The 142,239-nt window shown below is 34.1% G+C and overlaps 17 protein-coding genes, 2 long non-coding RNA genes and 1 pseudogene across 32 annotated transcripts; 11 read left to right on the top strand and 9 right to left on the bottom strand.

Annotated features, from left to right (window-relative positions):
* The first annotated feature begins 12,716 nt into the window (after positions 1-12,716).
* On the top strand, positions 12,717-14,322 carry LOC106347641 (probable calcium-binding protein CML20). Its single transcript, XM_013787230.3, has 6 exons — positions 12,717-12,846; positions 13,254-13,408; positions 13,483-13,510; positions 13,597-13,749; positions 13,838-13,940; positions 14,029-14,322. The coding sequence occupies exons 1-6, from the start codon at positions 12,844-12,846 to the stop codon at positions 14,094-14,096; spliced, it is 510 nt and encodes a 169-aa protein (XP_013642684.1). The 5' UTR covers positions 12,717-12,843; the 3' UTR covers positions 14,097-14,322.
* Positions 14,323-15,118: 796 nt separating this feature from the next.
* On the bottom strand, positions 15,119-15,466 carry LOC106350241. The gene has a single exon (XM_013790149.1). The coding sequence runs from the start codon at positions 15,464-15,466 to the stop codon at positions 15,119-15,121; it is 348 nt and encodes a 115-aa protein (XP_013645603.1).
* A 666-nt stretch (positions 15,467-16,132) lies between these two features.
* Positions 16,133-30,523, bottom strand: LOC106350238. 2 transcript variants are annotated; one of them, XM_048776501.1, is made up of 36 exons: positions 30,126-30,523; positions 29,943-30,036; positions 27,653-29,877; positions 27,007-27,121; positions 25,655-26,428; positions 25,322-25,571; positions 24,782-25,248; positions 24,544-24,667; positions 24,339-24,463; positions 23,557-24,188; positions 23,328-23,445; positions 23,138-23,254; positions 22,935-23,029; positions 22,499-22,641; positions 22,349-22,404; positions 22,040-22,253; positions 21,373-21,792; positions 21,024-21,301; positions 20,863-20,948; positions 20,704-20,790; positions 20,361-20,625; positions 19,868-20,260; positions 19,682-19,778; positions 19,256-19,575; positions 19,013-19,129; positions 18,761-18,928; positions 18,436-18,561; positions 18,250-18,339; positions 18,033-18,139; positions 17,796-17,944; positions 17,618-17,700; positions 17,440-17,535; positions 17,214-17,336; positions 16,921-17,004; positions 16,693-16,833; positions 16,133-16,607 (listed from the first exon to the last, which is right to left on the bottom strand). In XM_048776501.1, exons 1-36 carry the CDS (start codon positions 30,404-30,406, stop codon positions 16,254-16,256), a joined length of 9,414 nt encoding a protein of 3,137 aa, XP_048632458.1. In that variant the 5' UTR covers positions 30,407-30,523; the 3' UTR covers positions 16,133-16,253. The 2 variants fall into 2 exon arrangements, with proteins under 2 accessions (XP_048632458.1, XP_048632457.1); XM_048776500.1 differs by having other exon boundaries at positions 19,868-20,263; positions 30,126-30,522.
* Positions 30,524-40,941: 10,418 nt separating this feature from the next.
* Positions 40,942-43,052, top strand: LOC106351725 (GDSL esterase/lipase At3g50400). Its single transcript, XM_013791481.3, has 5 exons — positions 40,942-41,264; positions 41,365-41,495; positions 41,716-41,961; positions 42,049-42,307; positions 42,682-43,052. The coding sequence occupies exons 1-5, from the start codon at positions 41,003-41,005 to the stop codon at positions 42,903-42,905; spliced, it is 1,122 nt and encodes a 373-aa protein (XP_013646935.1). The 5' UTR covers positions 40,942-41,002; the 3' UTR covers positions 42,906-43,052.
* Positions 43,053-49,370: 6,318 nt separating this feature from the next.
* LOC106399575 (dof zinc finger protein DOF3.4-like) lies at positions 49,371-52,935 on the top strand. 2 transcript variants are annotated; one of them, XM_048776492.1, is made up of 3 exons: positions 49,380-50,009; positions 50,384-50,654; positions 50,751-52,935. In XM_048776492.1, the coding sequence occupies exon 3, from the start codon at positions 51,649-51,651 to the stop codon at positions 52,354-52,356; it is 708 nt and encodes a 235-aa protein (XP_048632449.1). In that variant the 5' UTR covers positions 49,380-50,009; positions 50,384-50,654; positions 50,751-51,648; the 3' UTR covers positions 52,357-52,935. The 2 variants fall into 2 exon arrangements, with proteins under 2 accessions (XP_048632448.1, XP_048632449.1); XM_048776491.1 differs by having other exon boundaries at positions 49,371-50,009; positions 50,384-52,935.
* A 271-nt stretch (positions 52,936-53,206) lies between these two features.
* LOC106347639 lies at positions 53,207-57,048 on the top strand. 4 transcript variants are annotated; one of them, XM_022719452.2, is made up of 14 exons: positions 53,207-53,497; positions 53,580-53,642; positions 53,716-53,754; positions 53,826-53,903; positions 54,088-54,174; positions 54,252-54,812; positions 54,926-55,357; positions 55,452-55,513; positions 55,592-55,691; positions 55,813-55,892; positions 56,100-56,345; positions 56,427-56,484; positions 56,619-56,711; positions 56,797-57,048. In XM_022719452.2, exons 1-12 carry the CDS (start codon positions 53,384-53,386, stop codon positions 56,464-56,466), a joined length of 1,902 nt encoding a protein of 633 aa, XP_022575173.2. In that variant the 5' UTR covers positions 53,207-53,383; the 3' UTR covers positions 56,467-56,484; positions 56,619-56,711; positions 56,797-57,048. The 4 variants fall into 4 exon arrangements, with proteins under 4 accessions (XP_022575173.2, XP_022575171.2, XP_013642677.2 ...); XM_022719450.2 differs by having other exon boundaries at positions 56,619-56,715; XM_013787223.3 differs by having other exon boundaries at positions 56,555-56,715.
* Positions 57,049-61,092: 4,044 nt separating this feature from the next.
* On the top strand, positions 61,093-63,524 carry LOC106351718 (annotated as a pseudogene).
* A 2,510-nt stretch (positions 63,525-66,034) lies between these two features.
* LOC106352528 (LOB domain-containing protein 28-like) lies at positions 66,035-67,761 on the bottom strand. The gene is made up of 2 exons (XM_013792143.3): positions 67,047-67,761; positions 66,035-66,737 (listed from the first exon to the last, which is right to left on the bottom strand). Exon 2 carries the CDS (start codon positions 66,735-66,737, stop codon positions 66,201-66,203), a length of 537 nt encoding a protein of 178 aa, XP_013647597.1. The 5' UTR covers positions 67,047-67,761; the 3' UTR covers positions 66,035-66,200.
* Positions 67,762-73,369: 5,608 nt separating this feature from the next.
* LOC106350233 (probable F-box protein At4g22060) lies at positions 73,370-76,979 on the top strand. 2 transcript variants are annotated; one of them, XM_022693496.2, is made up of 2 exons: positions 73,370-76,091; positions 76,661-76,979. In XM_022693496.2, exons 1-2 carry the CDS (start codon positions 75,187-75,189, stop codon positions 76,947-76,949), a joined length of 1,194 nt encoding a protein of 397 aa, XP_022549217.2. In that variant the 5' UTR covers positions 73,370-75,186; the 3' UTR covers positions 76,950-76,979. The 2 variants fall into 2 exon arrangements, with proteins under 2 accessions (XP_022549217.2, XP_048632435.1); XM_048776478.1 differs by having other exon boundaries at positions 73,370-76,695.
* Positions 76,980-78,957: 1,978 nt separating this feature from the next.
* On the top strand, positions 78,958-85,654 carry LOC106351717 (aspartic proteinase oryzasin-1). Its single transcript, XM_022691554.2, has 5 exons — positions 78,958-80,415; positions 80,524-80,982; positions 81,072-81,194; positions 81,286-81,347; positions 81,439-85,654. The coding sequence occupies exons 2-5, from the start codon at positions 80,581-80,583 to the stop codon at positions 81,530-81,532; spliced, it is 681 nt and encodes a 226-aa protein (XP_022547275.1). The 5' UTR covers positions 78,958-80,415; positions 80,524-80,580; the 3' UTR covers positions 81,533-85,654.
* Positions 85,655-86,087: 433 nt separating this feature from the next.
* On the top strand, positions 86,088-88,211 carry LOC106363336 (phosphoglycerate mutase-like protein 4). 2 transcript variants are annotated; one of them, XM_048776466.1, is made up of 6 exons: positions 86,088-87,099; positions 87,166-87,216; positions 87,286-87,396; positions 87,509-87,640; positions 87,707-87,782; positions 87,873-88,211. In XM_048776466.1, the coding sequence occupies exons 4-6, from the start codon at positions 87,551-87,553 to the stop codon at positions 88,094-88,096; spliced, it is 390 nt and encodes a 129-aa protein (XP_048632423.1). In that variant the 5' UTR covers positions 86,088-87,099; positions 87,166-87,216; positions 87,286-87,396; positions 87,509-87,550; the 3' UTR covers positions 88,097-88,211. The 2 variants fall into 2 exon arrangements, with proteins under 2 accessions (XP_048632423.1, XP_048632421.1); XM_048776464.1 differs by having other exon boundaries at positions 86,088-87,216.
* Positions 88,212-91,466: 3,255 nt separating this feature from the next.
* On the bottom strand, positions 91,467-93,682 carry LOC125607010. The gene is made up of 4 exons (XR_007338252.1): positions 92,828-93,682; positions 92,721-92,765; positions 92,142-92,235; positions 91,467-91,732 (listed from the first exon to the last, which is right to left on the bottom strand). It is a non-coding gene; the product is annotated as an uncharacterized LOC125607010 (long non-coding RNA).
* Positions 93,683-97,380: 3,698 nt separating this feature from the next.
* LOC106367493 (CDPK-related kinase 5) lies at positions 97,381-100,466 on the top strand. Of its 3 annotated transcripts, none has more exons than XM_048776456.1 (11): positions 97,384-98,129; positions 98,241-98,371; positions 98,437-98,478; positions 98,557-98,665; positions 98,750-98,828; positions 98,919-99,215; positions 99,284-99,396; positions 99,475-99,582; positions 99,665-99,727; positions 99,805-99,972; positions 100,054-100,466. In XM_048776456.1, the coding sequence occupies exons 1-11, from the start codon at positions 97,665-97,667 to the stop codon at positions 100,189-100,191; spliced, it is 1,713 nt and encodes a 570-aa protein (XP_048632413.1). In that variant the 5' UTR covers positions 97,384-97,664; the 3' UTR covers positions 100,192-100,466. The 3 variants fall into 3 exon arrangements, with proteins under 3 accessions (XP_013662736.1, XP_048632413.1, XP_013662737.1); XM_013807283.3 differs by having other exon boundaries at positions 97,414-98,147; XM_013807282.3 differs by having other exon boundaries at positions 97,381-98,147; positions 98,750-99,215.
* Positions 100,467-100,697: 231 nt separating this feature from the next.
* Positions 100,698-102,961, top strand: LOC106363337 (phosphopantothenoylcysteine decarboxylase subunit VHS3). The gene is made up of 2 exons (XM_013803091.3): positions 100,698-101,909; positions 101,976-102,961. The coding sequence occupies exons 1-2, from the start codon at positions 101,743-101,745 to the stop codon at positions 102,130-102,132; spliced, it is 324 nt and encodes a 107-aa protein (XP_013658545.1). The 5' UTR covers positions 100,698-101,742; the 3' UTR covers positions 102,133-102,961.
* Positions 102,962-109,160: 6,199 nt separating this feature from the next.
* On the bottom strand, positions 109,161-112,284 carry LOC106363338 (3-oxoacyl-[acyl-carrier-protein] reductase FabG). The gene is made up of 5 exons (XM_048776459.1): positions 111,912-112,284; positions 110,748-111,019; positions 110,104-110,197; positions 109,897-110,008; positions 109,161-109,545 (listed from the first exon to the last, which is right to left on the bottom strand). The coding sequence occupies exons 1-5, from the start codon at positions 112,051-112,053 to the stop codon at positions 109,341-109,343; spliced, it is 825 nt and encodes a 274-aa protein (XP_048632416.1). The 5' UTR covers positions 112,054-112,284; the 3' UTR covers positions 109,161-109,340.
* A 1,804-nt stretch (positions 112,285-114,088) lies between these two features.
* LOC111200425 (putative nuclease HARBI1) lies at positions 114,089-134,673 on the top strand. Of its 5 annotated transcripts, none has more exons than XM_048776452.1 (4): positions 114,089-120,327; positions 132,984-133,379; positions 133,610-133,920; positions 134,057-134,673. In XM_048776452.1, the coding sequence occupies exon 1, from the start codon at positions 118,217-118,219 to the stop codon at positions 119,240-119,242; it is 1,026 nt and encodes a 341-aa protein (XP_048632409.1). In that variant the 5' UTR covers positions 114,089-118,216; the 3' UTR covers positions 119,243-120,327; positions 132,984-133,379; positions 133,610-133,920; positions 134,057-134,673. The 5 variants fall into 5 exon arrangements, with proteins under 5 accessions (XP_048632409.1, XP_048632401.1, XP_048632402.1 ...); XM_048776444.1 differs by having other exon boundaries at positions 133,476-133,920; XM_048776445.1 differs by lacking the exons at positions 132,984-133,379; positions 133,610-133,920; positions 134,057-134,673 and adding an exon at positions 131,073-132,974.
* On the bottom strand, positions 124,794-126,557 carry LOC106363339. The gene has a single exon (XM_013803094.2). It carries the CDS (start codon positions 126,555-126,557, stop codon positions 124,794-124,796), a length of 1,764 nt encoding a protein of 587 aa, XP_013658548.2.
* A 1,631-nt stretch (positions 134,674-136,304) lies between the features above and the next one.
* Positions 136,305-137,358, bottom strand: LOC125607099. The gene is made up of 2 exons (XM_048776793.1): positions 137,323-137,358; positions 136,305-136,757 (listed from the first exon to the last, which is right to left on the bottom strand). Exons 1-2 carry the CDS (start codon positions 137,356-137,358, stop codon positions 136,305-136,307), a joined length of 489 nt encoding a protein of 162 aa, XP_048632750.1.
* A 1,157-nt stretch (positions 137,359-138,515) lies between these two features.
* LOC111214685 lies at positions 138,516-140,454 on the bottom strand. The gene is made up of 2 exons (XR_002664039.2): positions 138,857-140,454; positions 138,516-138,781 (listed from the first exon to the last, which is right to left on the bottom strand). It is a non-coding gene; the product is annotated as an uncharacterized LOC111214685 (long non-coding RNA).
* A 130-nt stretch (positions 140,455-140,584) lies between these two features.
* Positions 140,585-141,863, bottom strand: LOC106434332 (extensin). The gene has a single exon (XM_022694292.2). It carries the CDS (start codon positions 141,807-141,809, stop codon positions 140,742-140,744), a length of 1,068 nt encoding a protein of 355 aa, XP_022550013.2. The 5' UTR covers positions 141,810-141,863; the 3' UTR covers positions 140,585-140,741.
* Positions 141,864-142,239: the final 376 nt, after the last annotated feature.

Genomic DNA, 142,239 nt, shown 5'->3' with positions numbered 1-142,239 from the left:
AATAAAATTATAATTATTTTTATTAATTTATAAAGATATTAATTTATCGATATACTAATTAAACTAAAAATTCAATTTAAGAATATAAAATTATATTATTTTATAGAGATTTTTAGTGTATATTAATTTATAGAGTATTAATTTAAAGAGGCTATACTGTATTTGTACTAATTTTACAATTTCTTAAAAATAAAATCGCAAATTTTGTCCCTTCGCTAATCAAATTCAGTAATAATTTTTAAATCTTGTAGTAACTGGTATATTATTTCTGAATATTTTTATCACGAGACTATTTTTTCTAATTGTGTTTTTCAACATCTAAAAGTATAGTAATTATAAATAAGCTAAGTAACTTCTAGGCCACTCCACTTGCTCTGTCCAGTTATAATTGTGTCCGACTCGTTACCAAAGTGTTAACTATTCATCTATTTTATATTATAAATATTTTCAACGTTTGGTGGCGTTATATACCATTCACAAACATGATCCATCTACACTATCAATCTACAAGTTCGCTGAAACATTGTTATATCATTATGCTATTTACTGCTGAATTGACAAATTTCTTCATTATTTTCATTTTGCTGTTGGTTTGTAGTCGATCATGAACATAAATAACAATAAAAAAACTAAGGCTTCGAATGTTTATAACCGTTCCGCTCAGAGACGGCCCTTGCACGAAGCAGAGGAAGCAAGTGCTTGCAGCCGTATTTAAATAAGGATTTCACCAGCCGCAAAAATTGTGTAATACGTATATAGCTCAGTGGTTTATAGGCCAGATATGTCAGAGCATGTCACGTGTTCGAATCACCACTCTGCATGTTTTTTTTTCGGCCATTTTATTGTGTTTGGCTTGTAGCCTGAAATAAACAAGGACCGGCTCTGGTCCCGCTCCGCACTCCAGTTAACAGTAACAAAAATCTCAACATATACCATATATCTATATGTTTTTATAACTGTTAAAACCGCACCGCAGTTGAACCGCTTGTCCCGCACCGTTCAAACGTAATCACCATTCCATTCGGAGCCTAACAATATGAATTTGAACCTTAGATCTCGTGATCATTAAAAATTGAAGCAGAAAAGAAGTTGGATCAGATCTATAGGTAAGGAGTATAACTTATTAAAAAAATTGGTATTATCAAAGATGACAAGACAAACAATTAGTTTATTTATTAAAATTGACAATTTTTTCGCCGAGGGATGAACTATATTTTATACAACGATGTGAAAGGTTGAACTTAGGTATGGGTAAGAGCTAATGAAATGTTCATGAGGTGAAGAGTATTTTTTGACTGGATGTGAAGCTTTTGGAACACTTCAAGTTAGATGTTTAATTGTTAGCTTAAGCTGTGCGACATTTTGTAGGGTCCGTTTGTCCCAACCAGATAATCTAACATCTTTTAATGAATTTTGTAGCAGATGTAAAGGGAGGTAATATTTTTTGCAACTAGTTCATTGATTTTTTCCGGAACATGTATGTTTGTGGTCGATTGATTATCATAAGAGCCAATTTACAAATGTGTATGATTTTAACATCCCAGATCCAGTTTCATCCATTTTTGTTGTCTTGTGCAGATTGAATATAGACTTTACTACTTTATATTAAGATACAATCTGAAAGTTCGTACACTTTCGCACATAAGTAACATTCCTCTCTTTTTTTTTGATCAAAAAGTAACATTCCTCTTTAAGAAGACGTTTACTTTTGTTTTTTCCCAGTATAATTGTTTTACTACGTAGAAGGGAAGGTGGTTGTATTTGAATATATATATATATATATATATGAATATGACATGTAGAACGAAATGAGAAAATATATCTATTATTTGGCATGACAAATGAATTACAAATAATGAGGTCTATTTGACTATCCCAAATCAAGTTTAGATAAAACCTTGTATTTTGCACGACAAATGATAAGATCAAACATCTTCGACTTCACGTGTTGTTCCTTATATCTTTGACAATTGACATATATGTCGACGAAATTTATGTCAATATCCTTGAATTTGAAGTGTCGTTACAAAAGTGTTTCAAAAAAAAAAAAAAAAAAAAAAATGTCGTTACAAAAAGTCATTGTCGTTAGACAATTTTGGTCCGTTTTTTGTGGCTTCGACTCTATCAACCGTTGCTATGTCCCCACTTGATCACAACTATCGATCAGTCAATTTGGTCCAACTGCTCTGGTTTGGTTCAATGTCGCAATAATAATTATGAAAAATGTCAAATCTCTTGGTGTGATGAGTTTGTTTTGTAACTGATTTTTCTTGTTGGTTGATGTTAAGAGAACATAGGAGCTCAAGGTTTGGTATATTATACTTCCTTTCGACTGATTGAAAAGATAGAACATGAAAATGACCAAAATAATATCATATATAATTAGTAATTACATATGGATAAATATTAAATCTACTAGCACTGATAAAAGATAATTACCAAACCTAGTGCATATTCTAACTAATTTTTCGAGACTGGTCGGACGACTAAGCCATGATAATTGTATTTGTCCAGAAACAATGGTATGTGTTGGACTTTAGTGGACCAAAGGAGAACAATTCGACCACAAAGGAGGGACCGGAACTGCACCTTCAAGCTTTCCAGAGCGTATATCTTGTTGTAGCCTACTCTGAAGGATATAGTATCAGTTTCCGCTGTTTTTAAAATAATTATACTAAGCGAAATTGAATCCGAGTTGTTTTTGTATCCTATTCAAATTGTAATATGGAAGAAAACATTATAAGATGTATTGATTTGATCGTTTATTCTTCTTACCTTCGTTTATCGCATTTTAAGGCGAACCACTCAATATAATAACAAAATCTACAAAGAAGACATATCTTAGTCATGGACTAGTATTGATATATGCTAAAACCTCATAACCAATACAAATGATATATAGCTATATATAAATTGCAAGAGGGTTAAAAGCTCGACCACGCAATTAATTTATACCAAAATATCACTACCAATGTGCTCAGCACCTTATCACACTACCTTCCACAGTAAACCTACTTTACGAATAATGATGAGAAGTAGACCGTATTATAAATGTAAACTAGATTTCAACCCGTGCAACCGCACAGATTTTTGCTTTTTATATATTTTATTTTCAATTCTAAATTGATATATATTATAATATATATGTGTTTATCAATTTTTAAAACATAATAAGTTTACGGTATATATATTTCATTGAATTAATTATTTCAAACTTTCACATGTATTTGTATCTTCTTATATATAAATATTTTTAGATTATTATTTCATTATTAAAATTGTAACTATATATATAAAGATTAGTAAAATATTGTTTATTGTCATATTCAAAGATATTGTAACATTTCACAAATTTAGAAAGTTTTTTAAAAATTAAACTTTTCGCTTCATAGATTTATATTATCGAGTAAATAATTAAACATTTAGTTTTTGTTTAATTTTTAAAATAAACTATATAGTTTAAAATTTGTTTTCATTGGTTTAAGGTAGTAAAGATTAATCATTGTTAGATAATACTCCTTCCGTCCCTTAATGATAAACTTTCAAGAAAAAATGTTTGTTTCAGAAAGATGTATTTTTGTGTTTTCTATGAAAAAATTATAAACTTCAAGAAAATTAATTGACTTATTGAATTACTATTAGTTTAAAGTTATTGAAAATTAAAAATTATAGAAAATGATACATTTATTATGGTAGTTTAACGTGTTTTCTTAATATATGTGAAAATACTAAGAAGTCTATCTTTTAGGAACGGAGGGAGTATAATTTTTGTTATTTAAAAAAAATCTTTATAATTTTAAAAGTTAACATCGACAAATATTTAACATATGGATGTATAGTATTACAACATTAAATTATATCTATTTCATTTATATTATCTATAAATCCAACTATTGATAACCCAATAAAATTTTGGTAGACCCAAAATTTAAATGATAAGATTATAAATTAAATGTAATATGATTTTGTAGGAATATGTCCATTAGGTTCATATAATTGTGACTTCTGTTTTAATATATAAGATAGATATATCAAGTTGCTATTTATAATTTAACTCATATCCACGACAAAATACAGTATATCATGTTCTAATCAAATATACAATCTATTACAGTTATATTGACTAATAGGTCTCACGATCTCAGTATTATAGAACTCGAACACAGATGGTAATCACACAAATAAGAACTCTTCTTATTAATCCCTTGAGGAAACTAACTCAAAACCTCAAGCTCTCAAACTCATAAAACTCACACCAATATCCTTGACTCGACATTGGTTTATATATCACCATATTTATCCTAATCCTAATGGTAATCACTTATATTTAGATATCTCCTAAATATACTTTTATCCTTATCTCTAAGAACTATAAAACCCATTAGTATTAGGACTTGCTTCTTTCTCAAGTTATCTTCATGTTTACTCCAACATTCTCCCCTTTAAACTTGAAGTTCTTCTCTTTCACATCATGCACACCAATGAGATCTCGCATTTCTTTGTACTTGACTCTTCCAAGAGCTTTGGTTAATATGTCTGCCTTTTGCTCTTTTCCTCGTATGTGTTCTACCTCCATTAATCCCTTCTCAACACATTCTCTTATAAAATGATACCTTGTATGGATATGCTTGCTTCTCCCATGAAACACCGGGTTCTTTGTGAGTGCGATTGCAGACCGATTGTCAATCCGTATGACAGTCTTCTCTCGTAAAGCTCCAATGATCTCTTGAAGTAAATCCTGCAACCATATGGCTTGTCTAGCCGCCTCAGTACCTGCCATAAATTCTGCTTCGCAAGATGATAATGCAACTGTATCCTGTTTCTGAGAGCACCACGTAATAGGGCTATTTCCAAAGTAGAAAATGTGCCCAGTTGTGCTTCTGCCATCATCAGGATCTACATTGTGACTTGAGTCACTATAGCCCACCAATCTTGCCGCATTTCTTCCAGCTCTCTCGAAGGTAATATCGTATGATGTAGTACCTTTTAAGTATCTTAGACATTGTTTTATTGCCGCACCATGCGACACTCTTGGACTAGACATGTATCTACTCAATACCCCCACACAATAAGATAAATCCGGTCTCGTATGGAGTAGGTACCTGAAGCAGCCAATGATTTTCCTGTATCCCGTTGCATCAATCTCCTTTTCTTTCTCGAATTTCTCAAGTTTCAGACCTGCCTCCATAGGAACATGGACAGGGTTACATTCCCTCATGCCTGCTTCTTCTAGAATCTTCAAAGCATATCGGTTCTGGTTTAGAGTGATCCCTTCATCATGCTGTTTTACCTCGATCCCAAGGTAATAGGTTAGTCTCCCAAGATCACTCATCTCAAACTTGCTTGCCATCTCCCCTTTAAACTCATTAATCGCTTTTAAGCATGCTCCGGTCACGAAGAGATCGTCAACATAAACCGCAACTATTAACACCTTGCCTTCTACTTCTTTTTTGTAAACCGATGGCTCCTTGTGACATCTTGTGAACTTAAGACCAAGTAGGCTTTTATTTAATTTGTCGTTCCAAGCTCTAGGAGCTTACTTTAAACCGTACAACGCCTTCTTTAGTCTATACACCTTTTCTTCGCTGCCTTTTACCTCATAACCTTCTGGCTGCATAACATAAACTGTCTCCTTAAGTTCTCCGTACAAGAATGCAGTTTTGACGTCCAAGTGGTGTATTTCCCAACCATTAGTAGCTGCTAGGTTGATGAGCAAGCGTATAGTCTCGATTCTCGCCACTGGTGCGAAACTTCTACGTAATCTATTCCATAACGCTGGACATAACCCTTTGCGACGAGCCGTGATTTATACTTGTTGATGCTTCCGTCGGAGTTTCTCTTGATTTTGAATATCCACTTTAAACCTATTGCTTTTGCTCCCGGCGGAAGGTCCACAAGTTCCCATGAGTCAAGCTTCGTGATTGATTCCAGTTCTGCTTCACACGCACGCAACCATTCTTTGTGTTTCATAGCCTCCTCAAAGCTCTCTGGTTCGTCATTTAGACACATGAGTAGTCTTTCACCTTCTTCCTCAGCGAGGAACAATACATAATCATCTAAATACTTAGGTTTTGTACTAAGTCTCTGCGACCTTCTCAATTCCATAGGTTCATCTTCGTTACTCTCATCATGATCTTCTTCACTTTCATTAATATCTTCTGCTGAAGTACCACTTTCAAGTTCTTTGACTGTTGCTTTTTCTTCTGTTTCTACCGGCTCTGTTTCTTCTATGCCGTGATTTCCAAATACTCCAGTTACGATTTTGAAGTTTCCCGCTTCTCTCTGGTCTGATGACGTTGAACTCCAATTCCAACCCTTTGTTTCGTCGAACACAACATCTCTACTCACGACTACTCTCTGTGTTTGAGGGTTGAGCATTCGATACGCTTTAGAGCCGGGTTCTGTTCCGAGATGAACCAATATACGGGACCTATCATCCAACTTCTTCAGTAGTTTTGCTTCCACCTTTGCATATCCTATGCACCCAAAAATTCTCAAGTGACCAATGTTAGGCTTTTTAGACCGTAATGCTTCATAAGGTGTTTGGTCTTTTAATACTCTTGTTGCTATACGGTTCAAAAGATAGGTGGAATGCCTCACTGCTTCGCCCCAGAGATAGTTCGGAACTGACATGTGCTTCATTATGCTTCGCGTCATCTCCATCAATGTCCTGTTCCGTCGCTCTACAACACCGTTTTGCTGCAGACTATATGGGGCTGTAAGGTGTCGTCTGATCCCTGTCTCATTACAGTAGTCGTTGAACTCCTTTGACACAAACTCTCCTCCTCTATCAGTTCTAAGTGTCTGAATTCGCATCTTTGTCTCCCCTTCCACCAGTGTCTTAAAGGTTTTGAACTTACATAATGCATCGCTTTTCTCCTTTAGTAGAGCTATCCACATGTATCGCGAGAAATCATCTATAAGCACAAATATATATCGGTTTCCTCCACTTGTGGTTGGTGTAATGGGGCCACATAGGTCGCCATGTATAAGTTCAAGTGCGTACGAGGCTCGATAGGAGGTAGATTGAGGAAACGCATGTCTTGCTTGCTTCCCAAGCAAACATGATCCACACACTTTTGCTTCTACATCAATGTTTGGTATCCCGGTAACCAGTTCTTGTTTCATCATAGATTTCATAGTCTCGACGTTTATGTGACCTAACCTTGCATGCCATCTGCTTGATTCGCTTGTCTTGGTGGAGAGATAGCACATTGTTTCTTTCAACCCCATTCTTACCTTGTATAGTCTATTCTTGGATCTTGTTGCTTTTGCGATTAACTTGCCATCACGATCATGCATTATAAGGTCTTCTCCTTTCATTCTTACATCGCATCCGGACTCTGTGGCCTGTCCCAAACTAATGATGTTGCTCTTCAGGTCTGGGATAAAATAAACTTCTGTTATCTTCCTTGGTTCCCCATTCCTATCAGTGAACTCTATCGTCCCTTTTCCTTTTATGTTGATGTGCGAGTCATCACCGAAACGCACTTTACCGGTAATAGACTCATCGATGTTTGAAAAATAGCGCTTGTCTCCACTCATGTGATTGCTTGCTCCGTTGTCAAGGTACCAGACATTATCCTCACAGTTGCTTGATTCATACGTACTTGGTACTATCTTTCCTTCGTTTAAGTAGACTACCTCGTGCATCATGAGCTCGTCTGCTTCTTGAGTCTCATTCTGTTCTGTTTCTTGTACCTCTTGTAGCTTTAACTTCAACTCTGGACATTGAGCAACAAAATGTCCGACTTTGTCACAACGGAAACAGGTAATCCTTGATGCGTCTCTTGGTCCATTATACGCTCCTCCATTGTAACCTCCATTATATCCTCCATTATATCTTCCACGACCTCGTCCCCTGTTCCAAGAGCGTCCTCGACCTCTTCCTCTGGAATCATTACTAGAATCACGAGTCGACTCTCGAGATGATTGAGAATCATTATTTGCAAACATCAGTTTGCTCTGATCATCTTGTGATTCATCTTCATCTGTCACTCGTTCTTCATATGCCTTTAAACGTCCAACAATATCTTCAAAGCCAGTAGTCTTAAGATCTAAAACTTGCTCTAGAGCAGCCACAATATGGATATATTTTTTTCGTGGTAAACTCTTGAGAAATTTCTTTACGAGTTTAGATTCTTCTATATCTTCTCCTAACGATGCTGACTTTGATGATATCTCTGCAAGTTTTCCTGCAAACGCATCTATTGTCTCTGTATCTTTCATTGTGAGGCGATCAAATTCGGCCATTAAGGTCTGTAATCTCGCTTCCTTAACTCTTTCAGCTCCAACGTGAAGCGTCTTGATTGCCTCCCAAACCTTTTTAGCTGCATCCAGCTCTCCCACTTGCAGTATGAGCACCTCCGGTATTGATTGAAACAGTAACGCCATTGCCATATTATTCTTCTCGTCATCTGATACTTCATTCTCTATAATCTCCCAAACCTTATGCACTTTGAGTAGAATCTTCATTCTCATGGCCCATACAGTATAGTTTGTTGTATTAAGAATGGGACACTTGATTGAGGATCCTCCTTCCTTTGGTTTTGAAGACGCCACTACTAGATCACCCATGATCTTAGCTCTGATACCAATTATTGACTAATAGGTCTCACGATCTCAGTATTATAGAACTCGAACACAGATGGTAATCACACAAATAAAAACTCTTCTTATTAATCCCTTGAGGAAACTAACTCAAAACCTCAAGCTCTCAAACTCATAAAACTCACACCAATATCCTTGACTCGACATTGGTTTATATATCACCATATTTATCCTAATCCTAATGGTAATCACTTATATTTAGATATCTCCTAAATATACTTTTATCCTTATCTCTAAGAACTATAAAACCCATTAATATTAGGACTTGCTTCTTTCTCAAGTTATCTTCATGTTTACTCCAACAAGTTAGAGTCGTCTGAATTCAAAAAAAAAAATCGTCTGAATTCTATGTAAGGTCTTATGAATATTTAGAATAAATATAATAGCAACACACAGAGCCGGCCTATATCGTTTCAACGATAGACTAGCATGTATTACTAAAGATGCATAGCAATACAAATAGGCTTAATGCTTCCCCATGTGCTTAATACATCATTAGTTATTATCCTCCACATAACATGTCTGCAAATAATTATGAGAACACGTAGACCGTATTGAATATGCATGTAGTTTTTTTTTTTTTGTCATCGAATATGCATGTAGTTATATAATGTTTTTTGGAACCTTTAGATAGATATATCATGTTGCTTAATTTAAATATTTCTCTAACTTTTGTTTTGGTAATATTACAGATATAGTTATCAACTTATCATTACTATTTCAATTGTATTGGTAAATAGTGCCAATATTTTATTGTTTCTAAATGAAACGGAGAGACTTTGATCGATCATGCAAAAAACAACGGTACAAAGTTCATTTAGTAATTTTTTTTTGTTATGGCTATGTAGTTACAATTCATAATTTTCTTTTAGGAATTGACATTAAATATTAAATATAACCAACGATTCTTTCTTTTTTTAACAATACAATTCTAGTTTCTTCATATTACTAATGCAGGCCTATAATATTAAAAATAGACAATTCTATTCAAAGTAGAAGACACTTTATTGCTTGATTCGCTACCACTTTGTTATAAATCATTCACACTTTGTTGTTATTAAATTGACACTCGTGTGGCTGATATATCTCAGATCTCTTCTTTACAAATCGATTCTGGTAGGTTATATGAAGGCTATAAAACCTACAACTGTAGAAGCAAGCGTGCGTGTGGTGGCGAGGAATAAAGTGAGTTTCTCAATGTTGTCTTCATTTTTTTTGTCCAAGATATGTTTTCTTTTTTAGTTTTGAATTTGATATTTCTTTTATTTTATGTTGGAACAAGGTTTGCAAATTGCAAGTGTGAAAGTTGGTTCACTCAATTTTTTTCTTCGAAATAGAGTAACTTTATAATATAGTTGGATTCTACTCAAATAATATTTTACTAGACTTTGATCCGCGCGTCCGCGCGAATGTATATTTTGAAAAATATGTTGATATTTGTTTTTCATGTAATTATTAGGATTTGAAAAAATGAATCCGAGGAACATAACCGATATCGATCCAAAAATAGAGTACCAAACCCGAACATAAATTGATTAAAAATTCGAATTATTCAAAATTTTGTTATTTAGAGAACCGAATCTGATCCGAACTGAAGTATTCGGGTACCCGAATTTATCTAAAAATAGATTTATATACTTATATATATTAATTATTTTTAGATTTAACGTATATAAAACATCAAGAATGATACTTTTAAATTGGTTTAAATACTTGAAAATATAAGTAGATAGTCAAAAGTAAATATCTGAAATAGTTTTAAGTATACTCAAATCACCAAAAATACTTAAAATAATTATTGATTCCATATCCAAAATTTTAAATCAAGTCAATTGATATGTTAAGCTTAGGTATTCTGACATACGTTATTCAAATTTATATGTAATATATTATCTTATTTATAAATTTTGAGAAATTTAAAATATATAATGATTTAAAACTTTTAAAATAATTCAAATGAGTTATCTAAACCCGAACCAAACCCGCAAAGATCTGAATCGAACTCAAACCAAAATTTAGAAACATCCTAATAGGACTGAAATCTTTGACCCCGAAAACCCAAAACGCAAACCGATCAGAACCAAGCCCGTATGGGTACCCGAAAGCCCATCCCTAGTCATTATTATATACGTATATTGTCATCATATAATTAATCGTATTTTATACATACCATCATATAAGTAATCATATAATTAATAGTATTTTATACATACCATCATATAAATAATTACATATATTATATTTTTAAAACTTAATATGAAATATAAAAACCATCATTTGAGTTGGTATTTCAAATTGGGCTTTGTATTGTATTTTTCTTATATATATTGACAACATTTTTTTATAATGGTTATTGAAAAATAGTTTAGTAAAAATCCATTTTTGAATATATGTGTATTTTTGAATCAATTTTTGATATAAATCAACTTTGAATTATTATTTTGATTTGAAATATGTATATAAAGTTTAAATTTTTTTTATGGTTAGTTTGAAAAAAAAATTTAGGCAATTAGATTGACCCATTTTGGTATATTTTAAAACTGACACAAATAGATAGTTTCTTATAATATGATGAACTTTCAATTTTACTTAATAACATAAGCCTATTACTTTTTTTCTTAATACTATTATCCTTGTTTTCAAACAAAAGTAATTTTTTTTCAAAAGACTACAATCCATGTTTCCAACCACTCCAAATTTTTTAATAGTCATATTCAAGTTTCCAAACACTCCAATTTTATACTTGAGTTTTAATAAGATAGATTTGTGAAAAATAAAGTGATGAACAAAATTTAAAGAAACTTTTTTAAAATAAATTGATGAACAAATAAAATTTTAATTTTCCTCAAAATATTATATAAAGGAAAGTTTTAATTCAATAAGTTTGATACCATTTTTCAAATTTACCTTTAAAATATAATCATTTTCGAAAATACCACAAAATTTTGATTAAAATATTAAATTAAATCTCATAAATCATTTATAAATATTTAAGAATGATTTATAAAACATTTATAGAAGTTTATAAACTCAATCCCACCCCTAAATACTAAACCTTAAACAATTATCACTCAACCTTAAACTCAAAGGTTATAGAATTTTTTGATTGAGTGTATTTTGTAAAGCGGTAGTCAACTTAGGATATTTTAATCAATTTCTTATGATATAATAGTTTTTTTACATTTTCTGTTTATATTTAATATACGAAATTATATATAAAATAGTCTATAAATATATATTATTTTTATGTATTATCTTCTATAAATATGACATCGATTAAATAGTTCTTTTTATTCTTAAGAGGAAAACCATTGTTGAAATGAGACATGTGATACCTAATAACCCCATTCCGAAAAGATTTACAAGGAGCCAAAAAATATCTCGTATTTACTTACATGCATATTTTATACGTAAAAACTGTAAAATGTATCATATATATAGAATTTTCTAATTAACTGTACTATATTTTAGGTTATTAATGTATTATATAAATAAAATAAAAATAAAAGGGTAATCTTACCTTACACCAGAGAGGGGAGCATACTGCACCACAACAAGAGAGTTTTATTTTGTCAAAGTATAGAACTAGTAAGATTATATTTATGGATAATGAATCAATATTTATAGAATTAATTTATTTCACTGAAATTATCTATTGGCTAGAAAATAATGGAATAGTTAAACAACATCAAAAGCACTAAAGGTAGAAATACATGCAAATGAACTGTATTTGTGCAGAAAAACACAAAAAACATTATACTTTATAGAGTTTTTCTTCATTTTTTTTTAATTTTACGTTAAAAAACACTTGAATGATTTTTACAGTACATAAAAGCCGATGTGCATGACACTTGTCATTGTACTGCTTCTCTATTTAAACACTTTGATCTGCATTTATTTTGTTTGATGTGCATTTTTTAATTTACATCACCATTCATTCGAATCTAAGTGTTAAATTGAGTTCCACCAAAAACGGTTCAAAGCAGATTGAATCATGTTGCAAAGTCCGATAGGTAAGGCAAAGCAACACAGAGTTTAGCTGAATGAATTAGTCAGTTAGTTTTTGGATTCATGAGTCGCAATTTGGGCCGGCGTATTTGTCTTCGTTAATGGGCCTTTCAGTAATAGCTGATCGCTCTTTCCCTGGTAGAGAGAAACGCTTTAGATTACTTTTCGAGAAATCGACGCGGAAAGAGCTTTTCTTCTTCCATCTCTCCGATTCGCTAACAAGGAATGGTTCGTAACTTCCGATTTCTCTCAATATGTGTGTTAACGATCAGCAATTTCTTGAGATCAAAGTTTTTTGTGCTGAGATATAACGGTTTAAGATCTAAATCGAGATTGTTAGAATCAATCAAGGATGATTGAGATTGATATAGTGTATCTCCTAGCTTGGAGATTCTTATGCTAAAAAGATGTCTTTTCTTACATGCCCGTGTTAAAAGTTTAGATTTTTAGTAAAATTGAGATGTCTTGTCTTGTCTTGTGTTGGTTTCTCTATGAGTGCTTCCTGTTCTTGAAACTTAGTTGTGTCTTAGTGTTAAAGTTTATATTTTTCTTTTGTTTCTAGTATAGTTGAGCTATGTCTCGTGTTGGTTAGTCTATATGAGATGATTGATGTTGTTTAGTTGTTTCTTCTGCAGTCGAGTCTATACAGAGGTGTTTCGAGGAAAGAGAAACCCAGACGTCATCATGGGTTGAATCAGCAGAAGAGGCAAGAGATCAAGGAAGCTTTTGATCTCTTTGACACTGATGGCTCTGGTACCATTGATGCTAAAGAGCTTAATGTTGCTATGAGGTGAATCTTTTTTGGAGTTTTGTAACGTTTTCTTTTTGTTTTTAAATACTAATCTTTCAAGTTATGTGATTTAGGGCGCTTGGTTTCGAGATGACGGAAGAGGTAACAGATACGTTTCTTTTACTTCTTTAAAGAATGAAGATTCTGATACATATCCTCTTTGTTTTGGTTTGGTATAATGATTGAAGCAAATCGAGAAAATGATAGCAGATGTGGACAAGGATGGAAGTGGAGCCATAGATTACGATGAGTTTTATTATATGATGACTGCTAAGATCGGTGAACGTGACACCAAAGAAGAGCTCACCAAGGCTTTCAAGATCATTGATCTTGACAATAATGTATGTATCTATAATGCTTTCTTTCTTTATCTCTGAGAGGATTACAATATCTAGTACAAAAGGTCATTCTTGTACATATTTGTTGCAGGGGAAGATATCTGCTGATGATATCAAACGCATGGCAAAGGACTTGGGTGAAAACTTCACTGATGCTGAGATTCGTGAGATGGTTGAAGAAGCTGACCGTGACCGTAAGTTCCTTAAATTTCTCTATCTCTCTTGGGCAAAGCACGCTTGGTGAAGAAACATGATTGACACTAAAATAAATACAAAATGCAGGTGATGGTGAAGTTAATATGGAAGAGTTCATGAGGATGATGAAGAGAACTGCTGCTTATGAGTACTAAAATATAGTTGTTGTTGTATTGATACTGATGAGGTCTCTGTTATATATACTTCCTTTTAGCCGAGGCATTACTATGTCTTTACCAAAGATACCATGTTTCGGTTTTTATCTATCTTAGTGACAGAAGTTTGGTCTTTTGTGTTGGTTTATGTTGTATAAAAGAATCTCCTTGGATTACTTTGCAAAAGATCTTAAATGTCTAATGAGTTGATGACCCTTCTGTTAAATCTCATTGGTTTATTCAAACTCTTTTGGATTTTGGTGCGCATAAGAATGATGGATTTCATGTGAAATTTCGTTTCAGATAAACCAGGAGAAGTTTTTATGTTTTTTTACCCCATACGTTAAAGGATTATCTAATATTTAGCCCATAACTATTAATTTCATACATTAAACCCAATTCTCTGACTTCAATCATGCAACTTTGTTAGGTTCGACTGGTGACCATTTCGGAAACAAGATGAACGAATAGAAAAGAAACGTAGAGGAATTGAATTACAGGAATGAAAAGGAATGGTTGTTCCATCCCATATTTAATAAAGGAATTAATTTGTTCTTTATTTCTCTACAAAAAAAAAGAATGGTAGGGAATGAAAAGGAAAAATTATTCCTTATGAATGGTGATTTTTTTAAGGAATGTTAGGGAATGCATTTGTTCCTCGTCGTTCCTTGGTCACCGTTCATATACCCATAGTAAACAATCAATTTTGATTCAAACATGATAGAACTTGACCTTGACAACATGAACAACAGAAGAAAAACGTTATACTTGGCCATTCACAAGAGTTTTGTTATACAATTGTTGAAACCCTAGTTCCCATATTAAAACATATCAATTTCATAATTAGTACCCAACTATATGTCTTCAGTTCACGCAATTAAACAATCAATTTTATTCAAACATGATACAATACAATTTAACCTAGTCAACAACAAATAGATTCATTACAAAACTTTTCAGAAAATAAAAGCCTAGTCTGGATCTTCTACACGCTTCGTGTCTTCCAAGCAAGACCCTTGTCTTCATCTACTTGCAAGAACACCCTTGTTCAAGTGATAAAGAAGGGATTTAGACTCAGACCTGATTTTAGGGTTACCATTGGTGGCGAGGAATTGAAGAGAGCGCAAGGCATTAGTTTTGGTGATGAGACGAGGAGTGAGAGGCATGCTTCTTATCATTCTCAGAACTTCAACGCACCGTATTGCTTCGGGAGAGACGGTGTAGTATCCTTTGTCTCTTGCGATATGAGCGGCTCTTGTAGCGACGCTGAGAAGTACTTCTACGTCTTTACTTCTCACGCTTCTTCTTTTTTTGCTTCTTCTCTTGACATCTTTCGTGAGTTCGGGAGGAAGATCATCGGACAAAGCCATCTTTTTTTTTTCTTGAGACACAAACAAGACGAAGACTGAGAAAGAGAGCGAATGAGGAGTGGTGGGTGTGAGAGGAGAGGAGACTCCTTTTGTTTACTTTATATAGATGGACTTATTTGGTTTTCGGAAAAAAGAACTAATTTCCTTTTCTCTTTTAAAACGAAAACCAATTTCCTTTTTCTGTAGCTTGCGGGTCAAGTATGAAAAAAAAACACGGTTTGGAGACTTATCATTCGGTTTTGCTGCTGGTTCAATTTCCCGTTCCCGGATCTTAGCTGTTTTCCCGGTTTAATATGCATCTTTTAAATATTTTAGTTTTTAATGATAACTAGAAACCGACCTAATGGAACTATGGTGGTAGAGCTTAGGGGCCAAGTCTAAACACACACGGTTTTGCAAAGCTTTAACGGTAGTTACATAAAAACACGGTTTTGAGATTTATCATTCCGTTTGCTACTGGTTCAGCTTCACTTTCGTCGGTTTTAGCTGTTTTCCCGGGTTAATATGCATCTTTTGTTTTTAATATTGATACTTCGAACCAGAAAGATAACCGGTCGGGTCTGGGTTTCGAATCTAGATACAAAAGTTATTATTGTTCATGTCTGAAGAAACTATCGTTTTTCTTGTGTGGAGATAAAAAAAGAAACAGCAAAGAACAGATGCAACTAGAGAATGATGTGGCATATTTTTTACTCTAATTTTGAACATTATTACTCTTTTATTATGTAAAGAGCATTATTACTTTTACACTGTAAGGATATAATATTTACAGAGGAAGCCATTATTATTATTGGTCATTGCTTTTGTCAAGAAAACTTAGCAGAAACCCACTTACAATCCGACGAGCTATTGGATTAGGAATCTGTCTACACAGACGTCCGTCGATGTAAGCTACGATGCCTGAAGCTACGAACTGACCAATACCAGCTTTCCACCTAAACTTCATCTTCTTTTTCTCTTTGTCATCAAGTAGCGGTACTATTGCAGTACTGGGACCAGTGTCACTAGCATCTGCTTCTTCTTCTTTCTTTGGCCTACGACCGGATATGAACTTAGTGGCTTGCTGTCTAAGTATGCGAATCGCAAAGCTTACGAAGATATGTTCACATAATGTCATCACTGTTGGCCCTATCTTCCATTCCTGATCATAGCAAATGTTCATATATTACTCAAGAGATCCATCAAAAAATCAAAAGGACAGAGTACAAAGGGATATGAGTTTAAACCTTATCTCCATGGAGACGGCGACGAAGACGAGAGCTTGAAGGATCTCCTTTGAGCAAACCCCTGCTTTCCAGAAAATCTTTGACTCGGTCTATCATCTCATCTATCAGAGAGTTGCTCGGTGGCAGGTTTTTCAGGAAAACCTATAAGTGAGTATATATATATTTGGTCAGTCAGGAAAATAGCAAGTTCATCATTGCAAAGCAAAATCTAAGTTCTTGAAATTTTACCTGATCATCAATGACTTTGACTCTGAGATACTCCTGTCTATACATTGTATCCAGCATAGCTTGAAGGTATCCTTCGATGTATAACTGCAATGAGTGAATATGACCATGAGCATACATACTAACTAAAGTCTCGCAAGAATGTGTGACAACGATTCTAAATATTTTTAAGAACTTAGTAGATATGACGAGAAGCTTATTCTCTCTGGGTTTTACATGTTAAGGAATCCGTGTGATCCTTCTATTATAAAAACGTTAGTTCCAAGTTGTATAAGATAAAGGCCGTGAGAAATCACCTCATCAATACCGGGACTACGATCAAGCTTGATTGTTCTATCAGGTCCACCTTCCATCAAAGCTGTTCCTATCACCGAAGGTTCCATCGCTAATTTTAGGACTCCATGGTGGAAACCGCTAACCTGGGAGAAGATAGAAAAAGAGATGATTAGAAAAAAAACGACTCTATTGCTAATGGAACTTCAGCCTAACTGATCATCAGTATGAAAGGAGAAAAGTCCTCACCAGTCCATCAAGCCCTTTCATTTCTGCACCCCTCAGAATAGAGTCTGAGATTTCCGTAAGAGCAGCGAAGACGACATTCGATCCTGCTGTTCTTAGCTGCGACATGGTAGTTTCATAAGAAATTTAATGGAAGAAATAAACTGGGAAGTTCATGATCGATATATTATATGGTACGTACAGTTTTCCCAAGATCACCAAAGTAACGTCTTGTCCCTGACAATCCTTTGTTATCAATAAATTTGCTGAGGAGTTTGAAGGTGCCTACAACAGATATAAGCAAAGTATATTTACACCTTAAATGATGCATATAGAAGCCAAAGATGAAGGTACTGATATCAGAGATGCACATATCTTACCCACTGTCAAACCAGGGACGTTCACCAAGCCTCGAGAAGGATCAAAAAAGGCATCAAGAGAGGAAGATGCAAAATCATCAAACATGGATGCGAAAGCTGGCGGAAGTAATGGACTGCCTTTTGCAATGTAGATTGCTCTCATTGCATACCTAAATAGCAGTTATCCAAGTTAATAGTATCTGAAAACAGTGGGAAGTGTACTTAGGAACTTTTTAACATACTAGCAAAAGAGTATACCATGAGTAATGTTTTACACATCGGAGAACTAGCTCGCGAACCGTTATCAATGCATGAGTGACCAGTACACCATTTAGCTCGACAACCATGTTTTTTATCTGTGGAACCTACAGAAAACAAAGTGCCGGACACGCATTAGCTCATAAAAAAATGATTTACACGTGAATACACGCAAAAAGGAAAAATAAAAAGAGATGAAATTTTTTGATGCACATACCTTAACAACACTATGCAGCAATGACCTCAGAGTTTCTTGAGCGGAATTATAGCTCGAGTATGAACTCCCAGGAACAAAATTAGCAATTATCTAATCGAAAAGATGAGAAACGGATGTAGTATTTTTAAACACAGTATACAATAGAAATTGAAAAAGAAGACGGTTAGAACAACTGTTAGAACAAACCTTTATTGGGTGAATTTCAAAATTGTCAAAATAATATTGACTACTTTGCGTATTTGTACTGAGAGACGATCTCCAAAATGGCACAACTCTCATCAAAGTCTCTTCGTCTAGGTTCAAATTGACTGGCTGCACATAACACATTCAGAATATAAAAATCCAACAGCACAAGCAGGAAATGTTTGGATCGAATTGCTCTAATATACTCAATACTTGAAGAGTCAGAAGTTGACTCTAGCTGTCTATTTTCTACTAATTGATTTAGACAGTGTGGGGAGAAAAAGGTAAGGTGAAATTCGAAAGGAGTGACACAGTAACCGCCTAATACCTGCAAAACTATTGAGGCGTGCTTGACTTGTGTGACGCTGGATCCGCTCGATGCTAGAACAAATACACATTTGAATAGACAACCATTTCCCTCACTGGAATCTGAATGATGCTGACGAAGCATGGCTGCAAAGGGTGCCCCTACCCATTTGTGATCAACATTCAGAGCCTGCAGTATCCAAAGACAAAAGCCCTGTTTTATTTCTGCAACCAGAAAACCACGCCAACCTATTTGCACTTCATAAAAGTTTACCTCTATACATAGTTGGTTAAATTTCTGTTGGTCAGTAAACATGGATTGTAGACCAAAATTATCTAGCCTTGCCACTAGGATCGGAGAATATGACAGGACAGTTTTCTCCTCCGTATTCTGCATAAACATTTGAACACATAATCAAGTATATGAGCCAAAGGAGGTCGACAAAAACTAATGCAGGAATAGCTACATAATACAGATATGATGGTGGCAAAAGAGAGAGATAGAAGACCAACTTACTTGCTTCACTTTTTCAAGTAACTGAATTCCTAAATGGGTTATCCGGAATTGAACTTTTGAACGTGAACGGAATACTGAGTCTCCCTTATGGCTTTTTGAAACTTCACAGATGCGAATGACTCGAGTCAGACCATCTGCATATACTTCATATCCGACCTTTACCATCGGCATGCTACTCAATTGCTCGTAGGCCGTTTTATGATCTTTGGCTTTCTTTTCCAACATTAAGTGGGAGGCTATGCTTCGGTGTTGAGTTGCCTTGAAAAGGGGTTTCCATGGACGAACCTTATCTAAGCTGACTTCACGCAGAGGTATCATCCCTGAAAAAAAAATCAGCTTTTTGGTCAATCAAAAATACCTATGACTGAACATGGAATATACTGCCATTTTTAAGACGTTATGGAAGCTAATAACGTGTACTATTACCATCTACTATAACTACAAGCTTGTGAGGAAGGGTCATATCATCCCATGCATAATCAGCACCATTTCCGGGTCCAAGTACTTCAATCTCTGATGAATCCTGCGATTCAGCAACGGACACTGATTGATGTACATCCATTTAAAAAAAAAAACACAGGTAGCGATGACGTTAATTAGGATGCGACCAACCTTTTGGTAGTAAGTGAGAGATGCAGACAAGAAATTCTCAATTCGATATGGTGGTGGGGTATTTGGTGGTTTTTGGAAGCGCACAGCAAGAGTTGATCCTTCTTCAGTAACATTTACAGTTGCGAATTCAATTGCGCCTCTGCCTGTTTCAGCTGACTGCCTTCTGAACTTGAGGAAAAAACATCCAATTGATGTGATGCATAGTGGGCCTGACCAACTCCAATTTGCCTTGTTCAACCGGAACTGAATGAATGTCAAAGGATTAGCATTGTCACTTCCGTGCTTTCTGATAAAATTTTCGAACAGATGACGTTCTTTTCTCAGTGTAGTTTCCTCCTGCAATCGTAAGGCTGCTCTCTGCTTACTTTTGATGGTGATTATGCCTACAGAGTCCTCCTTCCAAGAAAACCAAAAGTGATAGAAAGACAAGTAAATAAATCATGTTCCCGAGATGAAAGCAAAAGATATATATAAAAGGGGACACAACAAGAACCTGAAAATAGCGTTGGCGGATGTTGATGGCCTCCTCCGATTCATTGATTACAAGATGTCTCGGAACAAAAGTCACAATCCGCGATGGAACAAACATCTTACTTGAGATTGATTTAACTGACAACCCAAACCTTGTTATATATCGAACTCCAGAGTCATCTTTTGTTCCCAAACTAATTTCTGTAAGTCCTGATAAAGCATCCAAATCCAACACTGCTTCAGTTGCCCCATGACCATCAGCCAATATAACCTTAAGCTTGCGAGATCTGGCCAAACAAGGTGTTGAAGTAGTTTATAAAATGATATCGGGTAAAATGACTATATGCTGAGCACGGATAGCCTACCTTACAAACCACGACCCCTCTGTCTTTTTGGGCAAATACAATCCAAACTCAGGGGGTACAATGTGATCAAGTTTCTCCAAATCTTCCCTGCATTTTTTTACTTTAAATGTAAATAGCCATCACCAGGTAAAAAGATATCTTCTTTTAGATTTCATGTACCCGGATAGAGGCTTTTGATCAGGGGGGTAGAAAAACAAGGTGCAATCTGAGTCGTTTTTAAGAATGTACGGCGTGAAAACGGCTGCCTGCACCAACCAGAAAGATATATTTTAAAGTAAAAGCAATCAGGATGGAAACATAATTCAAGATAAAATCATGACCTCCAGTACGCCTCTTTTTCCTAACGACAATCTCAAGGAAGCAGAGTATTTCCCACCAGCAAAATCAAGACCAACATCCAAAGATTCTGCATCATTTTTCTGTTTCTGTAACTTCTTAACCCACTGACCACTGTTGACTGGTTTGCAGCTCGTTTGGGTAGCAGTGAGAGTAACTCTAAAGTATATCATGTCAGGATTAGCATAGAAATCCATTGTTTTTCCGCTCTGTACTGTCGCATGCTTGCCAATGCTGTGCTTCTCCATCGACGTTAACTGATCTGCGAGCAAGATAGCAATGTTAGATGCAGAAATATAGGTTCCCTAAGAAGCGCATACTTTTCTGCAGTACCAGTCTCTGTCAAAAAAATGGCTGCTTCGGAGGACAGGAAGTTGGACACCTGCACGGTGGGCAAAAGAAAAATTTCCTTCTGCTCTCGCAATGCAATACATGCATTCCGTCTCTCAAACACATCAGAGGATGCATCAGGCCGTATAATAGAGACTTCCCTCCCAATGCTGTGGATCAGAAAATGCACCTTGTCGACAGACTGATTTTCAGATGTGACAGAGCAATGTGTAGTAGTCAAGGAGACGTTCACTGATTTGATAGCTAAAGCCCTTTTAACTCCATAACTTAATTTATCAAAAATTCCTGTTAGGCGTACCGCCTTCCCTCCTTCTAGCTCTTCAGACCATTCACTTGCCAGTGACTTCTCACTCTCAGAAACTTTTTCCAGAGATTTAGGTCTGAACGAGAGTGAAAAATTACCTGCCATTTAGTTTATGAAACCAATCAGGATGCCGCTAATAGCAATCAGTGTGGTTAATCATCAGGTCTTATAAGAGAAACTAGACAATTGATATCACCTGCATAACTAAAAGCAGAGAATTATAGAGAAACGAAGAAAATCAAATTAATGGAAACCTAGTTGCATAAGCTATAGTGATGAGCGGACATTTCAACCTTACTTAAAAGTTCAAGTTATGAATATCGTATAAACAAACAAAAATCTTACCAACAGCTAAAGATGTCAATGCCTTCTTCAGATCTCCCGATAAGCTTATGGCGTTAAATGCTGCCACTGAATCATCAATTGAACCACCAGGCTTTAGAGGTACAGAAGCAAAAACATCTTTCTTCTGCTTAGATCGTTGGAAACGTATCTCCATCGGAAGACTAGTTTCATTATGAATCCTTGTCAAAGGAGAAACTGAGATCGATAAACCATCCTACAGGTAGTAGTCAAATACAAAAAAATAAAGGAAAACTGCAGTAATTATTAAATCATTTTATAGAAAACCTTGGGAATCAGCTTTAGACATACCTCAAATCCCTTCTCAACATCAACAACAATAAACGGTCCAGGATGACTCCTTGAATCTATAAGACATATATAATGTTCAGCAGTTGCTGTAAAGTACGCTTATTCAGGTGGGAAAACATGAACATATAGGTGTGAGAAGCATCAAAGTACCTTGGAGTGATACTATCCTAGTTCTCCAAGCTAGTGTTCTGGCTTCTAACAACGAAACGTTGATAGAAGAAGTTACGAAATTTCCAGAAGATAGCTGGACCGCAGCCACTGGAGGAGTTTCTGATTGATGGTTCATTGAATGCCTTTGAAAGATATTACATACAATTAGGGATCTGCCATCCACTTTGTTATCTAAAAGCAGAAGTGAACGTGTTTCTCCACTTTCAGTTAGTTCAAAAAGATTAATTTAGTACTTTTCTTCTGCGCCTTATGTGTAAAAACAAGTATGCACTACACTAATCAGAAAACTGGGAAAAGTTATTTCAGCAATCTAGTTAAGAAAATGCCAAACACTGTCCGCTCTCACTACAAAGCATAAACACATGCATCTTACTGTTTCAGAATAAAATAAAGCATTCAGGGACCAAGTAGTTACCGCAGAAAAATCGAAGCAGTTTGCTTTCTACCAACTGTGACAGTCTGTTTCTCATTGAAACGGCATGTGAGGTCAAGGCCAGAAAGGTTTTCTATCTGAAAAAGACGAATTATTTTCATGGTTCCTCTACATAACAGGTGTAATCAAGGAAAAAAAGTACAAAAACTACAAAAGCAGTGGACTGTAATCAGGGAAAAGATAACCTTGCAACAATTGGAAAGAATAACGGAGGTTTTCACAGAAAATGGTCCAGCAACCTCCAGTTTCCCAAGCATAAAAAGGAGCATATCCAATGACAGCTCGGTTACAAAGACTTCCAACTGCAAATGCGAGGGTAAAAATATATAACGAATTATATAGCTCCAAAACTTCATGGAAACAGTATTTGAGAACCTTTCCAATTCGGCAGTAAACATGGCTAGGTACTTTGTGAATAGTATTTTCAAGATCCTGGGTCTGAAAAGTTGAACGGTAGAAAGCACTAACTTCAACTGGATGTATAAATTCCCGCCTATTCCAGAAGAAAAGAAAAACCATTGCTCAAGGAAATTCTATATAGGCGAGGAAGATGCATAAAACAGGAATACGTATCTTAAGAGATCAGGGAAAGAGAACTTCTCACCATTGGTTTGTCTGAGCATCAAAGTACAGCACTAAAACGTTTGATGTGCTCATAATCCTGACTTTACAAGATAGGATTTGTAAAGTTAGCTGAGACATATTGATTGAACCACGAAACAGGGGAAATCTGTCCCTTGTTTCTGAAAGTTCATGAACAATGGTCAGAGATACGGCGTCAACTGTAACGGTAATAGAAGGGGGAGAAGAGTTCATCACAGATTGCGTTTCAGAATCATTGATCTCAGGAGGTACCACTGATGTAATATTACGAGTCGCCAAACTTTCACGAAACACTTTAAACTTGAATGGATTTCCTGGCTTCCGGACAAATTCTGGAACACCATCGACAAATGCAACACCTGAATCACCCTTCTTGTTGACGAGGTAAAATGAATCTTTCACCAATTTACGGTATGTCTCCCAGTCGATGTCACCCTTATAATTTTGGGATTCACCAACAGAAGCCTGAAAGAGTGTTGGTGCATTGTCATAAAGTCCGGAGACGTTAACAATATCTGACCTTGAATGATAGTTTAACCGTAATGGCTCTCCTTTACTGTTTTTGGCATACAAAGATGTCAAGGAGAACCATAAGACGGATGAATTCCATCCTTGATGGCGGTGGTAGGTGACCTGCACATGAATTCAAAATTTCTAGGGGATATCATCACACTGAAAAAAGACAAGGAACCAAACAAAAAGGTAGCTGGCCTGATTTTATTCTAAAAACAAAGAATACTAATTAATCCACGTCTTCTTGTTCTCAAATTATACAGTACGTACCCTGAAAAGAGCTCTTTCTCCGACTAGAGAATAATGAAGGGTACCAGCCACAACACACTTGTCCCCCCTATCTTCCACTGTGAAGAACATATGTTGGTGTATATCTTGAATAGCAACAATCGCTCCTATACATTTATAAATTTTCCATTAGGAGAATGAACCCAATTTTTTTATGAATGGCTCAAACATTAATATACCTACTTACCATCAGGAACTACAGACTCAAAACTTCTTTCAGGTTCACTATTGAATGAAGGCCTTTCTAAAGAAGCTGGAGTATTTTCTCCTCCAGGTAACGCAGAAAAGGATGAAAGCATTGAAAGGACCATCTGATATACCAACACATGATAGGCCAGCAAACAGGAGTATTAGTACATAAGGAATAATTCAAACTGTTTACATATGTATTCCAAATCTGATAAATATCTCACAAAGAATGATACCTGCAATTCTGACAGAGAAATGGTTATATCAAATCCTAGAACAGAACAACCGCCTTCCCAGGCCTGGCTAAACTGGTGACCGGTAATTTCTTGCTTCTTAACAGATGCAGAGACACGTAGGTCTTCCAAAATATAGTTTTTATACCGAGAGTGAAACTCTTCCTCTAAATTCCTGTTCATAGAAGATTCTCTTAGACCATTAAAATCTCCTGAAACACTTGTGCTATCACCTGAACTGATTACATCCCTTTGCTGAAATGATGTTTCAAGAGGAGCACCAGATATAAAAGAAGATTCACTAAATGCTGGAGAAGAAAATTGTGTAATATTTATGTCCCTTTCCACGCTCTCAAGAATCTTAGAAAGAACTGACAGGCGAGAAACTTCACAAAGAAACTTTTGTTCGCTGCCTGCTGAATCAAGGGAACTGTGCAGAGTGATCTCCAGAACAATTTCCCTTATACCTCCTGCAAAATCAAGAAATTATCATTTCTTTGGAAAATTAGTATAAAATAAGTGGATAAAGATAGTACAACTTACCATATTCATCAACACAGACAAAACCCAGTGCAAACTGGATGACATCTATAGAAAACGCCTCCACGAGGTACCGATTTGCTTGTTGAGAAGGAATATTAACTTCACTGACACCTGTATCAGCTTTTACTTCCTCAAAATCTAGCGCAGAAGATTGAATCACTGACATCTTACTTGAAATGAAATGAAGGTACGCGGAAAAACCATGAATTAACCCTATCAAGGCCTCTGGTTCAAGGACAAAAAGACCACCCTGCCAACAACATGGGAAGTTACTTCATGCACCATATAGAGGTAGTCAATATGTAAATAAAGCGAGCAATGTTTAATATTTACCTTGACTCTACAGAAAACTAACTCAAAATTTCTCCCAATAGAGACCGATGTTACGAAGTTACTTGACCGACGAATTTCAACCAAGACATGTTTTGTTGAGCACCTCGCTACAAGTAAGTTAGTCAATGCTAAATCGATGTGTATCCAACGGGTTGAATTGGACAGTGCAGAGTCTGAAGCAGAATCCAACTGGTCTACTTCTCTTTGAGCCTGAACTCTATTTGTAGTAGGTTCATTTTCTGTTGGTGCGTTTCCTGGAGAACCATCAGCCATACGACAGGCGACTCCTCGAGCTGATCGGCTTGAGAAATTCATACACACACTCAATATGCAGCTAGAAAGACATGCTTCAAACAAGATATCATGTGACCTGACCGGTGAAGATTCTATGATAAAGTTGCCAGAACTCTTCCATATATTATCCCTATATCTGAAGAGTGTAGATTGGAGCTCACAAAAATCAAGATTGACCAAAAACCCCTGTTCTTCACAAGATAGTTCAGCGCATGCTTCCTGGACAGAAGACCAGATTCTCGAATCTGCTAGCTCCGTTGGCTTCTCAAATTTTTCTGTTACAGGAACATCAAATATCACATCTAGAGCCCTCACCTTAATGCTCGCTTTCACTGCAAAAAGAGTTTTGCAAAAAGTCTTCTCGATCTCATGTTCCACATGCACTGCGTCAGACCTGAGAACCCCTTGTCCCAGTGAATGACCCGCAGAGCTAGAGCCGCTCAAACCACGGGATAGCCCAGAAACTAAGCTCAGAAGCATCTGGTAAAAACAACAAAACTTACTTGCATGCACTTTTTAACAATCTAAAAGGTAAAGTAAGATCTTGAAGCTATTCTGATGGTAAGCTCGGAATTTTACACCGAACAAGTACAAGGACAGGCATTTAGATTGAGGAACTCAAAAGTATTTGAGCATCATGTCCAAGCTATAAAAGCCTAAAAGGATCTTTTCTGACAGAACGCCGAACCACAAAGAAAATCCGCATCCTGTCTTTCATTATATATAAAGTTTCTTTAGGCCTCTTTATAATAATCTCTTAGCAACAAGTCATATCCAGAAATTAATAACTTGGGTTAGAACTTAGAAGAGTACATTACTAAAAAGCGTTTTTATCAAATTATACTACTGACAAAGATTAACCCCATGGGCTATGGCATTAAGTAAGCAAGGACAGAAGGCACACATTTAAAAAGGGATATGATAATAATGCTTCCAAGCATCTGAGCCTTATATGCTACCAAAACAAATACGAACTCCTGCGGTAGGAAACTAATTTTCTATATATTTTGCAGATTAAAGACGTGAAAAGTAAAAACTTCCAAGAAAGCCTCTCTTACCTGAAAGTAAGCACTTAGGTCATCTGTTTTTGATACAATAGTCAGTCCCAGCACCAACACATCCAAACCAGTTGAGAAATCGATAATAGCTTCGCTAAAGGAATAAACATGCTCTCTGCAATACATTGCAGTTCTCTCAGATTCAGATGGAAATGCATAATGTAAATGATGTCTGCTACCAATTTACAATGCTTGATTGCATAATGAAGTCATGTTATATGATAAGAGATTCTGAGCAGGAAAATAAAATATATCACATAAAAGGATATAAATACAAAAACTCATGGAAAGAGGAAACGGATAATTAGCTGCCACATAGAGCAAGATAACCCGGTGTAAGACCCTCTTTTCTTTGATGTAGCATCACCGAGATTGAAATATCTTATGGACATACACTCACTAGTTCAATGAAGCACCTAAGCTCAGTCCTATAATTTGGGGATGATATGCAACTTAGTACCAATCTTCAGCGCTAAATGACGTTATTAAACAAATCTCATATGACATGACAAGTAAAACATGTATCAAGCAAGAAGATAAAAACAATGTTTATCTTACTCTAGCAGATATGTAGCAATAAAAGGAAAAAAAAAAGTTTACCAATGACTAAAAGAGAGTAATTTGATATAAGAAGAACCCCACACACCTTAAGGATGAAAAGCAGATAGTTACGGGTCTCAATACAAAAAATTGTCTCCACTTCTTCTCTGCCATTTTGCAGAAAGAACAATCAAAACCAGAAAACCCTAGGTGTGAGGACAGATAATTCCGTCCCTGAGAAACATATTTTCCAGAACTTGGAATCATAGTATCAGTTAGCCCCAGCTCATGAAGCGAAGGCCTATCTGATCTTGTGCTGTCAGGCCCTTGAAACATCCTTAATGGCATCAGGTCAGATTTTGAAGTCGGCCAGACCACAAACTCAAGATCATGGATATCAAATAAAAGAAGATCTTTCTGCCCAGTTAAACAATCCACTTCTTCAGCCTTCTCCACCAGCAATTTGACCTGTGGACCACCAACAATTATGCCAACCTGAATCTGTCTCTCAGGATGAACTTTATGCAAAGACAGTTCAATAATTCTTCTATAGATCCCATATTCGTCAGAACTAGCCATTTCAGGATTAACACCACCTGTTACCAAAGAACTTGAATGAACCCCACCAGTAATTCCGTCTACAACTAAGCTTTGACACTGTTGTGTCTGCCAAATTAGCAGAGCCATTGAAAACAACGATGAATAATCTAAAACAATATCGAACTTCCCCAACAACATGCCGCATTTCCAGATTCCAAAATCTTGGTTACCAGCATCCTCATATGCCATGCAGCTTTTAGTATCAACGAGTACACAAGGGTTATCAGAAACTTTGAAAGTACTTCTATCCAACTTCAAGCATTTGATGTTCCAGTTCGACCACATTTCTCTCAGAAGATTTTGCAGATGCAGAATGCCTTCCTGTCGATCATTGCCATGATTGTTAACTGTTTTGGAAAGTAGGATTGGCTGTGCTGGGTCCATCTCTAGGATAGTTTTCACATCTTCACGCATATGCTTCTTATTTCTTTCCGTAGAAGTACTGGGATCTTTTGTAGATCTCATGAAACGACTGGTTTTTATAAAACTAGAAGACTCAATCTTCAGTTTCCCACAGGAAGCAGACGACCACTGATTAAGACAGTCAGCAGTATGCATTACCAAAAACTCATCAACTGAAAGGCAAAGAATGACAACATTTGAGTCCAAGTGTTCAGCACTATCTTTTGATGACATCGAACCTGAAATCATTTTCTCTGGATAAAATGTGATAGAAAGTCTCCCAAGATTGACAACTGCATGAAACTCAAGAGATACCCGCTCGGAATCATCTTCGTTGTTCCCATCAGTTTGTAGTTCTTGGGTCGACAATTTCTTGAACGAGAGAAAGCAGGCTATAGACCAGAATGCTCTACTAATAAGTCTCCAGATATAAGCTAAACCCCAGGTGATCTGACACAAAAAACTGAAGTGGCCATATAAGGAAGTTTCTTCATAATCATCATTAGCATTCTGAGAATTCAGGCAAGTTCTGTATCGGGCTACTCTCCGCGCCCGTGCGATTGCTTCAGCAGGGAGCTCTTTCTCAATATCACATATCATATCCCATTTACGTCTTGCAGTCACAAACTGCCTTTTGTTTTCTGAAACTTTCCAGAGTGATGATTTCTCTGGCATTTTCCTAGAGTACCCAGCTAAAGATAACAAATACTCATAAGCATTCACGTATCGGATCCAGAGGATAACAGCACTAACTAAATTCTGGAACGAGCTAGTGTGAGGCGAGATCATCAAGCCACTTCTGCGAGCAGCTACTTTCCAAAGATAGCGCCCACTTCTGACAGAATTGCTAGCTTTGGATGATAACTTCGACAATCCCATTAAAACCGGAATATCGGTGGGTCTAAACGAGAAGCTTAACTCTGGAACACGGACGATCAGATCAGTAAATTGAAGATTATGCAGCGTAATCAGAACAACAAGACTGTCAAATGCACAAAGTTCATGGGTATCATCATTACTCCTCTTATATCCAATCTTGAAACCATGGCCACTCAGTGTCAAGGAACTACGGCTCAAAGGGAATAAAACTGCAGTAGCTGAACTCCTCAATAAACCAAGGTTCCCAGAATCCTCAGAATCACTCCTCAGCTCGTTGATTTCAAGAACGCAACCCAAGTCACTCAAACCCGGGAAACAGACTTGAACATTAATACCATGTATCTGAATACGGAAGTGCCTGAGAGCAAGATTCGAGAAAGAAGTCTTGAGCTTACTTCTCTGAGAAGTGCCGTCCATCATTCTTTCCAAGATTTCGTGTAAGAAGCATCCCTGCAAACCACATAGTTACAATTACACCAATCCCAAGAATCAAGAACTGGGGAAAAAGCAAGTACCTCGGGATCAATAGACGACATAACTTTCTTTATCTCATTCGCTACAGTTTCACGTGACGCTTGCACCCTACCTGAGCTTCCTTCCTCCGTCCCTCTACACGCAGAACCCATAAACCCTAATCAGCTATAGACATTGAAACCAAACTAGACGAAATCAACAATTGATCGACGGAATCAAGTTACCTAGCCGTCAATTTGACATGGACACCGCGAATTTCGATCTGAATTGCCGGAGCTGACCACACGGAGAAGCGAATAACCAGGTAGTCGACGGTAAAGCCTTCGAATGAGAAACTAGATCCATCGAGGAGCTGATTAAGCTGAGGAACATCGAATCGGAAGTTCCTTAATGTGAGAAGAGTATCAGTAAACCCTAATTTGACCTGGAGATCAGGATCTTCCCGAGAAAAAGTTCGCAACAGAGTACGGAGTCTCCGTCGGACGAAATTGCAAAGGAACGTCATGTGAAAATTCAAGTCAAACAGATGATGCTACTACGATTCCTCCATTAACGCGTTCGAAGATGGTCGACGAGAAACAAACGGTTGATGAGTTAAAAGATCCTCTTATCTTATCTTGCAGAGCGGGAAAGCAAGAGGACAAAGATGACGCCACGGGAACTAACCCTTGCAGACACGTGACGGTGATGAAGCTTGTCTTTGCCGTTTTCTTCCTAGGCAATAGGACTACATGTAGTTTTCAGAAGTTACTAATTATGCCATTTACAATAACATTCTTGTTATAAATGGATGTCTATAACCGGCCCAATACCTAGAAAAAGAGAGAGACGGCCGCAGCAGGAGAGAGAGGGACGGTTTACCTAGTTAGAGAAAATGAAACTCTATTTCCTTTTTCTTATATTTGTATACTTTCCATATTTATGTATTTTCCTTTATCTCTTTGTAACTCTCATATATAAGGGCACCTTATGAGTGAGTAATAAAATAAGAACTTACAGATTACAATCTCTTAAGATTACAACACGTTATCAGCACGAAACTCTAAATCCCTAAGCTAAAACCCAAATCGCCAAAACCCTAAAAATTCTAACCCTAGCCGGTGAACCCGACGAACCCTAATCATCCGATCGCGTTTCTTGTTCCAGCTCACATCCCAGATCAGCTCCAGCCCAAGGCGTTCCTGATCCTAGACGAACTCAACCTCAGCTACCATCCAGGACAGCTCGCGTTCCCAGACAGCAAGCGTCCCGTTCGCACCAGACGATTAAGCCGTTCGCGATCCAACAGCAAACAGCTCGCATCCCCGATCAGATGCTCGCGACCTCAGCCCCAATCTGTTCTCAGTCAGCTCGCGTCCAGTCCAGCTCGAGGTTCATTCTTTGGTGGTCCGGTTTCAACAATCTACTAATCTAAAGATGTCGAAAATCAACAACTTGGATTTTGCTGCCCTAAATCTCTTTGGAGATAATTACCTTCAATGGGCGCTTGATGCTAAGATCATCCTTAAATCCAAGGGACTCGGTGAGTGTATCACCGAGGACAATAATGCTAGTGAGAAAGATCGTTACAATGCCATCTTGATCATTCGCCATCATCTAGCTGAGAGTCTCAAGGATCAGTATCTAACCATTGAGAATCCACTAGATCTTTGGAACGAATTGAAATCTAGATATGATCACCAGAGAACAGTGATTTTACCTAAGGCTCGGTCTGATTGGAGGGATCTCAGAATCCAGGATTATAATTCCGTGGACGAGTATAACTCGGCACTGTTTAAGATTGTTTCAAAACTGAAACTGTGTGGTGAAAGTATTACGGATCAGGATATGCTTGAGAAAACCTTTTCCACTTTCCACACAAGCAATGTGCTGTTACAACAACAGTGTCGTGATAAAGGTTTCAAGACCTATGCTGATCTTATTTCTTGTCTCTTGCTCGCTGAGCAGAACAATGAATTATTAATGAGAAACAGTGAGATGAGACCTCCTGGCTCAGCACCACCACCTGAGGCACACGCTACAAAGGATAATAAAGAGTCCCATCACGTCCAAGGAAACGGTCATCATGGCCGTGGTCGAGGAAATAGAAACGGACGTGGCCGTGGCCGAAGCTCCTTTGGCTGCGGGCAAGGGAATCAACATGGTCGAGACCATGGGCGAGACCGTGGCTCATTTGGAAGAGGTCATGGTCGCGGCCGTGGATCTTCATTCAAACCTCAACACTCGACCAACCCAAGCAAATCAGTGTGCCATAGATGTGGTATGGGCAATCATTGGGCTAAGACTTGTAGGACTCCCAAGCATCTAGTTGACCTTTATCAAGAGAGTTTGAAAGGGAAGAATCCTGAAGCCCATATGACTTACCAAGATAATGACTTCAGATTGTCTTAAAGACTGAAGTATGATTTCGACATTTGTAATCTAATTTTTGTGTTCTGTGCTTTGGTGTTTTTCATTTCTATGTTGTTATTTCTTTGAACTTATTTTAAAACTTAATAATAAATGAATAATTTTATAAATGAAGTCTCTAAGTAGCATCCTTTTGAATCTTATTTTATAAATGAACGAGAAAAAGGATGTACTCATTGTGGACAGTGGGTCAAGCCACACGATCTTAAAAGACAAGAGATACTTCATAAACCTAACCCTTAAAAATGCCAACATCTCAACCGTTGCGGGTATAGCTAGTCTCATAAAGGATCACGGCCAGGCCAATATCCTGTTGCCTATGGGTACACATCTTGAGATATCGGATGTTTTGTATTCACTCAACTCTAAGAAAAGTCTATTAAGCTGTAAAGACATTCGAATGAATGGATTTCATATTGAAACCAATGGCGAAGGAAACAAAGAGTTCCTCCAGATCATTGATCTCGCCCAATGTCATAAGAAAGTTTTAGAATCCATACCCGCACTATCTACTGGTCTTTACCATGCTAAAGTCAGTATGATCGAGGCCAATGCCACTTTTAATAAATAGGCAATCGACAATTTCACTCTATGGCACGACTGGCTTGGCCATCCTGGTTCGACCACGATGCGTAAACTGATCCTGAACTCAAACGGCCATTCCCTTAAAGAGAAAAGAATCATCCCTAAGCACATATCTTGTGTTGCTTGTTCCCAAGGGAAACTCATTTCTAGGCCATCACTAGTTAAAGTCACTAAGGAGACTATAAACTTTCTGGAAAGAATTCAAGGAGACATCTGTGGACCAATACACCCACCTTGTGGGACATTTCGATATTTCATGGTCATCATTGATGCGCCCACTAGATGGTTGCATGTCTGTCTCCTGTCATCCCGCAACCAGGCATTTGCTAGGTTGCTTGCTCAGATAATTCGATTACGAGCTCATTTTCAAGATTTCTCTTTAAAGACTATACGTCTTGAAAATGCTGGTGAATTCACTTCCCAAGCGATTAATGATTACTGTATGTCCATGGGGGTAAGTGTGGACCACTCTGTGGCACATGTACATACACAGAACGGCTTGGCCGAATCATTTATAAAACGCATACAGCTCATAGCTCGATCATTACTCATGAGGTCGAGACTTCCGGTCTCAGCATGGGGACACGCCGTCCTTCACGCGGCCGAGCTCATACGCATCAGGCCATCAAGTGAACATAAATATTTTCCATTACAATTGCTTACGGGTCATGAGCCAGACATATCCCATCTTAAGATAATCGGCTGTGCCATTTATGTTCCAATTGCTCCACCACAGAGAACAAAGATGGGACCTCAAAGGAGGATGGGGATATATGTTGGATATGATTCTCCCACGATTATTAAGTACCTTGAGCCAAATATGAGTGATCAGTTTGAGGCCAGGTACACGGATTAGGGGGAGAAAGTAATAAGCTGGTAAAAGAGTAAAAGAAATAAAATGGAATCATACATCCTTATATTGGCAAGATCCTCGGACTCAAGAATGAGATTTAGAAGTCCAAAAGATTATACAAATACTAGCTTAAACAATTGCCAGATTCCGTTACTAACCCGAATAGAATGACTAAGTCATATATACCAGCTGTAAATGCACCAAATTCGAATTGATGTTCAAGAAGGACACAATCAAGTTGCTACTGAGTCTAAGGCACTTTTGAAACGTGGTAGACCAATAAGTTCCAAAGATAAGATCTCTCGGATATTAAAGAAATGTGCTAATAAATCCGTGGACGAGGGAATCCTAGACATGGTCGATCCTAAGATAGACAAACTTAAAAGCCACGACCGTGGATGAGGAAACCATAAACATGGTTGTACCTAAGGTGCCTAACAATGAGGCTTGGGACGCCAAGCTTCAGGGTACTGAAGGTGATAATGAAACCTCAATAAGTTATGTCATGTCGGGGACACAATTGGAACAAGAGAAAGAATGTCGACATTGATGATATATTTGCATGCAGTGTAGTACTTGAGATTATGAAATGAATGAAGATCATGAACCCACGTCCATACATGAGTGCACTCAACAAATCATATTAGATCAAATGTAAAGGGGACGTGGAGTTAAGTTCATTAAGAAAAGAGAGGTTTTGGTCCCATAGTTCGGACACCTCTAGATGTGAAACCAGTTGGACAAAAATGAGTCTTTGTGAAAGAAATGATACATGGCGAGATAGCAAGATATAAGGCACGGCCATATGCACAAGGATTCCACAAAGACCAGGAATCAATTATGAGGAGACATACTCCCCTATGGTGGATACAACAAACATTTAGATTCCTAACAAGTCTGGCCATAAAAGAAGAAAAAATAGACTTGCGGTTAAAGGATGTAGAAACCGCCTACTTGTATGGTCCACTGGATAATGAGATATATATAAAATTTCCAGAGGGTATTGAGTTGTCAAATGCAACAGGTTCTCGAGAACTAAAGTATACAAGCATATGTTAATGATCTAAAATATCCTAGGAACCTCTGGAGAGATTTCCCAAACAGTTGAATATCTAAAGAAAGAATTCTAGATGAAAGATCTTGGGAAAACAAAATTTTGTTTGGGATTACAACTTGAGTACATAAAAGATGGAATCTTTTTGCATCAAATGGCATATACAGAAAAAGTACTCAAGAGGTTTAACATGGCCGACTCACACCCTTTGTCTAGCCCCATGGTCGTGATCTCTAGGCCTGGACTGTGACACCTCCGATCATAGATGACCGGAAATAACACGGTCGATGTTCCTCGATGGTCGATCTGAGGTTCTCAGAATACTTCTGATCGCCTTAGATCAACAATCAAAGAACACCAACGCTCCTATCAGATACCACTCTAGGCTTTTCAACCCGAGAAAGTAATACCTGATAGTTAGTTCGTCCGGACAAGGACTAATATCATATGGAACCCGTACTTTAAAAAAAACATTATTTATATATCATTCAAAATCATCTTACAAAATTTGTTATAAATTAACCTCGAAGTTTTCGGTCTACAAATCTTATTCATAAGATATATCAAAATGACTTTGCAAGGATAATAAAACTACCGCTGGCTAATGTCGTTCCTTCCTGTCCTAGAGTAAAGGTCTCCCACCTACTGGTTACCTGCATATCAAATGAGTCATGAGTAACTAGTTTTCTCAGTGAGTCTAATCCCACACCCAAACACATATCAATAGTATCCCGAGCAAGCGACACCATTTGAATGCAGTGGAATTATATTCCATAATTAATATAATTATAAGGCCTGTCAATCCATCCATGTGAATCTATCTTAAACATCACCTCCACGATACCCGCCAATCACTCATACTCTTAATATATATATATATGCTAAACCCGGAAACCTACCAAGGCTAACCGAGCCTAACGGGGAATAAATATAACCATCATCTCCATCAGATATTCCAAGATAGAACATCCAACGCTGCATGCAGTTACACGGCCTCCAGGGTGCGACCCCATCATCGTGTCTTCATGACCTTGATCCATATCGCAGGACCAATTCACGGCAATGCGGGACTTTCGGGAGAGTGAGTATACAATAAGACTTCACATGATTCACACTTATTCATAGAATAATATATATTAGTACTTGAGAACAAGTAATAAGGCTCGGGATAACCTCAAAGAATTATTCTTATTAATTCTTAAGTATTTAAACTAGATAAATACTTCATATATAAATATAGATCAAGGAATAATACTTAATCAATCAACCATAATTACTCCTTAATTAATTCATGATTAATCCTTAATTAATTCATGATTAATCCTTAATTAATCAATGATTATCCCTTAATGCAATCACGCATACTCATTCATAATTCATTCATCATCTATCTAGACTCACCTTTAAATCCATGAGATTGGCTAAGGAAGACTAGACTCGAGCTCAAGCTAATCACACTTCACTTCTGGATCATTCTCGGTTCAGAACCATCACAAGGATCCGGATGATCCGAATACTCTCCTTGGCCATCTGAATTCAAAACATAACAGTTGGAACATAAGGTTCACTAGTCTGGTTCAAGAAGAAACTCAACTCAGTTCATAACATTTCAGTTCAGTTCTCTCATATCAGTTCGGTTCAAGACAGATTGATACCATGTTCAGCTCGGTTCAAGCTTTAACAATTTAACTCGGTTCATATCAGCTTAGTTCATGCTCAGCTAACTCCGGTTCTAATCAGTTCCCAACAGCTTAACTCGGTTATACTCAGACGACATCAGTTCAAGACAATTTCAGACCATAGACAGCTCGGCTCAGATCAGATCAGAACATACTCAGCTCAATTCAGTTCTAAACAAGATCAAATCAGTTCGGTTTAATTCCCATAATTCTAATCAGTTCGTCTACTGGTTCTATGAGACTGATTAAATCATAAACCAACCAAGACTGAAGAGAACAAGACCTTAGACAACTGATCCTGACAGGTTAACCAACATACAGCAATTGGTTCTCATCAAAACATGGCTGAATCAAGAAGCTGAAACTTACCGGTTTTACTCAACTAATTAAACTTGACTGGTTGTCTCTCTTCAAGCTAACCACGAATTAACCTGATCAACACCACAAGAATCCATGGTTGGATTTATTCAGAATTTATCTCCAGTGTAGGCAAACCAACAAAACTTCTCACAGAAACTGATCCACAACCATCTTACCAATCAAAATCAAAGGCTGAAGAACATGGGTGATTCTAAACTCTTGGACACCAAGCCTTCAGCTCTTAACCACACCAGAACACACTGGATAAATTCACAGGATGGTGAGAAAGGTTTGTCCATGCTCAATTTTCTTCTCTGAATTTTTTTCTGAATTTTTCAACTAGTTTTTCTCACAAATTTTTCTCTCTTCTTTCTCTCTTTCTCTCTGAATTTTTCTCTGGTTTTTCTTGCAGGTTATGAACGTCCAGAGAAGAGAAGATGGTGTTTTATAACATAAGAAGTTGCTTCAGGTGAGGGTTTCACTCAGCACAAAGCAAGGCTGAGAAAGGACATGTGGAGAGCAGCTTCAGCACTTCCAACAGCAAGCTGCTGTCCTTTCCCTCCCAAGAAGAAAGCTGCAAGCAGCTGGTGACAATCATGTGACTGAATTAATGAGCAAGTAGGCAAGTAAGTAGGTGCAGGTCATGTGACCTAATTACTGAGGAAGCAAGTAGGCTAGAAGGTGCAAAGCATGTGACTGTTCAGAAATAATTTTCAGAGTTTTGTCGATATTTTTCGGACTGTTTCGACTAAATATTTTTCATCATTCGAATCTCGTCCTTCTCTGAATAAACTCGCCCAGAACGAATAAAAATCGACAATAATAATTAACACTCGACCAGAACCATCAAGAGATGGTTTTTCGACCAAAAGACAGCCCCGTCGAAATTAATTCACCGTGTCGATTTTATGTAAATTCTGATCGATCAATCTTCAAACTGATCTTAAAGAATTTTCTCGACCAAAATCATATCTGCTTGTGAGGGCTATTACATGGACACTGATCCCTTCCGTCCCAAGATGGACGATGAGGATGTCCTTGGTCCCGAAGTGCCATATCTCAGTGCCATAGGAGCTTTAATGTATTTGGCAACTCACACACGGCCTGATATATCCTTTGCCGTGAACCTACTGTCTAGTTTTAGCTCCTGTCCGACCCAATGGCACTAGAACGAGATTAAATATATTCTTCGTTACCTGCAAGGAACGAAAGACTTGGATCTATTTTATACTAACCATAACAAAGATGGTTTAGTTGGCTTTGCTGATGCAGGCTTTCTATCAGATTCACACAATGCTCGATCACAGACAGGATATGTCTTTACACATGGAGGTACGACCATATCATGGCGTTCCATGAAGCAGACGATCGCGGCCACATCTTCGAACCATTCAGAGATCTTAGCCATACATGAGGCCAGCCGCAAATGTGTCTGGTTGAGGTCGATGACCAACATGTCCGAGCCGATTGTGGGATGGCCGAGTGCAAGAAACCAACCGTGATGTATGAGGACAATGCAGCATGCATTGCTCAGCTCAAAGATGTCTACATCAAAGGAGACAGGACAAAGCATATTTTTCCAAAGTTCTTCTTTACACACGAGTTGCAAAAGGCTGGAGAGGTCCAAGTGGTCCAAGTACGTTCCAGTGACAACTTAGTCGACCTGTTCACTAAAGCACTTCCGACCTGCACGTTCAGGAAGCTCACACATCAGATTGGGATGTGTAGACTGAAGGATCTTCAGTGATGATCAGAACAGGGGGAGTATACGTGTTGTACTCTTTTTCCGTCACCATGGTTTTGTCCCACTGGGTTTTCCTGGTAAGGTTTTAATGAGGCAACATCCAAAGCGTATACGATCCCTGTATGGTTATGGCATCCAAGGGGAAGTATTATAAATCATATGATGGATGTCCATAATCGGTCCAGTCCATAACCGGCCCAATACCTAGAGAGAGAGAGGCGGCCGCAGCAGGAGAGAGAGAGACGGTTTACCTAGTTAGAGAAAAGGAAACCCTATTTTATTTTTATTTATATTTGTTTACTTTCCATATTTATGTCTTTCCCTTTATCTCTTTGTAACTCTCATATATAAGGGCACTTTATAATTGAGTAATAAAATAAGAATTTACAGATTCCAATCTCTTAGGATTACAACAATTCTCTTCTTTTTTTCTTTTTTTGAACAACACAATAATATGCTATTAATTTTATCAAATACTAGGTGGAAGGTAGAGGCTTTAAGTGTCTAGTGTTGATGCGAGCATAGGAAGAAGCAAGAAGAACGTGGTGATTGGAACCGAATGGTTCATGTGTACTCGAGTGGTGTGTAATGCAAATCAAGATTATTTTCTGTTCAAACCGTCACTGTATCGATGAGATATTGCTTTTTGATGATATATACATCTGCTCTCTAAGTTCGATTATTGCACTGATTGATGGAATCTCAACACAACATTTAGAGAAGTAACTTATGGCATCTCCAACAATGACACCAAATTTGGTTGAAATTACACCAAATTTGGTGTTTTGGTGTCAATTTTTTTTTGTCATCTCCAACAATAACACCGAATCTTACACCAAAAACAATATTATATATTATTTGATGTTTTCATTTTTAAAACCTTTATATTTCTATTATTTGTAATTGATAAATAATAATTATGTTACATCTAGATTATATTTATATTTTATTATTTGTAAGTGATAAATAGTAATAGTTATTTACTAATTTATGAATATAATAATAAAATTAAAATTTTAATTATATGAAAATAAATTAAAAATGCAAATAATATTATATTATTTATGTTTAATTACAAATTTTATAGTAATTGATCTATACTATTAAATGAAACATATTAAAATGTATTTTAGAAATTTTGTGTGATGAATATTATTACACCAAATGTGAAAAATTTTAAAATAAAAATAATACAATATATTTATGTTTAATTACAAATTTGATAGTAATTAAGCTATATTTTTAAATGAAACATGTTAAAATATGTATTATAAAGATTTGGTGTGATGAATAGTATTACACCAAATTTAGTGTAACACTATTCACATTACACCAAATTTGGTGGGATAGTGTCAAATTTGGTGTCTTGTTGAAGATGAAATCCCACTAAATTTGGTGTTTTGGTGTCTTGTTGTAGATGGCCATAGGAAAATATTAGCTGAAGCAGAAGAGAAAGTTCGTATTATGGGAAGAACATGCGTTTTTGGTCATTTGATTATTAATACTGTTTTACGTTTTACGTTTCCTTCTCTCTTTTTCAGTATGTTATTGCTAGTTTAAAGTTGATAGTTATTAATCAGTTTGCTCAAACACTAAAAGGCTTCAACACTACTAATTATACAAGCTACCTATATAGTACATACCTCGTATGTGGTATTCATAGAGATTACTTCCGAAATGCACGGTTTTAATTCTGAACACTATACATAGAACGCAATAAGATGTTTTTTAATCAAAGATTTTATAACTTAACTTTATAAGATCTTGTGATATTATTAGGATAATGGCTGATAATTTGATAAATAAAAACTTCAGTGTTAAACAGTCAAAGAAGTTGTAGTATAGTGGTAAATATTTCGCCTGTCACTCGGGTGATCCGGGCTCAATCTTTGGCAGTGGCGATAAATTTAACAATTTTTTAGTTCTTATAAAAGCATTTTAATATCCTCGGTGTTGATTCTGATGGCAATCGAAACAGAAAACATAGTTCCACGTAATTTATCAGCCCAATAATGATAAGCCCATACGAGACTTTTAGTATTTTCTATTTTATATTCCAGCTAAGATTTTTAAAATAACAAGTGATAATAATCATAATATAGAAGCATGATGATGTAATAGAGCTAAGAGTAAATACCAAAACAATGGTCTTCGATTTTCAAACTTTTCAAACCATAAAACACAACAAATATTTGGTGTCCTAACTTTCTGTATATTATGTAATAAAAAAATTTAAAATTTGGGAACATGTTGACCATGAAGAAAGCTTTTTGTTTGTTAAACAACCCAGTTCTAAACCGAACACATAAAGGTTGCTTCTCCTACCTTCTTAACCAGTCAGAAGAGTTATCTATATAAACTCTTCTTTGTCAAAGAACACCAAAACACACAAAAGTCAGAACTTCGGAAACCATTTCATGACAATGAACAAAACTAGTGTCTTCGTCCCTTTCTTCATATTGTTCTTCTTTGGATCAAGAAGAGTAGTTACTGCAGGAGATCAAAACGCCTTAGCCGCGTCCTTCGTTTTTGGCGATTCGCTAGTGGACGCAGGGAACAACAATTACTTGCAAACACTGTCTAGAGCCAATAGTCCTCCTAATGGAATCGATTTCAAACCATCTCGTGGGAATCCAACCGGCCGGTTTACTAACGGTCGCACTATAGCTGACATCGTTGGTAATTTAGCAAAACCATAATTTCGGAATATATAAATCATTCTCATTTTTGTAATGATTATGCTAATGCTTTTGTTTTAACTATGTTTTGTTGTCTGTAGGAGAAAAGCTAGGGCAACCAAATTATGCAGTTCCATATCTAGCACCAAATGCAAATGGTGAAGCATTGTTAAATGGTGTGAATTACGCATCAGGTGGTGGTGGAATTCTCAATGCTACTGGAAGTGTATTTGTAAGTCTTTTAGCCTTCATGCACACGTATTTATCGTATATTTCATGTGACAACCGTTTGATTGGATGGAAAAGTTTACTTTAAAACCGGTTAGATTAATTTTATAAATATGTGTTTAAAAATGTTTTTCAACTCAAATTATTTGCTTGACTGTGTACATAGACATGCAGTAGATTTTTGTATATACCTAAACCTAAAGGTTCAAATTACGATTTTTTAGGTTAATCGGTTAGGAATGGATATACAAGTTGATTACTTTAGTATTACAAGGAAGCAATTTGATAAGCTTTTGGGTGAAGATAAGGCCAGAGATTACATAAAGAAATCTTTATTCTCCATAGTAATTGGCTCAAACGATTTTCTCAACAACTATTTAGTCCCTTTTGTTGCGGCTCAAGCTAGATTAACACAAACTCCTGAAGCTTTTGTTGAGGACATGATTAGCCATCTTCGTGATCAACTCAAGGTATGTTAGATAGATTATTAAAAAAAAGTAATTATAATCGTTATTGATGCTAATTAGAATATATATGTTTTTGTGATAAAAATTTAGAGATTATATGCATTGGACGCTCGTAAATTTGTGGTCGGGAATGTAGCTCCAATCGGATGTATACCGTACCAGAAATCAATCAATCAGCTAAAGGATAAACAATGTGTTGATTTGGCAAACAAGTTGGCTCTTCAGTACAATGCTCGTCTCAAAGATCTCTTGATGGTGGAACTGAAAGATAGTCTTAAAGACGCACACTTCGTGTATGCAAACGTCTATGATCTAGTTATGGACCTTATTGTCAACTACAAAGAATACGGTATGGATATTAGTGGCCCATGGGTTTTTAAACAGCGAGTGCACACTTGGATGTTTCGGTTCTTTTACTCTAAAAATAATATTTTACCATTTTTGCAATTCACGTTATCGTCGTATTTTTCTATTTTGTGGTTTTCTATCAAATTGTAAATTTCTAATATCTGATATTATCCTCAGTGCAGTTTTGAAATGAAGTAATAACTTGGGTAGTATATATATATATCAGGAATTCAAATTACTACTTTTAGTAGGGATATTTTATCGTGGTTTTGGCCTTTTTTTAGGTTGCGTTTTAATTATGTTATTTTTACTGTGTATATAGACACATTTTCTTGAATTAATTTTGAAATAGTTATTGTGAAAAAATGATAATAGGGTTTAAGACATCGAGTGAGGCGTGCTGTGGGACGGGAGGGAGATTGGCCGGGATATTGCCATGTGGACCAACCTCAAGCCTTTGTACGGACCGGTCAAAGCATGTGTTTTGGGACCCGTACCATCCTAGCGAAGCTGCTAATCTCATCATCGCTGACAAATTACTCAACGGAGACTCCAAATACGTTACTCCCTTTAATCTCCTCCACCTTCGTGACCTTTAATAATCTCTTTTTATACAAATATTTTTCTTGCCAAAATTTGTAATTTCTGTTCTGAGAATGTGAGATTTATTCCTTGTTTCTATTTGTTTCTTTGGTTATATTACCCCTAAAAACATGATATAGTCGTTTTCATTTACGTTTTGCTGATTTTAAAAGTGTAGCCATTCTAGGCCGTAGTTCAATTTTCATGTGGTTTGATTTCATGTATGTTCAAGTGCAGTACAACCAATTGATGCTATATGGTTCTTGGTTTATTGATATAATTAGTTGTTAATTTGCAGATATTTTTGTCTCGGGGGTATAGCAGTTTTGTCACACTTGTCCAAAAGGAAACAACCCTTTATCTCAGAACATTAGCTCTTTGCGTATGTAACCAACTAGCTGATTTACATAGTTTATCGAAATTCTCTTGGAGAATAAAATTTAAACCGTTATTATAGCTACGACCTTATACCAAGATCGGTGACCTTGTTCCGATTTAATGGAAGAGTTAATCTAAGATTGATATCAACTGTGGTTTATCAAAGTAAAAAAAGACTAACACAGTTTAGTCTTTTATAAGTGAAGTAACTCAAACTTGAACTCTCATCGGTTTACAATGGTGCTCTCTCTCTCTCTGCGATCTGTTACAACAGTGTTGAATGTGCAGTGCCTTGTGATTCAAGTCTTCAGTATCCGGTTTTACAGATTGATATAAGAAGGTGAAGGCCGGTTTAGCTACTTGATTTGTACCGGGAGCCGTAAACCAAGGGAAGTCCCTCTAGTCGCGATAGAAGGTTTGATCATCTTTAACGGCATATAGAGTAAGTGTTGACTTATCTTCTTGTAACGGAAAAAGAGAGAAAGCGAGTGAGAGAGAGAGTGTTGATCTCATCGCCATTGTAGCTCATGATTGAGCTTGGATTCTTCTTCTGAGTGTATTGCCAGGATTGATCTGGCCCCAGTGAGTAACTCCTCACATCGAGGACGAACACTGGGTGAACAATCTCTCGTGTCTCTGTTTTACATTTCTTTACACGTTTCTTTCAAACGAGTGACAAAGATCGAGAGTGGTGTGAGGTTTACGTTGATCGTTGACGAATCGAATCGTAACAAAGTGGTATCAGAGCACAGGCTCAATGATCAACTCGATGAAGAATCCGATCATCGGAATCTTTGACGAAACCGGAGATTTCTCCTTATGGAAGATAAGGATGATGGCGCATCTCGGTTATCTCGGCTTGAAGGAGGTTCTTACGGATTCGAAGCTGGAAATGCAAGTTCCGTTATCAAAGAGCGAAGAGAAACAAGCACAGACTGATGGCGATGAGAAGCCATCATCAGAACCTCTGGTAAAGAATGTCCCTGATCCTTCGAAGATTGAGAAATCGGAGAAAGCGAAGAACCTCATAGTGATGAATCTTGGTGATAAGGTTCTTCGTAAGATCAATGCAGATGCTTCTACGGCTGAGATCTGGGCTCTATTGAATCATCTGTATACGGAAAGTTCCTTGCCTAATCGTATACATCTGCAACTGAAGTTTTACACCTTCAAGATGGCTGAGTCTAAAAGCATAGATCAGAACGTGGATGATTTCTTGAAGATTGTTACAGAGCTAGGAAGTTTGCAGGTGGAAGTGTCAGATGAAGTTCAAGCGATACTGTTGCTTACCTCATTACCTACAAACTTTGATCAACTGAAGCATACTCTGAAGTATGGAAGAGAATCACTATCTCTTGAGGAGGTTATCTCAGCAGCAAGGTCTAGGGAACGTGAGGTTACTGAGTCAAAGTCTGAACGCGACTCTGGTTCTGCGTTGTTTACTAATGAAAGAGGAAGATCAAATTCTAGAGGGTATAAAGACTCTAAGAATGGGAAGGGACGAGGAAGATCTAACTCCAAGTCTCGGGTGACTTGCTGGTTTTGCAAGAAAGAAGGACACATCAAGAAGGATTGTTATGCAAGGAAGAGGAGTGAAAATGATGGTCAGGGAGAAGCAGGGGTTATAACTGAGAAGTTGGTATTCACAGAAGCGCTTAACATGGATCATCAGGACGCAAAGAGTCAATGGGTTATTGATTCAGGCTGTACATTCCATATGACTTCTCATAAGGAATGGCTATTTGACTTTTGTGAAAAGGATCCATTGATGATTCTACTTGGCGATGATCACACTGTAGAATCAAAAGGCTATGGAACAGTCAGAGTTAATACAAATGGTGGTACTATCAAAGTACTCAAGAATGTCAGATATGTCCCAAATCTCAGAAGAAATCTGATCTCTACTGGTACTCTAGACAAACTGGGGTATTCTCATCAAGGTGGAGATGGCACATTAAGTTTCTTCAAGAATGAGAAACTGGCATTGCGTGGAATTCTGAAGAATGGACTGTACTTACTTGATGGTGAAACTGAGATGAGTGAAAGCTACAATGCAGAAACTCAGCTAAGTAAGACTGCACTCTGGCATAGCAGGCTCGGTCACATGAACCTAAACAGTTTGAAGACTCTAGTCGGTAAAGGTCTCATTGAGAAGAAAGAGATCACAGACTTGAGCTTCTGTGAACATTGTGTGCTTGGAAAATCCAAGAAACTGAGCTTCAACGTTGGAAAGCATAACACTGAAGATGTTCTAGGTTATGTTCATGCAGACTTGTGGGGATCTCCGAATGTTACATCATCTCTCTCAGGGAAACAATACTTCCTGTCCATTATTGATGATAAGTCTAGAAAGGTGTGGCTTATGTTTCTGAATTCTAAAGACGAAACCTTTGATATGTTCTGTGAGTGGAAAGCACTTGTGGAGAAGCAAGTTAACAAGAAGGTTAAAGTGTTGAGAACAGATAATGGCTTGGAATTTTGCAATCGGAAGTTTGATGAATACTGCAGAAAGCAAGGGATTGAGCGACATCGAACTTGTACTTATACTCCTCAGCAAAACGGAGTTGCTGAGAGAATGAACAGAACAGTTATGGAGAAGGTGCGATGTATGTTGAGTGAATCTGGCTTGGGTGAAGAGTTTTGGGCTGAGGCTGCTGCAACGGCTGCTTACATTGTGAATCGTTCTCCATGTACAGCGATTGATCACAATGTGCCTGAAGAGATCTGGTTGGGAAGAAGACCTGGCTATCAGCACATGAAGCGTTTTGGGTCTTTGGCCTTTGTGTATCAGGATCAAGGGAAGTTAAAGCCTCGAGCTTTAAAGGGTGTGTTTCTTGGTTATCCTCAGGGCACAAAAGGATATAAGATATGGCTTCTTGATACTGAGAAATGTGTCATCAGTCGTAATGTGGTGTTTCAAGAACAAAAGATGTTCAAAGATGTTAACGGTCAAGTTCAAGAGTTTCAAGGAGCTGATCTTGATGAACAGGATGTTATTCAACATAGTCTACCTGAGATAGTTCAGAACAAGCCTGAGAAAGAAGATAATACAGAAAAAGGTGGAGCTACTACTTCTGGTACACCTCATGAAGAGGATGACTCAGTCTCAGAGGTTGAGGGTACTGCGATCGAAGATGTAGTTGACTTGGCAAACTATCAGTTGGCTAAAGATCGTAAGAGGAGAGAACCAGTTCCACCAGTTTGGCTAGCAGATTACTCTAATATTGCTTGTGCTTTAATAGCGGCAGAAGAGATTGAAGAAGAAGAACCTGGGTGCTATCACGATGCATTGAAGGATAAAGATTGGGTTCTGTGGAATGGTTCTATGGCTGATGAATATGAATCTCTTAAGAAGAACAATACGTGGGACATTGTTGACAGACCAAAGGATAAGACTGTGATATCTTGTAGATGGTTGTATAAGAAGAAGCCTGGAATCCCAGGAGTAGAAGATCCGCGTCATAAATCAAGACTTGTGGCGAGAGGGTTTACTCAAAGAGAAGGAATTGATTATGAAGAAGTGTTTGCACCGGTTGTGAAACACATATCAATTCGAGTACTAATGTCAGTGGTTGTGAATCATGATTTGGAGTTGGAACAAATGGATGTAAAAACAGCGTTTTTGCATGGGAATCTTGAGCAAGAGTTATACATGGAACAACCTGAAGGGTTCGAAGTGAATCCTGGTAAAGATCAAGTATGCTTACTAAAGAAGTCGCTGTATGGACTGAAGCAGGCTCCAAGACAATGGAACAAGAGGTTCAATTCTTTTTTGGTGTCTCAAGGATTTACCAGAAGTGATTCAGATATGTGTGTGTATATCAAGGAGGTTGGTCCAGAAGATTATGTGTATCTCTTATTGTATGTTGATGATATGCTCTTGGCTGCTAAACGGAAGTCTGAAATTCAGAAGTTGAAGGATGTGTTGAGCAGTGAATTTGAGATGAAAGACATGGGGCCTTCAAGTCGAATTCTTGGAATTGATATTAAACGAGATCGAGAGCAAAGGTATTTTGAAGTTGTGCCAATCAGGATATATTCAGAAGGTTCTTAAAAGATTTCGAATGACTGAATCAAAGGCAGTTGCTACACCAATGGGATCTCACTTCAAGCTTGCTTCAGTAAAATATGCTGATGAGCGCATAGACACAGAGAAGATTCCGTATTCTAGTGTCGTTGGTAGTGTCATGTACGCTATGGTTGGGACTCGACCAGATGTGGCTTATGCTCTTGGATTGGTAAGTCGATTCATGAGCAAACCTGGAAGTGTGCATTGGGAAGCTCTGAAGTGGTTGTTGAGATATTTGAGAGGCTCAGCTGATCTAAATCTGATTTACTCTAAAAGTGATGCTAATCTCAGAGTTCAAGGCTATACTGACTCTGATTTTGCTGGTGATTTGGATAGACAACGGTCTACTAGTGGTTATGTTTTCACAGTTGGTGGGAACACAGTGAGTTGGAGGTCAAGTATTCAACCAGTGGTGGCTTTGTCTACAACAGAGGCTGAGTATATTGCCTTGTCAGAAGCTATCAAGGAGGCAATATGGATTAAAGGATTACTATATGAAATGGGTTTTGAACAGCAGAAGGTTTCAGTCTGGTGTGACTCGCAATCAGCTGTTAGTTTGTCAAAGAACAAAGTATTTCATGAACGTACTAAGCACATGGCGGTGAAGTATAGCTTTGTCAAAGACATTGTGGAGGAAGGTGAGATAGAGGTGTTGAAGATACACACATCTCGGAACCCTGCAGATATGCTAACTAAGTGCATACCAGTGCAGAAGTTTGAGGCAGCATTGGAGCTGCTCAAACTGACCTGTTGACAGTGAAAAAAGGGTCAATGATGCCAGAGGTTAAATCCAAGTATTGGCAATACGTAAAGAAAAAGAAGAACAAGAGTTGTAGAAGATTTAAATCAAGGTGGAGTGTTGAATGTGCAGTGCCTTGTGATTCAAGTCTTCAGTATCCGGTTTTACGGATTGATATAAGAAGGTGAAGGCCGGTTTAGCTACTTGATTTGTACCGGGAGCCGTAAACCAAGGGAAGTCCCTCTAGTCGCGATAGAGGGTTTGATCATCTTTAACGGCATATAGAGTCAGTGTTGACTTATCTTCTTGTAACGGAAAAAGAGAGAAAGCGAGTGAGAGAGAGAGAGTGTTGATCTCATCGCCATTGTAGCTCATGATTGAGCTTGGATTCTTCTTCTGAGTGTATTGCCAGGATTGATCTGGCCCCAGTGAGTAACTCCTCACATCGAGGACGAACACTGGGTGAACAATCTCTCGTGTCTCTGTTTTACGTTTCTTTACACGTTTCTTTCAAACGAGTGACAAAGATCGAGAGTGGTGTGAGGTTTACGTTGATCGTTGACGAATCGAATCGTAACAAACAGACTCATCAAGATCGACTTACGAGAGCCAAAGGAGGAAGACGACTTTATCTTAGTCGTTTACAAAGACTACACACGTGCAACACATGTGACTTGGTTATTACCTAAACCGGCTAAACCAACTTCCTCACTCTTTGGTTAAGCATACCAAGATATAATTGCTGATTAAGGACATAAATCTTCACATTAAAATACAATGATCAACCCAAAACACAAAAATTCACAATTATAATAACCCTAGCAAATATTGAGATGAAACAAAAATTTTGTCCATAACCCCGCGCCAATAATTATAATTCATGAACACATCTATGTAAGACAATTTACATCTATTTTTATTATATTTTTACTAAAACTATAAAAATATTTGAAAATTATTTTATCGAATAATAAACTGATCACTTTTTTAATTTATATAGTAAACTAGGTGTTTTGTCCGCACATAGAGACATAATAATTTTACGAATATTTATTATTTTCTATTTTATTAATATTATAAATTATAATTTATGTTGTCAAAAATTTAAATCAAATATCAAATTATTTATATATGATAAGGTTTTCATCAAAAAATATATATATATATATATATATTATTGTATTTAAATATTTTAGGAAATCTATTTATACAAATATTTTTGTCTGATTATGTTTAAATAAAAATTGTTTTATAAATTTTTTAATTTATACTTAAAATATTATTTCTGGATAGAAACACAATATATATATATATATGAATTATCCTTTTTTAAGAGTTTGACAATTTTATATTAGTTCATAATTATACAAATATTTTTGCCTGATTAATATTTAATTACAAATTGTTTTATATATTGTTGATAACTTTTGGTTTTATTTAGGGACATTATTTTTTGTTATTTCTTTTACTATTTTATACGTACTATTTTGCATTTGCAGTTTTTTCTTTTTTAAATTAAAAAAGTCCCTCTTAGATAACTAATGAATTATTAAAAAAGGTGGTCTAACTAATCTATCAAAACCCATTTAAAAACAAACAACGAATGTAAAACTCCATAAGAGCATCTTTATCGCTCGTATTTAGTGGGGGTTCTTATGTTATTTAGGAATTAAAATAAAAGAAAATTAGCTTATATGTGAAAACACGTCTCTTATTTGGAGACTACAAGAGACGGATATTATTAACACGTGTCCACTTTTGAGACTCTACTCTCCTTCTTACCCGACTTGGCTCTTCTTTCAATTTCTCTCAATTCGCAGCGAGAGAGAGAGAGATGGTGCCGCCGGCAACGGAGCGGAGAAAAAAATCATCAGACCCGGGACCGGTCCCAAACCCGCTCGGGTCAAACCGTCACCGTTCACTGCACCGGATTCGGTAAACCTCTCTTATCTTTGAAACTTCCCATTGTAGGGAAAATCGATCTTACAAAAAATTCTGCTCAGCTGATGTGGTAGTGACTGGATGTTTCGCTATTTGTGTTCGATTACTTTCTGGAGAAATCTATTTAATTAGGGTTTATGTTCTGAGATCAGAGTGAGTGTGTGTGTGTGAGAACTTGTTGATGAACTGGTGGTAATCTAATAATAGTAAGCTTAATTGTCTAATAATAATAATCCAAGTTTCTTGTATGAGCTTAATTATACAATTTTCCTCTGTTTTATGGTTTGATCATATTGCTATGGTTCTGTTATTCCTTCCATAACAAGAGCTAATATGAATTTAAAATTGTTGAAATCTTTTGCTTACAGGATGGGATGAAGGCGTTATCGGAATGCAAATTGGAGAGGTTGCTCGCACAGAGAGCTGCTGCTTCTGCTAACTTCCTAACCAAGGAAATGCCAAGCCCTAGAGACTCTAATCAGAGGGTAAGAAGCAGGAACAGAGATACGGCGTTTCAAGCTAGGTTGCAGAGAGAGGATATCTCGAGGTTACTTGTGTCTGAAGAGAGAAGCGAGAGAAGGAGGAGAGGCGTGAGGTTGTATCAAGATAGCGATGCAGCATTTGCGTCTGCGTTTGGCGGTACGGTGGCTGAGACAACTTCCACTTCTTCTTCTTCATCAACGGCTCTAGCCTTTCTTTTGTTGTTACCTAAACAAATTTGATGTACTAATACAGGTTGCAGAGGGATGCATTGCCTCTTTTCAGTATGCTAAGAGTAAAATTTAAGTCTTGCATAGATAGAGAACCTGAACCACTGCTTAACGAGGTATGCAAGATTAGTCTCCGCATGTTTTGATAATTATTATTATCTCCTTCCTTACTCTTGTTATCCTCTACAAACTCAAAGTCGTGAAAACTCCAAATGCTGTGAATCCCCTTGTGCTTGGTTCTTTTGTAAGTTTTTCAATCAAGAACTTGAATATAGAGTTAGCTTGTACTATGTTTTAAGAAAGTTTAAGTTTAATAAGAAAAATCAAAAAAAAAATTGGTGTCTAATTAAATTTTTTTTTTTTAAACTCTTAATAAGAGACTTGCAATGGAGCACCTAAATGTTCGGGTTTCTTAATCCAGTCTCTTAATTCACTTTTACAATTAAAAAGTATTAAAAAAAAATAAGAGACCCATTTAGGGTCTCTAGGATAATGGTGCTCTAACCGCTAATAATGTAGAAATTATTCTGTCCGAAACAATTCATTGTTCAAACTGAAAAACATTGAAAGAAGAGCCACCTACGTAAGAAGTGAGCCGATTCATAGTGTGTAGGGAGGGAACAGAGCCATCACTGTTCACGACAACCCATAGCCGAGTCAATACTTCCCGAAACAAAACTTCATAAAAAGACAAACTTTAAAGACAGAGAGAGAGAGAGAAAGCGTGGCCTCTAATCAACCCAACACCCTCTGTCAGAAAAGCCTGACTTTCTCCTCCATCCCCAGCGCATGTTTGTTTCCTCCATAGAAAGCAAAACAAAATCTCACTCCCTATTAACAAAAGTTTCAACCTTTACTCCATACATAACAACAACAAAGCTCCAACCTTTCTTCATTCCCACGTTTTATAATCCTTCTCCGCCATGACGACAACGTCTAACACCGACGCGATGAGACTTCACGGCGTAATAACGGCGAATCCTCCTCCGGCAACAGAGCAGCTCCCTTGTCCTCGCTGCAACTCGACCAACACGAAGTTCTGTTACTACAACAACTACAACTTCTCCCAGCCCCGTCACTTCTGCAAATCCTGCCGCCGTTACTGGACTCACGGCGGTACTCTCCGCGACATTCCAGTCGGCGGCGGTACTCGCAAAGCCGCCAAACGCTCCCGCACTTGCTCCTCCTCCGCCGGAAGCCGCAGCGTTCCGTTACAAGCGACACCTGTTCTGTTCCCTCAGTCGTCGATCTCTAACGGCGTTAGCCACACCGTAACCGCTCCTCTTGACGGAAAGGGAAGCGCTTTATCTCTCAGCGGCAGTTTCACCTCTCTGCTGAACCAAAAAGCCACTGCAACGCATGGATCCGGGTCGGTTCTCGGAATCGGGCTTGGGTCGGGTTATGATGACGTCAGCTTTGGACTCGGGAGGGCGGTGTGGCCGTTTTCAACTGTGGGTGACGCTGGGACGACGAATGTAGGGAGTAACGGTGGTCATCAGGGAGTTGTTACGATACCAGCCACGTGGCAGTTCGAGGGTTTAGAGACCAACAACGCCGGTGGGTTCGTCTCCGGTGAGTACTTTGCGTGGCCGGATCTCTCCATCACAACTTCAGGGAACTCACACAAATGAAAGCTTCCGTCTTTACTAGAGGGTTTCGATTAGCTTATGTCTCTCTTAATGGATTTTGTCAATCTTTAGTGACCTCTTACTGTTAGTGTGTCTGGTGTTTTTAGAACTTGGTGTACTGAAACTAGAAAACAGAGAAAGTTTGTGTTTTTTTTTGGGACCTAACGATCTTTAACCTTGTTACTTTCTACTCTGTTATTACAGTTGTTGCACAAGTGATTTGGTATTGAAATGAGATGGACAGTTGTTTAGAACAATTATTAATCTCAACAGACAAGTCTTGTAAGAAATTGATCTTGTTCAATGCATGATGAACTACACAACGTATGTAATTCATCTTGCGCTTTAACTACTTCTGGAATAGACTGGTCTCTAGAGGAGAAAACTTGTGTTTTGTTGTTGTTGTTCACTTCAATCCAGCTAAATCATTGATCTATAGCAGAAGCTCATCCTCTAATCTTTCTGCATCATCATTCCATCTCCCTTTAACCGTATAAAGATTCGAAAGGAGAATGTGTGTTGCAGTGTCTTCTGGATCAAATTCACCACGCAAAGAATAATATCCTTAAACCCTGCGTTGTTGTCTCTTTCCTTCATTTGGTTCCACATGAACTTACCTTGCTGAGATGATCCGCTGTGGCGACAGACTACTAATAGATAATAAGTATGTTACTGCACCGTTTAGGTAGGATTTGTTCAGAGAAGCTCCGAGCCTTTTATACTATTCCATGCTGACTATAAGCTCCTAGCATTGAGTTGCAACATTTCAAATCTGAAAGAGAATACTGATTCTGTAGCATTGTATTTACCGGTCACATACCAGACAGCGTATGGAATCTTGTTTTCACGGCAAGAGAATGGAACACTTCACAACCTTCTCTTAACGTTGTGACCCTGCCCCTACGACGGTAGAAGCTATTTCGTTCAGTTGCACGTAACGTAGTAGACAAAACGCTGCGTTTTAAGAGTTAGGCCTCAAACGCTGCGTTTTAGTAATAACGCTTACAAAAAAAAAGGCGTCCCGAGAACGATGCTGGCAGTGAAGGGGTTTAGAGATTCCGGTGAGAGAAAACAGTGGCGGGAGAAAATGATAGTTTCTCGCCTTCATCTCTTGATCGATCGCTGTGTCCGCCGCCGCCACGCTGTAAGGACTCTATTTAACTCTACTTCTCCGTAAAGCCTTCCTGTGAGTTTCATATAATCCCAACCGTGAACCGTCGTTGTAGGAAGGAGAAGTAAATTTGCCGGCGGAGGCAATGGAGAAGGATATGCTTCTTTCTCTATCGCAGGTACATCTTTGGTTAATCAATTGTTCGAAGCTTGTGGATTCTAAAAGGCGGCACTGAGTCCGATTCCTTTCAGGTGTTGAGAGAGATTCAATCTTGCTTTGATTCTGATTCGGTTAGTCTTCTTCGTTCGATCGTTCTCTTTATTGCTTGCTGCAGCTATTTGATTAGCTTCGTTTTTAACAGGAAGAGGGAGAGGAAACTGCTGCTGCTTCTCCAGAATCCAAAGATCATTTATGCTTAGAAAGACTCGTGGCCCATCTTGTAAGTTCCGCATCCTCTCTGCAATAGTCAAATTGATTCTCTCTGCAGAAGATGGATACGTTTCTGTTTCTAGTTAGTGTAGAAAGTTGGTACCTTACCTTTCATTGTTAATGATTTGAAGTTGTTTGATTAAGCCGCCAACAACAAGTTCATGTCCCTAGTTTGATTTTGGTATCTCTGGCAGGTTGGTTTGTTAGGTGCGAAGAATGTGCATGTTCAGCATTTGGCTGGCAACATTCTTGTGCAAGTATCTGAGTCTCTCGTTGAATCTGTACGTTTCTTCTCTGCCTCCTCACTCCAGATTTTAGAATGTCTTTATCTACATTACATACTGATTTATTTTCTTAGGGAAGTCAATGGGATGATTTCATTCGCTTCCTTTGTGACTCTTTGCACCTAGCACTTGTCTACAGTTTCCCACTTCCTTCTCCAACTGGATTTGAGGGTTCAAATATTGGTTCCGATGTTCTTAAATGTGAGATGAAAAAGGCTGACTGGTGCACGGTGTCTGGTATCTTTCGAGTTCTTCGTAATATACTGAAGCGCTTGAGCCAAGAAGAAAACGAAGACGTTATTGACGTTTACTTGGATTCTGTCAACTCTACACTTGCAAAGATCCCTTGGTGCCGAGTGAACACTCATTTTTCTAATCGTCATGCTCACAATGGAACTCTGGGAAGCATTGGAAACAGTGAGGAAGGAACTGTATTTCCTGGGAACTTTGTTCAGTTTCTCTCAACCGTGGTTCAGCAGGTTCGCTTTCCAGAAGATTCTGATGCTTTTGGAACTACACATTTGATACTCCAAAAAATCACTGAGCTTGTTCCGGATCTCCTCCGTTTGTGCCAGCCAAAGTTAGAAAGTCAAAGTGGCTCTTCCATGTCAAGATACCTAGTGCACAAGTTGCTGGTACGTTATTACTTCTGTTTATGAAGTTACAAGTTCAAACAACTTCTTTGCTTTCCTTCTCAATATATCTCCTAATAAGTCCTTCTTACGCTGCTATATCTCCCTTTTTGTAGGTGTTGATGATCAGACTTACATATCAGTCCAATATAAAATGTTCCATCCTTCTTTCATGGCTGCAATATTTGCAACACCATTTTCAACGCTTTCTCCAACACACCCTAAATAGGAATAAGCCCGTCCAAGATAATTGTTTAGAAGGATCTCCATTTTTTGTTAGTTTGTCTGATAGGGATGTCAATGAGACTCATTCTAATCATTTGCAAAGACTATCTGTGTTTCTGTTCCTACGGTGCTCACTCACTTTACTTTATACAAGTAGACATGCCGACAAAGACTGTGAGTTTGACTGTAGAAAGAAAGGGATGGAAGGGGTGTTTAAATGGATTGAACAACAGGTTCCAGGTGATACATTTTCAAATCACGGAACTTATAGCAAGAAGAGTGTTGACTTCTCTACATGCTTCATCCAGCTGTTCATGCATGAGGTTTTAGTTTATACTTCTGTATCTGCCATATGTGATTAGGGTTTTAAAACCATACAGTAAAGTTTTAAGAAATCTCTTTTTTATTTAAGTGTAGGATGACCTGTTATTCAAAGTTCTCCTGCAATTGCTGTCCGTGCCGTTGGCTGGAGAGGAACTGTAAGTAGGGTAAAGCACTGTCTTTTTTTAGTTAACCAAATATCTGTGAGCTCTCTTATGGGCGTTTTTTCTGTATAGGCTTAAGGGGGAAGAGCGTTTGCTTCAAGATAAGGAGATTTGCGTCCGTTTATCAACATTGTTCAATCCTGTGATCCTCTTCTGGATATTTCTTTCAGAGGTAATTTTCACGAAATTCACATAAGGGAATCTGCTGTGCTGTGTTCCATGAAGGAAGGCTCTTCTTTTTGTTCAACTATTGCTAAACTTCTTAATGTCCACACCTTTGATTTCTATTGCAGCTGCATTACGATCATCAAGTCCTTCTTGATTACCTTATATCTAAAGACATCGGGGCTAGCTGTGCAGAGTACCTGCTGAGGTTAATCCTTTTGTCTTAAATAATTTAACAGCTCCATCCCGAGTATCAAGACTGGACGAGATACTTTTTTTTTGTGTGTGATGAGCCATGTTATCTCGTATGCTAGTCTTTGAATGGGTTCTCTAGTTTCAAAGGAATGCACTTTTCCAAACAGTTACATAAAAGAGGCGGATTCCTGTTTAACTCCCCATTGTATTTTCCTGGTAGATGCTTGCGCACAGTATGCGACTCTTGGACCTTGTTTGTGGAATTCCCATTTGAAGAAAATATAAATGATTCAACTTCGAAGAGAAGGAGATTGCTGGTTGAGACTCCTGAGGTTGAACAAAACCAGATACTACATCCCCAGGCTTTCGAAAATGCCAAAGAGTGTCTGCTTTCTTTACAAAACTCAATTGTGAGGCTACATCAGAAGAAACTATTTCCATACAACCCAGAAGCTCTTCTACGACGGTTAGTCTGTCATGGGTACAATAAACTCATCACCCTATGTACATAATCACCTATTTGTGTTTTTGTTCTATTTTGAGGCAGTTTGTCAAGGTTTCAAGAGCTCTGTCTACTCCACGAGTAATATTATCTCGACCCAAAGGTAAATATCAGTTGCATACCTGAAGCATTGTTATATGTATATCTCCATGATGCATAACCTCATTTCACAGGACTCATGCAATTGCGATTTTGCTGATAGAGAAGTATTTAACTTCTCAATTTGGTGTTTCTCAGTCTCAGCTTAGATTCTATTAGACAGAAGGATCAGACTCAAAGAAGGGTTCTTTCCAGATCAAGTTTCAAACTAACTGGCTCACATGTAGAATTGTATGTAAGTTCGAGATTCTCATGTCAAGTCGAATTTTCTTGGGTTCTGATGCAAGCAAAGCTAACATGAGTTATGTTTCTGCAGAAAGACGATCCTACATTTCTTGGTTGTCGGTGGGATATAAATCACAGAACATTATTTTCTTACTTCCACAATCTAAACTGAAAGGTATAATAGGATACGTTGGTCAAGCTTAGTTTGAAACTGCCCCAGGCAATTACAGTATGCAAAATGTAATGTAGAATATTAACAATCACAAATGTTTGACACTCTCTTACTCATATCATCATAAATGTAAAGTGAAGCGTGAGTAAACATACACTCACTCCCGAGCTAGCTTTTTCCTCCCAACATCTGAGAAAAGTTTACTGAGCATGGCCATATGACTAGCAAATCGATTTTTCCCGAGTATTGGATAATTTGATTTTGCAATATGAAAACTCACCAAGATAATTTCAAATCTTGGGTCATGTTTGAGTCGGGTCCTCCAAGGTCCGGGTAGGCTTGAACCAAGCACCCGTTGTAATCTATACTATTAAAGCAGGATCCTATTGTCATAATTACCTTAGCCTGTCCTTTTTTTACTAACATTGCATGTTTCATTAAAGGTTAAGTAATATTAATAACACATCTATATTGGGTCATTATTTTGGATCTAGTCCACATCAAATCTCTCTTGGGCCATTTGGGCCTATTAAAAAATCAGATTCAATTCTCACTTTTTTTTTTTCTTTGGGCCATTTAGTCTAAGTTCAAATAATTTTTTTTCAACTATTCTTAATTATTATTATTTTTATTTTCTTAATATAATTTAAGCATTCATAAAAATAATTGAATTTTTTTATTGAAAAGTATAAATCTTTATTAAAAGTATATAATTTTTTAATTAAAATATTAACCACATAATAAAATTAATTTATCAGAGTTATACCAACTTAATTCATTAAAAAAATAAAGTTTAATTTTTTAAACATAAATAGTCATTTAAAATGAAATACGATAAATAAAGATAAATTTTTTAAGTCTTTTATAAAATAAAACACAAATATATGAAAATGTAACATTTACTAAATATTTGTCAATTGCAACAAAAAAAACAAAAATAAATCCGCGCTTTGAAAGCGCGAGTCAAAATCTAGTCTATACTATTAAAGCAGGATCCTATTGTCATAATTACCTTAGCCTGTCCTTTTTTTTACTAACATTGCATGTTTCATTAAGAGCAATTAAGTAATATTAATAACACATCTATATTAGATCATTATTTTGGATCTAGCCCACATCAAATCTCTCTTGGGCCTTGGACCATTTGGGCCTATTAAAAAATCAGATTCAATTCTCACTTTTTTTTTCTTTGGGCTATTGAGTCTAAGTTCAATAATTTTTTTCAACTATTCTTAATTATTATTATTTTTATTTTCTTAATATAATTTAAGCATTCATAAAAATAATTGAATTTTTTTATTGAAAAGTATAAATCTTTATTAAAAGTATATAATTTTTTAATTAAAATATTAACCACATAATAAAATTAATTTATCAGAGTTATACCAACTTAATTCATTAAAAAAATAAAGTTTAATTTTTTTAACATAAATAGTCATTTAAAATGAAATACGATAAATACAGATAAAATTTTTAAGTCTTTTATAAAATAAAACACAAATATATGAAAATGTAACATTTACTAAATATTTGTCGATTGCAAAAAAAAAAAAAAAAAAAAACCCGCGCTTTGAAAGCGCGGGTCAAAATCTAGTTATATTTGAAATACATATTTTCATACAAAATAATCTCTCATTGATTTTACCGGAAATAAGCAGAGATTACTTATGAAATCCAATCTATCTCGATTTACCCAACTATAACAAACTACCTATTAGTTGTGGTTCGAATCAGTTACTCTACTTCTATCATTAAATAATCATGAATATAATTTGGTTTGGAGACTTTGTATCTTAACTATTTAATTTTATCAAAATACCTAAAATATCCAAATAACTAATATGTTTTGATTATAATTTTAATTAGCAGTATTGGGAATATCATAAATATAAAAAATAATATTACTATTTATATTTTGGATATTTTTTATATTTATTCAATTCTTGATTCGATACAATGGCGATACTTCTTTCAAAGAAAAATGTAGTTCTACACATATATATCAACTGCTACTATTATATGATAATATAATATATATATATATATATATATATACATTTTCATGTATGTATTTATTGTTACTTGTTGATAAAAAAATATATGTACTGGTACGGTGGTACCATACTATGATAATGTAAAATATACATTCGGTCTCGCATATTTATTGCTACCTTTTGTATAAAGATATTTTATTTAATATTATCAGTAAAAAAGGTTGATATGATACATCATACCAAGAAACTTAAAATTATTTTTGAAAAACAATCTAACTCGTTAGAAAATATGATTTGGCAAATACGATAACAAAAAAAAGTCAATGATAAAACAATACCGAAATTTGGTTTAATATTGCTAATACATTGATATCAGAATGATCTTGTTTCGTGCTTTTTAACAATATAAGTGTTTTTCCGTATTAGAACAGACTGCAATCACCTTTATTTCCTATTCCTGAAATATAAAAGTTTTCCAAATAAAAATAATTTTTTTTTGGTTAAAGCTGTTTTAAAAGAGATCTTTTCTAAAAATTTGCTCAAAAAACTGTTGAACAATCTGCAATAACCAGTACAACGAAAATTGAATAAAACTAATATAACTCTTATTACAAAAGTCGGCAAAAATCAAAAATATTCCAAAAAGTTTAGAAGAAAATAGCCAATATAAAATTATAATACTAAAGACAAAAGAAAAAGTACTAAAAAAATAGGATGAATTTGGTAAATATTTATAAGAGAAAAACAAATGAAAAATATAGTTATGGAACAGTGATTGCCAACTTATGGGACAATTTGAATATGATCTTTGACTTTTTTATCCCTGAAATGTGTATACTTACATTTGATAAATAATGTGAAAATAACGTATTGTACTGTACTATATTCATTACGTACGTAATATATAAAATCCGATATAGTCTTCAACTGGGGAGGTGGAGAGAAAGGGAGAGGGAGGGGAGGCGGGGGGAGGGGAAAGAGAAAGAAGAGTGAGGAGAAAAAGAAAGGAGAGAAAAAAAATGCTATTGCAATAAATAGAATAATATACTATAAGTATCAGCAAAAAATGTTTTGAATATACTTAAAATTAGGTTTAAATTAGGTGTATTATTCTATTTTAATATGGTTCAGATATAGTATAGTAATTCTGGGCAAAAAAATCAGAACCGAAAAACTGAATCAGAACCGAACCGAATTACCAAAACCGAAACTGGACTGAAATCCTAAAATACCCAAATGGTTCTTACATTTCTATATCCGAATAACCAAACCAGAACCGAACCGAGAACCGAACAGGTATCCGAATATCCGGAAAAAAAATTCAGCTTTCTAATATAAGGTAAAATGTTATCCACCCCACTTCGAACCCGAATTGGACGACATGAAAAGTGAGAACATTATTACCACTATACCACATAATCTGTTATATACTCTCTTATATCATACATGTATATATTGTATTCTATATTAAAATACAGTAAATACTTATAAAACTAGTACTTTAGTGACTCGAACTCTAGCTAGATTGACGAATGTGTAAGTGTGTAACCACTAAACCACTTAGATTAACATGCTAAATAATATATTTTGTATATATATTTGATTCATATATTAAACGGGTATCCGAAACTGAACCGAGACCGAATCGAAACCGAACCGAAATCTCATAAGTATTTATTAGGTATAAGAATGATTTATCTGATATACCCGGAACCGAATGGTTCCTAGCCAAAATCGAAGCTAATATCTGAATGCCCAGGGCTATAGTATAGTATAACTTTCGTCTGATATTTTAAAAAAAATATTGTTTGAAATTTTTTCAAGTTATAACAAATGTAGAAAAATCTATATGTATTATCAACATAATTAATTGGTTGAATTACATATAATACAAAAGATATATATCAAATAAAATTGAGAGGGGAGGAAGAAGAAGGGAAATCAAACGGTTCTGGCTAAACGAAACGTTTTTTTTGTCTGGTTATTATGCTATTATAAACTATGAGAAACATTACACAGACGATATTACAGCCGACAATTTTACATATCTTATGAGGATTCACGTATGACTGCATCATCTTGAACTGCCATGTGAGATCAATTCTCGACGGTACTTCTTGACTTAGATGTAGAAGCCTTTAAAACTTGACCACTAGAGGCCATAGTGTTTCCACAAAAGCTAAACAAACGGTTAGTAAGTGAATATTATATATATACAGAATACTATAGCCTATGAATTGTAATGGGTAACCGGAGCTTTTAGTTCTAGTGGTAAAGGATTTACAGCTGTGAGTACCGCCACCTGAGTTCGAATCTTGGCCACTGGGGAATTAACATTTCGGCATCACCAGGGACAGAGGACCGACACGTGGCAACACGTGACTAGTCTGGATCATTTCTGTGAGGCCAGGATACCTCTATATAATTCAAAAAAAAAAAATTGTAATGGGTACATAGTTAATTTTTGTTATCCAAGTGGCCTAATTTCTCAAAATAATATCACACAAAAAGTCTCGCCGCATATTTATTGCTAGTGTGAAAATTCATGATTGTATGATTTTGCGAAAATAAAATTATTTTAAAATATAAACGTGTAAAGAGTCCATACACACATTTCTATGGTTCCTGACATTACAAATCCAATAATTCTCCATATTGCAAAACAATAAATAAAAATTTAATAAATTCAAAGAGTACTCTTCTTCCCTCTTGTGCTTATATATTTATAATCCTAGTGTCGACTTTCTTAATTTAGTCTTAATAGATTATATACATTAGGGACTTTATCATGAGTGTTCTTAGCATGAAGGGTGGGGATGGAGAACATAGTTATGCAAATAATTCCGAGGTGCAGGTAAGTGCTTCTGTATACTTGGTACTATAATCCTTTGACAAAAAAAGTTGTTACTATGAATCTGGTTTTGCTACATATGAACCATATCGCTTTGGCAAACATATTTTTATATATACATCGCAAATCAATGTATTATTAGATAATTTGATAACAACTTTCTGATAATACTTTTTCAAAAAAAAACTTTCTGATAATACATATGCATTTTCTGTGTCTCTCATCTTAGGCATTATAGGCTTATTTTGGTTGGTTCAAGGTTTTTCATGTTCCGTATGAATGATTAACTTTACTTTTCAACTTCTTATAGAAAAATATTAACTCCCATGCAAAACTAGCTGTGGTCGAAAACGTAAAGGAAGTGATAGTGAAATTGGGGTTTCCTGAGTGTATCAAAGTGGCCGACTTGGGGTGTTCTTCCGGAGAAAACACGTTCTTGGCTACGTCCGAAATAGTCAACACCATCATAGAATCATACCAACAAAAAGGAGAAAATCCACCAGAGATAGATTGTTGTCTGAACGATCTTCCAGACAACGACTTCAACACTACCTTCAAATGGCTCCCTTACTTCCACGAGAAGCTGAAAATGAATGTCAAAGAGAAGTGCTTCGTCTCAGGAGTCCCAGGCTCATTCTACTCAAGACTTTTCCCAAGCAAGTCTCTCCATTTTGTTCATTCATCTTTGAGTCTCCATTGGCTTTCTAAGGTTCCTGATGGGCTTGAGGAAAACAAGACGAACGTGTATCTTAGAAGTCCATGCCCTCCGAATGTGTACAAGAGTTATTTGACTCAGTTCAAGAATGGTTTCTCATTATTTCTAAGAATGCGTGCGGAGGAGACAATGCCTAATGGACGTATGGTTCTCACTTTGGTGGGCAGGAAAGCTTTGGACCCTTTATCCAAAGATTGTTTCCAGAATTGGTCGTTGATATCTCATTCCCTCCTAGATTTGGTCTCTGAGGTACTCTTGGTTTCATAATATAAATTGTTTTACAAAGTTTTTTTTTGTTTTAAAATAAAAATTGTTTTCACATTTCTATATATTTTTTATTTATTGAATATTATGTAATCAATTTAGAGGTTTTTAATCATTGGTTGGATTGTATTTAGTTTATATATGAAATGATACTTTTTGAAGAATATAGTTTTCGTAATTTCGTGTTTTAAACTAACATATATTATGAAACAAATGAAGTAGTTGTTATAATGACTCTTTGGGATTCTAGATTTTTTTTTCAAATTATAGTATCCATTTAGATCGTAGTTCTAATCGATTTCGGGTAACGTTTTGCGTGCAGGGGATAGTGAAGGAATCAGATGTGGAATCTTTCAACTTGCCGTTTTACAATCCTGACGAAAACGAGGTGAGGGAAGTCATTGAAAACGAGGGCTCTTTCAAGATCAACAATTTCGAGACAGTATATGGTCTTCTCTTTTCATACAAAACTGGTCGTACTGAAGTGAAAGATGATGATGATGTGGACCAATCATGTGTATTTGAAGTCGTTAGAAAGAGAGCAAAAACCATAAGATCCATTACCGAACGGATGCTTGCTGCTCATTTTGGAAGCGCCATAATGGATCGTCTGTTCGACAAGTATACATACCATTTAGCCCAACGTTACGATACTTGCGCAACAAACCAACGGTTAATTTCTGTGTTTCGTTGATCAGGAAGTAACACGCCTCCGAGTTGATGCTTCTAAGTTCTAATAAAATACCTCGTCCGTTTTGTAATAAACTTTAAAATTGTTTTATTATAAATGTAATTCTATATTTAAATATAAGTTTGACATTAATTTCTTCAAATTGTTATTTCTATTATTGCGTTCATTAATTAATAAAATCAAATCAAATAATGCACTAGTTAAGAAATAGAAAATTTTAAATAAAATTACAATCATATATTAAAAGAGAAACATTGTAATAAATACGTTCACAGTAAACTAGACACATCTCACATGTAGAAGCATTATAATAAATGCGTTCACACTAAAATGAATACATGTCACATGTAGAGAGCTTCTCAGCGGAATTTTACATAAATATGTTCATACTATGTACTTTACATTTTTTTAATATAAAATTACAATCATATATTAAAAGAGAAGCATTGTAATAAATACGTTCACAGTAAACTGGACACATCTCACATGTAGAAGCATTATAATAAATGCGTTCACACTAAAATGAATACATGTCACATGTAGAGAGCTTCTCAGCGGAATTTTACATAAATATGTTCACACTATGTACTTTACATTTTTTTAATATAAAATTACAATCATATATTAAAAGAGAATCATTGTAATAAATACGTTCACAGTAAACTGGACACATCTCACATGTAGAAGCATTATAATAAATGCGTTCACACTAAAATGAATACATGTCACATGTAGAGAGCTTCTCAGCGGAATTTTACATAAATATGTTCACACTATGTACTTTACATTTTTTTAATATAAAACTTTACATGCATGGTTCTTCTTTACGTTATTTTTACTGTTTACGAATAGATCTTGACAAATTATTCATAAATTTTGATTCGATTCGTTATCCGTTTTGATTCGAACCGAAAAATTCGGATATATGTTACTCTACGACGCAAATCAAATACTTAAAATGCAATATCCATAAAAAAAAGTAAATCACAAATATCAATATCTATAGGAAAATATATCCAATTTGATCTGTTATATGCATATATATATATATACATATATTCAAAGAATTATATATAAGTTATATATTATAGTTTATAATTACATTTTAAGAATTACATATATTTACAGTATTTTTGTTTTTAAATATTTACATTTTAAGAATTTTATTTTTCATGTATTATTTTGAAAAAAATATCATTTAATATTAATTAACAGTATCTTTATATATTTATCAACCATCTTTATATACTTTTACATACACATACATATGCACATTGACGTGAGCACCTTACAACTAAGTATTTACCACAAAATATTTTTTTTCTTAATGCTTCTTTCACTATCGACCAAATTGTAATAAAATGATTTGTCTTAATAATTTTCTTTTCTTTTTTAACTATTATCCGTTTGAAAACTATAATATGAAACCATTTGTTCGACATTACGACTATCTAAGATTCATAACATGAAAACAAACAAATAATAGTAATTTTTGATTACCACATGAAAAAAAAAACCAAAAACATCAAACATTTTAACCGAACAAACCAAATAAATATTGATTTAAAATGATATTTATATTTTAGGAGATTAAAAACCAAAAAATGATCTAAAACCGAACCGATATCCTGATTAAACAGATTAATGTCTCCTTATTGAAAAATAACGAAAGTAATAATCACATTCCATGCAAGGCGCAGATTATTACCTAGTCTTTTAATATACTAAAAGATAACATCTCTTCTTCATGGTACTGCCACCTCATTAATAGATATCGCTAACTCGCCTATGATTAATATATTTCTACCAAAATGACTACACATGCACATAGGCCTGGGCATTCGGGGTCCCAATCGGGTTTTGGATTAGTCCAATCGGGTTTCGGTTTTTTGGGTTTATCAAAATCAGCCACATTCGGATTATATAAAAATTTGGTTCGGGACCGGTTCAGGTTCTATCAGGTTCGGGTCGGGGTTAGTAAATCTTCAAAGAACCGGTACAAACCGATATACTTTCGGGTTCGGGTCCCAATCGGTTCTTCGGTTTAAATGTACCTAATTTATATCTACTTTGTAACCAAAAAATAAGTAAAATCGGTTCTTTGGTTTTAAAAATACTTGATTTGTACATATTTTGTAACCAAAACATAAATAAAATCGGTTCAAAAAAGAAAGGAACATCAAATGTGATCATTCAAAATCAAGTGAAATGTAAACATAGTTATTGATCGAAAGAAAACCAAATAAATGAAAACATAAAACGAAAACCAAGTTCTCATGAAATGAAAAACATTATTCAATGAAAACAAAATCCAAAATCTAAAAACTTCAACCTTCAACCATCAATCTTCGTATAATAGATAATTATTTTAGATGTTCAATAAATTTTGAATACATATTAGGAATTGAAATCATGTTTGGTACAAGTTGTTTTTTGAAATTTTGAATGTTTCGGGTTCTATCGGGTATCCATTTAGATTCGGGTTCGGTTCGGATAATATCCATCACCCGAAATATCATAAAACATGATCCATTCGGTATTTATTTCGGGTTCGGATCGGATCGGATTCATATTTATCGGATCGGGTTTGGTTTGGATTTTCGGATTTGGTTTATTTGCCCAGCCCTACATGCACACAGAAGAAACAACCATCTTCTATTAGAATATTAGAGAGATCACGCTTGTCCTAAATTATGAAGTTTTTTCTTTAACAAATGAAACAAAAACCATGATTTTTTTTTATATGAAGCGTCCGACATTACCATCAAAACTATTTACATGATATATACCTTTGATGGTATCTTTTTGTCATGGACAGTCATCCCTCTTTGAGGGTGCTGCGTTTGGCTGCATTTGCGGCACTTGAGCGCTTCTTTCAGATTCAACCCGATGAGCCTCTTCGCGTAACTGTTCAGAAGTTAACGGGCCACCATAATTAGACACAACAGGCATCAACATAGGGTTTTGATGGTTTTGCTGATACGTAATCGGAGGAGGTAGGTCAAGCGATGGGATGATATTATTGTAAGAGACAAGCTCGTTCCTGGCGATTTGAAGTTGGTCCTGAAGGTCTTTAAGCTGATTTTGGAGGTTGTAAACGTGACGAGAACAGCCATGGACCGGGTCAAGAAGAAGAGTTTGTGCCTCGTAAACGAGAGAGGTCACGGCGTCTTGTCTCTGGCTTGGGTGAAGGTCGTTGAGAATTTTAGCCACTTGGCTTGCTCCGAATACCTTGTGGATCGCTGCGTAATCTTCCTGTTTGTTAGGTGGGAAGTAAGGTGCAAACACGCAGGCTTGTGTGCATTTTCTCCTCAGGTACTTGCAAGCAGCGCATGGCATCGACATCTTCTCCATGTGAATATATATAAAAAAAATAAAAAAATATAACTGACTAACAACGGTGTATTTTAAAAAATTTCTGAAAACTAATGAGATTAATTAACTATAAGAATATGGAAACGGGGTTATCAGCTCGTATTATATGCTGATGAAAAACAAAGATAAATTAAAGCAAATTGATCACCTATCTAGCTAGAACATGTTTTCAGATAGAGAAACGATGTTTCTGTGAGACGTATGTGCATATGAATCAAATCGATATTTTTACAAAATAGAAAAAATTAAAAAATCAATTAAAATAGATTTTAGCCATACCTTAAGCAATCAATCCTGTTGTATAATCTCTATTGGCTTCTTACTAGAAGTTTGTTTAGAGAGAGGACCCAGACAAAAGTTGATTAACCGTAATCAATCCCCTTTGAGTTAAGTCAGAATCTTTGGCACGAAAATTCTGTTTTATAATAGTCAAAGTCTACTCGAAATATATTTGAAAAAGCATAAATTTGATTTGTTTATGTTACAAACGATAAGATAAGTATAATATTAGCATAAGAGGTATCAAAAGTTACGCGATAATTACATGAGTAGGTCGGTGAATTATTTTTAAATAGGTAAAATTGGATGCATAGTTATCTAAAAGGTAAATTTGCAATTTGAAAAGTTAGTTCATCCTACATATAAATATCTCCTATATATAATTGAAAAACATTTAAAAAGTTGTAACTTTATGTATCAATTAAAAAAAAAACTTGTCAATTTACTTTACATGACAGCATAAGAAGCAATTTAATAATTTGTAAATCTAAAATCAATTCAATAGGATAACTTATATTAACCCAAACATAAAGTATAAGATAATAAGTTATAATAAACCAAATTAGAGACCATATTCGCTGGGCATAGAGACAGTTACATATAAAAGATGAAAATTTGTCAAAAATATCATATTCATAACATCACTTTTCATATTTACACACCAACTACTTTTACCTTCACTTTAGAAAAAAAAAATCATTTATAACCACCTAGGATTAATTAATTTATACTTAGGGTTTAGAGTTGAGAAGCTGGAGGACGGGTTTTTAGAATGTAAAATTTAGTATTCTAATAAATATATAAATAAATACTTAAATTTAAAAAAAACAAAAATTAAAAACAGTTTCAAAAATAATTTTCGATTTTCAAAAATAAATTTTGAAAAAAAATTCGAAATTTTTTTTTTTCGAAAAAATTTAAAAAAAGTTCGAATTTGGAAAGAGAAATACCCTAGGATAGCACTAAAAAAATTATATAGACTCTAAGAATCAAAATGACCAAAATGTTTTATTAAAGAGGTAAATATACACTTATACCCCTAGGGTTAACTAATCCAAACCTTAGGGTTTAGAGTTAAGAGGTGAAGATTTGGGTTTGAAGTTTAAAATTTTATAAAATAGAAAATAAATATTAAAAATTTGAAAATGAAAATTTTAAAAATGGTTTCAAAAATATTTTAGAATTACAAAAAGAAAATTTGAAAAACAATTAAAAAAAAACAATTTATAAAAAAGTACAAATTTTGAAAACATACAATCTAAAACTATAAAAATATATATATTTTTTTTTTTATTTGTTTTATTTTTTTATATATCTAGGGTATTAGTGTCCTTTTACCTATTAAATAAAATATTTTGGTCATTTTCCTCCTTGTGGTCTATTTTTGAGACCAAAACTTGAAAATTATCTATTTATGAGAATTGCCCATTTGAAAAAGTAAAATTCGAAAACATTAATTTTTTATTTAAATAATTATTTATTATATATATGTATATATATAGAATAATGGTATCAGAGTCTTTTGCATTTTAATGAAAAATGTATTTTTAAAAATTTCTCCTTAATAGTGGTAAACATGAATAATTGTACCAAAAAAAATAGTAAAAATGAAAATTTCCCATAAATAATAGTTTCTTTATTAAAAAAAGAAGAATTCAATACTATTAACTTAATATTGTATGCATAAATATCCAATATAATGGCCTTGAGACACAAGTCGGTATGAGGTAAATATGGAATTTTTTATTTAAGATGCAAAATATCAGACCAACTATCTACGATATTTCGTATTATATTTAAGATGCATATACATGAACAACTATCTGATTTCGATAGCGAGGATTTTCATTGTAGTAGAAGAAACACGTTTGCAAACTATCTACTATTTAGTAATTTTAATTAATGGTGTTCAATTTGGTAAAAACAGGACCAACTAAAACCCAACCAAATCTAAATAGAAAAATTAGTTTGATTTGATAACATCGTATAAACCGAATAGATATTATTTTTAGATACCGTGGTATATAGATAGAGTTCAGTTTATAAACCGATTAATTTAAATATAGTAGTATAGTTTTATGTAAATTACATAATATACTAATATACATGTAGTTTATTTTATTTATATGATCTTGATATTTAAGACATTAATTTGAATAATTCACATATATTTGTCTTAAATTTAGTATATTATTAATCATTTTCTTTTCTTCTTATAAATCTGTAATAACTATAATTTATTTAACAGTTATTTTTAATAGTTAAATATAATAGAAAAACATTTTATTTAAAAATTAGAGTAGTATTTAATAAATTTTATTTTTAATCAGACAAAATTAAATTGAAAAAATGTAATAGAAGATAAATATAGTTTAATTTTTTGGCATAAAATTGAATAAACCAAAAACCGATAGTATATAAAACAAACCGAACCAAAATAAATATGATTTTTATATGGAATCTAATTTTTATAAACCAAAAAAACAAAAAACCAAACTAAGACTAGACTAAAAGTGAGCAAACCAAAATAAGATAGTATATACACTGAACCAAACCAAAACATATATGATTTTAATATGATATCTAATTTTTATAAACCAAAATATCGAAAAACTGAGCCGAGACCAGACCAAAATTCAAATTAAACAATCTTACTTCGAAGATATGATTTTTATGTATATCTCTATTCCCTCATCCTAGCAAAGATTTAAGTAGAGCTGGGTTGCGGGTCAAACCCGCCCCGCTGACCCGCCAACCCGCGGGTAAACTGATTTTTTTTACTCAAAAAATTTGACCCGCTTGACCCGCAAGAAGAAAATATGAAATCCGCACCCGCCCCGCTAAAACCCGCGGGTGATCCGCTAGACCCGCGGATAATATTAATAATATTAACAATTATTAATTTAAATATTTTTTATTAAAATAACAATAAAATTTAATATTTTAAATATTTTTTATTAAAAATAACAATAAAATTTAATATTTTAAATATTTTTTATTAAAAATAATAAATATTAATCTATTTATAATTAAAATTAAATTATTTTTTAAAAATTTTCTATTTAAAAATAATATTTTTAAAAAAAATCTTTTTTTTTTAGTTTTTGCGGGTTGGCGGGTATCCGCGCTGAATTTTGGCTGACCCGCACCCGCCCCGCATAAAAATCACTCAACCCGCATCCGCACCCGTGAACCAAATTTTTCAAATCACTCGACCCGCACCCGCCCCGCAGCGGGTCAAATAGGGCGGGGCCCGCGGATAATGATTCATATTCCCAGCACTAGATTTAAGGGGAATTTTCACTTATACCACTTTGGTGATATCATTATTCATGTTTACTACCAACAAAGAAATATTTTCAAAAATACATTTTTCATTAAATTGTAAAAGACTCTTATATAATTGCTCTTTACATATATAACAAATAAATATTTAAATAAATAATAAATCTAAAAAAAATAAAAAATAACTTTTTAAATTTTTCTCGAATTATACTATTTCGAAATTCGAATCCTAAACCATCAATTCTGAATCTTTTTTTTTTCTTTGAAATACAAACCCTAAACCCTAAAACCTCAACTCTAAACCCTAAAAAGTAAACTCCAAACCCTAAAATTTCAACTCTAAACCCTAAACCCTAAACCTTCAACTCTAAACCCTAAATTATCAGCTCTAAACCCTAAACCCTAAATTCTACTCTAACCCCTAAACCATCGACACTAAACCCTAAACTAACGACATTAAATCCTAAACCCTAAAAAGTAAACTCTAAACTCTAAACCCTTAAAAATTTACCCTAAACCATAAAACATCAACTATAAACCCTAAACCTTCAACTCTTAACCTTAAACCCTAAACCTTCAACTCTAAACCCTAAAATCCTAGAGTTGACGTTTTAGGGTTTAGATTTGAAGGTTTAGGGTTTAGGGTTTATGTTTATGGTTTAGAGTTGATGTTTTAGGGTTTAGATTTGAAGGTTTAGGGTTTAGGGTTCAAATTTCAGAAAATATAGGGTTTAGGGTTTACGTTTAAGGTTTAGAGTTGATGTTTTAGGGTTTAGATTTGAAGGTTTAAGGTTTAGGGTTTAGAGTTGATGTTTCAGTGTTTAGTTTTAAAGTTGATGATTTAGTGTTTAGAGTTCATGTTTTAAGTTTATATTAGGTGATTTGCCCGCACTTACGGGCTTAATAATCTTACAAATATTTGTAAATAGATGTATTAATAAGTCTTTATATAGGATAAAGTTTTTTCTATTTAATAAAATATATTTTATTACATAAAATAAACTTGAAAACATTCATATATATACATAAAACTTTATATATGGATTTATTTTTATTTTTAAAATATTATGATGTAAAATATTTTTGGATAACATAATATAAAATCTTTTTAATTTATAGTAATTATATATTAACAAATTAATATAATATTATTATTTATTAAGGGTAATGAAGACCTTAAATACTCTAACTTTCAACGGGAGATCAAAAAAATCACTTCGTAAATAATCTATAAATATTTTCGAATCTTTGCCAACTTTTGTCAAAAATTATCAAAATGAGTGATTTTGATAATCCTAATAAATTTATCTTAAAAGATAGATGATTCATCCTATCTTATATGATATATATACTAAAATTAGAACCGGTTTAATATTACTAAACCAAATATAATGTAAACAAATATATAATATTTTAATATTATTACACTAAATATAATATAAATTTAACTATGATAACATTGTCACAATCTTTTTTATTACTTTGAAGATAAGAATAAATTATCAGGTAAATTACTAAAAATATTTATTAAAATTAATAATTGAGCATAAAATATAACTAAACCTAATCCAATGTGTATATCCTCATATCCAGTGAATGAGAAATATGTTTTCAAGCAACTTAAATATAATCATGATTCACTAAATACGGTTTAAAGAAGTATCTATTATATTAAAACAGAAGTCACAACTTCTCTTCATGTGTGATTTTTTTTTTTAAATGGACATTCCCTAGAAAATTATATTTCATTTAATTCTAATTAACATTATGACATCATTAAGATATCACATCTTAAATAATTGACATATATAACAACTCACCTATAAAATTGTCTTATTTTTTAATTATAAAAATATGTTGAGAAAAAAATCTACAAAATCTTATTAGATATTTTAAATATTATTATAAAATGAATCATTGATTAATTTCGTGATTAGTACTCTAATATTATTATAAATTAATGTTAGTTAAGATTTTATTATTAAAAAAAATTGTATACTATTTTCTTAAAATTTCTAACTATAATTTATATTATCTATTAAAATAGAAATAATGAATTCTTTCATGTATTGTTTTATAATTTGGACCATCCTTTAATTTTTTTATTAAATATATTTTATTAAGACTAATAATATATAGAATCTTTGAACTACGTTAATCACAATATCTTTTGATATCTTTTCATTCTAAATATAAATATATATTTTAAAATTTCTAACAAGTAGATATGTTTAAAAGATTTTAACAAGATCTTAATTCAAAAACATTGTATGTAAATATTTTCATTAATTTTGAAATTAGTTATGAAATAATATTATACATTATATATTTTATAATATTAAAAATATAAATTCTATAATTTTATCAATTATATAATCATAATCAATCATTTTAAGAGAAATTATTGATTATTATATTATGATAAATATGATTAAATTATATTAAATTGTTAAATTTATATATTTTAATTTTTGTAAGTATTTATATTCGAAATTTAATATGTATGTAACAAGTGTTAATATTAGAAAAGTAAATAATACACGTATATAAATTAACATGTATTTATCAAAGTTAATAATACAAATCATTTATGCATGATATCTTTTTATTTTAAATATAAATATAAATAAATATATGCATATATATATATATATAATTTGTTTAACAAATCTTTTGAAAATATTATAACGTTATCTTAATTTTCAAAATTTTATGTAAATATTTCAACTAATTTCGTAATTAGCAATGAACTATTATTATGCATTAATATATACATATTTAGTTATCATTTATAAAATAAAAACAGTTTTTATAAGTATAAAATATTTATGCTAAAAATATAATACGATGATATAACGGCTTAACATTCAAAAACTATATAAAACATGTATAAAAATCGACATATCTTAGACTTTTGTATATATAATAATATATTATGTGAAATAAATAAATTTAAAAATATTGCTAATAAAAAACTTAGTTTTGAAGGTCGATGGGTCAAAACTGAATATAAAATAATACAAAAATAATATTTAATATGTTTTTTAATGCATATATTAATTTGTTAAATAAATATATATACCATAAATGATGTAAAAAAATATTTATGTATATAAAATGAAAATAAACACCCGCACAATTAAATAAATATATATACCATAAATGATGTAAAAAATATTTATGTATATAAAATGAAAATAAACACCCGCACGGTTGTGCGAGTCGAAAGCCGTGCGGATCGAAATCTAGTTGGCTTTAAGTTACAAAAAAAAGTATTGGATTTCCATTTTATTTTAAAATCATGAAACGTTAACCTATAACTTTCTTCAACATGTCAATATGAAATTTTTTGATGGTCAATTGGTCATCCAATCACTTTCATTCAATTCACTGGATATAGTAAACATCAGCAATTGTTTTTAATGCCATCAGCAATATTCCTCTTTAATTTCTGATCTTTCTTCTCACCGTGTACTATTAGAAAACAATCAATATTTCAAAACTTTATAATATAATAGTATAACTAACTATTAAATTTCAAGAGTCAAAGAACATGTCAATACGTATTGAAAAATCAAGGGTTTCAAAATAGTCAATGAACATCAATATGTATTGCAAAATCAAAGGTTTCATTATGTCCATCAATGAACAGCAAATACGTGTATTCATGTATCTACTGACGCTAACATCCACCAATACAAAATCAAGGGTATCATTATATTATGTCCCTTAGCATGGTTAAACTTTTGTAATAGTTTAAAGCAGATTTTCCATATAAACTTAAAGTCAAATATTATATAATCAGCAAAATCAGACATTATGCATTTAGTTTACAATAAATAAAATAATATCAAATATTTATATAGATGATGATTTTTAAGTTTTAAATAATAATATAGATCCATTATTCAAACTAATGATTCAATTAAAATAATTAAAATATGACAAATAAAAAAAATTATTAACTAAAATTATTGAAAACATGATAAATAATCAAAATATCCTAAAATCATGGAGAACATGACAAATAAGTCAAATCACTTTTCAAATAATAGTATAGATGTATATTTGTAATTCACTTATATATTACGTATGATGTTGATACTTTTTGCGGTATACGGCAGACTATCCACATATAATCTCAAATCTAAAAAAAAAGACAAGAATCACACACCTACAAGATCTTCTTTTACAGTTGGGAAATTTGAGTTGTATACGGTCAATATAACAAATTTCTTTGTCATTGATTTGAAGAGTGAGATGTACTATTGGTTAATGATGTGAAAATTGATCGTATGGAATGAGGATTGAGTGCTAATGGGTAAAGATGATCGTAAAGAGTAACGAATCCAATCACACACCTACAAGATCTTTCTTTTACAGTTGGAAAATTTGAGTTGTATGACCAAAGTGTGTAGTTAATTAGGTTCAGATATTAGATTATCTATTTTTTTTTTAAATCAAAATGAAAGTCAAAAGTTATGAAAATCTTTTTTCCTTCTAAATTATAAACTTAATATATGGATGTATATCTTACATAATGCATCCGTGATTTTTTTTATCAAAATATTAAATTACAATTTTTTCTTTATGAAAATTTACTTATTTAAACAAATTAAAAATTACTATCTACACATTTCTTGTGGACATGCATCCAATTTATGATTTCCAAGTATATTATTAAATCGAGAAAGAATTAAATGTTGCTTTTCAAAAAATTGATTACCGTGAGATATATTACATCTTTTTATAGATTGGAGTAGTGCATGCTTAAAGTTATATAAAGAGATGGAGCTGTCAAATGTAATGACCCAAAAAAAAAGGAGAGATAGGTAGATCTTTCCTAGTTTCTAAAATGTCCCAAGTAGTGAGTTGTGGTGAGATGGAACCAAGCAGGTGGTCAAAACTTCCTTCAGATCTCATGCAGTTGGTTTTAGAACGTCTTGGTTTTGCAGATTTTCAAAGGGCTAAATCTGTTTGTTCATCTTGGCACTATGCATCCAAACAAACTTCACCAAACAATCAAAACCCTTGGTTGATTCTATTTCCAGAAGAAGGTAAAGATTGCTGCCTCTTGTTTGATCCCGAGGAAAAAGATGACAAGTTATATAGAATTCAAAATCTAGGGGTCAACTTTGCAAATAGTAATTGTTTGGTTACATATGGAAGTTGGCTCTTGATGCAAGACGATCATCAATACAATTTATTATACATTTTGAATATATTCACCTGTGAGAAGATAGATCTGCCTTCCATGAAGTCTCAACTTAGTATTGCAGAGACTGAAGATGATATGTTTCTTGTAAGATTAGATAACAACAAAGATGTTCTATTCTGGTTTGACGAGAAAACCAAAGATTATGTGGTTATATGGATAATCCAACCAAGATTTTTGGTTTATTCCAGAAAGAGTGATAAATATTGGAAACGAATTGAGCTTTTCAACTTTAATTTTGACATGGTATACAAAGATCATAGACTTTACTTGTATACTAGCTCTCGTGATGTCAAAGTCTTGGATTTTTCACAAGATATCCCGCGACAAGTATTTGAGACGCAAGTTAACTATGATTATTCGAGAAAGCCAGAGGATGTTTTCTACTATGATGCTCCTCTTCATGTATGTAGGAAGATCAAGACTGAAAATCTTGTAGTCAGAGTGACTGGTGAAGTTCTGAGGGTTAAGAGCATAGTTTTGTGCAATTCTGACTTTTGGTACTTCCGCATCTACAAGATGAATTCATCAAATAGCGAGTGGGAGTAGTGCTGGGAATATGAATCATTATCCGCGGGCCCCGCCCTATTTGACCCGCTGCGGGGCGGGTGCGGGTCGAGTGATTTGAAAAATTTGGTTCACGGGTGCGGATGCGGGTTGAGTGATTTTTATGCGGGGCGGGTGCGGGTCAGCCAAAATTCAGCGCGGATACCCGCCAACCCGCAAAAACTAAAAAAAAAAGATTTTTTTTAAAAATATTATTTTTAAATAGAAAATTTTTTAAAAATAATTTAATTTTAATTATAAATAGATTAATATTTATTATTTTTAATAAAAAATATTTAAAATATTAAATTTTATTGTTATTTTTAATAAAAAAATATTTAAAATATTAAATTTTATTGTTATTTTAATAAAAAATATTTAAATTAATAATTGTTAATATTATTAATATTATCCGCGGGTCTAGCGGATCACCCGCGGGTTTTAGCGGGGCGGGTGCGGATTTCATATTTTCTTCTTGCGGGTCAAGCGGGTCAAATTTTTTGAGTAAAAAAAATCAGTTTACCCGCGGGTTGGCGGGTCAGCGGGGCGGGTTTGACCCGCAACCCAGCTCTAAGTGGGAGACACTTGATTCTTTGGGAGAGGAAGAAGCAATATTTTTGGATCTTGGTATCACCGTTACGCTTGCCAACACCATCCAAGGAGTCAATGGAAACTCAATATATTTCAGCGGCAATCATAATAATTATTGTGATTCTGATTTGGGTCATTTTTGGAGTAAAAAAGATATACTTATCTTCAATCTTGGCACTCAAGAAATCGAAAGACCACATCCAAGTATCTTTCCGTTCATTCAATTATCTAATGCTCGATGGTTTAAATATCTTTTGATCAAATAATTAAATAATATTTTAAAATAACATAATACTATATGCTTTAACGAGGTAGATGTATTATATTTTATCATTATTAAAATTATTTGTTTTCATATTAAATTTGGTTTTAAATTTTATGTTTTTATGTTTGTGGAACTTAATATGATGTAATTACAATACCAAAGCAAATCTGAATTCTCATTTTTAAGATTATTTAAAATAAATTTGAGTTTACCATTTAATAAATGTAAGGCATAAAATTAATTAGAATTTAAAAAATATTTTAATTATTGTAAACTAGATCTCGATCCGCGCAACCGTGCGGATTTTTGTTTTTAAATATTTTTATATAAAAATTTTGTTTTCAATTATAAATTGGTATATATTATAATATATATGTGTCTATCACTTTTTTAAACATAATAAGTTTACGGTATATTTTTTTAATTGAATAGATTATTTTAAACTTTCATATGTATTTGTATCTTCTTTTATATATATATATTTTCGGATTATTATTTTATTATTAAAATCGTAACTATATATATAATGATTAGTAAAATATTTTTTATTGACATATTCAAAGATATTGTAACATTTCACAAATTTAGAAAGTTTTTAAAAAATTAAAATTTTCACTTCATAGATTTATACTATCGAGTAAATAATCAAACATTTAGTTTTTGTTTAATTTTTAAAATAAATTATATAGTTTAAAATTTATTTTCATTAGTTTAACGCAGTAAAGATTAATCATTGTTAGATAATATGATTTTTTTTAAATCTTTTTATTTTTAAAAGTTAACATCGACGAATATTTAAATAATTAACATATGCAAATATAATATTACAACATTAAATTATATATATCTAATTTATACATAAATCCAATGGATCATCTATTGTTTAAATCTAATTATTGATAGCCCAATAAAAATTTCTGGTAAGCCCAAAATTTAAATGATAAGATTATATATTAAATGAAATATAATTTTTAAGAAATAAGTCCATTAGGTCTATTTTTAAAAAAATCACACATGAATCAAGGTTGTGACTTCAGTTTTAATATATAAGATATTTATATATGTTAATGAGCTTCCAAGATTGTATTAGTTACTTATGTATGTAAATTCATATTGATCATCGCTTTATTTTTTTATATTTTGTTTAAAAAAATAAACATATAATTTGATAAATATTATGAAACTACATGCACATTTAAACTATAAATAAAATTAATTTAATTTCACATAATTATAATAAAAAATATTTATATTACAGTATGAATTTGAAAGAATATATGTAACCCAATATACTCACAACATGAGTGACTCGAGTACTCCAACTTATATCTATAATCATAAATTTAACTACAATAAGAAAATATAATTTTGTAATAATAATTTATTTTCTAAATGTAAATTATAAGATGACTCAAAACATATTAAAAATAAAAATAAAATATTAACCAACTGTTATAATTTAGTTCTTTTGTAAAATTTATATATATGCATGAGACTGTAAAAAATTATCGTTATATTACGTATATTATAGTTTACATATATTAAGTTACATATATTAAAGTTTATTTTATATTTCATTCTAAGCACAATATATCTTAAGTTATACATAATTTTCCTCAAATATATTTATATATCTACGTAAATTAAAAACAGATGCAATCTAATATTCTTAAAATAAATGAAAATAATAAAATTAATCATAATTTTAATATATTTAAAATAAAAATATTATAATTGAATTCAGAGAAATATATGCAATCTAATATACCCAAATGATAACTAAATCGACTATAAAAACAACAAAACCAACTAGATATAACATATCTAAAATCATATGTCTAATTAAAGTAATAAAATATTATTAATATAAATTATGCATACAAATTATAAATTAATTTAAAATTTAAAATAAATAACGATCTATTATTATAGTATATTTATTTTATAAATATTTATACCCGTGCATGAGCGCGGGAAAATCACCTAGTGCATCATTAAAAAAAAAAAGAAGAGTGGGTTAAAAACATAGTGATTTTTCCAAAAAAATAGTAATAAGAAAATTGATTGTACTCAAATATGAAAATAAAAAAGATTTTCATATATCTTAAATTCAAAATGTTTGGTGACTATACTTTTCATATTTTAGGATATTTAGTCATGATTGTATAAGTGATTTACAATTTTTTATTAAGAATTGATTGTACTCAAATATGAAAATATGAAAGATTTGTATATATCTTCAAAATATTTGGTAACATATATTAGGAATTTAGGATATTTGGTCATTGATTATACAAGTGACTTTTCATTTTTGTTTTGTTAAGAAAATTGATCTTACTCAAATATGGAAATAGAAAATATTTTCATATATCTTCAAAATATTAGATAATAGTACTTTCCATATTTTAGGATAATGATTATCCATAGATTACAATTTCTACTCGGTGTAGAAATAAGACAAAGAGGTTCTAAATCAAATCAACTAATCTTAGAACATTGAATTACAAGCGTTAAAAACAGTAAAAAAATCTATAGATTACTTATTCTAATAAAAACAGATTAGCTAACAAAACGTAGAATTCAATTTTTACAATGTCATTTTCTGTATAATATAAAATCTACTATAAGAAAATTTGAAATTTTTATTTAACAAGTTTTAGTTTCCGACAAACTGCTACTACAATTATGAGAATATTTTGAATTGTTCCTATTTTCATATTTTTGGGGGTTTGTATAACTATTCTATTTCATTAATTTTGATAAATACAAAGGACAATAAAGATAAAATTGGTCAAAAAAATATATAGACAGAAATAGAACAAAATGATATTATCTTATAAGTACAAACATGCTAAATTTTTGGTCAATATTTCCACATGAAAAATATTACAATTTGGATCAAATTCAACACACTCTTCAATTTGGATCAATTTGAAAAATATTTCCAAATGAAAAATATTTCATGGTCTATAAATACCGTCTTGGCTCTTGAGTTGCAGCATAGTATAATCAAATTCAAACAAAAAAGAAACAGAAGAAAGAGAGAAACCATGAGTATTAGCTTAAGGTTTATAGTTGCTGGTCTTATTCTTTTTCTTGTCTCCCGATACGCTACATGTAATTTCTTTTTAAAAGTATTAGATATATATCCCATATATATATATATATGTATATGACTATTTTATACGTATTAATAATTCATTTTGTTTTATTTTATCTTTTTCTAGGTCAAGCCATAATGAGAATCCCACTCAAAACGAAAACTTTGTGGAACAAGGACGATGTGTCTTTAACAAATGATAATGACAATACTTACTTCGGGCAAATTATGGTAGGAACTCCGGGTCAGCCTTTCAACGTGTTGTTTGACACCGGGAGTTTCGACCTGTGGGTTCCTTCTGCAATATGGCCTAAACAGAAAAGCAGAAGGTATAGATCAAGCGCATCAAAAACTTTCAAACGCAATGGTAAGCTGTATAATTTTCCATAAATATGATACATGTATATAGCTATATATATATTATTGGTGGGTTTTGTGTCTGTGAATTTTAAACCTATCTGCTATATATATACAGGGACGAAAAAAGAAATCAGATACGGATCAGGTTCTCTGAAGGGGTTCATGAGCAACGATGCGGGAGAAAGCGTTCATCGAGGCAACTGAAGCTCCGGGTAGACGGATTTACGAAAGGCCGTGGGATGGCATATTTGGACTTTCAGGCCTATCGAAATCGACAATCACAGGAGCTCGTCCCATCTGGAGAACGATGATGGATGAAGGGGTGGTTACAAAGAAAGTGTTCTCGATATGGCTTCGACGGTACAGTGATTCTGGTGAAAACGGTGGAGAAATAATCTTTGGAGGTATAGACCAAGAGCACTTCACCGGAGCTCATACCTACGTTGATGCAGAAGGGCCGCATAACACCTTCAAGATTAACTCTTTTTTTGTGGGCAAAATTGACACGAAAGTTTGCTCCAAGGGATGCAAAGTTCTTGTGGACTCGGGGAGTACATACATTCGTGGTCCACCGGTAAGTCTTTCTGTTTTAATTAATTATCTCTCATCATTTCATTTGTTAAATTAATTTTTAACCCTTTTCTCCATAATTGTAATTTTTAGAATTTGATCGTCAAGATTAATAAGCAAATCAGAATAGCAGCAGACTGCTCTAATTATGACAAGCTGTCTGAAGTTATAAGCTTCACAATAGCCGCAAAGACTTTTACCCTCACACCACGTGATGTAAGACGCCAGACAATACACATATATATTATTATTATTATTTTTCCTTTCACTATTATTTTTTATTTATTTTCTATCAAAAAATTTCTAGTACATTGAGAGAAAGAACGGGAAATGCAAGAGTGTATTCGCGGATGCTAAGTCTGATTTATGGTAAGTTTTTCATCTTTAAACTTTTTATTATATATCTTTAACTTCTTTTTTTAAGTATTTAAAATTATTTCTGCGGTTTTTGATTGTGTAGGCAACTTGGCACGCCATTTATTCGAGCATTTCATACTGTTTGGGACTACCAGACTCCAGGAATTGTTAAAGTCGGATTCGCCAAGTCCAAATAATTTCTCTTATTATCTCTTACCTTTTTGTGGTATTATGATATGTACTCTATAAATTATTAACTAAAATAAAAAGAAATATCGGCTATATTTCTCTTGTAGTTTTTTCGGTTCGTTAAATCAAGAAATGTATGAACTTATTATAAACTACTTACAATAGAGTACAACTACTGCTATTATATGCGGCATGGCAATTACGACTAGAGTTTAATCCGACTAAATTACACTTAACTTCTTTCATTATTAAACCTGGAAATTAATTACTTCTATCATCCCCTATATATTAATCCTGAAACATTATAACATTTTTCGTAGCCATGTGTAATCACTAATATAACAAATGAAAAAATACAATATTAAAAAAAATATTTGATAAAAAAATGAAAAAATAAGAAAATATCATCAAAATATAATAAAATTACGATAATAAATAAATTTAAAATATAAAATATCATAAAATAAATATTATGTAAAGCAGATTTAACCAAAGAAATATAAATAATTTTTATTAATTAGTTAATTTCTGCAAATATAAAAGTAAAACTAGATTTTGACTCGCGATTCAAAAGCGCAGAATATTATACATTGTAAAATTTTAATAAAAATTCACCAAATGCTTTGTTAAGAGTGATAAAATGGTAGATCCACCTTATTTAAATCCGTCTCATTTTTAGCGAACACATTTACATCTCGAGCGTTTTTAATTTTAGTTCTTAGTAATTTTATTTATTTAGATTCGTGTAATTGTATTAATCATCTATTTAGACTGGTTTGGGTTTGTTTTGAGTGACCAAAATCATTTACTTTTTAGAAAATATATTTGTATTGTATTTTTCTTAAGAAATATTTAATTCACATCTAAAATTTTGAAGACAATTTTGAAAAAAGGAAAATTAAATCAATGTAATTCATATATAAAAATCTTAGTATCTACGTTTGTCATGTTTAGTGGGTTAAAACCAATGTAAATTTAGTTAAAAACCATAAAAGAAAAGTTAGTAAAAAAAATGATACACGTGAAAATTAACATTGTGAAAGTGAGCCGGCTTCCACATATCAAACAAAATCAAATAATTATTCACAATAATTTTTAACCTAGATTTGAGAACATTCAATAAATTTAAAATTAGATATGATTGTGTATATATATATATATGTTATAAAATCGCTTTTGTTAAGTATTAAATGATTGAAAGACTACAATTTTTAAATGATCTAAATATTAAGTAATTTAATGTAAATATGATGAAAATCTAAGGGTAGAATCCAAAATTTTAAAAATAGGATCTTGCTTTAATAGTATAGATTAGTTAACCATATGTTTTGTTTTTTTATCATAGTTAATCAAATGGTTATATATATCCTTTACTTTTTATTAAAAATAAAAATAAAAATGGTTAGTGTAAACATAAAAATAGTACTTCGAAAGTGGTATTTTTGGAAACTTTCCAAGATTTAAGCTGAAATGAATCATGAATCGAGAACCAAGTTGACACGTGTGGTATTGTCTATGTAAATCAATAATACTCAAATTGTATAAAACTAGGTTAAGACCCGCGCCTTGCGCGGGATGAACATTATATATATAAATTATTTTATATATTATATGTTTCTAACCTATTATGAAACAATAAATATATATTGAATAATTAAAAAGTCAGTAATTATTACCTATATAATTAAGTTGGTGCGAACATATAAATAAATTTTATTAATCCAAAAGAATATTTTTTTTATTTGATATGGTATATAATTAAATTTAAATGATAGTAACATATATATAGTATATTTTAATATTAATATTTATTAAATGATGCTTTTTGCTCATGTTTTTTTTTTATCATTTGTATCTATTATAGCAAAAAATTTAAATTACTGATAACAAAATTTTCACTGTGGGATTAATAGTTTATGTAATTTATAATATTTTAAAAAATTAATTTGTCAATATTTTTTCAATTTTTTTTTGTTAAAAGTAAATTTCAAAATTAAGATATTAATTTATTTTCTTATATGACATATAATTTAATATGCATATACATATATATTTTTATATATATATTATTTTTAATACTTATTAAATGACACTTTCAACTTATATGATTTTTTAATTATTTGTATCATGTCATAACAAAAAGTTTAAAGCATAGATCACAAAATTTGAATGTGAAACTCTTAATGGTTGTACTAATTTATATTCGTTCTTAAAAATTCAAAATACAACATATAAAGAATTTTTTTAATTTTTATTAAATGGTTACTATGATTGTTTAATTTATTTTAATAGTTTAAAATTAAACAAATATAATATAACATACACTTATTTTTATCAAATCGTTATTATTCAAAGTCATTAATTATCATATATACTTTAGCCATATTAGGTAATTCCGTAATTTTATTTATGAAAATAATGAAGCACATTAATAATGTATTTATGGTTAGTTTAATAAAAAAATTATTATATATTTAGATGGACCAACATATTTCTCTAAGGATTCTAAGAATCATTCTAGTGATGACATGTGGCTACAAAAAAATGTTGTAATGCTTCTCAAATAATATATAGGGGATTATATTAGTTTTAAGATGGAGTTTTGGATCAGAGAATATATTACATTTTGAATATTATTTGTATCAATAATTTCTATATTAATAAATTTGGTACTTTCATGTATAGTTAAATTTTAAATTATTATCACTACATAATTAGTATGTAGAAATTTTATTTTATTTTTTTTAATATTTAAAATAATCATCTACACTAATAAATTAGGTTTTAAGAGGATTACTTATTTTGGCTTGTAATTTGAGAATGATAAATGATTGAAAAAAATATTAAATAGTTTAGGCTTAAATAATATGTAAACCCACTTAATAGAGAGATTTATATAACTATCTATATATTTTAAGATTTTTTAAAAAATTTATGTTGAGGAATATTAGGATATTTCTTTCAAAAGAGACTCTCCCCATAACCGGTGTTCTGATTTCAAGAATGCACTCAAGAGACTCTCCCCCAACCGGTGTTCTGATTTCACGAATGAAGTAACTTCATGTGTACTCCCATCAAGTCTTGTAGGGTTTAACATCGTTAAGAGGTGTAAATTTTTAGTAAGCGACATTATTTTGCGATTTCAGATTATGAATGGGAAGTACGTAACTGGAATAGCTATACAGTAAAATCTCTATAAATTAATAATGTTGGGACTATACCAAAACTATAATTTTTTTGTTAATTTATAGAGATATTAATTTATCGATATACTAATTAAACCAAAAATTCAATTTGTGACTATAACATTATATTATTTTATAGAGATTTTTAGTGTATATTAATTTATAGATTATTAATTTAAAGAAGTTATACTGTATATATTGACATGGTGAAACGATGTAGGTTAACTCTCATTTTTATTTTTTTTGAAAAAAACGGTTAACTCTTATTTTTGAATTTAATAGTTAGATATGGAAAGATTATAGGTAGGGTATATCTGCGATATTTTTTGCAACATTCCTAAAATCTTGTTTAGATATTTTGAAATTTAACTAATGATATGGCAATATTTTATTTGTACCGTAATTTGAGGTTAAAATATTGCAATGTTGAAAATTTTACTGAGCATATTCCTTATATTGATTCACGTTAGAAAAGTGTAAGCATATTTAGGAGTAATTTCGAAAAGTGAATATATGGAAAGTAGTTATTAGCTTCCACGAAATTTATGTGTACAATATAAGTTTGTATTTAATAGATCAAAACATAGTGGCTCGACGGCTTGATTTTATTCTGATTTAGGTTATTTTAAAAAGGAAAAATTAACTCAGTGGCATGGGTTGGTAAATATAGTGAAAAACTCAGGGTTATTTCTATAATATACTTCTGTTTTAATAGATTAGATTTAACTTATTTTTAAGATACACGCTTGCTTACGAAGGCACAATAATCCCCTTAAGATTTTCTACCTCTCATACGGAAAGTTGTACTTTTGATTTCTCATATTAACATCACAACATTCATCAATCTTCCTTATCTAACTTGACATTAATTAGGATACAAACTTTGGATGCTGAATTGATGAGCAAGGAAAATATATTGTATATTTAATAAACTCATTCAAATACGACCAAAGCTTCAACCGTTAAATAATAAATCATAATTATATATTGCTTCAACCGTCTGTATTAGTTTTGTTATCAATGGTCCTGAGAACTTTAATATTATAACCCGGTCTGATTAAGGGTATCAGATTTGGACCCGATGCAATGTATAAGCATACTTTAAATTTGCCATATCGACATGAAACACATAAATACCGTATATAGATACACTTTGCACGGGATAAACTTCATTTAAAAAAAAGCTCCTTCGAAAAAAACATTCAAACAGCAATGACGAACAGACATGTTGAGTTAGTAGAGAAGCAGAACAACAGCACAAAAAGATTCCATCGAATACGACTTGAACTGAACGGGCGACCATGCCAGCACTATGAAAATACTTTAAAGAAGTTATATTGACATAAACATATTTATATCAAACACGTAAAGCCCGCATATACATTTCTTGTATATGTAAATAGTGAAAGCATTGAACTGTTTTTCTCATAATATGAATTGTTTTCACAACTTTAAAAGGACTACTAATAACTATAAGACACATACTAAATTGCGAACATATTTTAACCATACGACACTTTACATAAGCTCCATCGGAAATAACAGAGACACAGACTTGGCGAACAGATTTTAACCATAAGCTCCATAGACTACGACTCGAACTAAATTGCGAACAGACACACAACAATGGCGGTTGGCGAACAGACACACAGCAGGACCTATTTCTACGACCAAAGCATAACCCACAACAATGGCGAACATAAGCAGAACAACAGCAGCACCTATTTCTACGACCAAAGCTCCATAGACTACGACTTCAACTGAACCGGCGTCGTTCGCTCTATTGTATTTAACATTATGATTTTAACCATAAAATACATGACTGTCCGTATAATTAAAACTTGTATTTTGCTAGGACAATTATTTTTAGACTATGCTCCAACGATACTTCTTAAAAACACGCCACGTAAGCAATTTTAAGCTCTATTTAACTGCCACATAGGATTGGGGCTTTTTTTAATTCTTACAAAATTCAGGTTATAATTTTTTAAAAGATCCTCAATTAATATATAGGGGATATTGAGTGGAATATTTGAGTTGAATTTAATAAAAGTGAGGGAGGGCTAATAGAGATAATCATCAACTTTTAGCTTAAATGAAATGGGCTAGAAGATTAGGCCCATCAGTGGATATCCAATGGGCTGAAATGAAATGAAATGATGATCAAATTTCGACTCCGGATCTAATCGAAAGCCATTGACCGATTTTGAGCAATCTCTCCCATCCATGGCGGAAGAAGAGTATGCTTCTCGTTCTCACATTCGAACATGTGTGTAATCTTATGATCTGTTGTGCTGTGTTATCTTCGCAGTTCCGTTGGTGAGGGTTATGCTGAGATCGTTGTTGTACGTCATGGAGAAACATCTTGGAATGCCGAGAGAAAGATCCAGGTAATGTGATTGAATCTTGATTGATTAGAGATCTAGTAAGAATCTGGTTCTGTTGTGTTGTTTCAGGGTCATTTGGATGTGGAACTAAACGATGCAGGAAGACAACAAGCAGACAAAGTATGCGACTTTTTTGTCTTTTGATTGTTGATGTAATGATGATGATGATGCCTTTTGAAAATTTTTAAGGTTGCTGAAAGGTTATCAAAGGAGCCTAAGGTATCTTATGTCTACTCTTCTGACTTGAAGAGAGCCTTTGAGACTGCTCAGATTATTGCTGCTAAATGCGGCAACCTTGAGGTATTATAACCTCACTTCCTTTTGATGCATCTCTTCCTAAAGTCTCCACCTTTATGCTCTCTTTTTTTTTTTTTTTATTAGAGGTTTCAAATGTGTTTAAATTGTTATGTAGGTACTTACTGATCCTGCTTTGCGGGAGAGACATTTAGGGGATATGCAAGGTCTTGTGTATCAAGAAGCTTCCAAACTTCGTCCAGAAGCTTACAAAGCCTTCTCATCTAACCGCACTGACGTTGATATTCCAGTAAGCTAAACAAGAAGCTTACTTACTATATGGATGAATCATGCTAATTTTTTTTTGGTCATTTAGGGTGGAGGAGAAAGTCTCGACAAGCTTTACGACAGATGTACATCTGCATTGCAGAGAATCGGCGACAAACATCAAGGTTTCTATATTTTTAACCGTACGTATTAGTACTCAACACATGTTCTTCTAAGTATTGCTCATCTTGTTTTAACTTGTGGTGATTATGAAGGTGAGAGAGTGGTGGTAGTGACTCATGGAGGTGTGATCCGATCTCTCTACGAAAGAGCTCGTCCAAGTGCACGAAAAGTTGAAAAGATTCTTAACACTTCGGTCAATGTGTTTCGTCTATTCGATGGAGACAAATGGACTATCCAAGTTTGGGGAGATGTGTCTCATTTGGACCAAACCGGTTTCTTGCAATCCGGTTTTGGTGGTGACAGAACCTCTGGTTAAGATTAAAGTACTGTACTCTCTTTTCCACAGATTTTCTGTAATTTAAGTTTAATTGGGATGATTAATAAACTAGTTGCTATTAATTGAACGTGATGCATCTGCTAAGCTATAAAAATTATAATATATCATCATTTTCTAGTTAAGAAATCATTTTAGTTTTCAATCAATTTGGACTTCTGGCCACTAATAGAAAAAGATACTTAGCAGAATATTAGATGATTAGCTGATTTGTTGGCAGTGAACCGATCAACTAGACAGACTAATTAAGGATATTGCAATAACAAATAACGTCTTACAAATCAGCTATAAGTATTTTTCTTTCTCCAACAGAGAAATACGGTTGAAGATTAAAATTGTTCTACAAAAATATGTGTGTGACATTGAATACTGAAAAATAATCAATATTGGAAATGACTTTTAGGTTCTGAAGGGGGACCAAATCGTGGTGTTCCAAGTATCACTGCTTTTGAGAATATAAACATTAAACAATTAAGTGTTTGCTAACTTGACTGAAGCTACCCTTCAATTAAAACATTGGGATCATTGACCCCAAAGATCCTTTAATTTAGGCGTCACTGCTACCATATGCCCCAAAGCTCTCTCAGGGGGTACAAATGGCAAAAACATAAATAGGTGAGCAAAGTAGAGATGTGTTATTTTCATTAAGCTCCATGATTGTCGTCATTAGGACTTCAAGTTCTCGAATTAGTGGTTCATATTTGATAGTTATACTTGTCAAATACAAATTGCGGCCATGCAATTATTCACTATATTTTAGCCAAAAAAAATTCGCTGTCTTAAATTTTACATATATATCATGTGTATCAGTGATGTAATGGTACTATCACGTTCAAGAAAATCGATGTTGAAGCTCAAATGAGGGCTACTGTTATGTATTAAACTGAAATTGGATGTATTGAAGAAAACATTTCAAGATTATGAAACTACTGAAAGTCTTTTTGTTGTTGGAAAACAAAAAAATAGACGAAAAAGTGTAAGAGTTGAGTAGAAACATGGACGAAGAACATTAAAGGGTGGACATATTTTATCATTGTCGAGCACCATGCGATAAATTATGCTATATCACTTTATATATAATTTTCCTGCACCATTCATATATCATAAGATTTTCGAAGTTGACTTCGGAATCTCTGGTCGACTAGGTATATTTTATCATCCCATCTTTTAAGGAGGATGCACAAAATTATAGAGTAAAATTAAGTCCATTCATATTTTTCTTGAAAATAGTTTTTTTTTTCTTATATTATTAGATCCAATTCTTTTATGAAAAAGAAATAAATGATAGGTTCATGCATGAGATGTTTTTTTTTTTGCTAACAGCATGAGATGTTTTTTACATAATAGGTTCATGAGATGTTAAGCCTCTGATTAGTCAGCTTGACTTTGTGATCTTCTCAGTATGTAGCAAATTTGATTTTCGTTAGCTACGAAAAATATGTAACTATGTTCAACAATATTCTTTAAGCGATCCTACATGGATATTTGATACACATGAATATGTTTACCACTAGGTGTACATGCATTTGAAAATCTAATAATACGAATATAAGTGGGTAAAAATGATAGCTAGTATGAAATTTGGATTGGCCTCTCAGAATGTCGGGTGCAAACAAGCAATCTAAGCAAAATTTAGTTGTACAGTAAAAACTCTATAAACTAATAATTTTGGAACTTTAGTATTTTATTAACTTATAGAGTTATTAATCTCTGAGCGTATGAAATAATATGTTTCATAGAATTCAAATTTGGTTTTAGATATAGTTTTACTGAATCTCATCATAATATATCAAATGTTAAGAAAATATAAATATGATTCTGTTGTAAATATATAACAAACAATATAATGGATGGTTTGTACTTATATAAAAAATTTATACATATAAATTATTATTTCATAATTTTAATGGGACTATGTATTTACATATAATTTTATAAAATTTTATTATCTTATTATTTTATCGATTTGTATCATATTTTGAATTTATCGAACTTGGAACAAGAAAAATTTATTAATTTATAAAATATTGATTTATAGAGTTTCTACTATATTCTTTTTGTTTTATAATATTAAGAAATGAATATGAAACCTCAAGCATTTTAATAATAATTTTCCGCCAGTAACATAGCTTACATTTTTTTTGTCAACACGTAGCTGACATTTAGATCGTCAAATTCTACGAGTAGCAGTTGCATATACTATAAATTTTAGGTTCTGTGTGCTGTACGTGACGTGAGAATAGTTGACCCGTAAGGCCATAACGAAACTGAGTTACAGGAATCATCACATCACAAAGTACCCACCACAATATCCAAATGGCAATAGCGTTAATTAAGGAAGGAGCAAACCTACTTCTATAGTAGTCCTAGAGATTTTTCCGGGCTACGCCCGGGTTTTTTCCATAAATTTTATTTAAATTTTAAATTATTAGAAAAAATCGTAAACTTTTTATTGTTTTGGTGACTACAATTTTGAAATTATTAAAATTCAATTTATATTTATTTTCAATATCAGAAAATACATATAAGCTGGTAAGTATGTTGAATAATTTTTTAATTAAGTCTTAGTTAAAATACAATTAATCTGTATGAAAATATGGTTTAATTTATGTATAATGCAAACTTTTCTTTAATCTTAAAGTCAACCAATATGCATTTTTAAAATTTAACTATTGATTTGAATGCATTCAGCAAATACCTTAGAATCAACATAAACTTGTATCTAAAATAATCCTTAGCAAACCCAAAAAAAATCTTATTTTATTCCAGGCTCATTATTCCCAATTTATAGTGGAACGACCAGTAAAACGACCAAACAAACATCCGGTAAGCATGTTCTATCCCAGATTAAAGAGTAAATAAATTACTATGTAACAGAATCAAACAGCTGTGAAATTTTAGCTTGAAGATGATAAATGAAAACATTCAGAAAGCCAAGCTCTTAGCTTTATTCTGTATTTTCTGCTGCTACATCTTTTCTTAGAAAGTTATTATTGATGTCGTAACTAACCACATAACTTTACTAACACTCTTAACACTATTGATAAGAATAACTTCTGCAACCAGAACATAGTTTATTTGGCTAGCAATGCACATAATATTAATATCCCATAAAGACTGTCACATTTAAGTTTGTCAAATATTCAACAACTCCTAAAACGTGGGGAAAAAACTTCAGCAATATTAATCTGCCAAACTCTATCCGGCTCCAACCCGTATTAAGTTAATGCAAAGTTGTCATTTCTGAAACAAATTCATTTTTATAGTTTACTTTCTATTTGTTTGTAAGAAGCAACTAAATTAAGTACCATGATTTGTTGGAAGATCTCATAAAAAGAGATTGACACTCACATAAATGAATGGCTCATTTGTTTATCTCTCATCTTAGTAACGTACACACAAACCGTCATGCATTCAATCTGTTACGATACCATGAATCTTTGAAGCTTAAAAGTACCAGTCTGAAATCAAACAAACTACTGTAATATTGGCAGAGTTTACACTTGAAGCTTCTTCACTAACCGATTTGTTTTCAGATTTCTCAGGTAGAACTGAAGGAGACAAAACCTCAATTCAAGATGCTGCTGTGTAGACGACTACCTGCAGTAAACACATGACCTGAAACATACAAAACACATAACTTGATGGTCGAAGCGCTGCAGGAGCTTTGCGGTGAAAAGCATAGTAATATCAAAGTTAAGACACACCCTTGACCTAAGATTGTAAAGCAACAATTGAAAGCACCAACTAACTTGAAGAAAAACTATTAAAACTATAACAAATAGACTTGCTGAATGTATAAACCATCAATTTGAACCAAAACTTATATGATTAAAATCACAAAACAAAGATAAGATATAGAGTATGTCTCTCTCTTGGAATGAAATAAATGATGTATAATCTAGAAGATGAGAACCTGATTTCTAAGAGATGAACTCAAAATTCATGATGATCACCCCTGTTGAAACTCTATGGAAAAAAAAAACACATTCGTCTGGCACCAAAAAGTCAAGAATGGATTTGATACCCGATACAATCAGTAGAGGAACGGTCAAAGCCACTGCACCCAGCCCAGATGGATCCACTAAAGATATATTTCCTCCTCCAACAACAATAGCAACCTGTTGTAAAAGTATGAGAAGATTAAGACATCATACATGACCTTGTAATGCCCATGACCCAGACATCACATCCTACTTCACGTATGTTACAACACTTGCAAGCTTTAATTTGGCGTTACCAAAGAATCAGTCAGTGGTTGCTTATAACATGATGTGCAAATAAGCTTTTAATTTTTTTTGGTGATTGCAAAATCGATTAAAATCAAAGATCAGTGTGGTTAAGACTGTGTCAGAGCATTTTTGTTGTTAGGAAGGAAGGATTATAGGGAACTAACCAGATAGATATAAATCGAGAACACATTTTGTAACTTCTACACAGTTATTATTGTACTTAGTGTACAAAACATTTCCATCTAATCATACTTTCTCAATCAACATGTCTAGGAAAGAGCTCAACGCATAATACCTAGCTACTTATAACTCATGAATCCATGGTTACAGAGTTACCCAATCGCAGTAAGATCAAAAATGTGTCCGAGAATAACCTCAATGCCAAGCCGATTCACTGCTGAAACCTCTCTTGCAATCGCCTAGCGAGAAACAGGATGAGACATGTGAAGAAGGAAACAGAGAACAGAAAAAAAGATGAAACCTTTGGATCGATATTATGCTCCTCGTCTCCAGTAAGAGCTGCTCCACTGACTTTAAGTCTTTAAGCAAAACCCTTCTCCATCGAAGGAAGGCATTCCAGGAAAGATGACTGCCCCTTTAAGCCACTGAAAATCACAATGATGGCAGCACAATTTAATAAACACAACCAGAGTTCCACAGTTCAAGATTCACTTCAACCAATTAAAGTTCAGATTTTGCAATATATATTAATCAAATCTTAAACCCTATAGCCTTGTGTTCAAAACAAAAACCCCTATAGCCAAAAAGTGCTTCATTGACCATTTTTATGAAACTTTGTGGACGTTAAGCTTAGCAACTGAAGATTAACAGTACCTCTCGTTAAAGGACTCTGGAGTTGAACCATTATTCGAGGATAAAGACGAAGAGCAGCTGATAAGTACATAACCTGATTGAGCCAACACGCCGGCGGGAGGAAGAGGTAAACTCCGGTGAAGGTTTTCTAGTTTTTTTTCATTGGAGCAGAAATCGAACATGAAGTTGGGTGTCGTTGCCAGCGTCAGGATCTACGGCAACTGAGGAGGATATGGCAGATTTTTACAGGATAGATTCAGAATATGAAAAGATTTTCTTGACATTTATTGATGGTGAACACTGATTTAAGAAGAAGAAGCGAATTAGGGTAACGATTAAAACGAAGAAGCTGAAGTCAAAGCATATAGATGTCAAAAAAAAAATGTTCTGTCTATTTGTTTGTGTAATACGTGGAACTAAAGCTGATATGTCATCTCTTTATTGGCCTGAATTAATTTGAGGACGTGGACACCCTCTCCATTCACCATATTCCCCTTTTAGTATTGTGACTAGATTTTTTAACCGCGCTACGCGCGGATAAGATATTATATGTATTTTTCAATTCTAAAAAATAATGTATAATATTGTATTATATTATTTAAAGAATATAAAATAATACCACATAATATAAATATATTTTTTATATTTTCTTTGTGAAAATCATTATGTTGTTTGATTGTTGTACTTAATTCACATATTTGCATAGATATTTGTGATAGATGAATAACTATATTTTATTATCAGTAAATAATATATATTTATTATATAATATAAGAAAAATGGAATTATTTACTTTTTAACAAACTTGTCTCATGTTGGGGACTCGGTTATAGACATATCATATTCGAATGAAACATTTTTACACTTATCAGTCTTCTTAACAATCAAGAAACAAATCTGAATATCAAAACAATATCTCATACGATCTCTTTGTGGAATAACTGCTCTGAAGAAATTGAATTTATGCATCAAAAAGGACTGGAAATGGATGTGCATATGTGTTATCTAAGTCAGCTTTACAAAAAACTATTTATAGTTCATATATCATTTATGTCCATCCTATTTTTTTGTCCATCATTTCTTAAACATCTTGAAATAAGTAATGCTAATTAATAATAAACTTTTTACTCACAAAATAAAAATCAAATTTGTCTAATTATCGCTTAATTTGTCTAACTGATATATGTATTTCTCAATTCTAAAAAATAATGTATAATATTGTATTACATTATTTAAAGAATATAAAATATGACTTCATAACATAAATATATTTTTTAAATTTTTTTTGTGGAAATCATTATGTTGTTTGATTGTTGTACTTGATTCACATATTTGCATAGATATTTGTGATAGATGAATAACTATATTTTTATTATCAGTAAATAATATATATTGATTATATAATATAAGAAAAATAAAATTATTTACTTTTTAAACAAACTTGTCTCATGTTGGGGACTCAGTTATAGACATATCATATTCGAAAGAGACATTTTTACAGTTATCAATCTTCTTAACATTGAAAAAACAAATCTACATATCAAAACAATATCTCATACGATCTATTTGTGGAATAACTACTCTGAAGAAATTGAATTTAAGCATCAAAAAGGACTGGAAATGGATGTGCAGATATGTTATCTAAGTCTGCTTCACAAAGTACTATTCATAGTTCATATATCATTAATGTCCATCTTATTTTTTTGTCCACCATTTCTTAAACATCTTGAAATAACTGATGTTAATTAATAATAAATTTTTTGCTGGAAAAAAATCAAATTTGTCTAATTATCGTTTAAATATTTTATTAATATGGTCTAAGAAGCTTTTAAGTGATATCATAGTTTAATTTATTAGTTTTTTTTGTTAATTTTTAGAGGTTTTTGTATTTAAGATTTTTTTCCATATTAAGCTTCTATTTCTTTCACAGAATTGATATATATATATATATATATCATAAAAATTACCATCAAATCAGTTTTACTTATTTATTATTTTGTTTTAACGAAAATACACTTTTTAAATAATTTAATTTAAAATAAAATTATATATTAATTTGCTGTATTTTAACAATTTCATTGATTTAATTAATTTGCTTTGGTGGATAACTTAAAAAGTTTTCATATGAATCGGGGAAAGCAAGCTTATGTTGTTATATTATATTTATTTTGTGTATATAGAATCTATATACAATGCTAGTGTAATAAAGAAAGAACATTATTTTTTTGTAACTTCAAAAAGATACATTATTACAATTTGAAATGAATCAAAATTGAATAAAATGGTAATTAAATATTTGTAAATCTAATTGTTTAGTTGGATTCTCATGAAAAAAAAAATCGATTGGTTAAACAAATGTTTCAAAATTTGTTGTGGTATTGTTTTGTCTATAAATTATAAAATTTATTGAATTAATATATTTAATTATTGCATCCTTAAATAATATTTTATTAAGACATTAGAAAAATATGTTTTGAGTTGTTTTGTCAAATTGTACAAAAATCTATGCTTTTTCATATTTGTAACTTCAAAAAGATACATTATGACAATTTGAAATTAATCAAAATTGAATAAAATGGTAATTAAATATTTGTAAATCTAATTTTTTTTTATCTTGTTTAGTTGGATTCTCATGAAAAAAAATCGATAGGTTAAACAAATGTTTCAAAATTTGTTGTGTTATTGTTTTGTCTATAAATTACAAAATTTATTGAATTAATATATTTAATTATTACACCCTTAAATAATATTTTATTAAGACATTAGAGAAGTATGTTTTGAGTTGTTTTGTCAAAATTTTACAAAAATCTATGCTTTTTCATATTTGTCACGAAAATTTATATGTTAAACTTACTTTTACAAAATTCTTAACTTTGTCACGAAAACAAAAATCTATGCTTTTTCATATTTGTCAACGTTCTCACACTTTCTAAGAATATATTAACTTAGCCACTTACTTTTTTTTTTTTACAAAACAAAGTATCGGAGTCTTGAAAGTTGAATTCATATTATTGTAAATGTACATAAAAGTTTGTGATTATATACTTAGTGGTTCTTTATATGTGTCCAAGAAAGTGTCAATGGCTTAGTGGTAACTGTCCTATATATATATCATACCAACCCGGGTTCGATTCTCACCTTCGCATTGTTTTTTTTATTTTTTACGAAAAATAAATGAGATGACATGGCAATTTCGGGTTCTCTGATTGGTTGATTTTTCTATCCTATGTAGACACCCTCTCCATGGCTTATATCCCCTTTTTAGTATAGTATATATTTATCTATTTGATTATTAATTCTTTAACGAGCTGGACCACCACCTACCTTAATGGGTCCCAGTATTCATAAGTGGTTCTTATAAATGTGTTTAACAAAATGTATCAGAAGATTATATGTTCAAGTTGCTTCTAGTATCGTTATGCAAATGTATGATATACCCCATATTCAAAACTAATAAAATAGATATATGACTTGTAGTTGACAAAAAAAAAGAATTTAATGTGGTATCGTTGATTAGCATATGAATTATTTTTGGAGTTAGATGAGTACCAGATTTTTCTATCCAAGCTTTTTTTTTGTCTTTCTAACCAAGTGTTTTAAATCATAATGTAGTCATATTTGTTTAAATATTTTATGTGGTAAAAGTAAAACTATGAAAATGCTAGCTTTTTGGTTTTAAATGGAAATGGTCTTTCCAAAAAATAAAAATTTAAAACTATTAATATTTTCTCAGTAATCCAAGAAACTACTTAAGCTATGCTGAAAATCGTTAAATTCATAATATGCAATTACAAATGTTAAATTGATTTAACGGCCTCACAAAAAAAGGCTATCCGGATAGAAAATCTTGTGCACATCCAAGAGTTGGCACTTGGCAGAGGATTTTAAATGCATCTCTCTGTACGTATAAATAATATCACAATATTCTGTCAATGTCCATTGAACTGGCCAATGCAAATCCCCTTCCAAAATAACTTATTCAAATAAAACTATAGTATTTAATGAAGTTAGTTAGACTTTATTTTCTTGATTGAGACAATACCATTTTTTTTTTTTTTTGACAATAACAAAATTTTATAAATTCATTATTACAAATCACTCAAAATATTATACATCCCCGTAAAACTATTAACACTGTTTGGATAATTTTCACCAATTCTCCTATTTTCTAGTACTAGTTTGGTATTTGTCTTTTCTATACTGTATTTATTATGTAATAAGTGTGTAGAATACTGATATGAAGTTAATTAAAATTAATAGAGTGGTTCAATGTAAATAAATAAAATAAAAGCGAAGGTTTGTAGTAGTAGTATATGTGTTTAGTTAACTTATTCTCTTGGATCCAAATATCTCGGCATCGACAAAGGAGAGATCCTTCCAAAGAAAGAAGACGAAAACGAGAAAGAGAGTTTTAAGAAACACAAAAGCTCAGTTTCTGGTTTTCAAGATTTCAAATTTCGAAATGTTACTCTTGAGATTTTGACCTGTGTTGAGAGAGATTCGTGATGGGCCTCTGTCATTCGAAACCTCCAAGCTCCGATCGAGTTCCGGCCCAGAATAGTCCTCTCCCGGCGTCGGAATCCATAAAGCCTCCTCCTAACGGCGACAATGAGGGGAAGAAATCTCCCTTCTTCCCCTTCTTCAGCCCGAGCCCAGCTCACTCCTTCTTCTCCAAGAAGACTCCGGCGACCAGCGGAAACTCCACGCCGAAGCGGTTCTTCAAGCGGCCCTTTCCGCCTCCGTCTCCGGCCAAACACATCAGAGCTGTTCTCGCGAGACGCCACGGCTCCGTGAAGGCCATCCCGGAAGGCGGCGAATCCGAGGTGGGTTTGGATAAAAGCTTCGGGTTCTCGAAGGGGTTCTCGAGTAAGTACGAGGTGGGTGAGGAAGTGGGTCGTGGGCATTTCGGGTACACTTGCGCTGCCAAGTTTAAGAAAGGTGATTCCAAAGGACTGCAAGTGGCTGTTAAGGTTATTCCCAAAGCAAAGGTTTGTTCTTTTCTTCTTTTTTTTTTTTTATTTATTACAGAGATCTGATTGATGATGTTCTCTGTTTGGTTGTTTTTGATTTTGTTTGTGTAGATGACTACGGCTATTGCTATTGAAGATGTGAGGAGGGAAGTGAAGATATTGAGAGCTTTGTCTGGTCATAACAACCTTCCTCATTTCTATGATGCCTATGAGGATCATGACAATGTCTATATTGTGATGGAGTAAGCTCTCTCTTTATTCCAAAACCAGTGAGAGTCTCTTTAACAAAGTGGTTTGTTGGTTTCAGGCTATGTGAAGGAGGAGAGCTTTTGGATAGAATACTCTCTAGGTAAATGGATGATTCTACACTTTAGAAGTAATATTGGGATCATTTTGTATTGAACTTGGGGGTGTGGTTTATGTGCAGAGGTGGGAAGTACACAGAGGAGGATGCAAAGACTGTTATGATTCAGATATTGAATGTCGTTGCCTTTTGTCATCTCCAAGGTGTTGTCCACCGTGATCTCAAACCCGAGGTGATTGATTAAAATGCTCTTTACTTCCTTCCCACTTTTACTTTTGATCTTCATTGAAGTTTACTTAAAAACTTTTTGGATCAGAACTTCCTTTATACCTCAAAAGAAGACACCTCTCAACTCAAGGCAATAGATTTTGGCTTGTCAGATTACGTGAGACCGGGTAAAAATAGTTGTCTTCTACTTAGCCTGCCTCCACAATCTAGACGACCAACATTTGTTTATTATACCCTTTCACAATTCCATTTTGCAGATGAGAGGCTCAACGACATTGTTGGCAGTGCTTACTACGTAGCACCTGAGGTTCTACATAGATCTTACAGCACAGAAGCTGATATTTGGAGTGTTGGTGTGATTGTCTATATTCTGTTATGTGGAAGCCGACCGTTTTGGGCTAGGACAGAGTCAGGAATCTTCCGTGCTGTTCTAAAAGCAGATCCCACTTTCGACGACACTCCCTGGCCTTTGTTATCTTCAGAGGCAAGAGATTTTGTGAAGCGGTTGCTAAACAAAGACCCTCGTAGAAGATTAACAGCTGCTCAGGCCTTGAGTAAGTAACTTGCAAAAGTTGCTTGATTGTGAGAAGCTTGTGTAATCATCATTTTACATTTGTTTCAGGTCATCCATGGATAAAGGACTCAAATGACGCCAAGCTTCCATTGGATATTCTTGTTTTCAAACTCATGAGAGCTTATTTAAGATCATCGTCTCTCCGTAAAGCTGCATTAAGGGTCAGTTTCTGTTTGTTAACTTAAATGGTTGCTTCTCTTTTTTCTTTTTTTGCTTACCATTCACCATTTTTCTTGCAGGCCTTGTCGAAAACACTTACGGTTGATGAACTGTTTTATCTGAGGGAGCAGTTTGCTTTGCTAGAACCTAGCAAGAACGGAACAATAAGTCTAGAAAACATCAAATCTGTAAGCTTTATCTATCTTCCATCTGTGTTTTTAGTTTATTACCATGACTCTGGCTCAAACTCAAACTCTCCCTCCTTGTTAGGCTCTGATGAAAATGGCAACAGACGCAATGAAGGATTCACGTATACCTGAATTCTTAGCACAAGTAAGATCCTTAACCTGAACAGTTTTAATGTTTGGAATCACACAATTATTGAAGTGCATCTTTTGGACTGTCTGTAGCTGAGTGCTCTTAAATATAGAAGAATGGACTTTGAAGAGTTTTGCGCAGCGGCATTAAGTGTCCATCAGCTAGAAGCTCTTGATAGATGGGAACAACACGCTCGTTGTGCTTATGAGCTTTTCGAAAAGGAAGGAAACAGACCCATCATGATAGATGAACTCGCTTCGGTCCGTTCCTTTTATTACAAAAAATGCAGTAGATCTTTGAAAATGTTCTTATTAACTCATCGGTTGAACTTGTTTCTTCAGGAACTTGGTCTTGGTCCTTCTGTACCTGTCCATGCAGTGCTTCACGACTGGCTTAGACATACAGATGGAAAGCTTAGCTTTCTTGGGTTTGTGAAATTGTTACATGGTGTGTCTAGCCGCACTATCAAAGCTCATTAGAAGGGTGTTTAGAAACTTCCACAATATGTATGAGATTTGTTCTTAGATCTCTTCTCTCCCAAGAGCTTTAGACCAATTGGGTTTTAATATGGCTTTGTCTTTTGTGAAGAAAGCTGAGAAGAAACGAAGAGAATGTAGCTAAAAAGAGGTGTGTGTGTGTGTGTGTTAGTTTGTAGAGGATGGGGATAGTTTCTAAATTTGGTAACTTATGATGATTGTTGATGTTTCTGACCTGACTTCTAGATTTGGATTTTGATACGAATCTTTTTCTTCTATTGTTTCTCTTAAAAAAAAAAAAAAAAAACTGGTACTTGACTCTGTCTTGAAAAGCATCAAAACTAGTTTAGTATCTCCGGTTTACGAAAATTAGGGATCTAAATAATTTAGTAAGGATTTTAACAAAATATATATTTATATAAATTTAACGATCTTTGTTTATGTAAATTATTTTTGAGACAAGCTAATGTTTCACTTGTCTAGACCAACTACCAAATGAACTACCTATAAAAATAGTCCAATTAGTAAAAGATCTCCTGTTAGTTGCTAGACTTGCTACTGACGATGAACATATACAAAAAGTTAATTGGAATTTGCATTCCCGACATAAACTACTCTGCTTCTTGTCAGGAAGTCGATCTAGTTGTGTAACCCACATAGAAGTGCATGTTTTGGAATTGCTCCATTTGAACCAAACTGAAGAAGCCTATATACCTATTGTTTTACTGGTGTTCTCGGGCTGAGATCCTCATATGTCTTCTCCGGAGAGAAGCTTTGATACTTAATACCTCCAAAGCTCCAACCACCCAACTTTTAAGAGTCTTCAATAGATCCCACAAGAGTTTAATTGAAACCTGAATAGTAGTTAAATAAACATGAAGATTATGAGCCGGTTCTGATTTCGGAGAGGGAAGAGTCTAGCCCTCAATTCCACTTGTGCATAAATTTACATAGAAACAGTAAATAAAGTATTTTTTTTTGTCAAAAAGAAAACAGTAAATAAAGTAAAATGATACAACTTTTGGTGATAAATATCACATAAATGTTTTAAATAAATTATTTTTAGTATACATGAAATTTTAGAGGTTATAGATCATTTAGTAAAAGTTTTAATTTCTTTTACAAATTTGAACTAAAATTCTTAAATTTTTTTGAGGTTATAAATCAATGTTTCACTTGGCTAGATCTAAGACCAAGTCATATTTAGTTATAAGGCATATTAATAGTTTAAGTTCATGTAACAACTTGGTAATCTCATTTTAATATTAATATAAAGGAAATGACGTTGAAATCTGTTATTTACTTAAAATAAATATTGATATCTTGTCATTTGCTGTACATTAACATTAAACAAAAATTATATAGAGAGAAAATAACGATGAGGTTATTATTTGTTTACAGAAACAGAATTCATTTAAAAAAGGATCCAACTGTAATTACGACAGACAAGCGGATCCAGTTGAAGAGTTTTTGTCGGGGCTCCGACAGTCTTTAAAGTTTTACTAAAAATATCCCCAAAAATATTCAAAAGCAGTTTGCTTTTTTGAAAGTTCCATGGCAGATGAGAAGGAGATCATCGATATTTGTAGCTCCGATGAGGAACACGAAGAAAACGATATAGATGGCCAGACCAGTGAAGAAGACAAGGGAGATGAAGATGATGATGAAGAAGAAGATGATGATGATGATGATGATGAAGAAGAAGATGATCGGAGCTTGAGGTATTAATTTGTATATTTTCGATGTAATCGTAGTTTTTTGATCGATTCTGGATTAATTTGAAACAGTGGAGATGATAGCGAATGGAGTGAAGATGACTCCACGGATTCAAATTCAGACTTCGATGATGAGGAAGATGAAGATGACGATGAAGATGATGAGGAAGATGACGAAGACTCTCTTGTAGATAAAGTCACTCGCCTGCTCAAGGGTTTATCTATTTAGGGTTTATGAATCTTGATTGCTATCAGTGCTCGTTGAACTTGTATGGACTTATTATTAAAAATTATAAATGTAACGATTGATTAATGAGTTCGTTTCTTTAGATTACTCATATAACTCTCAAGTCTTAGTTTTTTGTGAGTTTTGTAGCATAATCTTGAATTTGAAGTAATCAAAGCGTTTACGATTAGATTAGATTAGATTAGATAAGCTGAACAAAACCAGTTTGTATTGAAAGTAATTTCTGAGCATTGCAGCCATTTAACTTTGCTCTAGCTATGTTGTTCTTTTTTTTTTTATGTTGTTCATTGTCCTAAGAGAAATTGTTTGCATCTATGCCTGCGGTCAGGGGTAGCCTTGGGTTGGACTTATGACAAAAGTTATTTGTTGTGTAATTGTTTAGGTTGCTTTAAAAGTCCCTAAGGTGAGGCGAAAGTTCATCCTTTAATAAATTCATGTGCGTCTTTCTTTTCCAAAATTTTGTTTGTTAACGGGCTTTATTATTTTTATTTTTTTGCTTTAGGCTGAGAAATTCATTGGGCTCAGCTAATATATGGTGGACTTCTTCTGCAGTTATGTAATTTCTTTCATGTGATCTTTACCGGCTTCTAAGGATAATAGTCGGTAGTTTTATGTAATAAATAATGTTCCTAAAATGCTCTTAACTTAGTGCCAGTGAGGGATGTCGAGAATTTGTTTTGGTAGGAAATTTTGTTCTCTTCACACCTTAGCTAGGCTTCATCAGAGAGTTGACACTTCTTTAGTGTACTATTTGTGTGGCCTCCTTCAGGCAATACAAGAACCCAGTGGTAGCTCAATTCATGTGCAGTCAAAGATGTTAGAAAATGAAGAACAAGAGTGATAATGCTCAAGAACAAGAGAGAGAGGGAGAGAGAGAGAGAGAGTAAATCAAGAGTAAAAGAGATAGAGTAAAGAAGGATATTTTTTCCTTTAATTCATTTAGTTCACAATGTTACAATATTTAAAGGCTCAAAGATGGGATACAAACAAAGAGATAAATAATAAAGAATGATGCTGCAAGATGAGCTGAAAGGGACAACACCTCAACAGCTCTTTCTTCCTCTCTCCTCTAAATAGATCATGTGACTTTAAGTAATTTAGAACTCCAACTTGTTTCTGATCTTTCCAACGGTCTGGTTGACCTTTGAACACATCTTGGGCGAGTTTGAACTTGCAAGGCTGCATCTCAAGTTTGGTTTCCAAGTCTGGTTCTCAAGTCTGGTGACTTGTTCTCAAGTCTGGTGACTTGTTCTCAAGTCTTGTGACTTGTTCTCAAGTCTGGTGACTTGTGTATCTCAATACTCCTCCTCAAGCTTAACTATAAGGTATGGTTGAGCTTGAAACCCATGAAGACATCCCTCATTAAAAACTCTTGTGTGAAAAACCCAATGGGACAAAAACACACAAGAGGAAAAAGAGTAGATGCTTCATGGCTTAAGAGGATCATGATCTAGGCAAGTCTATGAGTCCCAATCTTGGATGGATGAACTCACAGACTTTGGTGCTTGCTCCTTTAGTGAAGATATCAGCTAGCTGGTCTTCACTTCTAGTGTAGCAAGGTAGAATGATCTTCTGCTCCACAGCTTGTCTAACCTTGTGACAATCCACTTCAATATGCTTTGTCCTCTCATGAAACACTGAGTTTGAAGCTATATGAATGGCTGCTTGGTTATCACAGTGCATTGTAATTGGTGTTGTTGTCTCTATGCCCAAGTCCCTTAGCAAGTTTCTGATCCAAATGAGCTCACTGGTCAGCTTCCTCATTGCTCTGTATTCTGCCTCAGCACTTGAACATGATACCACCTTCTGCTTCTTGCTCTTCAAAGTAACCAGATTGCCTCCTATAAAAGTGCAATAACCAGTAGTAGACCTCCTATCCACTCTATCTCCAGCCCAATCTGCATCACAATATCCTACAATCTCAGTGCTCTTGTTGCAACCCATCCAAACACCTTGACCAGGAGCCTCCCTTAGATATCTCATGATCCTCTCCACCATATTCCAATGGTGAACCTTTGGTGCTTGCATATACTGGCTGACTTGATTCACAGCAAAGCAGATGTCTGGTCTTGTAATGGTGAGATAGATCAGCTTCCCAACCATTCTTCTATAGAGCTTAAAGTCGCCAAAAGGAGTGTCCTCAATCTCCCCCTCACGCAAGACTTTGTAACCCTCTTCAAGTGGTGTCTTAGCTACTCTTGCTCCAAGCTTTCCTGCCTCATTTAAAAGATCAAGTGTGTACTTTCTTTGAGATAAGAAAAGCCCCTCTTTAGAGCGACATATTTCTATCCCTAGAAAGTACTTTAGCTCACCCAAATCTTTAATATCAAAGCTAGATTTAAGAAAAGCTTTAGTAGAGATGATACCTTCCTTATTGCTTCCTGTGATGATGATATCATCCACATAGATTAGAATCACCACAATTCCTTGCTTGCTTGTGAGGGTGAAGAGAGTATGATCAGCTTCTGATTTTACAAACCCTCTTCCATTGAGAGTTGTACTCAGTTTGTGATACCAGGCTCTTGGTGATTGTTTTAAACCATAGATGGCCTTCTTTAATCTTAGGACATTTCCTGGCTTGACCATGTCTTCCATACCAGGTGGTGGTCTCATGTAAACCTCATCCTCTAGCTCTCCTTGTAGAAAAGCATTCTTAACATCCATCTGCCATAAATCCCATTCCAAGTTCACAGCCAAGGAGAGAACAATCCTTATAGTGTGGAGCTTAGCTACTGGTGCAAAGGTATCCAGATAGTCTTCTCCATAGATTTGAGTGTATCCTCTTGCAACTAGCCTTGTCTTTCTCCTTTCTGGCTTTCCATTTGCCAAGTACTTGATGGTGAAGAGTAGGCGACTGGTGACTGCTTTCTTTCCTTTCGGAAGCTCAGTTTCATACCAAGTATCATTTTTGATCATGGCTCCAACTTCATCTCCAACAGACTCTCTCCACTCATCATCCTCCATAGCTTCTTCATAAGTCTTTGGAACATATTCTTGATCCAGGTTGGTGATGAAAGCTATATGCTCTTGAGGATAGCTTGCAAAGGAGCAGGTTGCTTGGATAGGATGAGCCACTGCATTACTGTTGAAGTATACTCTGGTGTCGACCCACTTGGATGGTTTCCTCACTCTAATACTTCTCCTCAATGGTTGAATCTGCTCTTCTACCACTGCTTCTTCCTGTCCTTGATCACCATCATACTGATCTCTACTAGACTGATCAGATTCAGCTCCATCTTGATCATGAACTGATGCTGAATCATCTTCTGGTGTTTCTGGTGTTGATTCATGCTCATTGCCCCCCTCATGATCAGGATGGACTGGCTCAACAATCGGTACTGCTTCTTCATTAGTTACAGCCACTGGTGTTGATGGAGAGGTTCTATGCACCTCACTGCTCTGAGGCTTACTGATTCCTAAACTTTCCAGGATGATCTTCAGGTTGTTTGCTCTATCAGATGGTCCATGTGAAAGATCCCTAAGGTTTTCCCAGCTCTTCTCATCATAGTACCCCTTTGATTCCACAAACTTGACATCCCTTGAGACCATTACCCTTCTTGAGTTTGGCAGGTAACACTTGTATCCTTTCTGTGTGTGAGAGTATCCTATGAACATAGCTTTGATACTCTTGGGATCAAGCTTGGTCCTTTGCTCACCTGGTAGCAACACATAGCACACACACCCAAACACACGCAAGTGATCAATAGGAGGCTTAGTTTTGTTCAATACCTGAAATGGAGAGACATCTTTGAGGACTCTGGTTGGGATTCTATTGATGAGATAGCATGCAGAAACCACAGCATCTCCCCAAAATCTCTTTGGAACATTGGTGTGAAACATCATGCTTCTTGCAACCTCCATAAGGTGGCGATTCTTTCTCTCAGCCACTCCATTTTGTTGTGGTGTGTATGGACAGCTTGTCTGGTGAATAATTCCATGTTTTGCTAAGTGTTGTTTGAAGGCATTGCTAGTGTATTCTCCCCCATTATCCGACCTAAAAATTTTGATCTTGGAATTGAAATGGTTAGTTACATAGTTTTGAAAGTTAATAAAAGCTTCTAAAACTCTATTTTTACTTTGAATCAATGTGAGCCAAGTATATTTTGATTTCTCATCTATGAATGTCACAAAATATCTATGGTTTTCTCTAGAAACACAAGGAGCAGTCCAAACATCAGAGTGAACTAGATCAAAACAATTCTCATACATAGTCATAGATGAAGAAAAAACAGATTTATGATGTTTACCAAGAATACAAGCCTCACAAGTTTCATTTTTAAGAGATAGATTAGGTAACATCAGTTGCAAAGCATGAAAATGAGGGTGGCCTAATCTAGCATGCCATAACACATCATTAGCTAAAACAGAGGCAGAAGTAAATGCATAAGTAGAATCTGATCTAAGCTTGGCATCTTCAAGGAAATACAGCTCTCCCTTGCTCACACCTTTGCCTAGCATATTACTTGTCTCAATATCCTGAAAGCACACATCATTAGGACTAAAAATAATATTGTAATTTAAATCATTAGTGGTTCTTTTCACAGATAAAAGATTAGAGGTAAATGTAGGCATATAAAAGGCTTGAGATTCTTTATCAAACAGATTCAGATTTCCTACTCCTTTAATTGAAATTCTATCACCATTTGCAATCACAACACTTCCTAGAGCTGGTTTAATATCACTAATTAGTCTAGCATCCCTAATCATGTGATGAGAAGCTCCTGAATCAATGATCATTGGCCTAGCAGTGTGTGGTTCAGTGTGAATAGAATTTAAAGCATTAATACTTCGGTTACCAGAATTTGCATTGAGAGCCTTGATCAAGGCCTCAATGTCTGACTTCCTGATGAATGCATCCTCATGAGATGGCTGAGGCATGGCATGATAGGTGGAGGTACCAGTGTGGGTTGTAGAGACAAAGGCTCTCCCACCATCTCCCATGTGTATGTAGCTTGGTGCTGGATGCTCCTGAGCTCTTGCTTCATGGGCTCTGGCATGGTTGTATTTATTGGCTGAGGCTGGCCTGAGATGAAGATGGAGGATCCAACAGTTGGTTTTGGAGTGTCCTTGCTTCTTGCAATGTTCACAAGTCACTGTTTTGTCTACTCCTCCCCTTGGCTTGAAGTAAGCTTTGTTAGCTGATGCATTTCCCATATTCTCAGCCTTGTGTGCCATAAAAAGACCTCCTTTTCCACCTCCAAAAAGACCATCTGAGCCTATCTCCTTTTGAAGTTGAGCACACACTTCATCATAGCATGGAAGCTCCTTGTCTCTCAATATATGTTTCACCACATCATTGAAGCTTGGGCTGAGTGTGAGAAGTAGTCCAAAGGTCTTGTCTTGCTCACGCCTGGCTTCAAGTGTGTCAGGGTCATTGGTGCTTGGCCTTAGCATCTCCAGCTCAGACCACAGCTGACTATACTTCCCAAGGTGCTTGGTGAAGTCTCCTTCTTCTTGTTGTAAGTTGTTGATGGCTCTCTTCACTTCAAAGATTCTGGTGAGATTTGAAGTGTTGCCATATACCTTGTGCAAAGTATCCCACAACTGTTTTGTGGTGGTACAATGTGAGTAAGAATCCATAAGAGGACCATCAAGAGAGCTTTGCAAGGTAGACAGCACCATGAGATCTTCTTGAACCCATTTGCCTTCATCTACCACTACAACCTCCTTACCATCTTCTCCTTGGGTGATTTTCTTTGGAGCTGAACTTGAAGAGACATGCTCCCAAAGACCTCTACCTCCAAGGGCTGTCCTGGCCATCCTAGACCAGGTAATATAGTTTCCTGGTCCCTTGAGTGTGACTGGAATGTGAATTGCTCTGTACTGCTCCATTTTTTCTCAAGAATATTTTGAAATTTCAAACTGGATTTGAGAGAAATTAGTTCTGTAACTGAGAGATCTCAAGCTTAGAAATAAGATAAACTCTCAAGAAATAAGATTAGAGACAGAACAGAGTGAGCACATCCAAGAAATTTGAAGAAAATACTCAAGAACACTCAAGAACTCAGATTTATTATCCACTGGATAAAAAAAAATCTGTAGAGAAATTTGTGAAATAAAATAGAGAATCAAGAGAAATGAAGTAACAGAGTGAGTTTTGCGGAAGTGTTTGAGGTAATCAGGAGCTTAATGCTCTGATACCATGTTAGAAAATGAAGAACAAGAGTGATAATGCTCAAGAACAAGAGAGAGAGGGAGAGAGAGAGAGAGTAAATCAAGAGTAAAAGAGATAGAGTAAAGAAGGATATTTTTTCCTTTAATTCATTTAGTTCACAATGTTACAATATTTAAAGGCTCAAAGATGGGATACAAACAAAGAGATAAATAATAAAGAATGATGCTGCAAGATGAGTTGAAAGGGACAACACCTCAACAGCTCTTTCTTTCTCTCTCCTCTAAATAGATCATGTGACTTTAAGTAATTTAGAACTCCAACTTGTTTCTGATCTTTCCAACGGTCTGGTTGACCTTTGAACACATCTTGGGCGAGTTTGAACTTGCAAGGCTGCATCTCAAGTTTGGTTTCCAAGTCTGGTTCTCAAGTCTGGTGACTTGTTCTCAAGTCTGGTGACTTGTTCTCAAGTCTTGTGACTTGTTCTCAAGTCTGGTGACTTGTGTATGTCAATAAAAGAATTCTCTGTGTCTTGTTGATCAAAACTTATTATTATCTTTTTGTATATCTCTATATTCATAATCTTTTGATGATTGTCATTCAACGTTTTACTCTTCTGTGAAACAAATGGACCCCGAGAAGTTCTTGGACGTGACAACACTTAAAGGACGATTGCTTCTTTAAAGGGGGTCCATATTTGGATTTGTAATCAATCAGATTATGTCCATTCACATGACATGTCGGATCCGTTCTTGTGTCCTAAATTTAAACACGGAGTCATTTGTACCCTTTTGAACTTAAACGCCACAATTAAAGATTAAACCTTACCCGACAAGACCAATAAGTCATGCAAACTAAAAATCCAAAAGTTATGAGATTGATAGATCATTCACACCAATCACAAACCAACCCCTTTTATAACATACTTAATGGACATTCCAAATGCAAGAATATACATATCAAATGATCTCACATACTTACCACATACCATACGACCAAAATAACATCGAAAAAAATCAGAAACCCAAAAAATCAAATCATATATATTTTTTTAATCGAATCAAATCATATTTAACTACTAGAACCTTGTGTTTGATGGTCGGATATCGAGTTCTTGAGTCCAAGCTCTCCGATCTTGAACGTGAAGGCTCCAATATGTTTGAGCCAATACATCAGGATCCATTCCCATCACTCCTGAGCTTTCGCCTTCTCCTTCTCCATCTTCGCTTCTACAGTTGTATGATTGCTCTGCGACCACTCCTCTCGGTGGGATGTTTGTTTCTCTGAAAATACATTTTCCGGAATTTTATCTCATCCGATCCTATTTGTTTCTTAGATCTTCAAATGCTTAATGTGCCAATTAAAACTTTTGTCTGGTAAAGTCCGATAGTGAAAAGGTTCTTCATATATTAGCGATTCTTAGAATCTTTTGGGTTCGGATCAGAACAATGCCGTTTGTGGAAGGTAGGAAAAGTTTAAAACACCTTTCTATACAGATTTTGTGGTTCTAATTTCATCTTCTATTATTTTCCCTACTTTTGTAGATAATTTGTAGTATAATATATATATATATATATATATATATATATATATATATATATATATTGTAATTAATGACCATATAACTTAAGTACCTTGGAGGACCAACCACACCGTCGATGATAACATGAGCCACATGAATTCCAAAAGCTTGATATTCTCTTGCTAAGCATTGAGAAAGTGCCCTCAGCGCAAATTTTCCACAGCCTATTCCATTTTCAAATATTTCTTTAGTTATTAATATCCAATATTAAAAGCATATTTTCGTTTTACAGATATTAAAATATTCAAAAGAGAATTACATAGCTCGGAGAAACCAGCAACGCCATTCAATGACGCCGAGCAACCGGTGAAGAGTATAGTTCCTTTCCCTTTCTCCATCATCCCGGGAATAACCTTTTAAATAAAATCAAATGAATTTAAAGCCGTACAACAATACAAATTATCAAGTTACGAATAAAAAAACAATAGAAATTATCTATACGTAAAATTCTCTTGTTTTTTTTGTCAACCTTTACATAAAAATAGAATTGTCGAAATCACTCAATATTACTTATATACCCTACAGACTAAAAGCTAAATCACAGAAAATAAATAATTTTTTATAATAAATTTTACACAACTAGTACCTCAACAATTGATTAAATGTATCAAAAAAGTTTGAAATGTGGAAATCACTCACTCCTGGCTAAAGATTACCCACATAAAATAAAAGCAATATTATACACACCTAGTATACATCAACAAATGATTAAATCTACAAATAAAATCATAGTTACAACATAAATGATCTTATTCGTTTTAACCAAAATATTGCAAGTCTATTACTCCATTAATAATAACGAGTTTTTTTTCCATAAGTGGATAAATTGTAGGCCGAGACACATTATCATAACAAAATCGCCATAAAATACAGAAAATTAGCAATTTGAAGACAAAGGTATACCTGTTGGGCGCACAGGAATGCAGCGAAGACAGAGACAGAAAGAGAAGTATGAAAAGATTGGAAAGGAATGTGGGTGAATGAAGTGGGATGGTGACTTGTGTAAGAAGAAGACGAGTGATAAGCATTGTACACCAAAACCTCAACAAACCCTAACGACAGCACTCCTTCGAAAGCTTCTCTTACGCTTCTTGGATCAGCACAATCAATTCTTATAGCAAACACTTGCGCTTTCTCTTCTCTCGCTATCTCTTCAGCCACTCGAGATAACCTGCCTGCACAATTCAGCCGACCATATATATCACGAGAACTGGTTGAAGTATTATATTTCTATTTAGCACCGCTTAGTGATTAATATAAGTACATGGGTGTGACTGGTAAAAAGCTGGAGTAAGAATATGAGAGAAGGTATTAAAGTGGAATGAAAGAGGTAAGACTTAAATGGACATTTAACATTTACACCAAAAAAGACTTAAATGGACAAAAAATCTTAACATTAAATAGAAATCAAGTAAGTAAATATTTTTTCATTACTGAACAGGATGAAGAATAAAAATCCAACTGTTTCAAGTATTTTTGTCGAATATTCTGAAATTATTTCAATTTAATTAGATAAGTTTTCAGTCAACTTGTTCTAAAAAGCTTAGTTCAGCTAGCATGTTGCAGAAACTGATAAAGCTTCTTTGCTATGTGTTATTTAATGTATAAGAAGAAAACTTTAGTCTGTTATATGTAGTAGTTACCAATCAATGTAACTCAGAGTAAAACTTACACAGTCAATTTTGTTTATTTTTTTTTAAACATTTGTTAAAAATATAGACTGGTTGCCAACCAATTAAGCCTACAGAAATGTAATGATGTAAAACTCGAAGTCTTGTTAGCAAATCTGAAATCTTTCTAACAAAATTTACATTCAAAAAATATATTAGAAAACACCTTTGACTTAATTATATCTAATAAGAAAAAAAAAATCTAAAATAACTCCTTTTAAAAAGAAAAACTGCCGCAATTTTGGAATATAATAAACAGAGAAGGAAAATTCCGAGGGCGCATTAGAAAGGCACACATACATATACATGTACATTGAATCTCTGCTAGTTTATGTGTGTGCGTATCTGTATGTATGAGTAGAGAGAAATCGATACAAAAGAGTAAGAGGACTCAAACCTAGATCGCGGGCGAGAATGGCGACGGTGTAGCCTTCATGTGCGAACTTTCGAGCGACTGAACGGCCTAGCTTTGGACCTACGCCGACCACCGCCGCTATGCCTTTGCTGCCGGAGCTCGAACTTCCTACGTTTCTCATCATCAGTCCTTTACGATATGATCACTTTCCTTTCCTCACCTTCTCTCTTTGTAGTATACTTTCCTCTAAGTTGTGGATAAAAATATAATTCTTATAGTTGTTTACGTAGGCATCCCCCTTAACCTAGGCCAATCTCTTGGCTCTCTTACTTTCTCTATTTAATAAGACTGGGTTGACTGTTGTGAGAGAGAGAAATATTCTTGTGGACTAGATAGAATTTGGTGGCTGTATATATAAACCTTTCTTTCTCATTTCTATCATAAAGTTTCTATCTACTTCAATAAAATAATAATAAATCGAGATTTGCCAAGATCTAAAATTTATATCTAGATAGGTATATATTTTTGTTAATATACGTATATATATACCTTTACTGATTTAATAGGCTACATATAAATATATATGTTTCTAGGTGAAACATGGTCTCCAGTGTATATTGTAGTTCTTAGACAAAGAGACATGTCATGTGGTAGAATTTGTGGCGATTGGTTCCTAATTGTTACACTCAAAATATGTTTCGAAAAGACTAAGGTAGGAGGTGGGATTTGTAAATTAAGGGTTAAATTGAGTTCATTAAATAAAATGTGTGAATCCAATGTTCTCCATATAAATATGTGTGTTCTAGGTAAAACATGGCCTTCAGTGTATATTGTGGTTCTTAGACAAAGAGACATGTCATGTGGAAGAAGTTGTGGCAATTGGTTCTTGTTAGACTCAAAAGATGTTTCGAAAAGACTAAGGAGGTTTTGAAAATTAAGTGGTTGAGGACTCATCTATTAGCGAAGACTATGGATCAAGTTTTACTGTACGTATTCTGAAAATTCATTTGCATTCGTTTATGTGATCGTTATAAACATATCTTGGACTACTTTGAGCATATGATTAACTCGATTATAAAATACGAAATAAAGACAAATTCTCTGTGATTTACTAACCGATGTTAAAACTTGATTAGTTTTATCGCAGTATTGTGATATATTAAGTTATCACATAGTATATATGTTTTTTATATACTTTATTAGGTGATCCGGCCAGCTTCGTGAAGAACACACTTAGTGCTATATAATGGATTATCACATTGTCTGACCTTAGTTTGAAATGTCTTCTGACTAATGCCAAGAAGTAGACAGATAGTCTGTTACAATTTATCATGGTAATCATTTGGACCGAACTCTAATCTCAGACTGGCAAAGTATTGATAATTTAGTTTACATGACAAATCAAAAACATGACTGATGTGGGTACACACAAGCTCCAAGAGAACATATACATGTATATATTTATATGCTTTTTAAAACTATTTTTTATATAAAATTTATTATTTTAATAAAATGATAATGATATATTTAATAGTTTGGAGCCAGTTGCTTTCCTTTACGGAGAATATCATTATTTCTCTTTTGATTTTGTATATAAAATTTGGCTTTTATTTTTGTCTTGCAAGTTGGAGATTTGTTGCCCCCTTTCCTCTTCTGTCTACAGCTCATCAGCATATCAATTGTTTTTGCCTCTATCATTAGCTCCGGACCTCCGGTAGTCCCTAGTAACCATGTCTCTTTCCTTATGACATACAAAATTACAAGTATAACATATGCATGTATCTTTCCTTATTTCACAGAAGTTTCTAGATATACATATACTTTTAGATTAGTCATATACAGTATGTACGTATTTTGAATACTATGTACGTACATGATTAGTAACCTTTTTTCTTTTAAGTTCATACTAGGTGATTAATTATATACTTTTATAACTAACGGAATACCAAAATCATTACTTTTATGATATACTCAAACTAGTTCTGCAAGATACTGATCATACTTTAGACTTATCAAAGATTCTCCTCCGACCGATTTTTTTCATCACATTAAATGTATTGGATAGGGTTGTGAGTGTGAATTGTAAAAGATGAGGATTGTAAAAGATGAGGATTTTCTTGATAGATTCTTGCAGATGTGGGGGAGATAAAGAGGGGGGGGGGGGGGGGGGGGGGGGGGGGGGGGGAATGAAAAATGGCAACAAGAAAGGAACAAATACAAAAATATATATAAATTTCTTACTAGGGGACCAGAAATGGGGAAGTGAGTACTCCATATCTTCTGAATCTTTCACCCATCATCTTTCAAGATTTAATGTTCTTAATTTGATCACGTTAATACTCCTTATGTTCCTAAATATAGGATGTTTTAAAAAAATTTAATGTTTCGATATATAAAATGTTTTCACTTTTCTAGGTAATTTTTATTTTATTAAAAACTGTTCAACTAATCATATTTAACAATCTATTTTATAATTGGTTGAATATCATTTTATTTTATAGTTTTAATGTTGTTTTCTAGACAAAAAATAACCTTTTTTAATATGTGTATTTTTAACTAAACATCATATATTTAGGAACAGAGGGAGTATGAAACTGATATACATATACAAATACACAGGGGCGGACCCAGGTAAGGTTCTACAATAGCTTGGTAAGGCCATGATTATCGGTGGTCCAAATCATGGTCCTTACATATTTTGGGCCGAAAAATAAATCGAAAATGGGTTTAATTATGCGGGACGAGCCTTAACTAAGGTCGTTCTTATGTCGTCCTTCGTTGCCAGCTGTCGAGTGGAGATGAAACGGCGTCGTCGGGTAGGGGAAACCCTCGTTTCGTTTCAGATTATCGATCTCACCGTCTTCCGATTCTCTCTCTGGCGACTCATGTGGCGATAGTACACCGACAACGTGATCGCTGTTTTCTCCTCTCATCTCTCCTCTCATCTCCCCCGAATCGGTCACGAAGCCCTCACGAGTCAATCCGGAGCCTGTCTCTAAGCCCATTCCTGCCGTTTGTTTTCAATTAAAAAAGGTATGTGTTCCTTTGTCGTTCTCGATCTACTTCCTCCGCGTGATGGGTTCTTCGATTTTAGTTGTGAGGATATGTTTGGTAGATTACAGTCATTTTATCGATGTAGTTGGTCGTACTTGGTTTCCCAGATTCTATATTTTGATTATATGTTCTGTTGATTAGGTTCAGTTTCTCGATTGTTTCCTCGCCTGTATTCGTGTGAATCTTTGTTGTGATAATAAGTTAAGTATATTACATTCTGTCTCTTTATTGAATGATGATGATGATCGTTCATAGCTTTGTAGTTGTTTCGTATCAACAATTGTCTTTGTTATTGTGTCGTCGATAGCTCTGTAGTTTAGATGGTTTATGAAACTTGTTACGAAACATGATATGTTTTAGATTTGTATTTACGTAGAGATGATAGCTTAAATGGTTTGTAGGTTTTTGATAGCTTACGAAACACTTGTTAATGTGTATTGAAGTAACTACACTTATTGATCACTCTTATAACTTTTGTAGTTAATCACACTGTAAACGATTGTGCAAGAGACCTGACAGGTTCAAAAAAAAAAACCAAGTTTTAAAAATATATATATAGTTTGGTTAAGAAGTTACTTTAACGAAATGGTGTTGTCTGCTTGGATTGTTGTTCCATTTAGACTTCTATAGTTTGGTTTAGAAGTTACTTTAACGAAATGGTGTTGTCTGCTTGGATTGTTGTTCCATTTAGACTTCTATAGGTTTTGTAGTTGTAGTAGAGCTGATAGCTTTCGTAGTAAAATTTAATGATCCATTAATCTAGAGCTGATAGCTTTCGTAGTTGTAGTATAGTAATAACTCCTGATTAGACATAGGTAGATAATGGTTAGTTGGTTTTGGAGTTATTACTTGTTAAAGTTTCCCCTATTAAATCTCCAAATCGTCTTTCCCTTCTCTCTAATCTGTTCTCATTCTCTAAAATCTCTTCTCATTCTCTATAATCTCTTCTCTTCTTCTTCCAATGGATCCAAGGAATCCATATAGGCCAAACTCTGGTTATGTGGGGCTTCTTAACAACCTTCAGAATAACAATGTTCAGGATAACTTTCCTTATGAAAGTTATCCTTCCAGTGTCGACATTGGCGCCTCTGAAAACCCTCCCTTCAGTTCCCAAGAGCCTGAGGGTCCTTCCCAACCTGAGGACACACCTGTGGAACGTGTGAGAAGGAAATGGACGCCGCGTGATGACGAGGCAGTGATTAGTGCGTGGCTTAACACATCAAAGGACGCTGTTGTCGGAAATTCTATGAAGTTAAAGACCTTTTGGAAACGCGTTGATGAGTTTGTTGCAGAAACTCTTCATGAGAAGATAGAGAATGTTCACTGCAAGCAGAGGTGGCACAGAATCAATGATCAAACGAACAAGTTCTGTGCCGCATTCTCTGCTGCAGAGAGACAAATAACCAGCGGTCAGAGTGACAATGACTTACTAAATGTGGCTCATCAAATCTTCTACGCTGATCAGGGTCACAAGTTTAACCTCGAGCACGCGTGGTGTGTCCTGCGGCACGAGCAAAAGTGGATAAGCCTTAACACACCTACGCCCACCGGTGCAAAGAGAAAGAGTGGTGAAGTGAATTCTGAAACTGCCGGCGCTCATGTAGGTGAGGAGAGTCCACAAGCACCAGTGCGTCCTGAAGGTATCAAAGCTGCGAAAGCAAGCAGGAATAGTAGTAAAGGGAAGGCTATTGAGGACTATAAGAGCATTTACGAGCTCAAGTGTGAAGATTTGGCTAGGAAGGAGAAGCTGTCTAAGATGGCGATATTAGACACTCTCCTTGCTAAGACCAGTCCACTAAGTGAGAGTCAAGAAACCGTAATGAACAAGCTCTTGGCCGAACTCTTCTAGTTTTTCTAATTAAGTACCTGTCTTAAACCGTTGTGAACAAGCTCTTGGCCGAACTCTGTCTTGTTTAATATGTATGAAAATGTAGCTTATGTCGTGGATTATGTTTTATGTGCTTGTGTTATATGTGATGTTATGTTTTAAATAATGATAATGCTTCTCTTATGTTTTATGTGCTTGTGTTACGTTTAAAAATATGAGAATGTTTTATTAACATAACTGTGATGCTTGTGATGTTAATTTTTATACAAAACTGACGTGTGTCCTGTTTTATTATGCTCAGGTCATGGGTTTGGATTATAGCTACACGCAACCGTCTCAATCGGATGATTATGGTTTAGGGAACACAACAGAGAGTGACCACTGCTCGACAGAAATGAATATTATGCTCGACCAAGCAGATATTGAAGCTTCGCGTGTTCAGTACCCTCCGCAGCCGGAGGTTGAGTTCGGCTTCCCCAGGGAATGCTACTGCGGTGGAGAACCGGTTCTTAGGACATCTATCACGGGGAGAAGGTTCTACTCATGTGAGAACATCGACGATGGAGACTGCCATGTATACAAGTGCTGGGAGGAAGCGGCGACAGAGGAGATCAAAGCTTTAGGTACACAGTATGCTCTGCTATCAGATAAGATTGATTATATTGCCGGTGTTAGTGACTACGAGTCTGAACTAAACCAGGTAAAAGATCTCCATTACCAGACGGAGCTGAAGGTGACTATGCTTGAGAAAACTGTCTCTGATTTGGCCAAAAAATGTTATGGGTTTGAGCTCGGTCTAGGTGTTATGGTTCTTGTAGTAATGGTAGTATCCATGTTTGTAGTATTTAATTAGGAATGCTAGTAATATGTATGAACTAAGATCCATGTTTGTAATGTATACAATCTGTGATGGTTGGTGTGTAAGATCCATGGTTGGAATGTAATATGAACTCTTAAGACTTGTTATTTCTATCCATGTTTGGTGATGCTTGGTTTTTGGTGGTAGTTACACACGTTTTTTACACCTACCAATCACATGTTAATAGGAAATGTAATAACCCGTGACAAGATTCTCCATCACATGTCATTGTTTCTTTCATTATCAAGTCACGGAGTTATAAAGATTCTAGCTTATAAATATGAGTTTCCTCTTGTCAAAACAAATACTCAAATCTCTCTTCTCTTTATTTTCCCTCATTTTCTAAACTATCACAACCACATCTCTTTATTTATCCTTAATGGCATCTTCATCTCATTATCATTACCACAGAGATGATGATAATGATGATTTCGATACCCACATTGAAGAATTTTTAGAGGACTATGATCCTATACCAGAACCAAAAGAGAGGAAAAAGCGTATTTTTATTGAGAGACATCGAGAGGAAGCCATAACCAGCTTTGGAATGATTATTTTTCCGACAATCCCACATATTCTACTAGTTTATTCCGGAGACAGTTTAGGATGAATAAAAATTTGTTCCTCCGTATTGTGCATCGCCTCTCCACAGAAATTCCGTATTTCCGACCGTCAGAAGATGCAACCGGACGAGGAAGTCTTTCACCTCTACAAAAATGTACGGCAGCAATTCGACAATTGGCATATGGTGGTGCGGCCGATATGGTAGACGAGTATATACGTCTAGCTGCTACAACTGCTCGAAAATGTTTGTACAATTTTACCGCGGGAATCATCTCCTTGTTTGGCGATGAATACCTACGACATCCCACACCGGAGGATCTGCAAAGACTTCTATATGAGAACGAGGAACGTGGATTTCCGGGGATGATTGGAAGCATCGACTGTATGCATTGGGAGTGGAAGAATTGTCCCACCGCTTGGAAAGGAATGTATTCACGCGGAACCGGAAAACCAACTATTGTCTTGGAGGTTGTCGCTTCGTATGACCTCTGGATATGGCATGCATTCTTTGGAGCTCCAGGTACTATGAACGATCTTAATATTCTTGATCGATCGCCTGTTTTTGATGACGTTATTAATGGCATCGCGCCACAAGTCAACTATTATGTCAACGGAAAAGAGTACCATCTAGCATATTATCTAGCAGATGGTATATATCCGAAATGGGCAACTTTTATTCAATCTATTCGGCTACCTCAAACTGAAATGCAGACAAAGTTTGCTACAACCCAAGAAGCAGTTCGTAAAGATGTTGAGCGTGCCTTCGGAGTCTTGCAAGCAAGATTTACCGTTGTCAAAAATCCTTATAAGTTATGGGATAAAGAAAAAATTGGAAATATTATGAAAGCATGTATCATACTTCATAATATGATTGTCGAAGATGAAAAAGATGCAAACACTCTGGAAGAATTTGAAGATGAGGATTTAAACTTTACTGTTAAAAGATCAAAAAATACCGGCTGTTCAATTGCTCGTCGGCAAGAAGTTCGGAATCCACATACCCATCAACAATTAAAACAAGATTTGGTTGAACATATATGGGCTAAATTTGAACATATTCCAATTTAAAAGTAAGGTTAAAATTGCTATATAATGAATAAAATGTGTGTTTCCTTTTTTTTTATTTGTGTTTGTTTTTTAATTGCAATGTAATAAAATGTTTGAAATTTCCTAATTAAATGAATAAAATTTGATTTTCTTATTAATTATTCAATTTGTTTTATCTTATATATTTAAGTTTCTGCAAAAAAAAAATATTATACTTAAGGACCAAACAAAAGTCCCACTAATAATCACATAAATTAACCAAAGTCCTTATAATTGTCCTAAACTACTAATATGATTAAAATATCCTAAGGACTCTGTTTTTTGTCCAACCGATATTCATGGCCTAAGTGTAGACTCTCTCCTTTTTCTCACTTTTCTCTCTCTCTCTCTCTCTCTCTCTCTCTCTCTCTCTCTCTCTCTCTCTCTCTCTCTCTCTCTCTCTCTCTCTCTCTTTTATTGTTGTTTGCTTCGGTTTAGTCATGTAAAAAGTATGTAAACGCAATGAGTAATATTCTAAGATTTAATATAAAGTTACTAAAGTATGAATCATGAAATTATAGAATAAAATTTTCTTCACGAAGGTACAACTAGTACAGCTCATTACACAAAACTCGTTAACAACTGGTTTTACTAGTATAGCTAATGTAGTATTACTGATATTGTTCATACGAAACGTACTAGTCATGTTGACATGTTATAAAACTGGTCGTTGATGATTGGTCAACAGGAACCACTCGATCAGTCCATCTCTGTTGCAATGAGAGCCGTTGGATCATGAGAAGAAAGAAAGAGATGAAATATTAACAACATTGCCATTAATGAAACTTAACCCAGACTGTCGGATCTTCTCACTATGTTTAATATTCACCATTGTTTCAATCATCTCTCCTTATCTTTCACGCCTGGGTCCCACATCCTCTTTAGCCACTCTTCTTCTTCTTCATAACACCTTCAACTACACTCAACCACCACAAACTTCAACAAGAAAAGTTCTCTTCTTCAACTCTTCATCCACAAACCTTTTCCTCTGTTTATTAGAGCCCTTCTACAGTTTAGGACACCGAGAAATAATACATCTGCGTCCTCCTTGGTTCTACAATAACTTGGTAAGTGTACTCTCTCTTTTTTCTCCTTTTTCTCCTTTTTCTCACTTTTCTCTCTCTCTCTCTCTCTCTCTCTCTCTCTCTCTCTCTCTCTCTCTCTCTCTCTCTCTCTCTCTCTCTCTCTCTCTCTATGTCTCTCTCTTATTGTTGTTTGTTTCGGTTTAGTCATGTAAAAACTATGTAAACGCAATGAGTAATATTATAAGGTTTAATATAAAGTTACTAAAGTATGAATCATGAAATTGTAAAATAAAATTTTCTTCACGAATGTACAACTGGTACAACTCATTACACGAAACTTGTTAACAACTGGTTTTACTGGTATAGCTAATGTAGTATTACTGATATTGTTCATACGAAACGTACTAGTCATGTTGACATGTTATACAACTGGTCAAACTATATATCAAACCATACATGTTATACTGGTATAATTGGTACAACTATGTTTTATTTACTAGACAAGTGTATAACTGGTAAAACTATTCAGCTTCTGAAATTTATATATTTCATTGGGTATTACATATGAAAAAACAATCAAATGGCCAAATTAGTAAGTGTTTAGATAGGTTGCTTATTATTTTTAATGATTTTTTTTGGCAATTTTTACACCACCACATAAGTTTACATGATCTACCTTATACGTTTAAGATTTGTTAAATTGTTTGTCGAGATAATTTTTGGAGAACATAGATGAAATACATCTTTACGAAAGTGATGATTTCATTGTAACCTGTAGAATGCATGTAAAGATAAATAAGTGGTACAACTGATGTTATTGTATTTGTTATGGGGTACAACTAATATTTTTTGATTTCACTGCCAAAGTACAACTATGCAAACTAATAAAACTCAAAAACTAGTACAACTATGTACAACCAGTACAGCTAGAAAACTGGTACAAGTACTTGTAATTTTATATAGTACTATTTCGTTTTAAATGTTTATCATGTTTTAAACATTTTGGTTGAAACATTAATGTCGAGTAGTTATACCATTCTTAAATAATATTGTGTAATTGAACTTGTTGTATTAGTTAGACTAAAATATCTGTAAATTTAAACTAGGGCTGTTCAATATGGTAAAACCGAACCGTATCGAACCGAACCGAACCGAAATAGACAATATGGTTTGGTTTTGGTATATACCATATAAACCGAATGGATATAATTTTATAAAAACCGTAGGATTTGGATATGGTTTGGTATATAACCGATTAAACCGAATAAACCGAACAAAACCGATTAAAAGTAGAAACATGTAAATATGTATCTATTTTATAACAATACATGAAAGTCTATTTGTTACATAAGTTAAATTTGTGTTAATAACTATTACCATAATTTTATAGTAATAAAAAACCTTAATTTGTAAAACACTTGAACTATAACTAAATAACAATACATCGCAATTCAGACATCTTATTTTCTAAGTCTTTTTTTTTATTTTTTGTTTTATTTTAGTCTTCACTAAATTAATATAAAGATTATAAATTTGATGAACAATAATTAATGAAAAATTTTTAATTAAAAAAGCATGACTTTAATGAACACTAAATATGAAAGAGTGGAAAAACTTTTCTTTCATGTTTCTGTTTTGCTTCATATTTTTATTTTCAAAATTTCAAGCTTGATTTTAGTTATAGATTTGATTATTTTATTTGATGGTAGAAGCATTTTTATTTTTTTGTTCATTTATTTGAACATGTAATATATTTTTAATAAATGACTGTGTTGACAATATGACTTTAAAATTTATATAATATAATATCAAACAAAATAATTATGTTTTTTGGTATAAAACCGAATAAACCGAAAACCGACGGTATATAAACCGAACCGAACCGAAGTAAATATGGATTTAGAATGGTAGTTATATTTTACTAACCGAAATACCGAAAACCGAAAAAACTCGAACCGAAACCGAACCGATATCCGGATTGAACACCCCTAATTTAAACTAAAAACAAACTTTTCATAAGGAACATAAGTTTCAAAAAGAACATACGTTTTAATAGTCTCAAAAGATATCCCAAAAGAAATATGTTTAACAACAAAAGAAACATAAGTTTTAATACCAAAAGGAACATAAGTTTTATAAGGAACATAAGTTTTCAAAAGTAACCCCAAAAGCTATCAATTTGATAAGAAAGGAGACCTTTGTTGAATCCTATCAGAACAATCAAAATACAAAATGATTTCAAATTTAATGGTTTACCGTTCTTGGCGCCTCTGTGTCATTAGCTGCGCTGCGAATCTATGTTGTTAGACCCAATCTCCTCATCGTCTTCTGCAAGAGAAGGACTCTTTGTGGAAAATCCTGAAAGTGAGTATACTAGATGCAGAGGATTTTTGGGTTTACTTGGTGATTATGGGGCTTACTAGCGGGCTGAGATGGCAAAACCGTTGATGGTTCCGGGGAAAGAACGTCTTAAGGGTCCAGTGGAGATATGGTTTCTTTCTCATGGTTGCAAGCCCGCTTGTTTGGAATCGACAAGGACCATCCCTCCTTCTTCATTTTCTTTGTCACCGGCGAATCGCTCTTACTTGTCGCCTACACTCTCTCATTCTTCTTCTTTCCAGTGAATTGCGTTTCTAGAGCCATGGTTGAAGATTTTTCTTGCTCCGCATCTACCTTTTTGGCCTCGAGAGCAAAAAGATAAAGATGATTGTTTTCGAAAATAGTATAACTAGAATAATTAGTACAATTTTTAAATAAATAATTATTCAAATAAAATATTATTAAAAGTATAATATTCATGTATTTGACACATGCACGCGGAGAAGATTAGACCAATATGTCTTATTGGTTCTACATCGTACTCTTTTCTACCATCTTCATACACTAAAAACAAAATAAACATCACAATATTAATTGCAAAATTGTATTACTTATACGTGTTTTTCTTGTATCAGTTATACTGGTTATACTCAATTTATATATAATAGTTATATTCATTTTAGTTGTACTAGTAATACTCTGTGTTCTTTTTTATCTTGAATCTCATACGTAAAAGACGAAATTTGATTCTGGGTAGGATATAATATTAAATACTACTATGGGTTGATCGATTTAGGATAAAAAGATTTGTGGATGATTAAAGAATTTTTTTGATTTTGTTTGAAGTTGAAAGAACTATTAATGGAGAAGAAAATGAGAAGAAAAAAATTGGGAAAACTGTTTTTTTAGAGCAAAAAAATGGCAACTATGTCCCTTTAGACTAATCTATATTTTGTGTCATATTTTCCTATAACACCCTTTAATATTTTTGAAAATAAATTTAATAAATAGTTTTACAAACAAAATTTTTTTGGAAAAATAGTAACTTTTGATAAAATACCTATATGAACTTAGTGATATTTTTTCCAGTTATAAAAAAGTAAAAATTATAAATTTCATATTATGTTCTAAATAAAGTAGAAATGACATTCTACGAAGTAGAAAACGAAATCCACTTTTTTCATTGAATCTACAATGTTTAGAATACGTGATCTACGTAAATAGGAGTATTCTAAAAATATTTAGAATACACATTCCGCGCTTAACCTATCGTTCTAAAATCTTTAGAAATCAAAATCTACACATTAATATAAATCTAAAACACGTAGAAACCTACTTCTACAGATTTACTATAAATCTAAAACATGTAGAAATCAAAATCTAAACATTACTATAATTCTAAAAAACTGTAGAAACCGATTTCTACATATTAGTTGTATTCTACGGATAAGAAATCAGTTCCTAAAAATATGGAAACAAAATATTTGGGAATATTCACTTTTATATTTTGAAAAAAAAATCGATTTTTTTAAAAAAAAATAAAAAAACGAAAAAGGAACAAAAAATAAAAAAAAAAACGAAAAAGGAATAAAAAAATTACAATTTTAAGGGCATTACTGCCATTTTGAAAAAAATTAGTCTAATGGGACATAAAGTAGTATAGATTAGTATAAAGGGACATAGTTACCATTTTTTTGCTCTAAAAAAACAATTTTCCCAAAAAAATTTTGGTTAAAATTGGATTGAATTTCGGATTTGCATCCGGATCATATTATGGGTAAAATAGTGCTAATGGCATGTATTAGTAAAATATAATAAAATTAAATTAAATTTAAATTTAAATATAAAAAGGCATGGCTCTATTTGAAATTTTTTATTTCTCTTGTGGTCTATTTTAGCATTTGTTCCGGATTAGTGCTAAATCTCCGCCTTAAAAGCTGTATTAATATTAACCGTCATTATATGACATTTTGATAATAACATAATGTCTGGTCATTCTCATTATATTCTGAGTTCTTGTTTGTTTTAAAAGGTACTCTTTTCAGTCACAATAAATAAGTGAGAGGGATGTATAATTTTCTTTTTCCTGATTTGTCTCGCACCGTCACCTTTCAGTTACGTGTTCTTTTGATGCGTGGGGAAATGAAGCCAATTACAAGCATTAATTTAAGAGGTCCCAAAGGAGTTGGTCAGTAGCTGTGCTTCCTGCTTCGTGTGCGCCGTTCGAAGAACCAACGGGTCAGCATTTCTCTGATGCTATCCAACAAAGGAATGACTGGATACTCTCTTAGTGTGCGCAAAGCAGAGTTTATTGATTCAGCTGGGTTAGTCGTTCTGATGTCATACCTGAATCCTGGAAACTGACAGCGAGCCCACTTTGTAACATCTGCATCTGTTAAATATTTTCCAATAGCTGGACTAATATTGCAGACAGCTTGGAATCGCTTCTGAAAATCAATGACTCTATAAGCTTTAGAAGCTTTTGCAATCAATCCAGCCAGTCTCTTTCCTCTGTAATGTGTGACCACATTATTCAACAAATGGTGGATGCAAATTCCATGATGAGAAAGAGGATACACATTCTCTATTGCCTTACAAAGTGAGGCATTTCTGTCTGACACAAAAGCTAGAGAATGCTCGTCCGCAATAACAACCTTTAGTTGTCTCATAAACCAATCCCATGAACGATCATTTTCTGAGTCCACAACCGCAAACGCAACAGGATACAAGTTAGAGTTTCCATCTAAAGCGGTCGCAGCAAGTAAGACCCCTTTGTATTTGCTCTTCAAAAATGTCCCATCTACCACAAGAACTTGTCGCATGGCTGTCTGAAAACCTCGTACTGATTGGCCAAACGAAACGAAGAGAAATCTGAATCTACCATCAACATCGGTTTCATAAAACGTATGCGTTCTTGGATTAGCTTCTCTCAGCATGTGCAAGTACTTTGGAATTTTTCCAAAACTCTTCTCTGGAATACCTCTAACCATGCTAATTGCAAACTCCCGAGCATCCCATGCTAAGGACTTAGATATCTCACATCCATGTTCCATCCTCATAATCTGTATGACATCATTTGTTTTGGGACCTTCTTTCACACCATCATACCTATGCATTATTAGACTGCCAATTGTCTTTGCAGAAGCTGTCCGACCACCATTATTCATACTCGACGCAGCGCATGTATGATCCGCCACATATTTTTTGATGATGAAATATGTGGAACCTGATAACCCCTCAGCTCGAACACTCCATTTGCAAGGGTTGTATTTGCATCGGATGTACCAAAGGTTTCTGTCAGATTTCACAACTTTGTAATCGAAATTATGCGTCATTGCCGACATTTCCATAGTTGCTTTCAACATGGTTTTGTTTTGAAACGTTTCACCCCTCTTCACAACATCCACCAAAGAAAACCGAACACTTTTTCCATTATCGTCTTCTTTTGCTTTAATGGCGAGAACATCATCTTCTTTATTGGCGTTTGAATTGGAATTATCTTCAACATCCTTGCTTGATTCAGATGAACGAACACTGTCATCTCGAGGTGGAAACGAGGAAGGTTCACCTTGTTCTCTGATAGGCGAGCTAGATTTCTCATTATCAACCCCAATGTTGCTGTTGTTTCCACTGATAGGTGAAGTAGACACACACAACCTTGTAGAAGTTTTTCCACGTACATAAGTAAGAAATTTTTTGACTTGCCGATCACTCTCAATGATAACTGGGGGACAGTCTATTGAACCGATTAACTCCATAGGTAAGTAGCTTAACTCAAGCTCGACAAGGTTTTGGTCAATTCCAAAATCTTCTAAAACCATACGCCTTAGGTCTTCAAAGGAACTTGTCAATTCCATGTACAATACTCTACCTCGTTTGTTCTTATCAACCGCAAATCTCCATCCTTTAAGGGGATCAAATTTCCACAACCCACAAGAAGCATAGATATGCATCTTCTTCAACAAGAAATTCAAAATTTTTGGATGAAAAATATCAAAATCCTCTCACCAAGAAGAAGACCACGATTTTTTTTAAAAAAATTTACTTGGAATACACGAAATTTAAGGAAAATAGATTTAGAAGATATTCTCTTACCAGATTATGGAGATATTTAAGGAAAATATACAATTCGAAATTCGTAGAACGTACATTACGTTGTCCGAAGAATAAAGGAATGTGGTAGATTATGGAATAATATTATGGCAGAATCGTGAAACATGGCAGATTTTGTCATTTGGCCTCTGTAGTTATATTAGGAAATAATAGTTAATCAAATCTACCGTAGTTCAGAAATAAAAGTTATGGTAGTCGTTTACTTCTACCATGTCTACCGTAGTTCAGAAATAAAAGAAAGAGTAGTCGTTCAATTCTATCATGCTAGAATTATAACAAATGGTCGATTTAAAGTTCTGGTGTTTGCAGATATTTATGTAGTTAACCGAATATGCAATCTACATCCTCGTAGACACTAGATTATGTTTTCTGCCATCGGTAGACCAAAATATGAAATTGTGTTCCACAATTATTTAGTCAACCAAAGTATTTTTCATATGTTTGTCTCTTGTTTATATACATTTTGTATATTTTTCCATATTTTTAGGATTCTTAAAATAATTGATATGATTTTTCAAAGTTCATCAGGGGTACCTAAGTCCAAATCTGACCAAAAAGAGATTTATGGCAAAGGGACAATGTACTTGTTTTTCTATTCCGTTTTGGCAATTTTTTCTTTTAAATATGTTTCTTTTCTTATATAGTTCGTACTATATCAATCATTCCAAAACTATATGTACTGAAAATCGTTCAAAAAGAAAAAGATAACTACAGTTTCAAAAAAAAAAGAAAAAGATTACTATGCAATTTAATTTTGTGACTTTATCTAACAGCCATCCTTTTTTTTTGCTTAAACTTTGGTGTAACAGCCATCCCTTTTCCTGCTCACCATCAGTCAATCTGTATACTTCTATAACTAACAAACAAAAACTCGCTTATAGAATTTCTTTCTTTTATCATGATTTTATCACAATTACCATATGTTCACGTTATCTTACCAAAAAAACTGTTATCCCTTTTCACAACGACTTTTTACTTATATAGACGCAAATAACATTTTAAATTTTAGGAATTTTATTTATAGTTCTTTTATCGTATTGCTTGAAAAATCCAACCACTACAACAAAACGAAACTTTAACGAGGAAAAATAACAAGGAAAAAAAGTCTTCATAAGTTTACGTCCTATTTATGAGAACTTTACGAGGAAAAAATAAATCAACGTAATACTGTCGTAAATTAACGAAAATAAAATTTTGTCGTAAAACCGACGCAACGTAACGTGGTTTTTACGAGGAAACAAGGATTTGTCGTAATGTAGACGTAACTGTAACGAAGACTTTACGACAAAATATTTAACGTCAAAATCTCAAGTGCACCAACTTTTTAGTTTTAAACATGTTTTTTTTTTGTTTCGGCCAGCTAACTATATTTCCTAGTAAATTTAACCTACCAGTTTCAAAAATTTCCTATAAATATGGCATTTGTGTTTCATTTGAAACACACCAAAAAGAAAAAAAATGTCGGGTGGTGGGAATATATTCGAGTTGCGAGGTTGATGTATACGCACAGATATACTAACGGGAGAGTGAGGAAAGAATATCTCGAAGGGCTGGAGACATTTATGCATCAAGTAGATTCTACACCGGTCGCCCAGAAAAGCGGTAAAATGTTCTATCCATGTTGGAAATGCAACAATTCAAAATTGGCAAAGTGAAAATGTATGGAAGCATTTAAATAAAAAGAGGTTTCACCCCACATTACTATATCTGGTTTAAACATGGAAAATGTTATAATTATGGTAATGAAGCTAGTAGTAGTAATATCAATTTTCAGGATGAACCAGTTGATCATTTGCCTAATGAACATAGTTACCATCAGGAGGAACATATGGTAGATTATGATAGGGTTCATGATATGGTAGGTGATGCATTTGTTGCTCATGATGAAGTTGAAGAACCTAACATAGATGCAAAAAAGTTTTATGAAATGTTAGATGCTGCGAATCAGCCAATTTACAGTGGTTGTAGAGAAGGTTTCTCTAAATTGTCGTTGGCTGCTACAATGTTAAATATTAAAACTGATCACAATCTACCTGGAAGTTGCATGGATGCATTGACAGACTTGTTTAAAGAGTATTTGCCGGAAGACAGTGTGTCTGCTGATTCTTATTGTGAGATTCAGAAACTGGTTTATAATCTTAGGTTGCCTTCGGAGATGATAGACGTTTGCAACGACAATTGCATGATCTACTGGGAAGATGATGAGAAGTTTGAAGAATGTCGATTCTGCAAAAAGCCACAATTCAAACCTCAAGGACGAGGACATAATAGGGTACCGTACCAAAAGATGTGGTACCTACCAATTACAGAAAGATTGAAAAGATTGTACCAATCTAAGTAGACTGATGGAGGGATGAGATGGCATGCCGAGCATACTCAGATGGATGGTGAGATGACTCATCCATCAGATGCAAGAGTTTGGAAACATTTTAACAAAGTACATCCATAATTTGCTAGTAATAGCCGAAATGTGTATCTTGGATTATGCACATTTGCTAGCAATAGCCAAAATGTGTATCTTGGATTATGCACAGATGGATTTAGTCCATTTGGAATGTCAGGGAGACAATATTCATTGTGGCAAGTCTTTCTTACGCCATACAACTTGCCACCGGAGATGTGCATGCAACGGGAGTTTCTATTCTTAATCATATTAATATCTGGTCCGAAACATCTAAAAAGGTCTATGGATGTTTTTCTACAACTACTGATAAAAGAGTTGAAAGATTTGTGGTCAACAGGGGTGAGGACGTATGATTTCTCAATGAAGACGAATTTTACGATGCGAGCGATGCTTTTGAAGACCATAAGTGACTTTTCTGCTTATGGATTGTTGTCTGGATGAACTACACATGGGAGATTATCTTGTCCATATTGTAATGAAATGACAGATGCGTTTCAACTGAAGCGCAAATCGTCTTACTACGGAGCTCAAGAAACAGTTCGCTGTGGTGGTAATTGGCATGTTCCCGGTAATATACCTGATTTTTACGGAGTTCAACACAACTGGCACAAGAAGAGTATATTTTGAGAGTTCCCATATTGGAAAGATTTTTTTTTGCGCCACAACCTCGATGTGACGCATATAGAGAAGAATTTTTTTGAGAACATCGTGAATACAATATTGAATGTCCCAAGGAAGACAAAAGAGAACAAAAAAAATCAAGGTTGGACTTGCTGATATTTGTTCAAGAAGCGAGTTACATATAAAAAGAAATGGACAAGTTCCCGTTTCGATATTCAGATTGTCTTTCGAACAAAAGTCAGTGTTGTTCAACTGGATGGCATCAGAAGTGAAGTTCCTTGATGGGTATGTTTAAAATCTCTCTAGATGTCTTGAAAAGGGTCAAAAGTTCTCTGGGACGAAGAGTCATGATTATCATGTCTTTATGCAACGACTACTTCTCTTTGCATTTGCGGAGCTATTTCCAACGAATGTACATGAAGCACTTGCAGGTAATATACACATTAATTTCTTTATTGCTCTATAATATGCACAAATAACTAATATGACTAATAATCATGTGTTTAATTGGAATATACAACGCATTGGAGCATTTTTATGGATCTGAGCACACACACTCTTAAAGAGGATGTCGTAGAACAACTTCATGTGAACATTCCCATCTTACTGTGCAACTTGGAGAATATCTTTTCTCCGGCATTTTTTTGACGTCATGGAGCATCTAGCTGTTCACCTTCCGGAGGCATTGCTTCATTACAGATGGATGTATTAGTATGAGTGGGCCATGAAATATTTGAAGGAAAAAGCAAAAAACCTCGCCAAATTTCAAGGTTCTATAATTGCTGGAAGTATGACATAAGAAATATCTCACTTCAAATCGTAATACTTTGCACCAAAAATACGTACCCGTAAAAGAGCTCCAAGAAGATATGATGATGGTGGTGTCGCGCCAACATGTGAAGTTGCTGGTGTTCCAGACATCTTTTGCCAGATTGGCGATTCGGTGGGAAATTGAAAGAGGTTTGGTGGTCGTGTGATGAAGACGCCCATAGTGCACACACTTATATTCTACTCAATTGCAAGGATTCATTGATGTGTTATTTTGAAAGGTAACATATATTGAAACTTCTTAACACATATATGTTTAAATTAATTATATAATTTTCAAATGATTAATTAATAGAAAATATAATTTTACAGCCTATTTGTTTCTCAAGTCGAAAAAACAATCCCAGGTATATCCAAAAGTAAGGTAGACAAAAGGAAAGATCAACACTTTATTAAGTGGTTGAAGGGTCAGGTATTAATCCAATTTTGTAAGTTGGCATACATGATATGTATTCACCGTTAGTATGATTAATTAATTTCAACGTTTTATTTATTTTTGCAGGTTGATTATGACGATCTAGATTACCCCACATGGTTTCATGAATTAGTTTAAGGTCCAGTTGCAAAGGTCACAACATCACCGATGTTTTTCACACGAGACTTTACTTTTCATATATATGAGTATGGTATACAGCGGACGACAAGTAATTATGGAATATGTGTGAAAGGCGAAACATATTTCTACGGGATCTTACAAGAGATTATTGAAGTGGAATTCCCAGGGTTACTGAAGCTGAGATGTGTCCTCTTCAAATGTGACTGGTTCGACCCCGTCATCAACAGAGGTGTTCGGTTTAACAAATTCAGTGTAGTTGATGTCAATGGTGGACGAAGGTACAACAAATTCGAGCATTTCATATTAGCTTCTCAAGCATATCAAGTCAGCTTCCTTTCATACCCTTGGATGAGAGAATCATGAATCAATTGGTTTGCCGTTATCAAAGTTACACCTCGTGGACGAATAATTGGTAAAGAAGAACAACCATTGCAAGAAGAACACATCAATGAAGTCGAGGAACCTGAACAAAAAACTGATGACATCCTTCTTATTGATCCGCATAATCGTGAGTACGAAGATCTTCCTGAAGATACGACGGACGAAGCTGTTGAAGATGAGTTTATTGAAAATGATTATGTTTCTAGTGATGACGAGAATGTCAATGATGTACCCGAATGATGATGTAATTTTCTTTAATATGATTTACTTTCAGACTTAATGCATGTGTTTAGTTTATTTAATCATGAAAATTAAATTATATAATTTGATTTGTGTAAGGCAATTGGGGGTTTGGGGTTTAGAAAGAAGAGATTTTTGTGATGAAGTTAAGGAACTTGGGGTTTGGGGTTTCGATTTATAGGGATTTGCATATCTTCCTCGTAAAATCCTCGTAAAATAACAAGGGCCTTGTTATTTCCTCGTAGACTAACGAGTACTTTACGACGAAATTGAAAAACACTTTTGGGTTATACGGATTTGCATAATTGCATCGTAAAATCCTCGTAAAGAAAACACGGGCCTTGTTATTTCCTCGTCAACTAAAGAGGAATTTACGACGAAAGTGAAAAACGCGGGCCTTGTTATTTACTCGTAACAAAAACACAGGCATTGTTATTTCCTCGTTAATTAACGAGGATTTTACTACGACAACTACTTCTATAAATAAGAACACCCCTCCAATTCAAAACTTGCACAAAAAAAAAACTAATCAATAGTTTAAAAAACCCTGAAGGGAGTGCACTGTCACCGGAACAGTTCTGATCTGCTTCAAATGCTCTTTGGAATTGATAAGGACTATTCTGGTGCCAGTGTCTTCTTTCAGGTTTTTCTTTGTAAATTGAAAAACACTCGTCGTAAAATACTCGTAAAAAATAAAACGCGGGCATGTTATTTCCTCGTTAATTAACGAGGATTTTACGACAAAATTTAATAACACGGGCCTTGGGTTTGGGGTTTTGGCTATAGGGATTTACATATTTTCCTCGTAAAACAAAACACATGCCTCGTTATTTCCTCGTAAATAACACGTAAAGGAAAACACGGGCCTTGCTAATTTCTCATAAATTTACGTGGTCTTTAATTACGACGGAAACGTAAAAAAGAAAACGCAGGCCTTAATAATTTCACGAGGATTTTACGGCGAATTATAAGTCTCTATATATACCCGAAGTAAATCACTTCTCATTTTGTAGTCATTCCCTCTCCTCCTCCTAGCAAGGTATTCCTCTATACTTCCTCTCTAATTTATAGCTTAGGTGTAGGGTAATTAATGTTGATTACGTGGTTAGTGTAGGGAATTTGTAGATAGGTTTATGGAATTTGTTGATAATATAGGATGATGATTTTTAATTGTTAATTAATAATCTATTTATATGTTTTATATGGTTAATAATGAAAATTAAAAAATAAATTCAGATGGTTCGAAAGACCAGCAAGCGTACACAACATTACAGTCAGATGTTTGGTGAGCCTGGTACTCGTGCGCATCATCTTCTTCAGCTCCCAGTTCTTTGTTTCCGGAGACCGTCCCCGACTCTCAGTCTTCTCAGAGAGTCTCTCAGTCGCCTCCTTCTGGTGCACCACCGGTTTCTCCATATGTTCCACCACCGGTTCCTCGGTTTGATGCGCCACCCGCACATCATGATCATGTTCCAAAGGAGGCACCTCCTCCGATGGCGGCCGGGATTCATCCCAATTTGCTGGTGCCGCCGAGTGGTCCATATGCTATGTACACCGCGAGTACCTTCTCGCTCAGCCAGGCAGAGGAGGTTTACCAGTCTTAGACCCCGACCGACCGGACGAAACTTTTTGGTACGTTACATTTTTATTGTGCAATTATTTTATAACAAAAATAAATAATTTAAATACTTTTTTTTTTGTTTTTGGGGTTGACGTTTCTATCGCTAGGAACGTAACCGAAGTCATCAAAGGCTACTTCCCCGATGCTCATCCGAACAGAAATTAATCATATAAACTCTTTTTATTAATACGACTTTTTATTATTTTAAAACTAATTATTAATGTAATTTGTCTTCTTACAGCAAAAATATCATTGGTTCATAGGGGTGAAAAGAGGGTGAAGAAAGCGTTTATCGGGAAGGCGAAAGCTCGATTATTGGACACGGTATCCAACTGGAAGGATGATTGGATCTTGAAGGGTTATGAGCAGGGAAAACCCGATGAGCTCACCAAGGCTGTGTGGGATGGCCTCATCCGTTATTGGAACCTGTCATCGTCCATTAAAGTCTCCAACAGTTGCTCCGCCTCCCGTCTGATGAAAGATGAGCAGGGAAACAGGCCGATGCTTCACACTACGGGTCAAAAACTCTATGCTGGTGTCTGTATGGAAATGGTAAATATTTTAATTAATTTTTTTTTAATATATTTTTAGTTCTTAAATGTTTGTTAGGCCAAAGAGACGGGAGTTCTCCCGTCTCTTAAGGATCTTTACGAGAGGATCCACAAGAACAAGGCTGGGTAATTTGTAGATTCTAGGTCCGAGAAAATATACAAAGAGGTGGTTGCTCGAGAAAATCTTAAAGAGGTGGTTGCTCGGATGGAATACCGGTCACATTATCCACACTTGAAGTGGATCAGATTTACAAGGAGGTAAAACATTTTAAATCTTTTATTTTATTATTATTATTCATTTAAACTAATTTTTTATTACTAACATTAATCTTTTTTTTTAACGCTGACTCTATGAAAAAGGGACCTACGTTGGGGATTGGTTCCGTCAACAATGTCCCAAGAGCGACATCGTCTTATGGTCAGAGACGGGCTGATGAAGTCACTTAGCTGCATTCCGAGTTGAACTTGACGCGGTCTTCGTTCACAGCTCGTATGACTTAAGTTTAGGATTATTTAGACGTTATAGCGGCTGGAAATCCTCAGCTGGAGACCATGTTGACGGCGATGGGGACACAAAATCCCGTTCCAGAACCATCCCACAATGAAGAAGATGTGCAGAGGAGGAGTCAGGAGTTCTTCGACGAGCTCCACACCAACAACCCTTAGTTTTTTTTCCTTCTTTTTGTTTTGTATTATAAATTTGAAACTTAAATATTTGTAAAATATTTTCGTATTTATTCATATTATTTAAATTTTTAAGAATTTGAAATAAATTTAAAAATATATTTGATTATATTTTTTATTTTGTAAAAAATAAAGAATCGAAGCAAATTTGTAGCTAATTTACGTCTAATTAACGAGGAAACTGAAAATTGTTACCGAGGAATTTACCATGAAAGACACTCAGATTCGTCGTAAATGTACGTGTAAATAACGACGAAATTGAGCGTCTGCTTTACGAGGAAACAAATTACGTGTACTTTACGAGGAAAACCTTTATGTGTACTTTACGAAGAAATGATTTACGTGTACTTTACGAGGAATTAATTTATATGTTCTTTACGACAAAACAGTTTATGTGGCTTTCACGAGGAAACCGTTTACGTGTCTTTTACGAGAAAATAGTTTACGTGGTTTTTACGAGAAAATTGTTGACTCTACTTTACGACGAATTAGCGAGGAAATATACGTTATGACAAACGTTTAAAAATGAAATGGCTTTCGTTCTGTAGTTAATTCGTGGTAAACCCTATTTTACGACAAAATAACTACGAAAACCGTCGTCGTTATAATTGTGTTTTCTTGTAGTGAATAGATGTTGAAGAAAAAACCATAAATACAGAAAGTTGCAGGTTTGTCTGCTCCACCGGTGAATGGTGACTCCGACAAAGCCCACAAGGTCCTATTATAAAACTTAGTAGCCTTCTAACCGCCCATAGTTTATTTTCTCATGAAAGTTTACCAACTAATATGATTTCGTCATTTCATATTCGACATCTTTTAAAAAAGATATCCCTACTCACAACGATTTTTTACTTATATAGACGCAAATAACATTTTAAATTTTGAGAATTTCATTTATAGTCTTTTTATCATATTGCTTGAAAAAATCCAATAGATGTTGAAGAAAAAACCATAAAATACAGAAAGGTGCATGTTTGTCGGCTCCACCGGTGAGTGGTGACTCCGGCAAAGCCCACAAGGGCCTATTATAAAACTTAGTAGCTTTCTAACCGTCCAAGTTTATTTTCTTACGAGGGTTCACCAACTAATATGATTTCATCATTTCATATTCGATATCTTTTAAAAAAAGAAAAAAAATATTGTCAAGTTATAGTATACTTTTAAAATAAAAAGATAAAAAATAAAAAAATAATAGTAGCTAAAAAAAATATTTAAAATTTTTTTTAAGTCGGTAGCAAAACACTAAATTCTAAACCCTAAACCTTTGGTAAATCCTAAACCATTGGATAAATTCTAAACTCTAAATCAAAGACACTAAACACTAAAATACTAAACCCTAAACCCTAAATCCTAAACCCAAAAATTAAAAATTATGTGAAGATGGTCGTTACACTTTTTTTCTTTTTGGTAAAAATGTTAAAATTTTACACAATTTTCAGTTTTAGACAGAAATTATACAGAAGTTAGTAGCAGAAAAGAAATTAAACTAAAAATTAAAAGAGAATAAAAGAAGATACAGCTACTAGAGATCTTGAAACAGAGCAAAATAGACGAGCAGAGACCAGAGCTCGACCAAAGAAGCACATTGCCAAATGGGGAGGAAACCTTTGATGATACATGAGACCAAGTCTTGTTAGAAATTGGCTTGCCCGTAAAGCTGCTCCAAATGATTGGAAACATCCCCAAACAGCTTTGAAGTCCTCAGCCGCAGGAAAGCTCGAGGTTCAAACCACCACCGGAAGCGAGAAACAGAGAGCTCCTAAACTTTTTGTCCATATTCAGAACGAGCTCACAACACTCTTTGTCCAAAGAGAAATTGTTCCCTGCCCAACTCGAAAAAATCTGCGACAAACATTTCTCTCCCACTTTAGACTTATCACCTGTCAAACAGTTCTCTGGCTCAGCGGACTGTGACACGAGAACTGACTGAAACAGGCCAAATGATCCTCTCGGAAGACCTGGAATGTTAGGAAGTCCAGGAATCACCGGAATTTGAGGGATAGGAATGTTTGGTATTGAGATTTGAGGGATGTTTTGTATACCGGGGATTTTTGGAAACCTGTGGATGTTGGGAATATTAGGGAACGAGCCAGGGGTGAAGTTTCTTTTGTGAACAGACGGTTGGTTTTGGGAGCGTGACGAGGCATAGGAGAGCTACGATAACAATGAGGCTCTTCATCATGGTGTAAGGCGATGTAAACGAAGTAAATATATCAGAGTGAATAAAAGAAAAATGAGCGAGGATGGATCCGATTATATAGATATCTGATTATTCACATATATTAAAATCACGTAGTATATATCTCACAATGTCGTTACTACAGCTGAATAGAATAAAAATTTGAACGGTTTTTGAAAAGGATGAAAATATATATCGAATATCCTTTCTGAATCATTTGATTATTTGATATGTTGAGATATTGAGTCAATTGACGAAGACGTCAGAAATAATCATCAACAGAACCTCGAGTATATAATGAGTTTGTTTGTTTTTGTTTTTTTTTGTTTTTTTTTTTGCTAAAATGAGTTTGTTATACAACAAAGATTTTTGATTTTTTTCTTTTTGACAACTAAAAGATCGTCAGGTTAAAAGTTGCTGAATACTATATATATAGTAAATATCTTTAAGCATTTGACTGAAGGATACTTTTAAGAATATACTAAAGGATATTTTAAACTAAGAGTGTCAACAAATTAAAATTTTAGCAGTTGAGCTAACCAATGTGTTGATCCTATTGTTACGTTGCACTACCATCTTTTTAGATAAATATTTATTTCTTCAGTAAATGAATATCCATACCAAAAGCATATTGTTATACATGTAATATAATACAATATTTTATGTTTTTTTTAAGTTAAGTTGTACATTAGCACAATCTAACTAAATTAAAGACTTGGAATGAAAATCACGAAAAGAAAACTATATCCACTTATATTTAGCAGATTATAAGACTTTCAAGAAAAAAGGTAAAAAAAAAATTGAATAATATATATATATATATATATATATAAATGAAAAGAAACATATTCGTGGTACATTTTGTGTTCTTAATTAATCTTTCCCCGAATATTGGAATGAAAGACTAATATTATGATTTATTGTTTAAGTTCACTAACCAATAGGATTTTATTATTTTATATTCGATATCTTTTGAAAAAGGAAATAAAATATTGTCAAGTTATATTATGTTTTTAAAATAAAAAAATAAAAAATAAATAAAAATAGTAGTAGTTAAAAAAAAAGATTTTTGTAAAAAGATACATCTTAAATTTTTTTTTTGTAACTATTATTATTTTTATTTATTTTTATCTTTTTATTTTAAAGACATAATATTATTTGACAATACTTTGTTTTATTTTCTAGGTTCATCCTAGATGATAAACCCAAGAATAAAATATTATTTATCGTTGAATCGGAATAGATATGATACAACAGTCACTACAAGAAAATAAGGATATTGTGACGAAATTTTCCGTCACAATAGTAAAGAATTCGTAACAATATCATCATTGTTACGTTTTTGTTACCAATTATTAATGGTTACAATACGTGTGTCACAAATGTTCTGGAGTAACAAAAATGTCACAATTTCTTGCGACTAGACTTTTTGTAACAAATCGTCACACATAGTTACATTGTATACTAGTAATAGAACTGTAGCAATTTCTTACTTATTAAATTACCGTCATTGATACTGACAATATATATTGTCTCAAACCGTCATTATTCATAACTAATATATCTTTCGTATGGTAAAAATATTAGTCACAAAACATAATAATCAATGACGAAATAAATAATATTTATCCGTTACTATAATTGCGTAACAATTTTTTGTATTTTGTAACATTCATTATGAAATTAATTTGTCATAATTAAACGTCTAAAAGTATGACAGTAATAGTAACATCTCAGTTTCAATTGGTTACTGTCTATAAATCGAAATAAATATAACTCGGTTTACAAAATGAAATTGGTTTAAAATAAAATTCGGTTTAGATAACTAAACCAAATCATAAAAAACAATTCAACCCTAAAAAAAATAAGCAGCCATGCGTGCCTCGCCTTGCCTCCTGCAGCCGCCATGTCTGGCCTTGCCTCCGCCGCACAACAGCCACTGCGACCACCGCTGGTCTTGTCTCATCCACCATCAAGCTTCTTCTGCATCATCACCTTCCTTTACAAAAAACAAACAAAAATCAGATTCAAAGAGAGAGAGACAAAGACAGAGACAGAGAGAGATATGTCGAACCGTGGTGGAGTGGTGGTGGACGGCGAGCGTGACATCAAATGATGGAAGACAGAGAGATCACTCATCCAATTATTCAACCTGCACCAAAATAAAAGCCATGCAGAAGAGAGATGATGGAAGTAAAACTTATAATAAACGACCATTAACGGAGGCGGTAGAAGATGGAGAGCGATGAAGGCAGAGCTCTTGCGAGGGTACACGGAGCAGAGATCTTCTGACGAATGAGAAGAGCGGAGATGCGGAGGCCAGCAGTTAAGGAAGCATATGAATGGAGATCTGAAGAAAAGGAATAACTTTGGTCCATTGGATCCAATTTCATCCGACGGTGAAAAGCTTGATCCTTGTGCTTGTGAATCAGCCAATAGGAACTTTTTGGCTGTTATACTTTATTTCTCAACTGACAGAATAAGTTTTATTCTTCTTTTTTTTGTCAACAAGTTTTATTCTTTAATGTTAGTTGTTTTAGAGTTTTTGTTTCTAATCTCATTTCGTACAGCGATATAATTTTGGTTTCTAATTTTTCTTTAGTTTTTATGTTTATTATAAGTTTTATTGTTGATAAAAAAAAAGTGTTATTAAAATTATAAGTTTTAGAGTACATGTTATATAGTTCTAGATATGAAAAATAGATTTAGAAATGAAATTTATGATATATGATTTGGAGTTTGAGGTTTAAGTTTAAAATTTAGAAAATATTTAAAAATAGTTTGAAGTATGTATATGACTTAATGTCTTAAGATATAAGGTTAAGTATGAGTATATGGTTTGAAGTATATGTAAGGTTAAAAGTTTAAGTTAAAAAAACTTGGGATTTAAGATTTTTAAGAAAACAAACTTTGAAGTTATGTTTAAAAACAATTAAAGTTTAAAAACTATATTTGAAGTTCAGATTTATGATATAGGGTTTGATGTAGTTTAGGGTTTAGACTTGAGATTTGGACTTAACTTATTTGATTCAGGATTAAGTGTTTGGAGTATATAGGTTTAAATTTTTAAAATATATATTTGAAGTTACAGTTTAAGAATTAATTTCTAAATTTTAAAAGATCAAATTAATTATTTTGTATGTAAAATTAAGTTTAGGGTTTAAGTTTAGGGATTAGTCTATAAAAAGGTTTCATATTCAACCACAAAAGAAAAATGATAAATCATGGTTTATTTTTTGAAACCAATGATAAACTATGGTTAAAACTGGAGCTACATAAATAAAACTTACAAGATCATCCAAATAATTGTGTGCTTGAAAAGTTACAACATTTTTTATTTGTTATCCTTTTCAATTTTTTGATCACAAACATTTAGTATATAAACGGAGTCATAACCTTTAGTCACAGACTCGCATAGTTGTCGCCATGGTAACAATAAACATAGTTACAATTATGTCACATTTTTTGTCTCATTTATTTTTGTCATATTTATGTCACTAAATGTGACATAATTTGGTTACAGCAAAACCGGTCACAATATTGTGACCAAATAACTACTCTTTTTTGACATAAAAGATCAGTTACAAATCAGTGTCTGTTATGTCACAAATATGTGACTAAGAAATCTAGTCTCAAAAAATCGTAACAATAGCTCCTTTTTCTTGTAGTGAGTTTTGTTTCCTAAAAATCCTTTTTAATTAAGTCCAAAAAAATATTTCTTCTCACTGCGATTGAATATAGGGAAAATTTGGTATCTACTTTTATCTCTCGTTGTAAACAAAAAAACAGGCTAGGAAGACAATAAAAGAAAGCCATGTTATTCATTAATTAAAACGTTGTACTAAAAGAGGCGTCCATAAGATATAGACGACAACAATATTGAATGACTAAACGGAATCAAAGAAGTAAAAAAACCATTAAATAAAAATCCCTAACTAAGAAAAGAAGCGAAGAACTAGCTAGAAGGAGACGTGGCAAGTGCAACGAACAAGAGGAACAAAGTGAGGATCGTAGAAGTATCCCCAAATGACGTCGTCGCATTCATTTTTCATGTTGACGATAAGGTTGCAACAATACTTACTGACTTTAAACAACCTCGTGTAGAAACTGATCGCCATCTGCCCCCGACAAAACCCAACTTGCCCCATGTTTCTATAACATCTTCCAATGTGTTCCAATGGAAACTCATGATGATGATGATGCTCCTGAGGGGGGTTTGATGGCTGGCTAGGAGATGATGACTCATCATCACTTGGCGGCGAAGGAGACGGAGACTTCTTGGGAGTTGGAGGTGGAAGAGATGGTGTTGGCGGCGGTGGAGATGGAGTTTTCTTAGGAGTTGGAGGAGGAAGAGATGGTTTTGGCAGTGGTGGAGATGAAGCTTTCGTTGGAGTCGGAGGAGGAGGAGATAGTGTAGGTGGCGGCGGAGATGGAACTTTGGTTGGAGTCGGAGGAGGAAGAGATGGTGTAGGTGGCGGCGGAGATGGAACTTTGGTTGGAGTCGGAGGAGGAAGAGATGGTGTAGGTGGCGGCGGAGATGGAGCTTTCGTTGGAGTTGGAGGTGGAGGAGATGGTGTAGGTGGCGGCGGAGATGGAACTTTAGTTGGAGTCGGAGGAGGAAGAGATGGTGTAGGTGGCGGTGGCGGTGGGGATGGGGATGGAGCTTTCTTGGATGTTGGAGGTGGAGGAGATGGTGTAGGTGGCGGCGGAGACGTTTTGGGAGTGGGTGGCGAAGGAGACGGAGTAGTTGGTGTTGACGGTGACGGCATTGTTGGAGTTGGCGGAGAAATGGAAATGGAAATGGCAGGAGCAGACCCGTTGCTATAAGTACATCTCCAAACTTTAGAGTCCCCATAGTTAAACTTTTGGGAAGTGCTCATAAACATCTGGTTTGTTGAGGCTTCCGACGGATGTGGCCATCCTTGGGTAGGTTTTAGCCCGAATCTCAGGTTCTTGCCGACGGTTGCGGTAGGAAAAGCGACGATGCAGAGGATAGCTGCTGCCACTAGGACGATGGAGCTTTTCATGGTTTTTATTTTGTGGGGAATAATTTGTGAGAAATGGATGCCCGACTATATGGCTTATATAGAGAAAAGGATTTTAAGATATTATTGAAATATTTTTAGGTTAGATGTATCTATTCTGTTAAAGCATGATCCTATCTATGAAATCTTTTGTTATCTCACGCTGATATCCCTTTATTCTCTCTTTTTTATATACAGTTGCTGCATTGTTCTAAGCAAAGCACGATATGAACTAAAGCTTTTAGTTTTCAAACGTTGCTAAGCTTAAATCAGAAATGACATTACATTCGACTCACACGAAATGTTCTTCTATTCCCTAAAGGATGAATCTAAACCCAAAACACAAACTCTAAACCCTCTTTTAATGGTTAAACTATATTACGATAAGGTTTGATGACCATCACAACTTAACAGAAATTTTGATAAAGTGAAA

Source organism: Brassica napus, chromosome A1 (genome assembly GCF_020379485.1).
Source record: "Brassica napus cultivar Da-Ae chromosome A1, Da-Ae, whole genome shotgun sequence".
In the NCBI taxonomy this organism is placed as follows: domain Eukaryota; kingdom Viridiplantae; phylum Streptophyta; class Magnoliopsida; order Brassicales; family Brassicaceae; genus Brassica; species Brassica napus.
This window is presented reverse-complemented; position numbering and strand designations above follow the sequence as displayed.

Coding starts and splice junctions, on each gene's coding strand:
- LOC106350241 (XM_013790149.1), bottom strand. CDS start 15,466: ATGGCTTTGTCCGATGATCTTCCTCCCGAACTCACGAAAGATGTCAAG.
- LOC106363337 (XM_013803091.3), top strand. CDS start 101,743: ATGGCAGATGAGAAGGAGATCATCGATATTTGTAGCTCCGATGAGGAA. Junction 101,910..101,975: donor GAAGATGATCGGAGCTTGAG/GTATTAATTTGT, acceptor AATTTGAAACAG/TGGAGATGATAGCGAATGGA.
- LOC106350233 (XM_022693496.2), top strand. CDS start 75,187: ATGTCCCAAGTAGTGAGTTGTGGTGAGATGGAACCAAGCAGGTGGTCA. Junction 76,092..76,660: donor TCATCAAATAGCGAGTGGGA/GTAGTGCTGGGA, acceptor CCCGCAACCCAG/CTCTAAGTGGGAGACACTTG.
- LOC106434332 (XM_022694292.2), bottom strand. CDS start 141,809: ATGAAAAGCTCCATCGTCCTAGTGGCAGCAGCTATCCTCTGCATCGTC.
- LOC106352528 (XM_013792143.3), bottom strand. CDS start 66,737: ATGTCGATGCCATGCGCTGCTTGCAAGTACCTGAGGAGAAAATGCACA.
- LOC106350238 (XM_048776500.1), bottom strand. CDS start 30,406: ATGACGTTCCTTTGCAATTTCGTCCGACGGAGACTCCGTACTCTGTTG. Junction 20,949..21,023: donor GAAAAAGAGGCGTACTGGAG/GTCATGATTTTA, acceptor TGGTTGGTGCAG/GCAGCCGTTTTCACGCCGTA. Junction 18,340..18,435: donor TTGAAATTCACCCAATAAAG/GTTTGTTCTAAC, acceptor CTTTTCGATTAG/ATAATTGCTAATTTTGTTCC.
- LOC106351717 (XM_022691554.2), top strand. CDS start 80,581: ATGCGGGAGAAAGCGTTCATCGAGGCAACTGAAGCTCCGGGTAGACGG. Junction 80,983..81,071: donor CATACATTCGTGGTCCACCG/GTAAGTCTTTCT, acceptor TGTAATTTTTAG/AATTTGATCGTCAAGATTAA. Junction 81,348..81,438: donor GATGCTAAGTCTGATTTATG/GTAAGTTTTTCA, acceptor TTGATTGTGTAG/GCAACTTGGCACGCCATTTA.
- LOC106347641 (XM_013787230.3), top strand. Junction 13,511..13,596: donor GTTTCGAGATGACGGAAGAG/GTAACAGATACG, acceptor TAATGATTGAAG/CAAATCGAGAAAATGATAGC. Junction 13,750..13,837: donor TCATTGATCTTGACAATAAT/GTATGTATCTAT, acceptor TATTTGTTGCAG/GGGAAGATATCTGCTGATGA.
- LOC106363336 (XM_048776466.1), top strand. CDS start 87,551: ATGCAAGGTCTTGTGTATCAAGAAGCTTCCAAACTTCGTCCAGAAGCT. Junction 87,641..87,706: donor GCACTGACGTTGATATTCCA/GTAAGCTAAACA, acceptor TTGGTCATTTAG/GGTGGAGGAGAAAGTCTCGA. Junction 87,783..87,872: donor AATCGGCGACAAACATCAAG/GTTTCTATATTT, acceptor GTGATTATGAAG/GTGAGAGAGTGGTGGTAGTG.
- LOC106347639 (XM_022719452.2), top strand. CDS start 53,384: ATGCTGGCAGTGAAGGGGTTTAGAGATTCCGGTGAGAGAAAACAGTGG. Junction 53,643..53,715: donor TGCTTCTTTCTCTATCGCAG/GTACATCTTTGG, acceptor GATTCCTTTCAG/GTGTTGAGAGAGATTCAATC. Junction 54,175..54,251: donor CTGAGTCTCTCGTTGAATCT/GTACGTTTCTTC, acceptor TTATTTTCTTAG/GGAAGTCAATGGGATGATTT.
- LOC106363338 (XM_048776459.1), bottom strand. CDS start 112,053: ATGATGAGAAACGTAGGAAGTTCGAGCTCCGGCAGCAAAGGCATAGCG. Junction 111,020..111,911: donor CATTCTCGCCCGCGATCTAG/GTTTGAGTCCTC, acceptor TGAATTGTGCAG/GCAGGTTATCTCGAGTGGCT. Junction 109,546..109,896: donor GGTGTGGTTGGTCCTCCAAG/GTACTTAAGTTA, acceptor ATGTATTTTCAG/AGAAACAAACATCCCACCGA.
- LOC106367493 (XM_013807282.3), top strand. CDS start 97,665: ATGGGCCTCTGTCATTCGAAACCTCCAAGCTCCGATCGAGTTCCGGCC. Junction 99,216..99,283: donor AACAGCTGCTCAGGCCTTGA/GTAAGTAACTTG, acceptor CATTTGTTTCAG/GTCATCCATGGATAAAGGAC. Junction 99,728..99,804: donor TACCTGAATTCTTAGCACAA/GTAAGATCCTTA, acceptor GACTGTCTGTAG/CTGAGTGCTCTTAAATATAG.
- LOC125607099 (XM_048776793.1), bottom strand. CDS start 137,358: ATGGTAGTGCAACGTAACAATAGGATCAACACATTG. Junction 136,758..137,322: donor ACAATAGGATCAACACATTG/GTTAGCTCAACT, acceptor TTGTTATCGTAG/CTCTCCTATGCCTCGTCACG.
- LOC106399575 (XM_048776491.1), top strand. CDS start 51,649: ATGACGACAACGTCTAACACCGACGCGATGAGACTTCACGGCGTAATA.
- LOC111200425 (XM_048776452.1), top strand. CDS start 118,217: ATGAATAAAAATTTGTTCCTCCGTATTGTGCATCGCCTCTCCACAGAA.
- LOC106363339 (XM_013803094.2), bottom strand. CDS start 126,557: ATGCATATCTATGCTTCTTGTGGGTTGTGGAAATTTGATCCCCTTAAA.
- LOC106351725 (XM_013791481.3), top strand. CDS start 41,003: ATGACAATGAACAAAACTAGTGTCTTCGTCCCTTTCTTCATATTGTTC. Junction 41,265..41,364: donor CACTATAGCTGACATCGTTG/GTAATTTAGCAA, acceptor TGTTGTCTGTAG/GAGAAAAGCTAGGGCAACCA. Junction 41,962..42,048: donor ATCTTCGTGATCAACTCAAG/GTATGTTAGATA, acceptor ATAAAAATTTAG/AGATTATATGCATTGGACGC.